The 144,179-nt window shown below is 47.7% G+C and overlaps 3 protein-coding genes across 3 annotated transcripts; all 3 read left to right on the top strand.

Moving 5' to 3' along the window:
• Nucleotides 1–6,294: 6,294 nt before the first annotated feature.
• LOC134984002 (gastrula zinc finger protein XlCGF71.1-like) lies at nucleotides 6,295–7,077 on the top strand. The gene has a single exon (XM_063949661.1). It carries the CDS (start codon nucleotides 6,295–6,297, stop codon nucleotides 7,075–7,077), a length of 783 nt encoding a protein of 260 aa, XP_063805731.1.
• A 42,623-nt stretch (nucleotides 7,078–49,700) lies between these two features.
• On the top strand, nucleotides 49,701–80,667 carry LOC134983981 (gastrula zinc finger protein XlCGF57.1-like). Its single transcript, XM_063949636.1, has 2 exons — nucleotides 49,701–49,803; nucleotides 78,082–80,667. Exon 2 carries the CDS (start codon nucleotides 78,331–78,333, stop codon nucleotides 79,738–79,740), a length of 1,410 nt encoding a protein of 469 aa, XP_063805706.1. The 5' UTR covers nucleotides 49,701–49,803; nucleotides 78,082–78,330; the 3' UTR covers nucleotides 79,741–80,667.
• Nucleotides 80,668–92,039: 11,372 nt separating this feature from the next.
• Nucleotides 92,040–133,072, top strand: LOC134984001 (zinc finger protein 135-like). Its single transcript, XM_063949660.1, has 13 exons — nucleotides 92,040–92,135; nucleotides 94,900–95,031; nucleotides 95,771–95,962; nucleotides 98,849–98,966; nucleotides 105,557–105,642; nucleotides 105,814–105,928; nucleotides 107,538–108,407; nucleotides 127,684–127,711; nucleotides 127,756–127,873; nucleotides 128,811–128,916; nucleotides 130,039–130,136; nucleotides 130,259–130,367; nucleotides 131,247–133,072. The coding sequence occupies exons 2-13, from the start codon at nucleotides 94,951–94,953 to the stop codon at nucleotides 132,338–132,340; spliced, it is 3,015 nt and encodes a 1,004-aa protein (XP_063805730.1). The 5' UTR covers nucleotides 92,040–92,135; nucleotides 94,900–94,950; the 3' UTR covers nucleotides 132,341–133,072.
• The last annotated feature ends 11,107 nt before the right edge of the window (nucleotides 133,073–144,179 follow it).

The following is a 144,179-nucleotide window of genomic DNA, read 5'->3' as shown; positions in this document are numbered from 1 at the left end:
ACTGGCTCAAATCTTCCTGCGGGAGATTTTCCGTTTACATGGACTACCCACTGAAATAATATCTGACCGTGGAGTCCAGTTTGTGGCAAGGTTTTGGAGAGCTCTCTGTTCTGCCATGCAGGTCCATCTCAAGTTCTCGTCAGCATATCATCCTCAGACGAATGGGCAGACAGAGAGGGTAAACCAGGAGTTGGAAACTTTCCTGAGACTGTACGTATCATCTTCCCAAGATGACTGGGTGGATTTGCTCCCGTGGGCCGAATTCGCTCACAATTTCCGCTACCACACAGCTACTGAAACCACTCCGTTCTTCGCTGTTTATGGGCAACATCCACGAGTTCCTGATTTTCAAGACCTTCCTAGCATCGATGTTCCTGCTGCCACTACTGTCCTCAGTCAGTTCTCAACCATCTGGAGGAAGATTCATACTTCACTCAAAAAGGCTTCTGCTCGGTACAAATTCTTTGCCGACCGCAAGAGACGTGCAGTTCCCAGCTTGAAACCTGGGGATAAAGTCTGGCTGTCAACCCGGAATCTTCGTCTTAAAGTGCCTTCGATGAAGTTTGCACCACGCTTCATCGGTCCTTTCTCCATTGAAAGAGTTCTAAATCCTGTGGCTTACAAGCTCAAGTTACCCTCTTCTTTGCGTATTCCTAATGCTTTCCATGTCTCTCTCCTCAGACCATTAGTCCTGAATCGCTTCCAAAGAGCTCTTCCAGTTGGCCCCAGCATTCCAACTCAGCGGGGCATAGAGTTCGAGATAGAGAAGATCCTGGACTCCCGTCACCGGTATGGTCGCCTGCAATATCTCATCGACTGGGCCGGTTATGGTCCTGAGGAGAGGAGTTGGGTGAACTCTGCTGATGTCCACGCTCCCAGGTTGGTCCGTGTTTTCCACAGGTCTCATCCTTCCAAGCCACGTGGGTGTTCGGTGCCCACCCATAAAGGAGGGGGTACTGTCAGGAATCGACTCACCACTGTTATGTCGGTCCGCCGGAGCGGACTCCGTCTGGGGTCACTGCATGTTGCTGTCACCTGTCGCCCTGCTCATGGATGTCGCCGCGGGCCTGGAGGCGCCTCTGGAGTCAACGGGCGTGTGAGTGCGCCGCGTCCCTGCCGGGCCGCGGCATGGGCGCCGCCATGACAGTATTCCCCAGTGTAAGTGCGGCGGCCAATCCGGAGCTTGGCCGCACCCCCTTGTCTCACTCCAGCCAATGCCTGCCGGTCAGGGGGTATATCAGGAGCTGCTGGGTGAGTCAGAGGTTGTCCTGAACTTTGTGTCACTCCTGCGACTCGTGTGTTTGGACCTGTTATCCTGTTCCTCCGTGTTCCTGGATATTCACCTGATCCTCCGTGTTCCTGGATATTCTCCTGTATCTGCTACTCCGTGGAACTACAAGCACCAGCACCACAGCAATACCTTTCTGGCTTCACACCTTCCACACCTGCAGTGTGCTCCAGCCATCAGCAGTAGAGACTCCCTATCCAGGTGCATTCTAACAACTCACCTGTGATTCAGCCTGCAAGCTGATTGTGCTTTCCACCAGCACAGTGGACATTAACACCACGTCTCCTGCATTGCTACCAGGTTTGCTACTACTATTCCTATCTCTGCTGGCTCCACGTTTTAACCATTCCGGTTTCATTTCCATGCTACAAACTCTGCCATAGACTTTCAGTTTCAAACCATACTATTCCATTGCCATTACCATTGCCGTTACCATTGTCATTTCCATTGCATTCGTTTGTTTACTTTCTGCTGCATTATTATCTGGACTTTTCTGTTATTAATAAATCTATATTGTGCACATGCGCAGAAACCCAGTACAGCCTCCTCACTTCATTCCACCTACCTCCACTGACCCACTAGCGCCCCCTCCGGGGACACAAACTAAACCGACTCTGACAGCGAGTGTCAGAATTGGCGGCTTTGTCATGTAAAAGCCCCTATTTGATTTTCCATATGGATAGGGCAGAATTGAGGACTCGTCCCCAGTTTCTCCCTAAGGTGGTATCAGCTTTTAACTTGAACCAACCTATCGTTGTGCCTGCGGCTACTAGGGACTTGGAGGACTCCAAGTTACTGGACGTGGTCAGGGCCTTGAAAATTTATGTTTCCAGGATGGCTGGAGTCAGGAAGACTGACTCGCTATTTATCCTGTATGCACCCAACAAGCTGGGTGCTCCTGCTTCGAAGCAGACTATTGCTCGCTGGATTTGTAGCACAATTCAGCTTGCGCATTCTGCGGCTGGCCTGCCGCAGCCTAAATCTGTAAAAGCCCATTCCACGAGGAAAGTGGGCTCTTCTTGAGCGGCTGCCCTAGGGGTCTCGGCTTTACAACTTTGCCGAGCTGCTACTTGGTCAGGGGCAAACACGTTTGCTAAATTCTACAAATTTGATACCCTGGCTGAGGAGGACCTTGAGTTCTCTCATTCGGTGCTGCAGAGTCATCCGCACTCTCCCGCCCGTTTGGGAGCTTTGGTATAATCCCCATGGTCCTTACGGAGTCCCAGCATCCACTTAGGACGTCAGAGAAAATAAGATTTTACTCACTGGTAAATCTATTTCTCGTAGTCCGTAGTGGATGCTGGGCGCCCGTCCCAAGTGCGGACTGTCTGCAATACTTGTATATAGTTATTGTTAACTAAAGGGTTATTGTTGAGCCATCTGTTGAGAGGCTCTGTTATGTTCATACTGTTAACTGGGTATAGTATCACGAGTTATACGGTGTGATTGGTGTGGCTGGTATGAGTCTTACCCGGGATTCAAAATCCTTCCTTATTGTGTCAGCTCTTCCGGGCACAGTATCCTAACTGAGGTCTGGAGGAGGGTCATAGTGGGAGGAGCCAGTGCACACCAGGTAGTCCTAAAGCTTTCTTAGTTGTGCCCAGTGTCCTGCGGAGCCGCTATTCCCCATGGTCCTTACGGAGTCCCAGCATCCACTACGGACTACGAGAAATAGATTTACCGGTGAGTAAAAACTTATTTTATCTTCTATGGATATAATTAATGCAGCGCAACTCAATTGTAAATTATTAGTTCGCTGCTTACGTCCCTTGTAGTATGGCAATCTATTCACTAAATCATGAACAAGTTTCTCATTGATTTTTTACTATGCATTTTGTACATATAGTTGTTATTACACCCCTATAGATAACATTGTAGATCCAGAGTTTCGTTTAACCCTTTTGGGGCCAATGTATTGAGCATAAATATCCACCTGCATTCCCGTTTGAGCAGGATTTTAGCTCGATTTCCTCCTCTGGGTAAGGTTGGTATGTGATCAATAATAATACTTCTTAACGTGGCCATACTATGTTTAGCTGTGGCAAAGTGTCTGGCCACAGGTTGATCACTACTACCTGTTTCTAGTGCTTGTCTTATTGCAATGCGGTGCATAGCCATACGCTCCCGAAACTGCGGCTGAGTTTTGCCCACATAGGACAGCCCACAGGGGCAGGGCAGGAGATATATGACATATGTAGTTGTGCATGTGACTGCATGCCTTATCTGGAATTTTTTCCCAGTGTGCGGATGGGAGAAAGTGGGGCTAGCTACCATGGACCTACATGTTGTACATCCGAGGCACTTAAAGCACCCCAGTTTCCTGCTCAAAAAATGTGTCTGCTTCTTTTTCTCCATGCCTGTAATGTCTAATTTGACAATTTTGTCCTTTAAATTACGATTTCTCAAGTAACTAGGCATCAATTTTGAACCCTGGAGTGATGGCAGCTCTTTGTCAGTACTGACAATGGGCCACCAACTTTTGGCTTTTTTTGTGAGATTCTCACTATGTATATTATAGCGATTGGGCCATGGTATTCTTTCCATATGCTGTGTCTGTTTAATCTTAGGTTCTAACAATGTGGATCTGGGGATATCCAGTACTCAGGTTTTAATCTGTATAAGCTCATTCCTATTGTATCCCCTCTGTCTAAAGCGCTCAACCATAGTGTTGAGTGATGGTTCCACATGTTCTGGATTTGTTGCAATTATTTTTGCCCTTAATAATTGCGAATAAGGCAGGCTTTTTCTCAATGGTAGAGGATGGAAACTCTCATATTGAAGAAGAGTATTCCTATCTGTGCTCTTTCTGTATAGTGACGTCATTAATTCTTTACCCTCGATATGTATCTCCACATCCAAAAATTGGATGTTGCTGGTACTAGTTTTGTATGTAAATCTTACATTACTTGCAGATCTATTATGATCATCCAGTAAATTTTTTAGATTCTCCTCAGTACCTATCCAAAAGATTAGTGACGTCGGGAGCCAGTGACGTCATTGGTCTGCGCGCGGACCCGGCTGCACCGAGCGGCGTGGAGCAGGTGAGTGAGTTTAGCAATTTGTGCACATGTTAGATAGGGTATAAATGTTTGTAATTTTGTATGTCATTTGTGTATGATTGTCCCTGACGACGGGCGAGAGCCCGAAACGTAACGTAGGAATAAAGGACGCTATGGAAATTTGAAAAAGCCTGGAGAGTGCCGCCCGTTCATTTGCAAGCTATCACAGGGTCACAGACCCAGGGAGGGCACCAGAGCAAGAAACTTCATGAGACCTCGTTGATACTGAGTGCCGGATCAGTCCGTGTATGTATATATATATATATATATATATATATATATGCAACACCTTCTATAGATGGCATTGTCTATATTTATTTATTATCAGTTTCTTGTATGGTTCAGCATTCCGTTGCGCATTACAATTGGAACAACTGTAGTAGAACAAAACTGGGTACAGACAGACATAGAGGTAGGAAGGCCCTGCTCACAAGCTTACACTCTATAGGCAAATAGGCATTGATAGGTATGGGCTTCCTTCTGCATACATCTACAATAGGGATCCTATCAGATCCCTTACAGTGTCTCCTGCAGCCGCACATACACAGTAGGACTCCCGGATCATGGAACCTGGAAGTCCTCACAATGCTATTATCGGTAGAGCTGTCCTTCACATAAATATTTTCAAATCTGGGATGGAACTCTCTCACCTGTTGTGTGAGGCTAGGGAAGCAATATACACACCTCTAGTGTGACATTAAATGGGGGCATGATGTGTGGCTGCCCCCCTTATCATGTGCACACCAAATCTCTGGGAAAATGGCGTGGTGGCTATTTTCCCAGTGATTTTTTTCTACTTTGTATGCGCGAAACACCGGGAAAATGGACTACCCACTGGATACAAATGAGGGGAAGGCTTTTACGTGATGGAATATAATCCATAACATGATTGCTTAATGATTGTTTCTCCCAACAGATTTTTCGGAGGTCAAAGATAAACCTGAAACATTTCCCACCACTATTTCTTCACCGAGTGTCATCAATAGTCTGATCCAACAGTTCAGACCCAAAGCCACATATTAAATATAAATAAGGAACAAGAAAGCGTGTGGAAAATAAAAACAGTTATTCACTATCACATAAAGACCCAGGTCTCTCAGATTCAGAACACGGACGGCGGAGATTCTGCCGAGACAGAAACATGCGTAGAAGATCGGACAGACATGTCTTCTCCTGAATATGGAAATCTCCAAGGCTCAGACACCAAAAGGTCATGTGGAGATGAAAAACCCACAGATTCGGGCACGGTGTGGTCATACGAAGATGGAAGTCCCACAGCATCAGGTGGAGACTCTTCTGAAGAAGAAGGAAACCACCAAGAGGTTAATACCAAAGACACATCAGTAACTAAGCAGAGAAAGAGGACTGCTGCTACAGCAAGACCGGGCACAGAGAGAGGGTACGAGTGTCCTGACTGTGATGTAAGGTTTTCTAGCAACTCTGACCTTGCCAGACATAAGCAGAGTCACAAAGCCGGAGGTTCAAATAAGTGTGGGAAATGCTTTGACTCAAAACCAAAGCTGACCAGACATGAGTGATACCACAACAAAAAGATCAAATGTCCTGAATGTGGGAGATGCTTTCCCAATAAGGCCTATCTAATAAGACATTAGAGATCCCACACGGGGGAGAAGCCATTTCAGTGCTCTGAATGTAAGCAGTGTTTTCCCAGGAAATCCTCTCTAATCCGGCATGAGAGAAGCCATATGGGAGAGAAGCTATTTCAGTGCTCTGTATGCGAGCTGTGTTTTGCCAGGAAAGACACTCTAATTCAGCATGAGAGAAGCCACACAGGCGAGAAGCCTTACTCCTGTGCGGAATGTGGAAAACAGTTTACTAGCAGTCGGATATTGGTGGAGCATGTAAGAACTCACACAGGAGAGAAACCATTTCCATGTTCTGAGTGTGGGAAGTGTTTTACCAACAAACGATCTCTCACTATTCATCATGCATATCACTGTGAGAAATCTGTTTTCATCTTCTGAGTGTGGAAAAACGTTCATTTATAGAACAAGCCTTGACATACATGTAAGATCTCATAAGGGTGAGAAGCCGTTTCCATGTTCTGAGCGTGAGGAGCGCTTTTCCATCTGTAAACAGCTTTTAGTGCATCAAGCAGTTCATACTGGTAACACAATTATATGCTCAGAATGTGGGAAATCGTTTTCTTCTCGGTCACATCTTCGTGCGCACAGAAAAACTCATACTGGCGAGAAGCCGTATTCATGCTCTGAATGTGGGAAGTCCTTCAGTGTTAGATCAAGTCTCATTCGGCATGAGAGGTCTCACACTGGAGAGAAACCATTTGAGTGTTCGGAGTGCAAGAAGGCTTTCCGCTCTAAGACCCATCTTGTCCAGCATCAGAGGTCTCACACTGGTGAGAAACTGTACTCATGTCTTGAGTGTTGGAAATGTTTTACAGTTCAATCAAATCTCCTCAGTCACAAATTAATCCACACGGGGGAGAGACCTGTTTCTTGCTCTGAGTGTGGAAAATGCTTCCAGAATCGGTCTGGTTTACGTCGGCACCAGAAAACTCACATAGGGCAGAAGCCCTTGTGTTTAGAGTGCAGGAATTATTTTGCCAGAAAATCTAATCTTCAATCACACCAAATGATTCACACAGGGGAAAAGCCGTTCCCATGTTCTGAGTGTGGTCAAAGTTTCAGATTGCAGAAGGCGCTCAAGGCTCACAAGAAGACTCACTCAGGGGAAAAGCAGGTTGAGTGATCTGCAAATGTAGATGGCCCTGTATTGAGCCTTCTTAAATTCTTGCAATAAATTAAGATGAAAATATCAAGAAAATGTATAAAATTAAAATCTGTGCGTACTAGACACCCATACGCCTACCTGGGGGTGCGATTTTCTTGTTTATAATTCAGGTGGTCACCACAGAAACATTTTCTGCAACTACTAAACAACCAGATTTTCCACTTGTGGGGCCAAATAGGACACTAGAGATGTCCTGAGTGACAGGATTGGGCAGTGTGCGGCCACCTTATATTTGGCTCTGGGAACATCATCCGGTTTGCCAGACTCTTATCACTCTAATTTCAGAGAGAGGACCAGCATTCAACCATTGTCACTAGAAAAGAAGAAGCCTCCTTTGAAAACACCCAGGTGTATCAGGCTCTCCAGTTATCTAGATTTCTCTTACGTCCTAGAGGATGCTGGGGTCCATATTAGTACCATGGGTAATACCGTGTTTCCCCGATAATAAGACACTGTCTTATTTTATTTTTTTCAACAAAAAACACCGTAGGGCTTATTTTCGGGGTAGGGCTTATTTTACAGCCACCATGCCCCCAGCCCTGCTTTTACAGCCCCCATGCCCCCTTACAGCCACCATGCCCCCAGTCCTACTTTTACAGCCCCCATGCCCCCTTACAGCAACCATGCCCCCAGTCCTCCTTTTACAGCCACCATGCCCCCTTACAGCAACCATGCCCCCAGTCCTCCTTTTACAGCCACCATGCCCCCTTACAGCAACCATGCCCCCAGTCCTCCTTTTACAGCCACCATGCCCCCTTACAGCAACCATGCCCCCAGTCCTCCTTTTACAGCCACCATGCCCCCTTACAGCAACCATGCCCCCAGTCCTCCTTTTACAGCCACCATGCCCCCTTACAGCAACCATGCCCCCAGTCCTCCTTTTACAGCCACCATGCCCCCTTACAGCAACCATGCCCCCAGTCCTCCTTTTACAGCCACCATGCCCCCTTAGAGCAACCATGCCTCCAGTCCTGCTCCTCACCTGCAGCACTTTCCAGTTCCAGTTTCCAGTTCTTCTTCTTGCTTTCCGCCGGCGCCGCTGCTACTCCGCTCCCGCCGTGTACAGAAGCCGTGTGATGTGCGCTGTGACATCATGCGCAGGGCGCATTGCATCCCTGGGACTGGAAGCTGGAGTCTGCAACGGCTGATTAAGTACTGTACAGCATCCCTCAAGCAGGGCGGCGGTGAATGGGAATTTTGATAGGGCTTATTTTCGGGGTAGGGCTTATTTTGGACCAGTTTCCAAAAGCAAGGGTAGGGCTTACTTTCGGGGTAGGGCTTATTATCGGGGAAACACGGTAGACGGATCCACCAGGAGACATTGGCACTTTAAGAGTTTAATAGTGTGGGCTAGCTCCTCCCTCTATGCCCCTCCTACCAGACTCAGTTTAGAAAATGTGCCCGGAGGAGCTGGTCACAGCTAGGGGAGCTCTACAGAGCTTTTCTGGAAAAATGTATTTTAGAGTTTATTATTTTACAGGGAGGCTGCTGGCAACAGCCTCCCTGCAATGAGGGACTAAGGGGGGGAGCAGTGTCCGCCCTGCGGGGTCTGAGCTACTGTATCCGCTGACTGGACACTGAGCTCCAGAGGTGTCTGATCGTTCTCCGCCACAGGGGACCGCTCGCCCCAGCAGCATGCCGCCAACCCCTTACAGAGCTGAAGAAGTGGTGAGTGAGTCATCGACCCCCCTGGCAAGCAGTGGGCCGGTGTGAAGATGGCGGCAGCGGGGAGGGAGCGCGGACTTAACTGTGCTCCTGGGAAGTCTCAGCGGCACATGGTGCGGTGCTGTGAGGGGCGCCCTGGGCCAGCGCTTACCCCCTGCACTGGTCCAGCAGCCTGTCGAGGTCCACGGATCTCAGCCAGCACAATTTCCTCAAGCCAGTATAATCCATGAAGAGCGGGAAGAAAGCGCCATTAAGGGGGTGGAGCTTCTCCTCAGAGCGGACCCAGCAGCGTTCCAGCACCATTTTCCTGTCTGCACAGCGCTGAGAGGAAGAACAGGTCCCTCCACAGCAACTCCAGCTATCTGTATACGGTACCAGGGGGTTGTAGAAGGGAGGGGAGGCTGTAATAAGACTGTGTCCTATTAAGGAGCACAGTCAGCGCTGACCAGGGGTCTCCCTTTGCTAGACAGCGCTGTGTGTGGGTTGGCTCCAATCTCTGTGTCTCTCTGCCATTCTTGGGGGGGAAACTCTCTGCCCTTACCCTGTGTGTATGTTGGGTGTGTGGGGTGTACAAGCAAACATGTCTAGAGATTCTGTCTCGTATGCTGCAGAGGATATGTCTTCACAGGAAGATCCCATCCCATGTACTCAGGATTGCACTGTTGTAAAACATAGAATTTGTCGGCAGATAAGAACCACTTGGCCCATCTAGTCTGCCCCCCTTTTTTTTTTTTTTTATATTATTTTTTATCACTAACCTTATTTGATCCTTATTTCTTTGTAAGGATATCCTTATGTCTATCCCATGCATGTTTAAATTGCTCTACTGTCTTAGCCTCTACCACCTCTGATGGGAGGCTATTCCACTTGTCCACTACCCTTTCTGTGAAATAATTTTTCCGCAAATTTCCCCTGAACCTCCCCCCCTCCAGTCTCAGTGCATGTCCTCGTGTCCTTTTGCTTCTCTTCATTTGGAGAATGTTTCCCTCCTGGACTTTGTTAAAACCCTTCATATATTTGAAAGTTTCTATCATGTCCCCCCTTTCCCTTCTCTGCTCCAAACTATACATATTGAGATTTCTTAGTCTTTCTGGGTATGTTTTGTGATGTAGGCCATGCACCATTTTAGTTGCCCTCCTTTGTACAGTTTCTAATGTATTAATATCCTTTTGAAGATATGGCCTCCAGACCTGAATACAGTATTCTAGATGAGGCCGTACCAATGACCTATACAGTGGCATTATTACTTCTTTCTTTCTGCTGCTGATTCCTCTCCCAATGCAGCCAAGCATCTGACTAGCCTTCCTCATTGCCTTGTTACATTGCTTACCTGCCTTTAAGTCATCTGAAATAGTGACTCCTAGATCCCTTTCCTCCTCAGTAGTTTCCAGTATAGTGCCATTAATACTGTATTTAGCTTTAGGATTTTTGAGACCCAAGTGCATGATTTTGCATTTTTTGGCATTAAACTGTAATTGCCAGACTCTTGACCATTCCTCTAGTCTACCTAGATCCTCAATCATTTGTTTTACCCCACCTGGTGTGTCTACCCTGTTGCATACCTTTGTGTCATCTGCAAAAAGGCATACTTTCCCTTTAATGCCATTTGCAATGTCATTGTAGCGCAGATCCCGGCTAGGGAACCGGAGTGGTTAGCCTCTCTTAGGGGGACGATTTCTCAGATTTTTGAAAGGGTAGCTAGGACTGAAACTGCCACTCGGTATTACAGTCCTCAATGGTTGTATGGCCGGTCCTGTTCCCACGGGGTACATTCTCATAAACGTGATCTTGCCCACATTATGCAGGATGACACGGATACCGATTCTGACAATGCAGACGGTGACGGGGATGTGTCGAGGGGGACGGCATCACTAGCCAAGGGGGTACAGTTGATGATTGAGGCCATGCGGGATGTGTTGAATATTACTGACACAACCCATGAGCAGGTGGAGGAGGCTTTTTTTACGGATAGTAAGAAAGCGCCGCTCACCTTCCCTGCATCTAAGGAATTAAATGCTATATTTGAAAAATTCTAAGAAAACCTGGAGAAAAACTTCCAGATCCCTAAAAGGGTTCTGGTTGCTTTTCCCTTCCCAAAGAAAGATAGAAAAAAATGGGAGACCCGCCTATAGTTGACGAGTCTGTCTCCAAACTTTCAAAGTAGGTGGTCTTACCTGTCCCAGGATCCACCGCGTTGAAAGACCCGGCGGATCGCAAGGTTGATGCTACGCTCAAATCCATTTACACGGTTACGGGGGCAATCCTGCGACCCACTATTGCCTGTGCATGGATTTCAAAAGCAATAACAAAGTGGTCTATCACTCTGCAGGAGGACTTGACTACGATGGATAACGGTGACAGTGATCTGTTTTTACGTAACGTACAAAATTCTGCAGGGTTCCTGGTAGAATCTATGAAGGATCTGGGTTCCATGGCTGCGGGGATCTCCGCCATGTCTGTCTCGGCTCGCAGGGGTCTCTGGCTGCGCCAATGGTCTGCGGATGCGGAATCCAGGAAAAGTGTGGAGAACCTACCCTATACAGGTCAGGCTCTGTTTGGGGAGGCGCTGGATGCGTGGATTGCCACTGCTGCAGCAGGTAAGTCTCCTTTTCTTCCCTCAGCTGCACCGGCTACGAAGAAACCATTTACTCCCAACACATCACAGTCCTTTCGGCCCGCTAGGACTAGAAAGAACAAGCCCGCTCACCTCACACCTTTTTTAGAGGTGGTCGAGCCAAATCCAAGAAACCTGCACCTGCAGGTTCCCAGGACCAGAAGCCTGGTTCTGGTGCCTAATAAATCCGCCGCATGACGGTGGACCGCCCAGCCTGGAGGTCGGTCAGGTGGGAGCAAGACTCCGACATTTCAGCCACGTCTGGATGTCGTCCGGCCTGGATCCCTGGGTGCTGGGTACTGTGTCCCTGGGGTACAGGCTGGAGTTTCAATCTCTTCCACCTCGCCGATTCTTCAAGTCAGGCCTACCGGCTTTGCTGGCAGACATGGAAATCCTTCTGGACGCCATAAACAAATTTGTTTTGTCAGAAGTTATTGTTCCAGTTCCGCCTCATCAGCTGAACAAGGGTTACTATTCGAACCTTTTTGTGGTACCGAAGCCGGATGGTTTGGTCAGGCAAATCTTGAACTTGAAGTCGTTGAACCCTTATCTAAAGGAGTTCAAGTTCAAAATGGAGTCTCTGAGAGCGGTGATCTCAGGTCTGGCGGAGGGGGAGTTCCTGGTGTCCCTGGACATCAAGGATGCGTACCTCCACATTCCGATTTGGTCGCTGCATCAGGCATATCTCAGGTTTGCACTGTTAGACAATCACTATCAGTTTCAAGCACTGCCATGCGGTCTCTCCACAGCACCGAGAGTCTTCACCAAGGTGATTGCAGAGATGATGGTTCTCCTCCGCAAGCAGGGGGTGAAAATAATTCCATATCTGGACGATCTGCTGATCAAAGCGTCGTCCAGGGTAGAAGTTGTTACGGTCCATTGCTCTCACGACGTATCTACTCAGGGAGTACGGTTGGATCCTGAACCTTCCCAAGTCTCATCTGGAACCGACAAGGAGGTTGTCTTTCCTGGGGATGATCCTCGACACGGAGGTGCAGAGGGTGTTTCTCCCGGTGGAGAAAGCGTTGGTGATACAAACAATGGTCCGGGATGTCTTGAAGCCTACCCGGGTATCGGTTCATCAGTGCATCCTCCTTCTGGGAAAGATGGTTGCCTCCTACGAGGCTCTGCAATACGGAAGGTTTCATGCTCGGTCCTCTCAACTGGATCTCCTGGACCAGTGGTCGGGATCTCACCTACACATGCACCAGAGGATACGTCTGTCGCCGAAAGCAAGGATTTCACTCATCTGGTGGCTGCAACTGCCTCACCTTCTGTGGGGCCAAAGGTTCGGGGGTCAGGACTGGATCCTTCTGACCACGGATTGTCAAAGTCAGAAAAATATCTCTATGCACACTGCCATATTTGCACCTCACACTGGTCCGCGCTGCGCATGCGTACGCTCTCCCGTGAAGGCGCATACCCGCAATAGCGTGCACCCGCAGGCGCACGGTATGCGTATTTACGGTAGAGTTTATGTAATCGTAGCGTACGACTCATTCGTTACATATTTTCACAATTAATGTAGTTTGTAGATCATGGTCCCTTTGATAGATTCTGAAAGTTTGGTTAATATAGAATGTCCCTGAACGGAGGAATCCCTCTTTGTATTGTGCGAAGGGTCTAACAGGAGTCATACAGCAGTGTTTGGTACCCATCGGAAGAGGATTTAAATAGCAATATTCCGGTGTTGTTTTGGAGCGTATTAATCGCTCGTGCGAATAGTTATGGACATAAGAAGTTTATGTCCATTACTATTATTTACTCTTACTCAGGTATGCGGCGGGAAACCTAGTTTCCCACCCACCTGAGCTGTTTGAAATCGTCACAGCCCACCTGTATGAATCACCCTATGACCTTTTGTTATGATGCGAAGCCGAATTCCTGCGTCCAATGGACAATGAGATTGTAGGGACCATTGGATTGCATTGTGTGAGTAGCATAAAAGATGGGCCTGTGGCATCCAGCTTGCACTTCTCATCAAACGGTTCTCATTGCTGATAATCGGGAAGCTGGATGTCCAGAAGCGCTTGCGATCGTTTCCCCTTGTGCGTAAGTTTCTCTCCGTAATCATATTGTCTTACTGTGAGCCACTTTCTCTCATCTCTCTCTCTCTCTCTCTCTCTTACTCTCTCCCTTCCTTTTCTCTCATATAATTCTCGCAAGTAAATTGTATTGTATTGCATTATATTTCTTAGTTAGTTATCTGGTTAGGAAGTCTCTGTTATACTGTAGTGTATCATTTGTACTGTGATTCCTTTTGCAAGTATATTAGTTATAATACATATAATAGGCTTTGGACCCTAAACAAGTATCTGTGTAATTTATAGTGTTAAGTGTTCACAGAGCGTCGGTGACGCTCAAGCAGCTTTGTAGTTAATCAGGTTACACCAGGTTGCACTTACACATTGTCTCTACATAAAGGTATACTGTGTCTCTCATTGTTAAAGGTATAGATATCAAGGTATAGCGTTGTGAGCGTCTGCGCCGCTGGTGATCTCCTCGTGGTCTCGAGCGTCCGCTACGCCATAGCGAATCATTACGTTTGTCTGTAGCCAATAGCGTGACTGCCTGTGATCTCTGGGCCGTGAGCGAACGTGACGCTTGAGCGTCTCACCTACGGCTGAGCGATCGTTACGCAAGTAGCGTACCCTTACGGTACTTCTTAAGTAAACAGCGTACAGTGTTCTTAGGCCTCATAAAGGATTATAAGTACGATAAATAATTCAGCTTTATCAATTGGCGGCTTGTCCTGTCCTTCACATATCTGCACTAGGTAGATCAGCAGACATTATCCCTCAGCAAAGGGTGGGAGGTTGTCTCGCAGTGCTGACGGGATAAGCGTCTGCTTCGCTTAGATAAAGAGTGCTGAAGGAATCCGGGAACCGGAGGTAAGAACAAAACGCTTGTGTCTTTTAAAACTGTTTATTTGTCTTCTGTCTTGCGTACACACGCACGCATAAATACATCTGCATTTCTTTTTCATCTGTGTATTTCATTTTTTCGTATATCATTATCCTGTTTGCCAATTTTATAGTTGATAGAAAAGTGCTAAAAGAGACTTGCTGTTATTTCATAGTTTAAGAATAGAGGTAATAGTTAAAAGTGTAGACAAACACACAGGTTTGCCTGGGAGATAAGTGTCAGGAATCGACTTACCAGACTGGCATCCGTCCGCCGCTGCGGACTCCGTCCTGGCTCCCTGCGGTCACCTGTCGCCTATGCCCCTGCCATGGGACATCATCAAGGTCCTGGGAACACTCCTGAGCCAGCGGGCGTGTGCGCGCCGCGTCCCCGCTGGGCCGCGGCGTGGGCGCCGCCATGACAGTTTCCAAACAGCTAGTATGCTGCGGCCAATCCGGTGCGTGGCCGCACCCACTGTCCTTTCCTCCATCCAATCCCTGCACACCATGGGGTATATAGGAGGCTACAGTTTCACCTCACAGGCATCCTGGACTTTGTGTCATTCTGACAACCTGCATGAAAGGATCGGCTCCTGTTTCTCCTGAGTTCCTGGTTCTCTGCTAAGAACTTATACTCCTGGTGATTCTGCTTTGCTCCCGTGGAACTTCAAGGCTCAGCAATACCAGCAACCTGCATTGGGCTTCACACTCATCACCACCTTGTGTGCTTCAGCCTGCAGTTGAAGACTAAACTCCAGGTGTGTTCATTCCTCCACCTGTGACACAGCTTGCTGCTGCCAGTGCCTCATCACCTGCACTGTGAGTTGGTCTCCTGCTTATGCTCAGGTTTGCAATATCCATCTACTGCCTTAGTTCTCTGTTTTAAAACCCTGCTCTGGTTTCCAAACCAGTATCATTTCATTAACATTCATTCTGTTGTTTTACATTACCGGATATAATTTCTCAAGTCATCTATCATCCATTGCCATAGACTATTTGTTATCATTCCAAGTATTTGACTTTCTCATCTGATATTATTATTTCTGCTGCATTTCTGTTTAAAACTTATCTGCTAATAAAATACCATTGCGCTCATGCGCAAGAACGTGATACAACCTCCTCGTCTCTTTCCTCCTACCTCCACTGACCCACTAGCGCCCCCTCCGGGGACACAGACCAAACACAATCTGACAGTAAGTCCAGGATCGATGGACTCGGATGGTGGACGGAGTGTGGGGTCAGAGGCCTTGCAAAATCTGGTCTCCCGTCTGGATGGTCAAGAGGTTGCGCAGCAGCAGATGCTTCACTTTCTACAAGGGATGTCCTCCCGATTGGATACACTGCAGCAATCCCTGCCAAGTGTACTCTCACCTACTGTTACCCCAGCACCTGCCAGTGCTGTAAGTTCTTCTATGTCGGCTGCATCAGCTCCAGTGTCTCGTCTGCACCTGCCCGTGCCGAGCAAATATGATGGCAGTCCTAAATTATGTCGCGGGTTTCTTAATCAGTGCGAAATACAGTTTGAGTTATTGCCACATAACTTTCCTACACCAAGGTCCAAGGTTGCCTACATCATTTCCTTACTCTCTGGATCTGCTCTGAATTGGGTGTCTCCTCTGTGGGAACGTGCTGACCCTCTGATCAATAACTACTCAGACTTCGTGTCAACCTTTAGACGGATCTTTGACGAGCCCGGTCGTGCAACATCAGCTTCGGCAGACCTGATCCAACTTCGTCAAGGTAACCGAAGCATGGGACAATATGTCATCCAGTTCCAGACGTTGGCTGCAGAAGTCCAATGGAACAACCAAGCTCTGGTAGCAACCTTCTGGCACGGACTTTCGGATCGGATCAAGGACGAACTGGCAACCCGTGACATCCCTGTTCAACTGTCTGACTTGATCTCCCTGTGTATAAAGCTGGACTCTCGCATCCGCGAACGCAATAATGAACGCGCTCGGAGTGAACCTCGCAGAGTAAGGTTCATACCTTCTGTACAGTTTCAGCCTCCTTCTTCTGACGAGCCTATGCAGGTAAATAGGTCCCGCCTAACCCCTGAGGAGCGGGCAAGAAGATTACGAGAGAGGCTTTGCCTATACTGTGCTGCTGCGGGTCATCAAATTAACTCCTGCACGATGCGTTCGGGAAACGCCAGATCCTGACTTGTAAGGGAGGAGTCAAGTTAGGATCATTCAGTCAAGCTCCTTCTCAACAAGATCTCATTCTTCCAGTGACGCTAGAAACTTCCGTTGGGCTCCAGTCTGCGTCAGCATTAGTGGACTGCGGTGCTGCAGGAAATTTTATCACCCAAGCTGCGGTAAACAAATTTTGCTTGTCTACCTGTGAACTCTCTTATCCTGTATACATTACTGCTGTGGATGGTAGTAGAATCTCTAAAGGGAACATTTCACATCAAACTACCCCAGTGGTTCTGGGAGTTGGATTTCTCCATTCAGAAGTGATCAAGTTCCTGGTCATCCCTCAAGCCACCCAGGAGATTGTCTTGGGCATGCCTTGGCTTCAACTACATAACCCACAGTTCGACTGGACAACGTTGCAGCTTACCTCATGGAGTTCACACTGTCATCATTCCTGCTTAGCCCAAGTGTGTCCCATCAAGTCTACCGAAGTAAAGTCACAGCTAACACTCCCAGCAGCTTATCAAGACTTCGCAGACGTCTTCTGTGAAAAGGCTGCTGATATCCTGCCGCCCCATAGGGAATGGGATTGTCCCATCGATCTCCTTCCTGGCAAGAAGCCACCCAGGGGGCGCACCTACCCTTTGTCTGTTCCTGAAACAGAGGCGATGAGTAATTACATCAGAGAGAATCTTCAGAAAGGATTCATCCGTCCGTCATCATCACCCGCTGGTGCAGGTTTCTTCTTCGTCAAAAAGAAGGATGGTGGACTACGTCCATGCATTGACTATCGGGGTCTCAATGACATTACCATCAAGAATAGTTATCCTCTACCACTTATTACCGAACTTTTTGATAGAGTTAAGGGGGCTCGCATCTTTACCAAGTTAGATCTCCGCGGTGCCTATAATCTCATCAGAATCCGGAGTGGTGACGAGTGGAAGACAGCCTTCAACACTCGAGATGGCCATTATGAATACTTGGTAATGCCATTTGGGTTAAGTAATGCTCCAGCGGTATTCCAACACTTCGTGAACGAGATCTTTCGTGATGTCCTGTACAAGTACCTTGTTGTTTACTTAGATGATATTCTTATCTTTTCTCAAGACCTTCCATCTCATCGCCTACAAGTCTGTGAAGTTCTCCGACGTCTTCGTGAGAACCGTCTCTACGGGAAATTATCTAAATGTACCTTCGAAGTTCCCTCTATACCCTTCCTGGGGTATATAATTTCCGGATCGGATCTTCAGATGGACCCGGCAAAATTGGAAGCCATTGCCAATTGGTCCATTCCAAACTCCCTCAAATCTATCCAGCGGTTCCTGGGTTTTGCCAACTATTATAGAAAATTTATTCGAGGATTCTCCACTCTCATCGCTCCTATTACCAACCTGACTCGGAAAGGGGCAGATCATTCCAACTGGTCAGAAGAAGCCTTGGCAGCCTTCCGGAAGATCAAGCTAGCCTTTATGTCTGCTCCAGTGCTGTCACAGCCAGATGTCAACAGGCCGTTCGAGTTGGAGGTAGATGCCTCTACAGTTGGGGTTGGAGCTGTTCTCTCCCAGAAGGGATCTGATGGGAAAGTTCACCCTTGTGGATTCTTTTCTCGCAAGTTTCTTCCCGCAGAAGCTAACTACTCCGTGGGAGATCAAGAGTTACTGGCAATCAAACTGGCTCTCGAGGAATGGAGATATCTCCTAGAAGGGGCTAAACATCCGTTTAACATCTTCACGGATCATAAAAACCTGCTATACCTAAAAGCAGCTCAGTGCCTTAACCCTCGCCAGTCCAGGTGGGCTATGTTTTTCTCACGTTTTAATTTTAGGCTTCATTTCCGCCCAGGTTCACAGAATGTGAAAGCCGACGCATTATCCCGGTCCATGGAATCAGAAGAGGGAACATCTGACTCTGTGCCACATTCCATCCTGAGTCCCGTGGTTTTCGCTGCCTCTCAAGTCTCTCCAGCTCCACCTCCGGGTAAGACTTTTGTTTCCCCAGAACTCCGTCCCAAGTTGCTAGCTTGGGCCCACCAATCCAAGTTCACTGGTCATCCTGGTGTCCTGAAGACATTCAAGTTCCTTTCTGCGTCATATTGGTGGCCGAAGATGAAAGTGGACATCCAGGATTTCGTGGCATCCTGTCCTAAATGTGTGCAGCACAAGACTCCTCGTCAGTCTCCAGCAGGTCAGTTACAACCCTTATCTGTCCCTAATCGTCCTTGGTCTCACCTATCAATGGATTTTATCACTGATCTTCCACCTTCTCAGGGACATAACACTATTTGGGTTGTAGTGGACAGATTTTCCAAGATGGCTCATTTCGTTCCTCTCCAGGGTCTCCCTTCAGCCCCGAAACTTGCCCAGATCTTCCTACAGGAGATCTTCCGTTTACACGGTTTACCCTCCGAAATAATATCTGATCGGGGGGTACAGTTTGTAGCAAGGTTTTGGAGGGCCCTCTGTTCTGCCATGCAGATAAAATTGAAATTCTCGTCATCATACCATCCTCAGACGAACGGGCAGACAGAGAGAGTCAATCAAGAACTTGAGACTTTCCTAAGGCTATATGTAACATCCTCCCAGGATGATTGGTTCAATCTGCTCCCATGGGCCGAGTTTGCCCATAACTTTCGTTACCACACTGCTACAGACACGACACCTTTCTTTGCAGTCTATGGGCAACATCCCCGGGTACCTGAATTCCAAGAACTCCCTCACATGGATGTTCCTGCTGCCACTACTGCTCTGACTCAGTTTTCCTCCATTTGGAAAAGAATTCATGTTTCCCTCAAAAAAGCCTCCAGTCGATACAAGATCTACGCCGACCGCAAGAGACGTGCGGTTCCCCATTTGAAACCGGGGGACAGGGTTTGGTTATCAACCCGCAACCTTCGTCTCAGGGTCCCATCCATGAAGTTTGCACCACGCTTCATTGGTCCATACCCTATTGAGAGTGTCATCAACCCAGTGGCTTACAAGTTGAAATTACCACCTTCACTTCGTATTCCTAATGCCTTTCACATTTCTCTCCTCAGACCTCTAGTCCTAAACCGCTTTCAGAATACTCTTCCAGCAGGTCCCAAGGTCCGAACTCAGCGGGGCGTGGAATTTGAGATCAACAAGATTCTGGACTCTCGTTGCCGGTATGGACGTCTCCAGTACCTGGTCGATTGGTTCGGTTATGGCCCAGAGGAGAGAAGCTGGGTGAATTCATCTGATGTCCATGCTCCTAGGTTGGTCCGTGTCTTCCACAGCACTCATCCCTCCAAACCACGTGGGTGTTCGGTGTCCACCCCTAAAGGAGGGGGTACTGTCAGGAATCGACTTACCAGACTGGCATCCGTCCGCCGCTGCGGACTCCGTCCTGGCTCCCTGCGGTCACCTGTCGCCTATGCCCCTGCCATGGGACATCATCAAGGTCCTGGGAACACTCCTGAGCCAGCGGGCGTGTGCGCGCCGCGTCCCCGCTGGGCCGCGGCGTGGGCGCCGCCATGACAGTTTCCAAACAGCTAGTATGCTGCGGCCAATCCGGTGCGTGGCCGCACCCACTGTCCTTTCCTCCATCCAATCCCTGCACACCATGGGGTATATAGGAGGCTACAGTTTCACCTCACAGGCATCCTGGACTTTGTGTCATTCTGACAACCTGCATGAAAGGATCGGCTCCTGTTTCTCCTGAGTTCCTGGTTCTCTGCTGAGAACTTATACTCCTGGTGATTCTGCTTTGCTCCCGTGGAACTTCAAGGCTCAGCAATACCAGCAACCTGCATTGGGCTTCACACTCATCACCACCTTGTGTGCTTCAGCCTGCAGTTGAAGACTAAACTCCAGGTGTGTTCATTCCTCCACCTGTGACACAGCTTGCTGCTGCCAGTGCCTCATCACCTGCACTGTGAGTTGGTCTCCTGCTTATGCTCAGGTTTGCAATATCCATCTACTGCCTTAGTTCTCTGTTTTAAAACCCTGCTCTGGTTTCCAAACCAGTATCATTTCATTAACATTCATTCTGTTGTTTTACATTACCGGATATAATTTCTCAAGTCATCTATCATCCATTGCCATAGACTATTTGTTATCATTCCAAGTATTTGACTTTCTCATCTGATATTATTATTTCTGCTGCATTTCTGTTTAAAACTTATCTGCTAATAAAATACCATTGCGCTCATGCGCAAGAACGTGATACAACCTCCTCGTCTCTTTCCTCCTACCTCCACTGACCCACTAGCGCCCCCTCCGGGGACACAGACCAAACACAATCTGACAATAAGGCAAAGCCAGTGGGGTACGCGGTGGATGATCAGGGATCATCTACATTGATAAAAGTATAAATTGTGTTACGGTGGATCTTTGCTTTGCGTACACGTGTCCCTAACAAAAGACTTGTGTACGCAATCCAAAAGCAGACGCACGCAGCGTACATTACGCAACGGAGTGTCCGGCTACGCCCACGTAGCTCAAGTCACGATAAGTAGAATTAACGCAAAGGCGATAATTAGCGCAAAGCGGTAAATAGCGCAACAGGCGATAAATAACGCAAGTCTATTTTTGGAAAATCTGAAATTTAGTTTAACAGATCCTGCTCCTAATTGGTAACACAGCTGGGCTAAAGAAAATTTCTGCGCAGAAATAGATATAGAAACGAAAGTGTACATGTGTTGAGTGAGTGTGTTTTTATCACATAAGTTTATATAACTTAGAGGTTGAACCAAAAAAGAAATCGGGTACTCGTAAGGGACATACGTGTAAGTGACATATACGGTGGCTAGGGAGGCATCCTTGGTTAAATAAAATATTTGAGCATTAGAGTATAGCGGACCACAAGGTAACAGACCAGGAGGTCATACAATAGACAAGGAAGTCCGCTATAAAGGTAAGAGGCACAACCCCGGGGGTTGGTGCAGAACCCATATAGGCCATATAAGCTCTGGCTGAAGGAATTCGCAGCCGAAATTTTCGATTCCATTGATCTCTCAGTACATAACAAGTAGTGCTTATGTACTGAACGATTGTACCGCACGTCATTGTGTGCATTAGTAAACCTGACTAGTATAATTTTGCGTACAAAGGTCATAAACGCTAGTTGTACATTCTGACGTGATTTGTGTAATTTTTTATTTTTGGAAGGGAAGTTCGCTGGTCACTCAGGAACTATCTAACAACCCCACCTTTACTGGAAAGAGTAAGTGTCCTGCGGGTAACCCTCACATGTTCCAGTAAACAGAAGGTTTTTGGTAGGTGCTCTAGGTCGAGTACGCCAGCACCATATCGGTGTGACCAGGTCGTATTGGTCGACGTGAGCGAGTGAGTGGGGTACTCGGTAAACCGCCACCGCCGGCCTATTTTGAATAATTTGGTTTGCTGTAAGGGTTCGCTGAAGACCGTGATATAAAGATCAAAGGAGTAGTAAGCAACACCTGCAGATTATGGGGGCCAGTTGTTCAGGTAGGGGGCGATCAACCTCGGTTCGGGTTGATTCAGAGAACCGACCAGTCGGGTCGGCAAGGTACATCATGTGTGAGAAATACGGAAGTCACACAGAGGTTTTATGTGATGAATGGGAGAGAATGACTGTACAAGACAGGGAGAAATTCCCAAGAATAGGTAGCTTCAGTCCAGAAGTGTTACAAAATTTAAGGAGGAGGATATGTCTCGTAAAATCAACAAAGAGACGAATTCAGCATCATGATTATTTACAGTTGTGGCAACAGGAAGGTGAGATACAGAGAGGTTTGGCTCTGGAGGCGGGATCTGGGGCAGTCAGGAAACTGATAGCCACAGCCCCACCTCCACCATACATTGCAGGAGAGAAGTTGATTGCGGAGAAAAACGCACTGGGGTGTAAAACACAAACTCTTAGCAACCCTGTAAATGTTAATGATGTTAACCAAGTAACCCATGCAATTATTAACCCGTGCAAGTTGTACCCTGTTTTGAACTTTCCTCAGGAGTGTGATCAAGAAGACGATTCGGCAACAATTTCAGCGCTCTCTCTAGCGGCCACCATATCAGAAACCACAGTAGGAACTGCACCACTCACGAGATTAGTGAAGGCCCCTAGCGGAGGGATAGGTGAGGTCGTGTCAATGGGTAAGTACGGCACCATGCATTATACAGAAACAATTTCACCACAAGCTGTAGAATCTACACAGAATGAGGTTGTTAGAGTTAACCCTGTTAGAGTAATAGCAGTTCCCAATGGGAAAACAGATGTATCAGGAGCCACTCCCATAAGGAACATTGCCATGTACACACCATTTTCCCGAATGGAATTAAGAACCATAGTGTCCGAATTTCCTGACCCCAGGAAAGACTTAGTTGCTAGCCAAAAATACATCAGGGATCTAGGGAACACTGTAGAGCCCAACAACAAAGATTGGCAGATACTGCTAAGAGCTTGTTTACCTTCAAATGTCGACTCAGTTCAATTCTTAGCTGATTGTGGACTAGATAAAGATGTACCGCTTTCAGATGTGTACAACAAAGATAACGTAAAAAGAATAAATTTACAGCTAAAGGAGTATTTCCCAGCCGTTGTTAAATGGAACAAGATATTCTCCATTAGACAAAAAGAGTCCGAAACGGCAGCAGAATATTTTCACCGGGCATTATTAGAAATGGCAAAGTACACTGGTATAGAAGACATCAGGACCAACCCAAACCATCAAGAAGTAGCAGTATCTGTACTGATGGACGGTTTAAAGGAAACATTAAAGGCTAGGGTACAGACCACGCAACCATGTTGGCGAGGTCTGTCAGTGTCCACCTTGAGAGAGGCTGCTATTGATCACGACAGAAACATCACCAGACATAGGGAGTCTCAAAGTGATAAGTTAATGTCAGTAAGTATACAGGCGCTGACCACAAAGCAGCCTGCGTATGTACCATCAAATCCTGTAAGTAAGTCAACTGTGATAACATGTTATTCTTGTAACAGACAGGGACACTATGCACGAGACTGTAGAGTAAGAAATGTACAGAAATCATACCAACCCCCTAGACAACGACACAACACAAGACATTGGGATCAGGATCCACAGAGGCGGAGTTATGAGCCACATACAGGGGAAACAAAAAGATACCCCCCAAACAGAGATTGGCATGCCTCTGGTAGTTCCCAACTAACTCCCTCACAAGTAGTTGCTGCCAGCGGGATTCAGGGAGGTCAGCATACCCAATAGGGGTGTGGCCATACCTGTAATCTGCAGCCAGTTAAGTTGATTGCCAGTCTTGGAAGTGAACCAGAGATTGCAATCAATGTAGCTGGTAAAACTTTAAACTTTCTTGTAGACACAGGGGCGGCCAAGTCAGTGATAAATTCGACAGTGGGCATGAGAACCACTGGTAGGACAATTCCAGCCATGGGAGTAACAGGAGTAGTCCAGCATTACCCTGTTAGCAAACCAGCCGAGATTACAATAGGGCCTTTGCATACCAAGCATTCCTTTTTGCTGGCTGCATCTGCACCAACCAATCTCCTGGGTAGAGACCTACTATGTAAAATGGGGTGCGTAATTTATTGTACTTCTGAAGGTGTATTCTTGGATATACCCGAGAATCACGCTCAGGAAGTGCGAGACATGCGAGACATGTTAGACTCCCCATCAAAATTAATGTCACATTCCATTATGACAAATAGGAATCCATCCCAAGTAGAAGAGATGACATCTCAGATACCAGAGTCACTTTTGGACAAAAGACGGACAGGACACTGGATTAATGGCAAACGTAGCTCCAGTAGTTGTACAAGTAAAAGATGGTAGGATAGCTCCAAAAATCCCACAGTATCCTCTGAAGCCAGAGGTGGAGTTAGGAGTTTTCCCAGTAATAGAGCGCTTGCTACAACAGGGCATTCTGGTAAGAACGTCCAGCACAGCCAATAGTCCCATCTTCCCTGTTAAAAAGAGTGGGGGGAGGGGTTACAGGCTAGTGCAGGATCTAATAGTTGAGAGTCAGTTCCCCGTAGTGCCAAATCCAGCTGTCATCCTAATGCAAATTCCTCCCACTGCCAAATTTTTCACTGTTATTGACCTCTGCTCCGCTTTCTTTTCGGTACCTCTGCACCCTGACAGCCAATATTTGTTTGCATTCACATACAGAGGAGTCCAATACACGTGGACTCGATTACCCCAAGGTTTCATAGATAGTCCAAGTATATTTTCTCTGGCTTTGCATGATTTTTTACAGTCATTCCAACCGGAGAGTGGATCAGTATTGATACAGTATGTGGATGATTTACTGCTGTGTTCAGATTCACTGGAAGCTTCTCTGAAGGATACGAAACAGCTCCTGTTTCATCTTTCAGACACAGGACACAAGGTTTCCAAAGACAAGTTGCAATTATGCCAAACTAAGGTAAAATATTTGGGACACTGTCTAACACAAGGACTGAGACACCTGACCGCTGATAGAATCCAAGCAATTAGAGACATGACACTGCCACAAACCCAGCAACAGATCAGAACGTTTTTAGGAATGTGTGGGTATTGCCGTAATTGGATCCCAGGATTTTCCATATTGGCGTTACCTTTGCAGGAAATGGTCTCCTCAAACAAACCTGATCGGATTTCGCATACCGACGAATCCGAAACAGCATTTGAGAGACTCAAACAGTGCCTAACGCAGGCGCCAGCACTAGGTATGCCAGACTATGGGAAACCCTTCGAACTATACGGAACAGAAAGTGCTGGGTGCGCAGCAGGTGTACTAACCCAAAAACACGGTGATGCCAGCAGGCCAGTTGCATACTACAGCGCTCAGCTAGATACGGTAGCGCGATCCCTCCCCACATGCTTGCGAAGCGTTGCTGCGATAGCATTGCTAGTGACAAAAAGCGAAGATGTCGTGCTAGGCCACAACCTCACAATCCATACGCCACATGCAGTATCAGCCTTATTGAATTCTGCCCAAACCAGACACGTCTCATCAGCGAGGTTTACAAGATGGGAATTGGCACTAATGGCCCCAGTAAACATCACCATAAGGAGATGCAGTGCATTAAATCCTGCAACATATCTCCCAGGTGTGCCTGGTCAGGCACAAAGGGTGGAAGGTGAGAGTGATGGGGAAGGAGGATTTAATACAAAGGAAGATACACATGATTGTATGGAATATTTGACCCAAAATTTTACCGCAAGGCCTGACATCAGTGACAATCCACTGGAAGATGCAGAACTCACGTTCTACACGGACGGTAGTTGTCATAGACAGTCAGACTCGGGAGACTTGTGTACTGGATACGCAGTCGTAGATGACCAAGACACCATAGAAGCGGAACCGCTAGGCCCACCTCACTCAGCCCAGGTTGCTGAACTGGTCGCCCTAACCAGAGCATGTGAATTGGCTAAGGGTAAGTCAGCCAATATCTACACCGATTCTAGATACGCATTCGGGGTAGTCCATGATTTCGGAGCCCTATGGCGTCTCAGAAATTTCATGACGGCAGCTGGTACACCGATAGCGCATGCAGCTCATATAAAAAGGCTTCTAACAGCAATACAGGAACCCGACAGAGTGGCTGTTATCAAATGTAAAGCACATACATATAGTCAAGACCCAGTATCACTTGGTAACAGCCGAGCAGACGAAGCTGCTAAGTTAGCAGCTGCTACCCCCATACAGACAGACACCACACAACTGATGGTATTCAATACCATCAACACACAAAAGTTGTGTGAAATGCAGAATTTGTGTTCCACACAGGAAAGAGCGGTCTGGAAGGCAAAGGGATATGGCCAGGAGTCCTCAGGGCTCTGGACGGATGGACATGGTAAACCAGTGGCCCCCAGGGCATATCTTCCATGTCTGGCTGAAGCAGCTCACGGGCTGACTCATCTAGGCAAGGAGGGAATGTGCAAATTGGTAAGAGCATACTGGTGCGCCCCAGGATTCTCCTCTCATGCGAGTAAAAGAGCAATGTCCTGCCTTACTTGTCTGAGAAAGAATATTGGAAAGGCAATACCTACAGAACCATCCCATATCCCACCGGCCGGCGGCCCTTTTCAGGTAATACAAATTGACTTCATTCAATTACCCCCATGTCGGAATTTGAAATATGTACTTGTTTGTATAGATGTTTTCTCGAATTGGGTCGAAGCATTTCCAGCGGCTACAAATACCGCTATGTTTACAGCTAAGAAAATTGTGCAGGAATTTGTATGTAGATATGGTATCCCTAGAATCATTGAAAGTGATAGGGGTACCCATTTTACAGGTGACGTCTTTCAAGGAATGTGTAAGTTGATGGGAATTGATAGCAAGCTGCACACTCCGTACCGTCCACAGGCGAGTGCGAAGGTCGAAAGAGTGAACAGCACTATTAAAAATAAATTGAGTAAAGTAATGGCAGAGACAGGATTGACGTGGCCAGAAGCTTTACTCATTGTTTTGTATAGCATCAGAACCACTCCCAGGTCCCCTCTTAATCTGTCCCCCTTTGAAATCTTGTTTGGTCGACAACCGCATGTCATGATTAACCCTCAGGATGATCTGAAATGTAACAATGAAGTAACTGAGAAGTACTTGATTAACATGAGTAAACAGTTGAGGAATCAAAATGAAAATCTGAAGTTGGTGATTCCTGATTTACCAGATAGTAATTGTCATGACATTGAACCTGGGGATTATGTAATGATACGAAATTTTCTACGCTCAGGTTGTCTTATTGATAGATGGGAAGGACCATACCAGGTCTTATTGACTAGCACCACAGCATTGAAGGTTGCTGAGAGAGAGACTTGGGTCCATTCATCCCACTGCAAGAAAGTTGCTGATCCAGAGAAGTCCCGTGATAAGGAACAGACGGTAGAGGTTGTATCACTGGAGTGTCTGTTCCAGGAGGACTGAGGCGGCACCTGAGCCTTGAAGACCGAAAGCAGTTGTCGACTCCCTTCTCCCTTTTATTGTTTTTCTCCACTTCCCATCCCCTCTCCCTTGAAATTTCTTTTTCCCCCTTCTCATTCTTCTCTATTTCCTCCTCAAAGATGGACTTGCCCCAAGAGACTGTGATCCGGATTTTACTGTTAACCATGATGTTGACCAGAGCAGTCTGTTCCGGCGAGAGTACCATAGAGGTCGAGAGAGGTTCTGGAATGGGTTCCGATTATGATGATGGAGGCGTAGTTTTCCAAGATCAACCTAACCAACAAGCAAAGGCGAGTATCAGAAAACGATCCGATAGAAGAAATTGTGATGGATTGTTAGCTGAAGAAAACTGTATCTGTAGGCTCTGTGACAATTTGGTTGAGGATGGGTGCATAAAGAAATGCCAATCCAGTTTTAATATCCATATGGACCGGCATCCATTGAGTGACTATCACTCCTTAGTGGGTAATGTGTTAAACAAAACTGATTGTTGGGTATGCTCTCAAGTACCTCAGGGTCATAGCAAATCAGGGCTAGTACCATTTCCTTTAACGATAGGGGAGGTACTTGAGTTAAATGGTGGGAGACCGGTGGACAGGAGGTTTAATATCTCCAGCCCTCCTAGCTTGAAGCTCCACCAATACCATGTGGATAGGTCCCTGTTATGTTTTAACATCTCCAATCCCCGAAAACCGGGAAATTGGGAAGTGTCATGGAGCAACCTGACCATGACCTTCTCGCATAGAGCAGATAGAATGCCTACAGATACAGAGCTTGTACGCCACATAGCCAGTAGAGGAAAATCTTTCAGGTATAGATATACCTTAGGAAATAGGATTACTAGAGTTGGAGAAGTATCACCAGGATACTGTGCACATATCGTACAGCCTGATACGTGCATTAAGCAGATGGAAGAATTAGGGTCAGGAGATTTCACCTGGAAGGTGTGTAATATGGTCATGTCCTTCTCCGTCCCTTATGTTCTCCCCGATGATGCATATTTCATATGCGGGAGAAAGGCGTACAAGTGGCTTGCCCCAAACTCTGAAGGATTGTGTTATATTGGAAAAGTATTGCCTGAAGTGATGACTGTAACACATGACAAAATGAAAGACATACACCATGGTGCCCAAGCTCCTTATACTCACACTCATTACGAGCACCGAGTTAAAAGACAACTGTCAGAAAGGTTAGAGCATCCGGCCTCTGATCTGATCCATGAATCCACCGGGATTCAGGTTCTGGTGGCGTTAGATTTCACTCGCACCGCTCGAGGAGTGATGAATTATAGATACATTTCCGCACTCGCCAATTTGTTAGATAATATCACTGAAATGTATGATGACACGTTTAGATACACTGGAAGAGAACTCCAAGCCTATAAAACAGAACTGGTACAGCATAGAATGGTTCTTAATTACCTCACAGCAGTGACAGGCGGATATTGTGTTACATTGGCAACACAGTACGGCGTGAAGTGTTGCACGTATATCACGAATAGCACAGAGGATCCGGTAGAGGTCATAGACCAAAAGATGGACGATATTCTCCAGTTAAAGTGGGAATTTCGCCGAAAACACAATCTCACTCTTGCTGCTGTAGGTAATGAGCTGACTGGTTGGGTGTCATGGTTGAACCCGCGAAATTGGTTCTCCGGTTTGGGAGACTGGGCTCAAGGAGTCATAATGGATGTTGGAAAGTTTCTCCTATGTATCTTAGGTGTTGTTATATTTATTGGATTGATATTTAGATGCGGGCAGGCTTTAATGAGGTGCAAACAAAGCACAAGAGTGATGAGTTTGAGGAGCGAGGAAACTGTAATTAACCTGGATTTGATTTATGACCCAATGATAGAAACCATGATGTGATGAAAATGCGATTATACGGTCCGTTTCTTTCACCTGTTTTTTCTGCTTTTCTCCAAGATAAAAAGACCCCCCTTGGACGAGGAAGTTGACGAGACGCTATACAGACAACGGATGGACCAAAGAAGAAGTTTTGACCACTTGAGAAATGGACATTTGATGAACTTTGCCATGGATCCCCAGTTTCCCTAGTATTTTTAAACTCACGCTAGCCCAACATTTTTTGTAAATCTAATGGCACTGACAAAGCTTATTGCTCACGCCTAAGGAGCAAAACAGCGCAAAGAAGACGACTTTCAACTGATACCGAACAAAACTTCGACGACAGATGTACATTTACCTGACATAGAATATCATTGCATTTTTCCATAAGTGTTCTTTATCTTCATCTCTACAACCCTCAGGTAATGACACACATAGTCGATAGGGAATACAGGCACAGATATCAGCAACCACATACCTCCCCTATTCGTGTATCATCAACTAAAATGTGCTTCCCCATTTTGTTACAACCACAGCCGAAATGAGCTCGGTAGAGTTTGACAGCCCATCCACAGACCCTTGATACGGGATAAGAAGGAATTCAAATGTATACTTCGCAATACCTCGAAGCTTGATTTACAACAAGTACGGCACGATGATACATGACCCCCCAAACATGGACTCATACACACATGCTTCTGCTATCTCACTAGGTCATACCCTCTTCACACCTACTCCTCTCTTCTTCCTTACCCAACCATGGAAATGAATTAACCCCTGACTTATATTTTTCTCCTTGTTGAAATGTTTTTGAAGGTGGCAGTTATTATTGACTGCCAAAGGGTGGACTGTCAAAGTCAGAAAAATATCTCTATGCGCACTGCCATATTTGCACCTCACACTGGTCCGCGCTGCGCATGCGTACGCTCTCCCGTGAAGGCGCATACCCGCAATAGCGTGCACCCGCAGGCGCACGGTATGCGTATTTACGGTAGAGTTTATGTAATCGTAGCGTACGACTCATTCGTTACATATTTTCACAATTAATGTAGTTTGTAGATCATGGTCCCTTTGATAGATTCTGAAAGTTTGGTTAATATAGAATGTCCCTGAACGGAGGAATCCCTCTTTGTATTGTGCGAAGGGTCTAACAGGAGTCATACAGCAGTGTTTGGTACCCATCGGAAGAGGATTTAAATAGCAATATTCCGGTGTTGGTTTGGAGCATATTAATCGCTCGTGCGAATAGTTATGGACATAAGAAGTTTATGTCCATTACTATTATTTACTCTTACTCAGGTATGCGGCGGGAAACCTAGTTTCCCACCCACCTGAGCTGTTTGAAATCGTCACAGCCCACCTGTATGAATCACCCTATGACCTTTTGTTATGATGCGAAGCCGAATTCCTGCGTCCAATGGACAATGAGATTGTAGGGACCATTGGATTGCATTGTGTGAGTAGCATAAAAGATGGGCCTGTGGCATCCAGCTTGCACTTCTCATCAAACGGTTCTCATTGCTGATAATCGGGAAGCTGGATGTCCAGAAGCGCTTGCGATCGTTTCCCCTTGTGTGTAAGTTTCTCTCCGTAATCATATTGTCTTACTGTGAGACAATTTCTCTCATCTCTCTCTCTCTCTCTCTCTTACTCTCTCCCTTCCTTTTCTCTCATATAATTCTCGCAAGTAAATTGTATTGTATTGCATTATATTTCTTAGTTAGTTATCTGGTTAGGAAGTCTCTGTTATACTGTAGTGTATCATTTGTACTGTGATTCCTTTTGCAAGTATATTAGTTATAATACATATAATAGGCTTTGGACCCTAAACAAGTATCTGTGTAATTTATAGTGTTAAGTGTTCACAGAGCGTCGGTGACGCTCAAGCAGCTTTGTAGTTAATCAGGTTACACCAGGTTGCACTTACACATTGTCTCTACATAAAGGTATACTGTGTCTCTCATTGTTAAAGGTATAGATATCAAGGTATAGCGTTGTGAGCGTCTGCGCCGCTGGTGATCTCCTCGTGGTCTCGAGCGTCCGCTACGCCATAGCGAATCATTACGTTTGTCTGTAGCCAATAGCGTGACTGCCTGTGATCTCTGGGCCGTGAGCGAACGTGACGCTTGAGCGTCTCGCCTACGGCTGAGCGATCGTTACGCAAGTAGCGTACCCTTACGGTACTTCTTAAGTAAACAGCGTACAGTGTTCTTAGGCCTCATAAAGGATTATAAGTACGATAAATAATTCAGCTTTATCAGGATGCATGTCTCAGAGGTTGGGGAGCAGTCACTCAAGGGGAGACCTTCCAAGGAAGGTGGTCAAGTCAGGAATCCCTTCCAATAAACATCCCGGAGCTAAGAGCCATGTACAATGGCCTTCTTCAAGCAGCACACCTTCTACAGGATCGAGCTGTTCAGGTGCAGTTGGACAACGTGACCACAGTGGCCTACATAAACCGACAAGGCAGCACGAAGAGCAGAGCCGCAATGTCAGAGGTGACGAGAATCCTCCTCTGGGTAGAAAGACACGCGGTGGAGATGTCGGCAATCTTCATTCTGGGAGTGGACAACTGGGAAGTAGACTTCCTCAGCAGACACGATCTCCATCCAGGAGAATGGGGCCTCCACCCGAAGGTGTTCGAGGAGGTAACCGGTTGGTGGGGGGTTCCTCACATAGACATGATGGCCTCACGCCTCAACAAGAAGCTGCGGATGTACTGTTCCAGGTCGAGAGACCCACAAGCAGTGGCGATGGACACACTGGTAACACCGTGGGTGTTCCCGTCAGTGTATGTGTTCCCTCCACTTCCTCTCATTCCAGGAGTTCTACAGCTTGTAAGAAGAACAAAGGTTCAAGCAATCCTCATTGCTCCGGACTGGCCAAGGATGGCTTGGTACGCGGATCTGCTGGATCTACTACATGAAGATCAAGGCCTCTGCCTGTTCGGATCTTCTAATACAGGGGCCGTTCGCTTATCAGAACTTACCACGGCTACGTTTGATGGCATGGCGGTTGAGCACCAGATCTTAGCTCGGAAGGGTATTCTGAGCGCAGTTATTCCTACCCTGATACAGGCTAGGAAGGGGGTAACGTCTAAACATTACCATCGCATTTGGACAAAATATGTGTCTTGGTGTGAATCCAAGAAGTTTCCTGTGGTGGAGTTTCAACTTGGACGTTTTCTCCTATTCCTGCAAGCAAGTTTGGATATGGGCCTGGGATTGGGATCCCTCAAAGTCCAGATTTCGGCTTTATACTTTTTCTTCCAGAAACAATTGGCTGCCCTCCCTGAGGTTCAGACCTTTTTGAAAGGGGTTCTGCACATCCAGCCTCCCTTTGTGGCGCCGACGGCACCCTGGGATTTGGACGTGGTGTTGCATTTCCTGCAATCGGATTGGTTTGAGCCTCTACAGGAGGATGAGGTCAAGTTTCTCACGTGGAAGGCTGTCACTTTGCTGGCCTTAGCTTCTGCGCGACGTGTGTTGGAATTGGGGCCTTGTCCTGTAAAAGTCTCTATTTGGTCTTCCATGAAGATAGGGCGGAACTCAGGACACGTCAACAGTTCCTCCCTAAGGTTGTGTCGGCTTTTCATATCAACCAACCTATTGTGGTGCCAGTGGCTACTGCCTCAATTGCTTCAAAGGCCTTGGTTGTTGTGAGGGCTTTGAAGATCTATGTGAAGAGGACCGCTCGTCACAGAAAATCGGACTCTCTGTTTGTCCTGTATGATCCCAAGAAAACTGGGTGTCCTGCTTCTAAGTAGACGATTTCTCGCTGGATCAGGTTCACCATCCAACATTCTACGGCAGGATTGCCATGTCCAAAATCTGTTAAGGCCCACTGTCAGATTGTGTTTGGTCTGTGTCCCCGGAGGGGGCGCTAGTGGGTCAGTGGAGGTAGAAGGAAGGAAACGAGGAGGTTGGATAACGTTCCTGCGCATGAGCGCAATGGTATTTTTATTAAGCAGATGATATAACAGTATAGAAGCAGAAACAATAATAACAGATGAAAAGTCAATCGCTCAGTATGGTACTGAAAAGTCTATGGCAATGAATGGCAGATGAATTGAGAAATAATATCCGGAAATATAAATCAGCAGAACAAATGTTAATGGAATGGTTCTGGCTTGGAAACCAGTGCAGGGTTTTAAAACAGGAAACTTAGGCAGTAGATGGAAATGGCTAACCTGAGCATAAGCAGGAGTCCGACTCACAGTGCAGGTGATGAGGCACTGGCAGCAGCAAGCTGTGTCACAGGTGGAGGAATGAACACACCTGGAGTCAGTCTTCAACTGCAGGCTGAAGCACACAAGGTGGTGATGAGTGTGAAGCCTTATGCAGGTTGCAGGTATTGCTGAGCCTTGAAGTTCCACGGAAGAATGCAGAGTAACCAGGAGTACAAGTTCAGAGAACCAGGAACTCAGGAGAAACAGGAACCGATCCTTTCATGTAGGTCGCTGGAAAGACACAAAGTCCAGGATGCCTGTGGAGTGAACCTGTAGCCTCTTATGTACCCCATGGTGCGCAGGGATTGGATGAGTGAAGGAAAAGTGGGTGCGGCCAAGCACCGGATTGGCCGCAGTATACTGGCTGTTTGCAGACTGTCATGGCGGCGCCCACGCCGCGGCCCAGCGAGGACGCGGCGCGCTACACGCCCGCTGTCCCAGGAGTGCACCCAGGACCCTGATGATGTCCCATGGCAGGGGCATAGGCGACAGGTGACCGCAGGGAGCCAGGACGGAGTCCGCAGCGGCGGACGGATGTCAGCCTGGTAAGTCGATTCCTGACACCCACTCTACTCGTAAAATGGGTTCTTTCTAGGCGGCTGCCCAGGGTGTCTCAGCTTTGCAGCTTTGCCGAGCGGCTACTTGGTCTGGGTCGAACACGTTTGCTAAGTTTTACAAGTTTGATACTTTGGCCTCTGATGACCTCAAGTTTGGTCAAGCAGTTCTGCAGGAGCCTACGCGCTCTCCCGCCCATTCTGGGTGCTTTGGTACATCCCCATGGTACTAATATGGACCCCAGCATCCTCTAGGACGTAAGAGAAAATAGGATTTTATATACCTACCGGTAAATCCTTTTCTCGTAGTTCGTAGAGGATGCTGGGCGCCCGCCCAGCGCTTCTTATCCTGCCGTGTTTATTTTAGTTCAGTACAGTATGATATTATAGGCATTACTGAAACTTGGTGGGATGAATCTCATGATTGGACAGTCAATCTAGAGGGCTATACACTGTTTAGGAGAGACAGACTAAATAAAAAGGGTGGAGGGGTGTGTCTGTACGTAAAGCCGTTTTTAAAACCTAATATATGGGAAGATCGTCAGGAGGGGACTGTAGACACTGTTGAGACATTATGGGTAGAAATTGCATGCGGGGAAAAAGGAACAAAAAAGTTAGTATTGGGTGTATGCTATAGGCCGCCTGGTATCAACGCATCTGATGATGAATTGTTACTAAAGCAAATTGAAAAAGCAGCAGGAGTAGGAGACATAGTAGTGATGGGAGATTTTAACTATCCAGAGATAAACTGGAAAAACGATTCATGTGATACTGCTATGGGCAGTATGTTTTTAAACACACTAAATGATAACTACCTAGTCCAACTAATTGAGGAACCAACTAGGTACAATGCAATCTTAGACCTGGTATTAACAAACAATCAGGATTTGGTATCGGGTATTATAGTAGGGGAACCCATAGGAAACAGCGACCACAATATGGTCACATTCAATATCAGTTTCTACAAACAGCCCTATACTGGCTCAACTAGGACTTTAAACTTTAGCAAAGTCAACTTTGAAATGATGAGGGTAATTTTCAGGGATATTGAATGGGAAGGTTTGTTTTTAGGAAAAAATACTACGGAGAAATGGGAGGTACTAAAATTCCTGCTAGCTAAAAATACACTCAAATATATTCCTATAAGTAGCAAAAAAGGGAATAAAAATCATAAACCGATGTGGCTTAACAAAAAGATTAAGGAACTTATGGGCAAGAAAAGGCGAGCATTTAAAAAATACAAATCTGACGGGGATGCAGAGTCATTTCAGCAATATAAGGAATGTAACAAAAATTGCAAAAAGGAAATAAGAGCGGCTAAAGTAGAAACTGAAAAACTAGTAGCAAAGGAAAGCAAAGCGAATCCCAAAAAATTATTTAAATACATTAATAGCAAGAGATTAAAAAAGGAGAGTATAGGCCCTTTGAAAGACAAGTTGGGAGTCTTAAGCAAAAATGATAATGACATAGCGGACACACTAAATGAGTTTTTTTCAACAGTATTCACTACAGAGGACCTAATTCAGGGACTGACACACAATCTCAATAATGACAATATCACACTGATAGGTACTTATTTAAGCGAGGAAGTAGTCTGTGACCGATTAAAACATTTAAAGATTAATAAATCACCAGGGCCCGATGGTATTCATCCAAGGTTCACTCTGAACTGGCAAAACCACTATCTTTGATCTTTGAGGATTCAGTTATATCAGGTATGGTTCCCAAAGACTGGCGTATAGCGGAAGTAGTGCCTATATTCAAAAAGGGAAGTAAAGCTGAACCAGGTAATTATAGACCAGTTAGTCTTACATCTATAGTGGGGAAAGTATTGGAAGGTATTCTAAGAGATAGTATTCAGAAGTTCCTTGAAACCAATAAGGTCATTAAAAGGAATCAACATGGGTTTATGAAGGACAGATCCTGTCAAACCAACTTACTTGGCTTTTATGAAACAGTAAGCGCAAACCTAGATCAGGGTAAAGACGTGGATGTAATCTTTTTAGACTTTGCCAAAGCGTTCGATACTGTACCACACATGAGACTTATATACACGCTACAAGAATCAGGGCTAGGAAGCACAATATGCACTTGGGTCAAAAACTGGTTAGATAATAGGAAGCAGCGCGTTGTGGTTAATGGATCTTTTTCAACTTGGACTGAAGTGCTAAGTGGTGTGCCGCAAGGCTCAGTATTAGGACCGCTATTGTTCAATATTTTCATTAACGACCTAACAGAAGGTCTAGAGAGCATGGTGTCAATTTTTGCAGATGATACCAAATTGTGTAAGGCTATAAATACAGAGGAGGATGCCGAGTCTCTTCAGAACGACTTAGTTAAATTAGAAGCATGGGCAGCCAAATGGAGAATGCGCTTCAACACAGACAAGTGTAAGGTAATGCACTGTGGTAACAAGAACAAAAATTACACCTACCTACTAAATGGGGTAAAATTAGGGGATTCTGTACTGGAAAAGGACTTAGGTGTCCTCATAGATAGCAAGCTAAGAAGTAGTATCCAAAGTAGGACTGCAGCAAAGAAGGCTAATAAGATATTAGCATGCATAAAACGGGGTATTGATGCTAGGGGCGAGAGTATTATACTCCCGTTATATAAATCACTAGTGAGGCCACACCTTGAATACTGTGTACAGTTCTGGGCACCGTACTACAAAAAGGATATCCTGGAGCTTGAAAAGGTACAGAGGAGGGCGACCAAACTAATTAAGGGCATGGAGACGATGGAATACAAGGAAAGGCTTGAAAGACTAGGCATGTTTACATTGGAAAAGCGGAGACTAAGAGGGGATATGATCAACATCTACAAATATATAAGGGGACAATACACAGAGCTTGTGCGGGACCTGTTTTTGGTTAGATCAACACAGAGGACTCGTGGACACTCGCTCAGGTTAGAGGAGAGGAGATTCCGCACAATACGGCGTAAAGGCTTTTTCACGGTAAGGACAATACGTGTTTGGAATTCCCTGCCCGAGGGAGTTGTAATGGCGGAATCTGTCAACACCTTTAAGAATGGGTTAAATAAATTCCTATTGGAAAAGGATATCCAGGGGTATGGTGCATAGTCATGCATTATAGTTACTATAAATAGGGATAAAATGCAATGGCTGACAGCAGCATCAGTCAGAAATTTTAGTCAAATCATCATGCATAGGAGACCACAAATAGGTTGAACTCGATGGACAATTGTCTTTTTTCAACCTCAGATACTATGTTACTTCTTTGTATTGGTGCATTTGCGGAGGTTTCCGCTTTCACTGTCCTCCCCGGAGCTCGGCGGTGCCGTGTGGGGAAGTGGACAGTGGTTTTCTTTGTAGTCCTTTTCCTTTGGCGGCGTGCCGCGCATACTTTTAGTTTTAAGTTAGCCAGTAGCCCCTGGCCTTGTTGTTCAGTTAGAGGGCCCCTTGTTATTACCCTGTCTCAGTTCACTCTTTGTCTCTCCTTAAGACCTGAGGAGGCATCGGAGTTGGGCAGACTTAATCCGCCCTTCAAACGCGGCTGCCATGGGCCCAAGAAACCATAGTCTCGCAAGAGTGAATTGACAGCACGGGTAAAACAACGGAGGTAGGGTGCCAGCGGCTATTCCCATTCCGTTTCCCTCTCCCAGCATAACGTCCTGCTGCTCAGGTCTCACCGTATAAGACCTTCCCTGTCCTGAGCATCAGGATCGTAACAGTCCTGTACACATTTACACGACTGATTATAGAGGACAATAAACTGCTTATCCACCTCCCTTCCTTTCTCTTTCACTTATAGCTCCTTTTAGTGCATTTGTATTGCTAATGCATGTCCATTTATTCCTTATGTGGCAATGGCGCAACAATATGTTCCTTTGTTCCCCACATTAGTTTGCTTGGTAAGAAATGTTTGGAAAAAATTATAATCTGAAGCATTCTATTTTAGCTTTACCATGTTTGTGCTGTTATTTGTGGGTCATTCACCTATATGTTTGATGCTCATATTATTTCTTGCTTTTGTCTTCAACCCTGGCATCCTGTTTGAACGTGCTTTTTTATCTTGTGCTGTTTATTGACCCTACCGTCTGCTTTGTGCTCCAGCATTAATACATATGGAATTAAAGAAATATTGTTGATAGATTACTTCATTTTGTACTGTTACCAATCTTGCTGTGCCATTTCTTTGTTTCTTTAAAAAAAAAATCAAAACAGAATAAAAAGATGTTTCAAATTGATCTATTCTGTTATTGACTGATTTAGAACCACAGGCGGACTTGGCCGGGAGAGGGGGGGGCAGGGTGCCATCTGCCCCCTCCGGGCCGGTATACTTTCAGGCATTATGGGCCGCAGCTAGGAGACAGGCAGAGGATGCTCCCTGGCCACAACATTAGATTCCTCGGTCACGCTGCAGCTGTACTGCTGGGTGCTAGCAGTGTCAATTGGTGGATGTGCCAGCCATCCACCAGTCACAGTCGTGGGAGTATCATAACATTGATTGGTGGATGGCTGGTTCTATCCACCAATCATGTTAAACTGCAGGGAGAGCCGCAGCCAGAGATGGAAGGGACCGCGGTGCAGCAGCATTAAAGGAAGGTGAGTAAATGTATTGGGCTGCCCCCAAGATGAGGTCTCATTTCTCTAACGTCCTAGTGGATGCTGGGGACTCCGTAAGGACCATGGGGAATAGATGGGCTCCGCAGGGCAGCAATTAAGTACCTTTTGGCAAGAAACTAGACATATATACAGTCTGGGACTGTATATATGTCCGAGCCCCCGCCATTTTTACACATGAAAACGGGACAGAAGCCCGCCACTGAGGGGGCGGGGCCTTCTTCCTCAGCACTAACCAGCGCCATTTTCTCTTCACAGCTCCGCTGGAAGCAGCTCCTCAGGCTCTCCCCTGCAGTATCCAGGTACAAGAAGGGAAAAAGAGAGGGGGGGGCACATAAATTTAGGCGCAAAAACGTTATAATCAGCAGCTACTGGGTGGACACTAATTACAGTGTAAATCCCTGGGATATATAGCGCTGTGGTGTGTGCTGGCATACTCTCTCTCTGTCTCCCCAAAAGCCTTTGTGGGGCCCTGTCCTCAGTCAGAGCATTCCCTGTGTGTGTGCAGTGTGTCGGTACGTCAGTGTCGACATGTATGATGAGGAGGGTTACGTGGAGGCGGAACAAGTGCAGATAAATGTGGTGTCGCCGCCGTCGGTGCCGACACCTGATTGGATGGATATGTGGAAGGTCTTAAATGATAATTTAAGCTCCTTACATAGAAGGTTTGATAAAGCTGAAGCCTTGGGACAGTCGGGGGCTCAACCCGTGCCTGACCCTGCAACTCAGAGGCCGTCAGGGTCTCATAAGCACCCACTATCTGAGATGGTTGACACAGATGCCGACACGGAGTCTGACTCCAGTGTCGATGATGATGAGGCAAATTTGCAGCCAAAAATTACCAAGGCCATCCGCTACATGATTATTGCAATGAAGGAGGTATTGCACATTTCAGAGGATAACCCTGTCCCTGACAAGAGGGTTTATATTTTTGGGGAGAAAAGACGAGCAGTGACTTTTCCCCCTTCACATGAATTAAATGAATTATGTGAAGAAGCGTGGAGTTCTCCTGATAAGAAAGTGGTGATTTCCAAAAAGCTACTGATGACGTATCTTTTCCCGCCAAAAGGTTACGCTGGGAATCCCCCCCTAGGGTAGACAAGGCGTTGACACGCTTGTCTAAGAAGGTGGCCCTACCGTCTCAGGATACGGCCGCCCTAAAGGATCCTGCGGATAGGAAGCAGGAAGCTATCCTGAAGTCTGTTTATGCACATTCTGGTACTCTACTGAGGCCAGCCATTGCTTCGGCCTGGATGTGTAGCGCTGTAGCAGCATGGACAGATACTCTGTCAGAGGAGATAGATACCCTGGACAGGGACACTGTTTTACTAACCCTGGGACATATCAAAGACGCCGTCTTATATATGCGGGATGCCCAGAGGGACATTTGCCTGCTGGGCTCTAGAATAAATGCAATGTCCATTTCTGCCAGAAGGGTCTTATGGACTTGGCAATGGACGGGGGATGCCGACTCTAAAAAACACATGGAGGTTTTGCCTTACAAGGGTGAGGAATTATTTGGGGACGGTCTTTCGGACCTTGCGTCCACAGCTACAGCTGGGAAGTCAAATTTCTTGCCTTACGTTCCCTCACAGCCAAAGAAAGCACCGTATTACCAAATGCAGTCCTTTCGTTCTCAGAAAAGCAAGAAAGTCAGAGGTGCATCCTTTCTTGCCAGAGGCAAGGGTAGAGGAAAAAAGCTGCACCATGCAGCTAGTTCCCAGGAACAAAAGTCCTCCCCGGCTTCCACTAAATCCACCGCATGACGCTGGGGCTCCACAGGTGGAGCCAGGGGCGGTGGGGGCGCGTCTCAGAAATTTCAGCCACCTGTGGGTTCGCTCACAGGTGGATCCTTGGGCTATAGAAGATTGTGTCTCAGGGATACAAGCTGGAATTCGAAGTGACGCCCCCTCACCGTTTCCTAAAGTCGGCCTTGCCAGCTTCCCCCGCGGAAAGGGAGGTAGTGCTGGCGGCAATTCACAAGCTATACCCTCAGCAGGTGATAGTAAAGGTTCCCCTCCTTCAACAAGGAAGGGGTTACTATTCCACGATGTTTGTGGTACCGAAACCGGACGGTTCGGTAAGGCCCATTTTGAATTTAAAATCCCTGAACATTTATCTGAAGAAATTCAAGTTCAAAATGGAATCGCTCAGAGCGATCATTGCAAGCCTGGAGGAGGGGTATTTTATGGTATCTCTGGACATCAAGGATGCTTACTTGCATGTCCCCATTTATCCACCTCACCAGGAGTACCTCAGGTTTGTGGTACAGGACTGTCATTACCAATTCCAGACGCTGCCGTATGGCCTGTCCACGGCACCGAGAATATTTACCAAGGTGATGGCGGAAATGATGGTGCTCCTTCGGAAGCAAGGAGTTACAATTATCCCATACTTGGACGATCTCCTTATAAAGGCGAGGTCCAGGGAGCAGTTGCTGATCAGCATAGCACACTCTCAGGAAGTGTTGCAACTGCACGGCTGGATTCTGAATATTCCAAAGTCGCAGCTGATTCCTACGACACGTCTGCCCTTCCTGGGCATGATTCTGGACACAGGCCAGAAGAAGGTGTTTCTCCCGAAGGAGAAGGCTCAGGAGCTCGTGACTCTGGTCAGAGGCCTCCTAAAACCAAAACAGGTATCGGTGCGTCACTGCACGCGAGTCCTAGGAAAGATGGTGGCGTCATACGAAGCCATTCCCTTCGGCAGGTTCCATGCAAGGTTTTTTCAGTGGGATCTGCTGGACAAGTGGTCCGGATCGCATCTTCAGATGCATCGGCTGATCACCCTGTCCCCCAGGGCCAGGGTGTCTCTTCTGTGGTGGCTGCAAAGTGCTCACCTCCTCGAGGGCCGCAGGTTCGGCATACAGGACTGGGTTCTGGTGACCACGGATGCAAGCCTCCGAGGATGGGGAGCAGTCACTCAGGGAAGAAACTTCCAGGGGCTGTGGTCAAGTCAGGAGACTTGTCTGCACATAAATATACTGGAACTAAGGGCAATATACAACGCCCTGAGTCAAGCGAAGCCTCTGCTTCGAGACCAACCAGTGCTGATTCAGTCAGACAACATCACTGCAGTCGCCCATGTAAACAGCCAGGGCGGCACAAGAAGCAGGGTGGCAATGGCAGAAGCCACCAGGATTCTTCGTTGGGCGGAGATTCACGTGCAAGCACTGTCAGCAGCGTTCATTCCAGGAGTGGACAACTGGGAAGCAGACTTCCTCAGCAGACACGACCTCCACCCGGGAGAGTGGGGACTTCATCAAGAAGACTTCGCGCAGATTGCAAATCGATGGGAACTGCCACAGGTGGACATGATGGCGTCCCGCCTAAACAAAAAGCTAAAAAGGTATTGCGCCAGGTCAAGGGACCCTCAGGCGATAGCTGTGGACGCACTGGTAACACCGTGGGTGTTCCAGTCGGTCTATGTGTTTCCTCCTCTTCCTCTCATACCCAAGGTGCTGAGAATCGTAAGAAAAAGAGGAGTGAGAACAATACTCATTGTTCCGGATTGGCCAAGAAGGACTTGGTACCCAGAACTGCAAGAGATGCTCACAGAGGACCCATGGCCTCTGCCTCTCAGACAGGACCTGTTGCAACAGGGGCCCTGTCTGTTCCAAGACTTACCGCGGCTGCGTTTGACGGCATGGCGGTTGAACGCCGGATCCTAGCAGAAAAGGGCATTCCGGATGAAGTTATTCCTACACTGATAAGGGCTAGGAAGGACGTGACAGCAAAGCATTATCACCGTATATGGCGAAAATATGTTGCTTGGTGTGAGGCCAGGAAGGCCCCTACAGAGGAATTCCAGCTGGGTCGATTCCTGCACTTCCTACTGTCAGGGGTGACTATGGGCCTAAAATTAGGGTCCATAAAGGTCCAGATTTCGGCCCTATCCATTTTCTTTCAAAAAGAACTGGCTTCACTGCCTGAGGTTCAGACGTTTGTTAAGGGAGTGCTGTATATTCAGCCCCCTTTTGTGCCACCAGTGGCACCTTGGGATCTTAACGTGGTGTTGGATTTCCTAAAATCCCACTGGTTTGAGCCACTTAAGACCGTAGAGCTAAAGTATCTCACGTGGAAAGTGGTCAGGCTGTTGGCCTTAGCTTCGGCTAGGCGTGTGTCAGAATTGGCGGCTCTGTCATGTAAAAGCCCCTATCTGGTTTTCCATATGGACAGGGCAGAATTGCGGACTCGTCCGCAATTTCTGCCAAAGGTGGTGTCATCTTTTCATTTGAACCAACCTATTGTGGTGCCTGCGGCTACTCGTGACTTGGAGGACTCCAAGTTGCTGGACGTAGTCCGGGCTTTGAAGATTTATGTAACCAGAACGGCTGGAGTCAGGAAGACTAGGAAAGTGGGCTCTTCTTGGGCGGCTGCCCGAGGGGTCTCGGCATTACAGCTTTGCCGAGCTGCTATTTGGTCGGGTTCAAACACTTTTGCAAAGTTCTACAGGTTTGATACCCTGGCTGAGGAGGACCTTGTGTTTGCCCAATCGGTGCTGCAGAGTCATTCGCACTCTCCCGCCCGTTTGGGAGCTTTGGTATAATCCCCATGGTCCTTACGGAGTCCCCAGCATCCACTAGGACGTTAGAGAAAATAAGAATTTACTCACCGGTAATTCTGTTTCTCGTAGTCCGTAGTGGATGCTGGGCGCCCGTCCCAAGTGCGGATTTTCTGCAATACGTGTATATAGTTATTGCTTGATAAAGGGTTATTGTTATGAGGCATCCGTTGAGTGATGCTCAGTTGTTGTGCATACTGTTAACTGGGTAAGGTTATCACGAGTTATACGGTGTGATTGGTGTGGCTGGTATGAGTCTTACCCTGGATTCCAAAATCCTTTCCTTGTAATGTCAGCTCTTCCGGGCACAGTTTCCTTAACTGAGGTCTGGAGGAGGGGCATAGAGGGAGGAGCCAGTGCACACCAGATAGTACCTAATCTTTCTTTAGAGTGCCCAGTCTCCTGCGGAGCCCGTCTATTCCCCATGGTCCTTACGGTGTCCCCAGCATCCACTACGGACTACGAGAAATAGAATTACCGGTGAGTAAATTCTTATTTTTTAATGGCTCTTTTATCGTGAGGGGGTTATAGTGGGTTATGTTCTGCAACATTGCATTTCATTGATTGGGGGATACAGTCAGCTGTGTGGTCAGTTTCAGCAATAATACTATAATATAAAAATGGAACAAGGCTTTCTGAAAACAGCCCATTCTGCTATCCATTTGCAACGTGGGGCAGTTACAAAAAAACAATTATATGTGTGTGTGCGTGTGTGTGTGTGTGTGTATATATATATATATATATATATATTTATGATGCATGCAGTACGACGTTTGCTGAGAACCAGTGGCATTTCTAGAGAGGAGGGGACCCATGTGCAGACTCCGTGTGTGGGCCCCCTCCTCTCCCGTAGCCGTCACCGCCGCTGCTAGCGCTCTCAGAGCTGAGACTCTGGCACAGTGCCAGAGTATACAGCGCATGCGCAGGACTCCAAAAAGTGGCCACCGCGCCATTTTTCCGGAGTCCTGCGCATGCGCTGTATACTCTGTCACTGTGCCAGAGTCTCTAGCGCTCAGTGCGCTAGCAGCGGCGGTGACGGCTACGGGAGAGGAGGGGGCCCACAGACAGTCACCGAAGGACGCCGGAAAGGTAAGTATAGAAGAAATGAGTGCAGTGTGTGCAGTGTGTGCGGTGTGGGCCCCCTCTGGAAGTGTGGGAGGCTGAGAGGCTCAGAGTGAAGGGTGGGCAGGCTGAGAGTCTCAGGGGTGAAGGGGGGCAGGCTGAGAGGCCCAGAGTGAAGGGGGACATGCTGAGAGGCACAGAGTGAAGGGTGGGAGGCTGAGAGGCACAGAGTGAAGGGGGACAGGCTGAGAGGAACAGAGTGAAGGGTGGGAGGCTGAGAGCCACAGAGTGTAGGGTGGGCAGGCTGAGAGGCACAGAGTGAAGGGTGGGCAGGCTGAGAGGCACAGAGTGAAGTGTGGGAGGCTGATAGGCACAGTGAAAGGGGGGCAGACTGAGAGGCACAGAGTGAAAGGGGGGCTGGCTGAGAGGCACAGAGTAAAGGGGGGCAGGCTGAAAGACACAGAGGTGGGATGCTGAGAGGTACAGGGTGAAGGGTGGGCAGCTGAGAGGCACAGAGTGAAGGGTGAGAGGCTGAAAGACACAGAGTGAAGGGTGGGAGGCTGAGAGGCACAGAGTGAAGTGTGGGAGGCTGAGAGGCACAGGGTGAAAGGGGGACAGGCTGAGAGGCACAGAGTGAAAGGGGGGCAGGCTTAGAGGCACAGAGTGAAGGGGGGCAGGCTGAGAGGTACAGAGTGATGGGTGGGAGGCTGAGAGAGACAAAGTGAAGGGGGGAAGGCTGAGAGGCTCAGAGTGAAGGGTGGGAGGCTGAGAGGCACAGAGTGAAGGGTGGGAGGCTGAAAGACACAGAGTGAAGGGTGGGAGGCTGAGAGGCACAGAGTGAAGGGTGGGCAGGCTGAAAGGCACAGAGTGAAGGGGGAGAGGCACAGAGTGAAGGGTGGGAGGCTGAGAGCCACAGAGTGAAGGTGGACAGGCTGAGAGGCACAGAGTGAAGGGTGGGAGGCTGAGAGGCACAGTGTGAAGGGTGGGAGGCTGTGAGGCACAAAGTGAAGTGTGTGAGGCTGAGAGGCACAGAGTGAAAGGGGGACAGGCTGAGAGGCACAGAGTGAAAGGGGGGCAGGCTGAGAGGAACAGAGTGAAGGGGGCAGGCTGAGAGGTACAGAGTGAAGGGTTGGAGGCTGAGAGGCACAGAGTGAAGGGTGGGCAGGCTGAGAGGCACAGAGTGAAGGGTGGGCAGGCTGAGAGGCACAGAGTGAAGGGTGGGAGGCTGAAAGGCACAGAGTGAAGAGGGAAAGGCTGAGAGGCACAGAGTGAAGGGTTGGAAGCTGACAGCCACAGAGTGAAGGGTGGGAGGTGTTAGGGTAATAGGCTTACACCTTAACTTCAACGCCTTAGTAGCCCTTCTGTCTTGGAGATTCATGGTTCTGGATACAGCCGGCCGGAGAGCAAGAAGTCACACTAGACACAATGCAAGTATAACACTGCTCTGTCCTATGACAGAGAGAGCTTTTATTTATACCAAAAGAGAAGTGGGCTTTTACATGCCCTCCAATCACAGTGAAGTATAAAGTTAGCTAATCATATATATATTACAAGTTTCAGTGACATAGAAGGTAATATTCAGAAGACACAGTTCCAAAGTATTCCTGGAGTCTGTCTTGTCAAAGAATGAGCGATTGCTGAAGATCTCTATTTCTGTTATTCTCTGTCTCCTGGCTTCACATTCTTATCTTGTAAAGTATTTTAAGGAAACCACCTGTTGTCTCACACATACAATACAAGCAACGATGACCTGTATATATGTAAAGGGACATATATACAGTCTTTAGAATATAGTGAAACAATAATACAGCAAAAGCATTTTAATCAATATTACTCTCACAGAGGCTGAGAGGCACAGTGTGAAGGGTGGGAGGATCTGAGGCACAGTGTGAAGGGCGGGAGGCTGTAAGGCACAGAGTGAAGGGTGGGAAGCTGAAAGGCACAGAGTTAAGGGTGGGAGGCTGAGAGGCACAGAGTAAAGGGTGACGTCACACAGCCGCCGCGGCCCGCAGGGTCCAACCACGCCTGCGTTGGCTGGACCGCGCTCACGAAACGGCGGCCAAATGCCGCCGTTCTGCCCCCCTGCCCAGCGACCTCCTCTGCCTGTAAATCAGGCAGAGGCGATCGTAGCGCAGCGATGGCCTTCAGGCGTCTGGCATGTACCGGCGCCAGCGCATGCTTAGTTCTGACCCGATCGCACCACTGTGATAAACTGCAGCGTGCGATCGGGTCAGAATGACCCCCAATATCCACAGTGAGGGGCACCAAAATCGGTATTGGATGAATGGCCTTTTGCTGCTCCTCCTTCCGCTGAACCATATAAAGGGTAGAATTCCACCTAGTTACTACCTCTTGCTTCAGCTGATGGCAGGGCAAAACAGTACTTGCAGGTGCTGCAATCTTTGACATGCACTTACTGAATGTCGAAAATGCCCCAAAATGTTTCGGGCCACAGAAAGCATCTCCTGCACGCCACTGTCATTCAAAAAGAAAAAAAAATTGCACCACCAAATTAATTGTGTGAACAAAACAGGGGATGTGTTGGATTTCACCCAGCTGTAATGCTCTAACAATATTGGTGGCATTGTCTGAAATCACAAATCCTGAGGAGAGTCCAAGTGGGGCAAGCTACTTTGCAATAATTCCCCTGACTTTGTCAGCGGTATGCCTCTGAGTGAAACCGGTGATACACAGAGTAGCCTGCCTCTGAGCTGCCATTTGTTAGATGCTGCTGTTATGGCGGCAGTAATCCACTCTGCAACTGGGTGACTGCTGTCATACTGCTCCCCCTTGTAAAGGTTTGTTTAACAGTCAATTGTTTTTGTTAAACTACTACAAGTAGTCTTTCTGGTCCCCTTCTGGGCTGAAGATCCACTCACGGCAGCAACAGGCGTGTAGCACTCAAGGATCCTCCTGTCACGGTCCTGACTAAATCACTCATGTTCTGTGACTTACCTCAATATTTCCTGCAAGCCTGCATCTGCTCTGAAGTTCAGTATATTTTGCAAACCTGCACCTGCTTCACAGTTCAAGTACACAAGCTGCAGTGTAAACTCCTAATCAAGTCACCTGTGTGAGAATTCCTCTGTTCAGCATATGATTCTCCATAGTGCTCTGCTTACTGGTGTTTAGGCTTCAATTTTTCCTGGCCTGCTGGGCCTCAGTCCACATCAGAGCCTAACCTGGATTACTGCTGTGACAGGTTCTGATCACCTGACCATGATTCATCCACTCCTGAGCCAGACAGAGACGCCCTTGAATCACCTGACTCTATCCACCAATCATCAAGCACCAATGGGTATAAGTAAGGAGACCTGAGTTTCAGAATCTGCCAGTTCCATGAGCAACACAGCTCAGTGTGTGATCCTAGTAGCTGAGCTCCCCAGAGTTACAGATATTACCTTAATACCTACAATCCATTATACAGTTGCATTCTAATCCGGATTGTCCTGTTCCAGTCTGGTTGTACTCAAGTCCGGTTCCAGTACAGTTGCATTCCAATCTGGTTTGTCCTGTTCCAGTCCGGTTGCATTACAATCTAGTTCCAGTCCAGTTCTCCCAGTTCCAGCCGGTCAGCCCTCCAGTTTTGTTCTTATCCAGAAGTATCATCATTGGTTCCAGCCGAACCTTGCTTAACATTGGTCCTGTTAACCCTTGCTCATCACCCTGCCGTGTTTCTTACCAAGTAAAGAGAGTGTTATATTATTACCCACAGTATCCATGCAGTACTCAGCCGGTTAGTCCACTACTACACTCCTCCCGATTACATTCATCATCCTCTCATCAACACCAAAGTCCCTGGTGTTCCAGTGGTCAGGATATGGCTCTTTCTGCCGAGACCCGGGTTCGATTCCTGGTCAGGGATTGCTCTTTATCTCTCCATCGCACGGTTCCCTTCAAACCAGCCAACTCCACACATAGTCCTCCAGTGACCCACACAGACTTCGGGTTCACAAAACAAACAGTAATGACAGCTTCTGAGGAAGCCTGTAAAGGAAAGTAGTCAGTCATGCTTGTGAAACTGGGGTCAGGACTACTTCCAATCATGATTGAGGATATTGACGATGAAGGTGTTGATGGTGGACATTGCAGGCGCTTGGATCTAAGAGAGAGAAGGGAGTTAGGTGGACTGGTTGCTGTTACGTTTTTAGCCAAAGTTTCTGATTTTGTCAAAAACTTTTGATGAATGTGCTGCAAGTGGTTCCTAGATGGTTAAGGTCCCTACCTCTACTTGCTATGGCTTTACACAGGGTACAGATAGCTTGACAGTTGTCCAGTTTTGGTTAGAAATAATTCTACACATAAGAGGTGGATTTTTTGGTCTTTTGCCCAGGCATGACAATGGGCTTTTTCATACCATGGATAACAACTGGTTTCACTGGTACCTGATTTACACAAAACCTATCCTCATCAACATCCTCATCATCAACATCCTGGTGCACTTCCACAGAAGCATCCTCAATATCTATGTCAGCATGTTGACGTGTGCTGCTCATCCCCACATTTGCAGAAGGTACACAAATTGTGGAAGGAGGCTCCTCTTTGAATACAGTATTGGAAAGGTAAGGCTCACACATGGCACCTATGGACAAACTTAGACTCTCCTCAGAGATTTGTGACATTTCTGAGCACACAGTTGGTTCCTGTGCCTTAACGAGTTTCATTTTTTTTGACAGTACTATGGGGGCATATCTGGCACTGTGGGTTCATATGTGGCACTGTGGGGAATATCTAGTACTGTGGGCACATAGCACTGTGGGGTCATATTTGTATCTGGCACTGTGGGGGCATATCTGGCACTGTGGGGTCATATGTGGCACTGTGGGGGCATATCTGGCACTGTGGGGGCATATCTGTATCTGGCACTGTGCGGGCATATCTGGCACTGTGGTCACATGGCACTGTGGGGACTTATCTGTATCTGGCACTGTGGGGGCATATCTAGCACTATGGGCACATGGCACTGTGGGGGCATATCTGTATCTGGCACTGTGGGGTCATATGTGGCACTGTGGGGGCATATCTGGCACTGTGGGCACATGGCACTGTGGGGGCATATCTGTATCTGGCACTGTGGGGTCATACGTGGCACTGTGGGGGCATATCTAGCACTGTGGGCACATGGCACTGTGGGGGCATATGTGTATCTGGCACTGTGGGGGCATAACAGGCACTGTGGGGCATATGTGTATCTGGTACTGTGGGGGCATATGTGTTTGAGGTTTTTACCTGTGTGTGCCAATGTGTTATTTTGTGCGAGACAGTTATTACACTCTGTACAGCAAGGCTACATCCCTTTTTTTTGTTATACCATGCCCACTTTTTGTTATGCCACGCCCCTTTTTGGGGGGGGGGGGGGGCGTGCTATTAACCCACCTAGGTAGATCACAAAAGCTTTTCAGCTTTCAAAGTAGATCACCGACTCCAAAAGTCTGGCCACCCCTGATGTACGCTCTGTTATTATCTGCTATTATCCTGAGCACAGAGCTCACAGCTGTATATGATGAGGGTGGCAATATCCTAGCATAGGAGGAGACGGGGGTGTAGCACTGACCAATCAGCATGAGGGGAGGAGGTGTGGCCACCCCCTGACTATCGGGGCAGCTGCATCTCTCTTCCTCCCGGTCACTGTACAGAGACGCCTGAGAACAGAACGTACAGTAAGTAATAACTATTCTCTGTCACTGTAGCAGGAATGTGGTGCATACAGCTGAGCGCAGCCCGCGTCACACTGTGTGCCTCATAGTCATCCTTCCTGTATAGCCGTGTGTGTGTGTGTGTGTGTGTGTGTATATATATATATATATATATATATATATATACAGCATATCAGTGCAGCCTTCCTGTATAGCTGTGTATATATATTTCCTCAATGTCAGCAGCTCTGCTATTCCCTCTAGGGGGGGAAGGGACGTCACGGCAGTGCGGGGAGGAACAGGGTAATTTTTATCTTTTAATGAGTATATTTTAGGCATGGTGCTCCACATTACAGAGCAGAGCATGTCCCAGACCTGTATGTGTGGTAATTATACAATTGCTTATACATAATGAGTGTAAATGTATATATACGTGTAATCTGCGTGCTCTGACACCAGGATGTACTCTTAGGCGTCTCAGCAGAACTAGTTACTGAGCATGAGTAACTGGTCACGTGACCCGCCGCGTATCGCTGAGCTTGAACTCCGCCAATTGCGTTGGGCATCTCAGCAATACAGGCAGCTAGTGCCCACCTAATCCTCTGCCCAAATCAGTGAGGAACGCAGGAGGGATGGCAGCACACGGCACGGAGGGGGGGCGGGGGGAGCTGAGAGGAAGTCTGTGGTTTAACTCTTACTTCCTTAAAGTCAGATAGAAAGTTTTTGTTATGTCAGGAATGAGGTTCCCAAACTCTGGGGGTTATTCAGAGATATACGCAGCCTGATCTGCGTTCATTTCTGCACATGCTGAGGGTCACCCAGCACAAGGCAAGGCCCCCTAGCATGTCCGGGGCCGCCTCCCGATGCGTCCGCAATCTAATTGCGAACGCATAGGATCTAGGGTTGACCCCTGGCTGTGCTGTCAGGTGGTCAGCTGCAAAAAAAATTCAGAGCGACTGTGTGCGACATCACGCAGCCGCCCCGAAAACGGTCCCAACACGCCCCCGTTTCGGTATGTCCCGCCCCCCCAATGCTGCCCCTCCAACGGCCACCGCTGTCAATCACACCTTACTGGATGCGGCCGCAATGTGTAAGGTCACGCACACACCGCGGTCAGTGTGCATGTGCTGACCAGATGAACGTGCCCGCTGTGTCCATCTCTGAATAACCCCCTCTGTCTTCAAGGAACCCTAACAGGCCAGGTTTTAAGGCTATCCATGGGTGAGCACGGATGGTTAAATCTGATTGATGTACTAATTAAGTCACCTGTATCCAAGTTTGGGAGCCTCTGTGTCAGAAGGAATGTGCGCTCTTTATAACAGCGCTCAATATCAGAAGTCTCCTTAGGGCGGTTCTAAAATGAAACTCCATTTTCTTCATCAGGGTCCATAGTCTCCACAGGGGTAACCTCAGAGTATGCTTGGTGGAGACCAGAATTCAGGCACCGAACGGCAATGCTTTTGAGCCTCCCAGGATGCAGTGGGTCCCCCTCGCCTCATATCCCACCCACAACTTAGGCTCTTCAGTTTTGGTTTGGTGCCAGCAGGAGCTGGTCACCGTTTAACAGTGGGGCTGCATGCTGCAGCCCAAGTTTTCATTTTTTCTCTTACGTCCTAGAGCAGGGGTGGGGAACCTCCGGCCCGCGGGCCATATACGGCCCGCGAAGCCGTTTGGTCCGGCCCACCAGCTTGTGTCAGTGAGACACGCTGCCGCTCAGTCCGACGGCAGCGTGTCTCAGCTGCCAGAACAGGAGGAGAGCGCGGCTGTCGGGTGGGAGCGGCGGCGTGTAGCACTTCAAACCAGCCGCCGATCCGTGAGCCAATCAGAGCTCGCAGACCGGCAGCCAATCAGGAGCCACAGCTGCCGATCCGCGAGCTCTGATTGGCTCTCGAACCGGCGGCTGGTTTGAAGTACTACACGCCGCCGCAGCCTGACATAGCCGCGCTCTCCTCGCCCTGACCCGACAGCCGCGCTCTCCTCCGTGTCCCACGGTAAGCAGCACGGAGGGGAGAGGGGAGGGCAACTGTATACCTGGCACTGTGGGGGCATTTGTATACCTGGCACTGTGGGGGCATTTGTATACCTGGCACTGTGGGGGCATCTGTATAACTGGCACTGTGGGGGCATCTGTATACCTGGCATTGTGAGGGGCATTTGTATACCTGGCACTGTGGGGGCATCTGTATACTTGGCACTGTGGGGGCATCTGTATACCTGGCACTGTGGGGACATCTGTATACCTGGCACTGTGGGGGCATCTGTATAACTGGCACTGTGGGGGCATTTGTATACCTGGCATTGTGGGGGCATCTGTATACCTGACACTGTGGGGGCATCTGTATACCTGGCACTGTGGGGACATCTGTATACCTGGCACTGTGGGGGCATCTGTATAACTGGCACTGTGGGGGCATTTGTATACCTGGCATTGTGGGGGCATCTGTATAACTGGCATTGTGAGGGGCATTTGTATACCTGGCACTATGGGGGCATCTGTATAACTGGCACTGTGAGGGGCATTTGTATACCTGGCACTGTGGGGGCATCTATATATCTGGCACTGTGGGGACATCTGTATACCTGGCACTGTGGGGACATCTGTATAACTGGCACTGTGAGGGGCATCTGTATACCTGGCACTGTGGGGGCATCTGTATACCTGGCACTGTGGGGACATCTATATACCTGGCATTGTGGGGAAATCTGTATACCTGGCACTGTGGGGACATCTGTATACCTGTCACTGTGGGGGCATCTGTATAACTGGCACTGTGAGGGGCATCTGTATACCTAGCACTGTGGGGGCATCTGTATACCTGGCACTGTGGGGGGCATTTGTATACCTGGCACTGTGGGGGGCATTTGTATACCTGGCACTGTGGGGGCATCTGTATACCTGGCACTGTGGGGACATCTGTATACCTGGCACTGTGAGGGGCATTTGTATACCTGTCACTGTGGGGGCATCTGTATACCTGGCACTGTGGGGGGCATTTGTATACCTGGCACTGTGGGGGGCATTTGTATACCTGGCACTGTGGGGGGCATTTGTATACCTGGCACTTTGGGTGCATCTGTATAACTGTCACTGTGAGGGGCATTTGTATACCTGGCACTGTGAGGGGCATTTGTATACCTGTTACTGTGAGGGGCATTTGTATACCTGTCACTGTGAGGGGCATTTGTATACCTGTCACTGTGAGGGGCATTTGTATACCTGGCACTGTGGGGGCATTTGTATACCTGGCACTGTGGGGGCATTTGTATACTTGGCACTGTGGGGGCAATTGTGGATCTGGCACCGCACTATTGGGGGCATATGTGTATCACGTCCCATTTTAACTGGCCACACCCGTTTTTTTTGGCGCGTGCGCACCTACGGCGCGCACACACAGTACCTCAAGGGGCAGACCTACTGGGGGGCAGGGTAATTTTTTAAGTTGAGAATTTTTGTATGGCCCCCGAAGGATTTTATAAATATCCAAATGGCCCTCGGTAGAAAAAGGTTCCCCACCCCTGTCCTAGAGGATGCTGGGGACTCCGTAAGGACCATGGGGATAGACGGGCTCCGCAGGAGACATGGGCACTATAAAGAACTTTTAGAATGGGTGTGCACTGGATCCTCCCTCTATGCCCCTCCTCCAGACCTCAGTTAGATTCTGTGCCCAGAGGAGACTGGGTGCATTACATGGAGCTCTCCTGAGTTTTCCTGAAAAGAAAGTATTTTGTTAGGTTTTTTATTTTCAGGGAGTCTGCTGGCAACAGGCTCCCTGCATCGTGGGACTGAGGGGAGAGAAGCAGACCTACTTAAATGATAGGCTCTGCTTCTTAGGCTACTGGACACCATTAGCTCCAGAGGGAGTCGGAACGCAGGTCTCACCCTCGCCGTTCGTCCCGGAGCCGCGCCGCCGTCCTCCTCACAGAGTCGGAAGATAGAAGCCGGTGAGTATAAGAAGAAAAGAAGACTTCAAGGCGGCGGAAGACTTCAGATCTTCCCTGAGGTAAGCGCGCCATTGCTCCCACACACTACACACACTAGCAGGCACTGATGGGTGCAGTGCGCAGGGGGGGTGCCCTGGGCAGCAATATAAACCTCTAATCTGGCATTGATGAGTATATGGGCTGCGGAGGCAGTAATTATAAAAATCCCCCGCCAGTTTAAACAATTGAGCGGGACCGAAGCCAGCCGCTGGAGGGGGCGGAGCTTGGTCCCTCAGCACTAACCAGCGCCATTTTCTCCACAGAGCACTGCAGAGAAGCTGGCTCCCCGGACTCTCCCTGCTGAACACGGTGACAGAGGGCTGAAAAGAGGGGGGGGGGGGGCACTTGTAGGGCGCAGTGAGTGTATTACACTGTAATTATATATGTAAAAGCGCTATATTATCTGGGAAATTGTTTACAGTGTCAGTTGGCGCTGGGTGTGTGCTGGCATACTCTCTCTCTGTCTCTCCAAAGGGCCTTGTTGGGGAACTGTCTCCTTATAGATATATCCCTGTGTGTGTGGGGGTGTCGGTACGAGTGTGTCGGCATGTCTGTAGCGGAAGGCTCATCTAAGGAGGAGGTGGAGCAGATGATTGTGGTGTCTCCGTCGGCAACGCCGACTCATGATTGATTGGACATGTGGAATGTTTTAAATGCAAATATGACCTTATTACATAAGAGAATGGACAAAGCAGAGTCCGGGGAAAACGCAGGGAGTCAATCCATGGCTTTGACTGTGTCACAGGGCCCTTCAGGGTCTCAAAAATGTCCCCTATCCCAAACAGCAGACACTGATACCGACACGTAGAAAGCAGATCCACATATTTCTATCCATCTTATCTATTCATCCCTAAACCTGTACTTGAAAAAGTTCAAATTCAAGATGGAATCGCTTCGGGCTGTGATATCCAGTCTGGAAGGGGGGGATGCATACCTTCATGTCCCCATATATCCTCCTCATCAGGAGACCTGAGATTCGCTGTACAGGACTGTCATTACCAGTTTCAGACGTTGCCGTTTGGGCTTTCCACGGCACCGAGGATTTTCACCAAGGTGATGGCGGAGATGATGGTGCTCCTGCGCAGGCAGGGAGTCACAATTATCCCATACTTGGACGATCTCCTGATAAAGGCGAGATCGAGAGATCAATTGCTGAAGTGCGTGTCGCTCTCCCTGAGAGTGCTACAACAGCATGGTTGGATTCTCAATCTGCCAAAGTCACAATTGGTTCCAACGACTCGACTATCATTCGTAGCCATGATTCTGGACACAGAATAGAAGAGGGTTTTTCTTCCAATGGAAAAAGCCCAGGACCTCCAGAACATGGTCAGAGACCTGCTAAAACCAAAAAGAGTGTCTGTTCATCAATGCACTCGAGTTCTGGGGAAAATGGTTGCAGCCTACGAGGCCATCCCCTTCGGCAGGTTCCATGCTAGGACATTTCAGTGGTACCTTCTGGACAAGTGGTCCGGGTCCCATCTACAAATACATCAGAAGATAAACCTGTCCCCCAGGGCCAGGGTGTCTCTCCTTTGGTGGCTGCAGAGTGCTCACCTTCTAGAGGGTCGCAGGTTCGGCATTCAGGACTGGGTTCTGTTAACCACGGACGCGAGCCTCCGAGGATGGGGAGCAATCACACAAGGAAGAAATTTTCAGAGACTATGGTCAAGCCGCTAGGCTTGTCTACACATCAACGTGCTGGAATTGAGGGCCATATACAACGGCCTATGACAAGCGGAGAATCTTCTTCGCGACCTACCGGTGCTGATTCAATCAGACAACGTCACAGCCGTGGCTCATGTTAACCGCTAAGGCGGGACAAGGAGCAGAGTGGCAATGGCGGAAGCCACCAGGATTCTTCGCTGTGCGGAAAATCACGTAAGCGTTCTATCAGCGGTCTTTATTCCGGGAGTGGACAACTGGGAAGCAGACTTCCTCAGCAGACACGATTTCCATCCAGGAGAGTGGGGACTTCATCAAGAAGTCTTTGCAGAGATAACAAGTCATTGGGGACTTCCTCAAATAGACATGATGGCGTCACGCCTCAACAAGAAGCTTCAGAGGTATTGTGCCAGGTCAAGGGACCCTCAGGCAGTAGCGGTAGACGCCCTGGTGACACCTTGGGTGTTTCAGTCAGTCTATGTGTTCCCTCCTCTGCCTCTCATCTCAAAAATATTGAGAATCATAAGACGAAAAAGAGTGCAGACAATACTCATTGTTCCAGATTGCCCTCGAAGGGCCTGGTATTTAGATCTTCAGGAAATGCTCACAGAAGATCCGTGGCCTCTTCCTCTCAGGGAGGACCTGTTGCAGCAGGGGCCCTGCGTGTTCCAAGACTTACCGCGGTAACGTTTGACGGCATGACGGTTGAACACCGAATCCTAGCTGGGTAAGGTATTCCGGAGGAAGTCATCCCTACTCTGATAAAAGCTAGGAAGGAGGTGACGGCGAAACATTATCACCGTCTCTGGAGGAAGTATGTATCTTGGTGTGAAGCCAAGAATGCTCCTACGGAAGATTTCCATCTGGGCCATTTTCTCCACTTTCTACAGACAGGAGTGGATATGGGTCTGAAGTTAGGCTTCATTAAGGTACAGATTTCGTCCCTATATATATTCTTTCAGAAGGAATTGGCTTCTCTCCCAGAAATCCAGACTTTTGTGAAGGGAGTGCTGCACATCCAGCCTCCTTTTGTGCCCCCAGTGGCACCATGGGACCTTAACATGGTGTTAAGGTTCCTAAAATCCCACTGGTTTGAACCTCTTCAAACTGTTGAATAAAAATGTCTCACTTGGAAGGTGGTCATGTTATTGGCCTTGGCATCTGCAAGGCGGGTGTCCAAATTGGTGACATTGTCTCACAAGAGACCCTATTTGATTTTTCATGTGGATAGAGCAGAGTTGAGGACTCGTCCTCAATTTTTGCCTAAGGTGGTTTCTTCATTTCATATGAACCACCCTATTGTGGTGCCTGTGGCTACGGCTAACTTGGAGGACTCCAAGTCCCTGGATGTAGTCAGGACCTTAAAAATGTATGTAGCCAGGACGGCTAGGGTTAGGAAAACAGAGGCTCTGTTTGTCCTGTATGCAGACAACAAGGTTGGCGCTCATGCTTCTAAGCAGACTATTGCTCGCTGGATCTGTACCACGATTCAGCAGGCTCATTCTATGGCTGGATTGCTGTTACCAAATTCGGTAAAGGCCCATTCCACTAGGAAGGTGGACTCTTCTTGGGCGGCTGCCCGAGGCGTCTCGGCATTACAGCTTTGCCGAGCAGCTACTTGGTCGGGTTCAAATCCTTTTGCAAAATTCTACAAGTTTGATACCCTGGCTGATGAGGACCTCGCGTTTGCTCAATCGATGCTGCAGAGTCATCCGCACTCTCCCGCCCGGTTTGGAGCTGTGGTATAAACCCCATGGTCCTTACGGAGTCCCCAGCATCTTCTAGGACGTAAGAGAAAATAAGATTTTAAACCTACCGGTAAATCTTTTTCTCCTAGTCCGTAGAGGATGCTGGGCGCCCGTCTAGTGCGGACTAAATCTGCAAGACTTGTATATAGTTGTTGCTTACATAAGGGTTATGTTACAGTTGAGATCGGTCTTTGACTGATACTGTTTTTGTTCATACTGTTAACTGGCTGCGTATATTCCAGGTTATACGGTGTGGTTGGTGTGGGCTGGTATGAATCTTGCCCTTAGATTAACAAAATCCTTTCCTCATATTGTCCATCTCCTCGGGGCACAGTTTCTCTAACTGAGGTCTGGAGGAGGGGCATAGAGGGAGGAGCCAGTGCACACCCATACTAAAAGTTCTTTATAGTGCCCATGTCCAGAGGCGTAACTAGGGTTTTTGGAGCCCAGGGCAAGATCAATAATGGCGCCCCCCCCCCCCCCCCCCAAAAAAAAAAAAAAAAATTTCTAATAAAAAGAATAAATTAATAAAATGATAATAATAAAAAAAAAAAATACAAAAGGAAAGTATGTGCAGACGCCACCGGTGTCACTGCATATAAAGATGTCAGGGTGTGTATGTATGTGTATGTAGGTGCAGTGGTCGAAGTAGAATTTTGAAGGTGGAATGAAAGAGTTTAGATAGAAATTATGCGCGCGCCGAAGGCGTGCGCGCTACGGAAAAGGGTCGCGGTCACTCAAAAGGGGCGTGTCCTTCAGTGTATTAGGACCCCTTATACTATCTAGTACTGGTGCCCCTTTCACATTATAGCACACGGTATGAGCCGAAATTCACATTATAGCACACAGTATGAGCCGAAATTCACATTGCCCCACACGACATGAGCTGAAATTCACATTATGGCACACAGTATGAGCCGAAATTCACATTACCCCACATGGTATGAGCCAAAATTCACATTACTCCACATGGTATGAGCCAAAATTCACATTACCCCACATGGTATGAGCCGAAATTCACATTACAGCACACGGTATGAGACGTAATTCACATTACAGCACACGGAATGAGCCAAAATTCACATTACCCCACATAGTATGAGCCGAAATTCACATTATAGCACACGGTATGAGCCAAAATTCACGTTACAGCACATGATATGAGCCAAAATTCCCATTATAGAGTTAGGGGATCCTACCCCCAGAATTAACATGGCCTGTGGGGCACTATGATGAGGGAGCCCACCCCCTTAATAGACTAATTGCAGAGTTTAGCAGCGGAAGGGCTGCAGCGGTTTCTCACCCCAAGCTGCGGCGCTTCTGCCACCTCTGACACTCCACATCTTCGGCACCACCCGGGATGCAGAGCACCGCACCGGGTATGCACCCTTTTCAGTGTGGTCTGCTGCGCTCTGAAGGGGTTCTTGTTTCATGCTGCAGGATTCCGATGTGCACCTTCCTCCCCGCTGTTACTGTCACGGTAAGCATTAGTATCGTTTACCGCAGAGGCCATTTTCTGAGGCATATGTGTTAAACCTCAGGAACTGAGATGCCCTTCTCACCATACAGCTGTGTGGCCGAGCCGGGCGGGGGGACAGCCAGCAGCAGCATGCCGGATATCAGCAGCAGAGGGTGCGGGCTGTACATACTTGAGGCAGCTGGATATTCAACAGTGCTGAAAGCCTCCGGAGCCCGCACCCCCGGAGCTGCAGTACACCGGCAGAGGACACCCATCCTCCGAACCCTGCGTAGCCCAAAGCCGGACATCAGCAGCATGTTGAACGCGGAAGCAGAAGCTGCTTATTGCCGGTCAACGTGCTGCTGATCTCCGGCTTTGGGCTCCGCACGTGCATTACAGCCCCCACCCTCGGCTGCTGATATCCGGCATACTGCCCCTGCTGCTGGCTTTCCACCCGCCCGGCTCGCCCACCCAGCTGGATGGTGAGTGAGAAGGGCATCTCAGTGCCCGTGGTTTAATACATATCTCTCTTCGGTAAATGGCCATTAGTACATCCCACACACACTGATTACACACACACAGACTGGCCACCCCCAAATCCTACACACACCCACTCAGACTACACACACACACATTCTCATACTTTCCTCTCCCCCACACACACACACTGGACTGCAAAAATTTACACACACTGACACTGTTCCACACACACACAATTAACACACACTCACACTGTCCCACACACACAATTAACACACACGCACACTGTCCCACACACACAATTAACACACACGCACACTGTCCCACACACCAGTGGCGTGCGGTGAGGCACTACAGCATAATGTCTGCCGAATCCTGCCAATGAGCCCTACCGCCACCGAGCCAATGCCCGCCACTGCCTCTGAGCCGATGCCCACTGCCACCACCAATGGCTTACAAACTGGCCCACCATCAACTGACCCAGCCCTCCGCCACTAATTTGCAACTCAGTCCAAAGCCGCCAATGCCCGCTGCATGCTTGCTCATCATACTTGTGATATATTGTACAATTTTATAGAAAAAAATAATAATTAGTGTTTGGGACTGGGAGGAGGACATGAATGCAATTTTGTTGTCCAGGGCTTCCATTAACTTAATGGAGAAGGGTCTGAATGGGTTAAAAATGTCCAAAAAAAACTGCGTGAGGTCCCCCCTCCTAAGTATAACCAGCCTCGGGCTCTTTGAGCCGGTCCTGGTTGTTTAAATACTGGGAAAAAATTGGACAGGGGTTCCCCGTATTTAGACAACCAGCATCGGGCTCTTAGTCCGGTCCTGGTCCCAAAAATACGGGGGACAAAAGATGTAGGGGTCCCCCATATTTTTGAAACCAGCACCGGGCTCCACTAGCCAGGGACATAATGCCACAGCCGGGGGACAGATTTATGTAGGTCCCTGCGGCCGTGGCATTACCCCCCCAACTAGTCACCACTGGCCGGGGTTCCATGGAGGAGTGGGGACCCCTTAAATCAAGGGGTCACCCCCCCTCCAGGCACCCAAGGGCCAGGGGTGAAGCCCGAGGCTGTCCCCCCCATCCGTGGGCTGTGGATGGGAGGCTGATAGCCATGTAAGTAAAAAAGAATATTGTTTTTTGTTGTGGAACTACAAGGCCCAGAAAGCCTCCCCTGCTTGCTGGTACTTGGAGAACCTCAAGTACCAACATGCAGGGAAATAACGGGCCCGCCGGTACCTGTAGTTCTACAACAGAAAAAATACCCAAATAAAAACACAACTCACACTCCGTGACAGTAAAAATTTATTAAAACACACTGACACACTCACACATACTTACCTATATCCCACGCCGGTCACGTCCACTTGTCCAGTAGAATCCAATAGGGGAATCTGTAAAAATGAGAGACAGATTACTTACCTACATCCCACGCCGGTCATGTCCACTTGTCCAGTAGAATCCAATAGGGGTACCTGTAAAAATGAGAGACAGATTACTTACCTACATCCCATGCCGGTCACGTCCACTTCTCAGTAGAATCCAATAGGGGTACCTGTAAAAATGAGAGACAGATTACTTACCTACATCCCACGCCGGTCACGTCCACTTGTCAGTAGAATCCAATAGGGGTACCTGTAAAAATGAGAGACAGATTACTTACCTACATCCCACGCCAGTCACGTCCACTTGTCAGTAGAATCCAATAGGGGTACCTGTAAAAATGAGAGAGAGATTACTTACCTACATCCCACGCCGGTCACGTCCACTTGTCAGTAGAATCCAATAGGGGTACCTGTAAAAATGAGAGACAGATTACTTACCTACATCCCACGCTGGTCACGTCCACTTGTCCAGTAGAATCCAATAGGGGTACCTGTAAAAATGAGAGACAGATTACTTACCTACATCCCACGCCGGTCACGTCCACTTGTCCAGTAGAATCCAATTAGGGGTACCTATAAAAATGAGAGACAGATTACTTACCTACATCCCACGCCGGTCACGTCCACTTGTCCAGTAGAATCCAATAGGGGCACCTGTAAAAATGAAAATGATACTTACAAACTTCAATCCACAGGAGGAGAGAGAGAGAGAGAGAGAGGGGGGGGGGGAGACCGGCACACACTGCAGGGCCACGACGGGAGGACGGAGCCGGCGGAGCAGGGGGAGAGCCGCACAACACCGCTCCTGTCAGCAGCAGCGGAGGAGGACGGGGGCGCACACTGCAGACACCAATCACCGCCGGGACAATTAACACACGCACACTGTCCCACACACGCACACACACAATTAACACACACACACACGCACACTGTCTCACACACACACTGTCTCACACACACACACACACTGTCCCACACACACAATTAACACACACGCACACTGTCCCACACACACAATTAACACACACGCACACTGTCCCACACACACACACAATTAACACACACGCACACTGTCCCACACACACACACACACACACAATTAACACACACGCACACTGTCCCACACACACAATTAACACACACGCACACTGTCCCACACACACAATTAACACACACGCCCACTGTCACACACACAATTAACACATACGCACACTGTCACACACACAATTAACACACACGCACACTGTCACACACACTATTAACACACACGCACACTGTCCCACACACACACACAATTAACACACACGCACTGTCCCACACACACAATTAACACACGCACACTGTCACACACACAATTAACACACACACACACTGTCACACACACAATTAACACACACGCACACTGTCACACACACACATACAATTAACACACACGCACGCACACTGTCCCACACACACACAATTAACACACACACACTGTCCCACACACGCACAATTAACACACTCACACAATTAACACACTCACACTGTCCCACACACGCACAATTAACACACTCACACAATTAACACACTCACACTGTCCCACACACACACAATTAACACACTCACACAATTAACACACACTCACACACACACACTGTCCCGCAACCCCCTCTCCCGACAGAAAAAAAACTAAAGTCCACTCCGCTCACCTGGCTGTTAAACCCGCTCGGCGCTCACTGAAGCCGCGCAGGCGCGCGCGCGTACCGTCGCGGTCGCGCGCGATCGCGCACAATACAATGTGACTGTGTAGGGAGAGGGAGGAGGGGGGGGGGGAGATGAGCGGAGGCTCCTGGCTGCCGCTGCCTGGGAAGACAGGGAGAGCGCCGCAGGTAGCGTCGGCGGAATCCCTGTTGCATGGGGTGAGCGGGCCGTGCCGGTGGCGCCCCCTCTGTTGGGGCTTCCACAGCGCCCAGGGCACGTGCCCTGCTCGCCCCGTGCTAGATACGCCTCTGCCCATGTCTCCTGCGGAGCCCGTCTATAACCCATGGTCCTTACGGAGTCCCCAGCATCCTCTACGGACTAGGAGAAAAAGATTTACCGGTAGGTTTAAAATCTTATTTTTACCTCTATTTTTACTTTTAACAATGAGCAAGCAGCACTAGGCAGTCCATTGGATGCCTGAGCTGCTGCTCCATCACCCCCAGTAGATTTTGGTGGAACCCGACAGCCTTCTACTAGCAGGGACACACAGGGGCACCCCAGACTTCAAACTGGACTCATCGGGACTCATCACTCAGGGAAGGCAGGTTCCTGCTTGAGGGACCTGCGATCGCAGCAGTCCATGGAGACGGCCAGCGGTGTTGACCTTGACCAAGACCATGGCGTGACCTTGGGCTTCACTAGACCACCAGGGCTTAATTTTACTGGTGCTGAGAGACACTTTCATAAGGCCAGGGAACCAATGATGGATGTCAGCAAGGGGAGACAGCACTTCCTCAGCGGCCCCGAGACCAGGGCGCCATTGCACTGAGGTCTTCCCACCCTGGGCTGCTCACCCTCCTTCCTCACAGAGAAGCTCTGCAGGTCTACAGGAACGCTGGGTTTGGTCTCATTGTATACCTCTCTTTGGAGTCAAGTTATACACAGCGCTGCATCCTGCCAGCTCTAATAGCTGGATAGTTGATATCAGTGCCCACTGCAGTTCAATTGTATTTTCTGCATTGTATGTGACTTTTGCCATACCTCCCAACTGTCCTGATTTTCGCGGGACAGTCCCATTTTTTTGGGACTGTCCCGCTGTCCCACCCACGGTCAGCAGTGTCCTGCAGTGGGGGGCAGTTGGGAGGCTCCTGCACTCGCTGCCCTGCTTAGCAGGGCAGCGGTGAACAGACGCTGTGCGTATGCGCACATAGCATCTATTCACGGAGACAGAGGGACTGGGGACATGCCAGTAGCTCACTTAGCACTGGCCATGACCCCATAGTGACGAGAAACGGGGGCCGTGGCTGGCGATCGCGGCATTACCTCAAAGACAAGCCCCTTTTTCCGAAGTCACGTCTCCTTTTCTAAAGCCACTCCCCTTTTTCAGACGGCTTCGCTGAGCAGTGGTCCCTCTTTCTAAGATGTTAAGGTTGGGTGGTATGCTTATGCTAGTTCTGCTGTCTATGCTTTTCTCCCCCTATGGGTCTACCACAGCCATTACAGCCTGTTTATCAGCCTATTACAGTCCCACCTGTCCCTCCTCCCTCGGTGGCCATGTTTTCTAACTCTTTACAGAGTCTGGCGGCTTCATCTGCTGCATTTCATAACATATTACAGGGCCAGGTAACACTACCTACACCTAATGCTGCTAAGCACGTTGTGCCCTCCTCACAGTCTATGCCACTCTCAGCTTCTGAGGAATCATCTGCTGCAGCAGATCAGGCAGAGGTCTTTGATACAGACTCCCCCTCGGGGGAAGACGAGGAGCAGTCCAAATTTAATGTGGCTGCTTTAGTTAGGGCGGTTAAATTGTCACTTCAGCTGGAGGATACTAAATCAGCCCCAAAATGTAAAGATCCTCTGTGCAAACACCAGAAAGTGGTTGTGGCTGAGTTTCCACACTCTGACCATTTCTCTGATGCTATGAATGAGGCATGGAAAACTCCTAGCAAGAAGTTTACTTATCATAAATGGCTACACTACTTTTATCCGTTACCAATGGCTGATTGTACAAAATGGGAAAATCCACCTACTGTGGATTCTCATGTGACGTTTCATGAAAAAAGTTCCATTCTTCCTCCCTTAGGGACATTCCTGATAAGCAATTGGACACGTATCTCAAATCTTTATAATCACTTACAGCTGCCACAGCCAGACCTGCCACGGCTACGGCCTGAGTGGCTAAAGCCATTGAAGACTGGGATGAAGCCCTTGAAAACAGTTTTCCTTTTGGAGGCGACCAAGGAACACCTGTCATTAATTGTCAGCATGTAGTAGCATGCCGCATTGTTTGGCTTTGTTCTTGGAAGCCGGTCTCTGATGCTAAGAAAGCCCTGGAAGCACTTCCATACAATTTCTTTTTGTACCAGAATTGGACAAGATTGTTAATAACCTGGCAACTTCTAAAACAGCTCGCCTCTACGCAGCCTCAGACTTTGTCCTTTCGCCCTCAGGGCAAGGACAGAGGTCAGACCTGTGTAATTTAAGTTTGTCAATCATCCTTGATGCCCTGCTTTGTCTAAGGGGTCTATGTACTAAGCTTTGGAGAGAAAGTACCAGCCAATCAGCTCCTATCATTTTTCAAACTCAGCCTGTAACATGGCAGTACTTTGGGCCTAATTCAGACCTGGTCGCACGCAGGCTATTTTTTACACTGCTGCGATCATGTGGTCGCCACCTACAGGGGGAGGGGGGGTAATGGCTTTGCAGGGGTGCGTTCGCTTGTGCAGAGAGCTGCACAAACAAAAAGTTTGTGCAGTCTCTGCGCAGCTCAAGACTTACTCACCCGCTGTGATGATCCTTGCTGTAGCTGACGCCAAGAACCCTTTCCTGGAAACGGCCGGCCACGCCTGCGTTTTCGTCAACACTCCCAGAAAACGGTGACTTGACATCCCAGACGGCCTCTTGCCGTCAATCTTCTTGCGTTCGCCGCTGTGATTGGCTTTCTTCATCATTTTCATCGCTGCCCGGCGACGCGCCTGCGCATTGCGGCCCGTGTGCAGCGTGTGATCGGGTCTGAATGTCCCCCTTTATCTCCGTCTACTCTATCTCTCTCCAAGGCTTAGTACATAGACCCCAGAGTCTGCTTTGTCATAATATTTTTTCTGGAACTTTTTCAATATATGAGCAGATGATCGTGGGAAAATATTGGGCCCGATTCATGTTTGTATGGAACTGCAGAGCAGGAAGGAAGCGTCTGTGCAATTCCGTCTGCAGGGGATAGACACCTCATGTTAGCATTAGAAAGGATCCAAGTGCTGCCCCTGAGGACATAGCCTCGGATCACCATCATGACCATCTGTTACAGGCACCAGTCAGCCAGCATAAGCTCATGCACAGAACAGGTTGTTCGCCTGCACAGACCCCCAAACATCGTATTTGTACTCAAACCATCGGGTCCGCGTGCCGGGCCCCGCCCTCTCCCCCAACACACATGCAAAAGTATCACACGGCGGCAATGCTTTGGCCTGTTTAGGGTAGCCCTCTACCCACGCAGCCTAGCTGCGAAGGCAAGCGGCTACCCATGTTTCGAGTCGCAGCGGCTGCGTGTGACATCACGCAGCTGCCGCGGCCAGCCCCGCAGACAATCTGGACACGCCTGTGTTGCCCTGACCCCGGCCAAAACGCAGCCGTAACGCACCTTTAACGCTGGGCGTGATGCCTCCTCCCCCTGTCAATTTGGCAGAGGCGTTCGCGCAAGTGAGATGCTTTAGCACACAGCATGCAAGGTTACATAGCAAGGTTAGAACTGACAGCAGATCCAAAGGGATCCTTACCATCGATGCTATGCTGAGGGAAGGATATACACTATATGGACAAAAGTATTCGGACACCTGACATTATGCTTCACACTGTAATGCCCATGACACATTATGCCACACATCGTAATGCCCCTGATACACTATGCCCTACAGCAAGGATGGGGAACCTTCGGCCCTCCAGCTGTTGCTCATCCCAACATGCCCTGCAACAGTTTTAGCATGGCCAAATAGCTAAACTTTATGCTGGTAATTGTAGCTCAAAACCTGGAGGGCCGAAGAATCCCCATCCCTGCTCTACAGTAAGGCTTTTAATTACTTTTAAATTACCTGCCCTCTGCTCATTGCCAGTGGTTTCATGCTCTGGGTGTCATGCTCATGGCAAGGGGTTTCATGCTCTGGGTGTCATGCTCATTGCCAGGGGTGTAATGCTCATTGTCAGTGGTTTCATGCTCTGGGTGTCATGCTCATTGCCAGGGGTGTAATGCTCATTGCCAGTGGTTTCATGCTCTGGGTGTCATGCTCATTGCCAGTGGTTTCATGCTCTGGGTCTCATGCTTGTTGCCAAGGGTTTCATGCTCTGGGTGTCATGCTTGTTGCCAGGGGTTTCATGCTCTGGGTGTCTTGCTTGTTGCCAAGGATTTCATGCTCTTGGTTTTATGCTCGTCGCCAGGGGTTTAATGCTCTGGGTGTCATGCTCGTTGCCATGCTGTTGGTGTCATGCTCATTGTAAGGGGTTTCATGCTCTGGGTGTCATGCTCGTTGCCAGGGGTTTCATGCTGTTGGTGTCATGCTCATTGTAAGGGGCTTCATGCTCTGGGTGTCATGCTCATTGCCAGGCGTTTCATGCTCTGGGTGTCTTGTGCCAAGGGTTTTATGCTCTGGGTGTCATGCTCGTTGCCAGGGGTTTCATGCTCTGGGTGTCTTGTGCCAAGGGTTTTATGCGCTGGGGGTCATGCTCGTTGCCAGGGGTTTCATGCTCTGGGTCTCATGCTGGTGGCCAGGGGCGTAATGCTCATTGTAAAGGGTGTAAGTGTTCACGCCACCAATGCTGAGCACTTCCGGGTAACACTGCAGCGCTGTGCAGGGACAGGGGAGTCAGATGCTAAAGGTCAAGTATGAACTCTAGCATCTGTTTCCTCCAAGGCTGCGGCCATTATCAGAGGGACATTAGCAGATTTACATGTGGACAGCTAGTCCACATGGGAATTCACTGCGCCCCTCAAGCCTGGCACCTCCAAGACCTTGCAGATGCTGTAGTTCCACCAGTGGTTCCCAGAGTGATGTAACATGTGCAGAGAGATTTAGATTTGGGTGGGTTATATTGTTTCTGTGCAGGGTAAATACTATCCGCTTCTGCATGTAGCCCACAAATGTTAGACCGCTTTATTTTTACACTGCAATGTAGATTTGATTGGACACACCCCGCCCAAATATAACTATCTCTGCACATGTTACATCTGCCCCACCTGCAGCACAGCATGGTTTTGCCCAGTTGCTTTTTTTCTCTTTTAGCTTAATGTACAAACATGAATCAGGCAATGTGACACTTCCAGATCTAAGTTTATGAGGCGCCAGTTGGCTTTGATTTGGGGTACAGAGTGGTGACTTCCCTCAGTGACTGTAGCTTATATTGTACTTTATTACACTAGCCCAGAAACCATTAAGCCACGGTGATTTTAGTCTTTATTTTGTATTCCAGGGTTATTTTCCAGGTAGTTCACCCCAGACTCAGTGGAGCCATTTTGTGTAGAGGGCTGGTTATTATAATGTTACTAGTCATCAGCCCGTCAAAATGACGGCACAAAAAACTAGTAAGAACATGAATGCTCGTTTCTGATCGTCAGCTCAGGTGGCTGTGAGCAGAAATGTCAGCGCCCGCGGCTGTGCACGCACGAACAGCGCATAAACTGAATTGCTCTATAGGGCGCCATCTAGTGGCCACTGGCAACGCAAAACACTTGAATACCCCCATAGAGGTAAGGAGCAGTGTTAGCCTTTTATATATAGATTAATGTCTTGTAGATGTATCCACTCCTATAAGATTGTCATATATAGTTACAATAGCGTATGGGTAGCTGTAGGGGACGCAGTGATCAGTTTGATACAATATGGCCTAATGGAAAGAAAAAAAGGTTATTTAGCAGAAGTGCACTGATTTTACTGGTAAGCCTTGTCTACGTCACTGCCGAGGGTTGTCTCAGTCCTGTGCTGAGCCCATTTTTTTATTTTGGGGCTCGTCACACTCCAACATCAATATTGTACAATTACCAATGTAGTAGCTTTATTTCACTGTGTTTTGAAAATATGATGCGATTCACGCAATATTGGGGGTAATTCTGAGTTGATTGCAGCAGGATTTTTGTTAGCAGTTGGGCAAAACCATGGGGATCATTCCGAGTTGTTCGCTCGCAAGCCGATTTTAGCAGAGTTGCTCACGCTAAGCCGCCGCCTACTGGGAGTGAATCTTAGCATCTTAAAATTGCGAACGACGTATTCGCAATATTGCGATTACACACCTCCTAGCAGTTTCTGAGTAGCTTCAGACTTACTCGGCATCTGCGATCAGTTCAGTGCTTGTCGTTCCTGGTTTGACGGCACAAACACACCCAGTGTTCGCCCAGACACTCCACCGTTTCTCCTGCCACTCCACCGTTTTTCCCGGAAACGGTAGCGTTTTTTCCCACACGCCCATAAAACGGCCTGTTTCTGCCCAGAAACACCCATTTCCTGTCAATCACATTACGATCGCCAGAGCGAAGAAAAAGGCGTGAGTAAAATTCCTAACTGCATAGCAAATTTACTTTGGCGCAGTCGCAGTGCGAACATTGCGCATGCGCACTAAGCGGAAAATCGCTGCGATGCGATGAAAAATACAGAGCGAACGACTCGGAATGACCCCCTGTGTGCACTGCAGGGGAGGCAGATATAACATGTGCAGAGAGAGTTAAATTTGGGTGGGTTATTTTGTTTCTGTGCAGGGTAAATACTGGCTGCTTTATTTTACTGAATAGACCCCATTGTCAGCAAGATCCATCTGCAAAACTGACATGCGTTCTGTACCCATGCATAACAGGTACGGTGCCCAGCAGAGTTAATTCAGTCTGGAAATTGTTCTCGATTTAGGCCCATAACATTCCTCATGGATTGGCATGGGCCAAGAGCCTTTAGTGCCCTGATACCGTGACTCAGAGCTGTGGGGGGCTTTGGGCCGAATTCATTTAGACGAGAAATTGCGGTAATTTACTGCAATTCACGTTTCTGTCACTTTTTTAATCCTTTTTGCCACGAAAAAATAGGATTTTAATTACCTACCAGTAAATCCTTTTCTCGTAGTCCGTAGAGGATGCTGGGGTTCCATTTAGTACCATGGGGTATAGAAAGGTCCGCTAGGAGCCATGGGCACAGTAACAGTTTAATAGTGTGGGCTGGCTCCTCCCTCTATGCCCCTCCTACCAGACTCAGTCTAGAAACTGTGCCCGAGGAGACGGACATACTTCGAGAGAAGGAAATACACATAGTGGTGAGATTCACACCAGCTCACACATAACAAAAAGGAAGTCAAGCTAGCCAACTCGAAACGATTCAGCAACGACTGAACCAACAATACTTAACCAAGAAACAATGCAGGAGAACGAAGCACTAGGCAGGCGCCCAGCATCCTCTATGGACTACGAGAAAAGGATTTACTGGTAGGTAATTAAAATCCTATTTTCTCTTACGTCCTAGAGGATGCTGGGGTTCCATTTAATACCATGGGGATGTACCAAAGGTCCCAGTACGGGAGGGAGAGTGCTGAGGTTTCTGCAGAACAGATTAACCAAACTTTAGGTCCTCAGCGGCCAAAGTATCGAACTTGTAGAACTTAACAAACGTGTTCGACCCTGACCAAGTAGCCGATCTTCAAAGCTGAATAGCCGAGACACCCCGGGCAGCCGCCCAGAAAGAACCCACCTTACGAGGAGAGTGGGCCTTAACAGATTTTGGACATGGCAAGCCTGCCGTAGAATATGCATGCTGGATAGTAAACTTGATCCAGCGTGAAATCGTCTGCTTAGAAGCAGGACACCCAACCTTATTGGGATCATAAAGGACAAACAGAGCGTTTGACTTCCTGGGACGAGAAGTTCTCTTCACATATTTTCAAAGCCCTCACAACATCCAAGGACTTTGAGGGAAGTGAGGAGTCAGTAGCCACTGGCACCACAATAGGTTGGTTGGTTGGTTGATATGAAAAGCTGACACAACTTTTGGAAGAAATTGCTGACGCATTCTGAGTTCAGCTCTGTCTTCATGGAAAATCAAGTAGGGGCTCTTGCAGGACAATGCCCCCAATTCTGACACAAATCTAGCAGATGCCAATGCCAACAGCGTGACTGCCCTCCATGTAAGAAACTTGACATCCACCTCCAGTAAAGGCTCGTACCAATCCGATTGTAGGAACTGCAGCACCACATTAAGATCCCAAGGTGCTGTAGGAGGCACAAAAGGTGGTTGGATGTGCAGAACCCCTTTCAAGAATGTCTGAACCTCCCGGAGAGCAGCCAATTGTTTCTGGAAGAAAATAGACAAGGCCGAAATCTGGACCTTTATGGAGCCCAAGCGTAGGCCCACATCCACACCTGCTTGCAGAAAGAGGAGAAACCGTCCCAGTTGAAACTCTACCACAGGAAACTTCTTGGATACACATCAAGACATGTACTTTTTCCAAATCCTATGGTAATGCTTAGACGTTACTCCCTTCCTAGCCTGTATCAGGGTAGGAATGACCTTGTTCGGAATGCCCTTCCGAGCTAAGATCTGGCGTTCAACCTCCATGCCGTCAAACGTAGCCGCGGTAAGTCTTGATAGGCGAACGGCCACTGTTGAAGAAGGTCCTTGCAAAGAGGAAGAGGCCTCGGATCCTCCAGCAGTAATTCCAGAAGATCCGCATACCAAGCCCTTCTTGGCTAGTCCGGAGCAATGAGGATCGCCTGAACTCTTGTTCTTTTTATTAGTTTGAGAATCCTTGGGATGAGTGCGTCACAACTGAGGGCTGAGGTAGACCTGGGGAGGCCTCAGTTGTAGGGGCTGGAGTGTAAGTGAACCGGGATGGTTGGATAGGGTTCTTAGACATGCAGAGAATTAGGCACTGAAGCCAATAGGCGTGATGAAGACAACGTGGTAAAATAATATCTGTTTATTAAACACACAGTTCAGGTAATTCAACGGTAGATTCTGCATTGAAAACAACAGTACAGTTCCTTTAGCACAGTGGTAGAAAGATACTGTGGCAATATAGAATGAGTTGGTAATAAAGTCACTGCAAGACCCGGAGATGTAATGTCCGTTGGCTACAACTAACCACTGTAGAGGGAAAAAGCAGGTACTGACCAGCAGGTTATACTCTGAGAGCTGGAGTCGAGATAGATGCACAGAGGTTGAAAAGAACACAGGAGAACTGCCGGGGATGCCGGATGGAACCGGACCAGACGGGAAGGTGTAGCAGCACTCACAGATGATGTTAGAGTCTGATGGTGAGTACCGATGGTGGAACACCGATGAAGCTGGAGATCGATGGCAGTACACAGATGGAGCTAGGCAGAGCTGCAAACAACGGGAGTGGAGAGATACCAGAATACTGCTGGAAGCGGAGCAGAGTCCAACGCTGGAAGCTGAAAGCCAATGTAGGTATCACAGCAGATAACCAAGAAGCAGAGCCGGAACACTGCAGAAGTCAGACTGCACCGCAAGCTGGTAACCGGTGCGGGTCTCTAAGTGCAGCTGAATAACAGGAGTTGAACACAGGGGCTGGAATATCTGGAGACTCGAAATGTAGATTCCACAGACAGGGGAGACGTGTACAAGGTTTGACAACCAAAGCACTAACGATTAGGCAGCCTTGATGCAGGATATTTATACCAGCTAGGAAGCAGGTATTGGCTGGGTAATCAGGCAGAGTCCAGAGTTCAGCTGCTGGATAATCAGGCAGAGTCCAGAGTGCAGCTGATAGGCTGTAAAGCAACATGTGATGAATCCAAACATGGCTGCGCCCATGTTTGAATCTGGAGGGAAAGTCTGTTTGAACTTTAGCATGTGAGAGACTGAGGCAATTTTACACTCACAGTGTGCTTCACGCAGACAGTGCAGGTGGAATCCAGGCTTGGAGCGCTGGGCCAGTCTCAGGAGACACTTGGAAGGTAAGAAATGGTGATGAATTACCCGGATCGTGACAGAGTGGAAGTGGAGGGAACACATACACTGACTGGAACACCCACGGAGTTACCAGTGCGTCCACCACCAGTACTTGTGGGTCTCTCGACCTGGAACAGTACCTCCGAAGCTTCTTGTTGAGGAGAGAGGCCATCATGTCTATTTGAGGTACTCCCCATCAGCTTGTCACCTCTGCGAACACCTCCTGGTGGAGGCCCCTTGGATGGAGATCGTCTCTGCTGAGGAAGTCCGCTTCCCAGTTGTACACTCCCGGAATGAAGATTGATGACAGCGCCACTGCGTGCTTTTCTGCCCAGAGGAGGATTCTTGTTACCTCTGACTTTGCACTCTGCTGTTCGTTCCACCCTGTCAGTTTATGTAGGACACTGCCGTTACATTGTCTGACTGAACCTGAATGGTCTGATCTTGCAGAAGATCTGCCGCTTGTAGAAGGCCTTTGTATATGGCCCTTAGTTCCAGAATGTTTATCGGAAGGATGGATTCCAGACTTGACCACTTTCCTTGGAAGTTTTCCCCTTGGGTGATTGCTCGCCAACCTCTGAGACTTGCATCCGTCGTTAGAATGATCCAATTCATATGTAGGCACATCAAGGATTGGATTTCACATTCTGAATTATATTCCAATTATTCAGTGGAACAATCCTTTCTTACCAATACAGATTTGGTCTGTTTTTTGCATTCTCAGAAATCCGATGTCTCGCCAGAAATATTAGATAACCCTCTCTTAATGTCAGCATGGTCAGTTTGGCATACGATCCGCAATAAATGGAAACTTAACGCTTCATATTCCTTGTTTCTTCCTTTAATTGGCAATGTAAACTTCCAACACGGATTGGCCTCTGCTCCCTTCACTTTGTGGGCTCAAAGAGGGCTTACGACGGTTCGTCAGCTTACTAATGTAACTACTCAACGCACTCTCACTTTTTCCCAGGCTCACTCTAAATTTTCCTTTTTACAAATTCAGAATTTAGCTTTTTTGCAAGCACAACACTATGTTTCCAAAGTGATTTCTTATCTTTCTCCCATGGACAGGATGAACCAGTTGGATATTGCCTTTCAATCTCTATTTAATACTAGAGGAGCTATTTCTATGTTTTACAAAATATTGCGAACACCATATTATGGAGGCCACTACGACACTGGTATTACTAGATGGCAGAGATATTTTCCTGATCTTAGCGAAGCAGTCATTCTAAAAGCGCTTCTACATTCCAATCGCACTCTCCCAACTATAATGTACCAAGAAATGTTCTTCAAAATTTAATTATAGGGGCTGTCTATCATCCTCTCGATGTCAATTAATGGGGATGTCTTCCACTTCAACATGTCCAAAATGCACGCGACCTGAGGCTACTCTTTTTCATTGTTTGTGGGATTGTATCCATATAAAAAAAATTCTGGCTTCAAATAAAACAATTTGCCATTGCAGAACTAGTTCATTTTTTACCATTGTCCCCGGAATGGGCCATTTTTGGTATACTACCAACTACCTCTAGAATTTCCCCGGGATGTCGTAAATTATTGTTGATTCTTTCAGCCGTGGTGAAAAAATGTATTTTACAGCAATGGATACACCCATCCCCTCCTTCATGACAAATGTTTAAGGATAAACTATTTTATGTATTCAAAATGGATTGGATGGAGACTTCACTTCATAAAGAACAACGCATTAAGACATTTTTTGATGTTTGGGAATCTTTTATTGATACTTTAAACATTTCAATAAAGAAACAGATTCACAATTGTTTTCGTACAACTTTATGGTATGAGACTACAACACTTCTATCTGACCCCCCCATTCAACTGAGTTAAAATGGTTAGGAGTTATTGGGCTGCAGGCGGTCCCTCCTCCCCCCCCTCCTCTTTCTTTCCCTCATCCACTCCTTCACTCCTTTTTCCTACTTTTATATACCTCTTCCTCTTCCATTTTCTTGTTTCTTGTTTTCTATTTTTTCTTTTGGAAGAGACTGCTCTTTTCTGATTGGTTAGATACCTTGCTGATATTCTGTATATTAAATATTATGAATATAATGTCTTATATTATAGTCATTCTGTAATGTAATGTCTCTCAACTACTTTTCAAGTACTGCTTTGTTGGCATTGTATTTAAAATGTTTTAAATATAAAATCGAAATAAAAACATTTTTGAAAAAAAAAAAAAAGAATGATCCAATTCTGAATCCCGAACCTGCGACCTCAAGAAGGTGAGAAGTTTGCAGCCACCAGAGGAGTGAAATTCTGGCTTTCTGCGACAGGAGTATCCGCTGGTGCATGTGAAGATGTGAACACGACCATTTGTCTAGGAAATCCAGTTGGAAGGGCCGTGCATGGAATCTTCCGTACTGTAGAGCCTCATAGGAGGCTACCATCTTCCCCAGAAGGCGAATGCACTGATGAACCGATACCTGGGCAGGCTTCAGGACATCCCAGACCATTGATTGGATCACCAACGCTTTCTCCACCGGTAGAAATACCTTCTGCACTTCCGTGTCAAGAATCATCACCAGGAAGGGCAGTCTCCGTGTCAGCTCCAAATGTGACTTTGGAAGGTTCAGGATCCAGCCATGATCCTGGAGTAGTCGAGTTGAGAGAGCAATACTCTGTAACAGCCTCTCCCTGGAAGATGCTTTTATCAGGAGATCGTCCAGATATGGAATTATGTTCACTCCCTGCTTGCAGAGGAGTAGCATCATCTCTGCCATGACCTTGGTGAACATCCTCGGTGCTGTGGTGAAGCCAAATGACAGTGCCTGGAACTGATAGTGACAGTCCAGCAGCGTAGATCTTAGATAACCCTGGTGAGGCGGCCAGATCGGAACGTGAAGGTACGCATCCTTGATATCCAGGGATACTAGGAATTCCCCCTCCTCCAGACCTGAGATCACCGCTCTCAGAGACTCCATCTTAAATTTGAATTCTCTCAAGTAGGGGTTCAGTGACTTTAGGTTTAATATCGGCCTTACCGAACCGTCCGGTTTCGGTACCACAAACAGGTTTGAGTAATAACCCTTGTGTTTTAGGTGAGGTGGAACTGGAACAATGACATTTGTTCATACCAATTTTTGAATGGCTTCATGTAGGATAGCACTTTCTGTCAGCGAAGCTGGTAAGCCTGATTTGAAGAATCTGTGAGGTGGGAGTTCTTGAAACTTCAGTCTGTACCACTGGGTAACAATATATTTTACCCAGGGGTCTAGGCATGATGACGCCCAGATGTGACTGAAATCTTTTAGTCTCGCTCCCACCTGCCCGATCTGCAGGCTGGGAGGTCCACCGCCATGCAGAAGATTTTGAGGAAGCAGAACCTGGTTCCTGTTCCTGAGAACCTGTTGGTGCAGGTTTTCTGGATTTTCCCCGACCTCCTCTAAAGAAGGTGGGAGGAGGCTTGGATTTTTTAACCTTCACGGTCCGAAAAGACTGCATTGTAGATGTAGGATAAGAATTCCTAGTCGGTCATGCTGCTGAGGGGAGAAAGGTAGACTTACCCCAAGTTGCCGTGGAGATCCACGCATCCAATGCGTCCCCAAATAGAGCCTGACCTGTAAAGGGTAGGTTCTCCACACTTTTCTTGGATTCTGTATCCGCAGTCCATTGGCGTACCCAGAGTCCTCTGCGTGCCGAGACCGCCATGGAAGTAGCCCTTGCATTCAGCATGCCAAGGTCCTTCATGGCCTCCACCATGAAACCTGCAGAATCCTGTATGTGATGCAAAAACAATTCAATGTCACTCCTATCCATAGTATCTAAGTCCTCTAGTAACGTGCCTGACCTCCTTACTATGGCTTTAGAAATCCATGCACAATAAATGGTGGGCCTTAAACCTACGCCAGTAGCTTAACAGGGTAGTTAGTACTGTTACTACACTCCCCCCTGTCTATAACACCCTGGTACCACAGAGGTATGCCGGAGGGCAGCGCTCCCTATCAGCGTCTCTTTCCTATGATCTGCAGGGAGAAAATGGCGCTGGTGAGGGTTGGCACGCGGCTTCCCACACTAAGTTGTTTATACTGGCCTGAGGTGTTTGTTGCTAACAGCAGGGATTAGCCCCTGTTAGCCAAGTGACCAGTTTAGGGTGAATTGCGCTGGCCCGGGACGCCCCTCACGTGCCCACCCAGTGTGTTGCTGAGCGTGCCGGAGCGCAGCCTGTCAGAGCTGCGCTCCCACCCTTATGCTGTCATTCCTGCCGGTGACCCGCTAACCGGGCCGCCGGCGCTGTACTCACCACTCTTCTTTCTTCTGGCTCTGTTAGGGAGTGGCGGCCGTGCTGCGGGAGTGAGCGGTCGCCTCGTGGGCTTGCAATCAGCACCCTCAGGAGCTCAGTGTCCTGTCAGCGGAGTAGAGAACCATTAACTTCAAGGGTTGGATCCTACTCCCCACCTTAGTCCCACGAAGCAGGGGGCCTGTTGCCAGCAGCCTTCCTGTAACCTAACAAACTCAGAAAATAATAAAACTAGAAAAACTCCTAAGAGCTCCCCTAGCTGTGACCGACTCCTCCGGGCACATTTTCTAAACTGAGTCTGGTAGGAGGGGCATAGAGGGTGGAGCCAGCCCACTCTATTAAACTCTTAAAGTACCCATGGCTCCTAGTGGACCCGTCTATACCCCATGGTACTAAATGGAACCCCAGCATCCTCTAGGACATAAGAGAAAATTGGCTTTTTCGCGGGTAAGTGCACTCCCGCGATTTGCCCTACTCAGTTGCAAATTTGCAAAAAATGGGATTACTCTGAAAATTGGTCCTAAAAGTGAAAAATTGGTAAATCTGTCCGTACCCCCTAAAGCTAAACTAACATCAGATAATGGTATTAAAGTTTATTATTGGTTATAATAAAAATATTTCTGGTACTTATAGGGTCAAATGGCTGATCTATGCATTTTTTAAAAAAATTAATAAAATTATGGAAAGCAAAATAAAATTTCAGCAAAGTTAAGTGCTAAAATTGAATACGGGGTACATAAAAATGGGTAAAAGTATATGTTTGGGTCATTTTAGGGAATTTGTTTTAAAAAAAAAGAAACAGACCGGTTACTCCCAACTGCAAGTCTAAAAACACTTGTCCCACTCGCAACGCACCCCAATATACGTGTCCCATACCTTGTTACCCAATTTCATAATTTTGCACTTTTACACCCCAAACATTTTCATTATTGGCCAATTACACATAATTAAAAACTTCTATGTGCTTAATTAGTCATTCAGGGTGGTGTCCTAGGGGTTTAGAACCAAATCCTGACATTTTTTACTTAAAAAAGGAATTTCCCCCAAGTTTATCACCTGCTCAGAGTTGGTGTATTGATATTTGCGGTAAAATCACAGCAAAATTTTTTTGAATGGGCGCTTTTGTGAATTTACCGCAATTCGCTGATTGAATTCAGCCCTTTATGTGGAGGGCTCCCTGGAGGAAATGTGTAGACACTGCAATGTCCATATAGGGTTACAGCAAATGGTTAGTAAGGTCAGTGAGGTGCCAGTTAGAGGACTAGAAGGGTGCAGAGAAATACAATGGTGAAGATGGGAGACGATGGGAACGTCTATTATACCCGTTTCAGATCGCCTGAGGCGGGTCGCATATGGGAGTCTGACACGGAGAGCTCCCAGTGTGCGCCCCGCCGCCGCTGTCCGCAACCGGCATATTGACGTGGCAGGGGCGGCGCTTGGAGATCACATGATCTCCAAGCTCCGCCCGTACACAGAGAGTGAACAGGAAACCGGTCGCATTTACCCGGCTCCCATTTACACAGCGCTCATGTGCGTTTAACTCGTATTCATAGGTGGCGGTCTGAAAGGGGTATTAGTGTTCCAGCGGTGTTGTTAGTAAGGGTAACAGCAGATACAGGAGTTACAGGTGAGGGGAAGGCTGTGTGACTTTGCTGTGATGGAATATAGTGACTATCATGATTGCTTAATGATTGTTTCTCCCAACAGATTTATCGGAGGTCAAAAACAAACCCGAAACATTTCCTTCACTGAGTGTTATAAATAGTCTGATCCAAAAGTCCAGATCCAAAATCACATAGTAAATACAGTATAAACCAGGAACCAGAAAGTGTGTGAAAAATTAAAAAAAACAGGGATTCAATATCACATAAAGACCCAGGTCTCTCAGATTCAGAACACATATCGGGCGGCGGAGATTCTACCAACACAGAAACATACGTAGAAGATCTCACAGACATGTCTTCTCCTGAAGATGGAAATCTCCCAAGCTCTGATATAGAAAAGTCATGTGGAGATGAAAATCCTACAGATTCGGACACGGAATGGTCATATGAAGGTGGAAGTCCCACAGCATCAGATGGAGAGTCTTCTGAAGAAGGAAACCCCCGAGAGGCTGCTACCAAAGACACATCAGTAACTAAGCAGAGAAAGAGGACTGCTGCTACAGCAAGACCGGGCACAGAGAGAGGGTACGCGTGTCCTGACTGTGATGTAAGATTTCCTAGCAACTCCGACCTTGTCAGACATAAGCAGAGTCACAGAGCCGGAGGTGCAAATAAGTGTAGTCACTGCGGGAAATGCTTTGATTCAAAAACAAAGCTGACTGCACATGAGCGATACCACAACAAAAAGATGAAATGCCCTGAATGTGGGAGATGTTTTCCCAGAAAGGCCCAGCTGCTAAGACATCAGAGATCCCACACAGGTGAGAAGCCTTACTCATGTGCGGAATGTGGGAAACTGTTTACTAGTAATCAGACATTGGTGGAGCATGGAAGAAGTCACACAGGAGAGAAGCCATTTCCATGTTCTGAGTGTGGGAAGTGTTTTACCAGTAAAAAATCCCTCACGAGACATCATGCATATCACACTGGGAAAAATCTGTTTTCATGTTCTGAGTGTGGAAAAACATTTAATCACAGACCAAACCTTGACAAACATGTAAGAACTCATACAGGTGAGAAGCCGTTTCCATGCTCTGAGTGTGAGCATCGCTTCTCCAGCCGTCCTCAGCTTTTAGTACATCAAGCAGTTCATACTGGTAACACAATTATATGCTCAGAATGTGGAAAATCATTTCCTTCACGGTCACATCTTTGTGCGCACAGAAAAACTCACACAGGCGAGAAGCCGTATTCATGCTCTGAATGTGGGAAGTCCTTCAGTATTACATCAAATCTCATTCGGCATGAGAGGTCTCACACTGGAGAGAAACCATTTGAGTGTTCGGAGTGCAAGAAGGCTTTCCACTGTATGTCCCATCTTAACCGGCATAAAAAGACCCACACTGGTGAGAAACCGTACTCATGTCCTGAGTGTGGGAAATGTTTTACAGACAACTCAAGTCTCCTACGTCACAAATTAATCCACACTGGAGAGAAACCGGTTTCTTGTTCTGAGTGTGGAAAATGCTTCCACGATCAGGGAAGTTTACGTCAGCACCAGAAAACGCACATAGGGCACAAACCTTACTTGTGTTTAGAGTGCGGGAATTATTTTGCCAATAAATACATCCTTCAATCACACCAAACGATTCACACGGGGGAAAAGCCGTTCCCATGTTCTGAGTGTGGTCAAAGCTTCCGACTGAAGTGCTTGGTCGAGGCTCACATGAAGACTCACTCGGGAGAGGAGGAGCTTGAGTGATCTTATTAATGGTGGGACTTTTAATAGATGTGACCATTGGACTGAATAACATTAACTCACTTTATTACATAAGTCTCATTGGAAAACACCCAGATGTTTCTGGCTCTCTGATTACCTGGATATTTCTATGGACTTGCAGAAGAAGATCAACAGCCACAGCGGTCTGTTCCAGGCTACATGATTATAACCCAACAAATGGCATGCTATTTCCACTAACCGAAGTTATCTTCTGGCTCTAGAACAGAGGTTCTCAAACTCGGTCCTCGGGAGCCCACACAGTGCATGTTTTGCAGGTAACCCAGCAGGTGCACAGGTGTATTAAATACTCACTGACACATTTTAAAAGGTCCACAGGTAGAGCTAACTATTTCACTTGGGATTTTGTGAGGAGACCTGCAAAACATGCACCGTGTGGGGTCCTGAGGACCGAGTTTGAGAACCTCTGCTATAGAATCTACCAGCATGATGGGATTTTACTGTTCATGAAAATCTTTATAAGGTTTTCTTGGTTCATCATCAATATCTCTACGGTCCTCTTAGGAACACATTTGGTTTTAGTTTGTTCCTTCACTTATTTTAGAAATATACTGTATAGAATAATCACATTATCATGTCCATTTCCTAGTAAAATGACCACTGATGCTTATCTGATACTGGAACCATTAGTAGAGTCAGAAGACATCGGGACTCAAGGGTTTTGGTGGGTCATTACTACACCAAATGAAATCTATTGAAAAGGAGTTCGTATTTTCCAAAATCTGTATAATTTATATATTATCAGGTATGTCTATCCTGTCCTCCTCTTCTCTCATAGCCATGTGTCTAACTGCTCCTTTGCAACCCCACCTGATGACCCAATACAAATCCAAACTTTGGGGCAGATGTATGAACCTGGAGAAGGCATAAGGAAGTGATAAACCAGTGATAAGTGCAAGGTGATAAACACACCAGCCAATTAGCTCCAATATGTAAATTAGCAGTTAGGAGCTGATTGGCTGGTGCATTTATCACCTTGCACATATCACTGGTTTATCACTTCCAGGTTAATACATCTGCCCCTTAATATGTCTATATGTGAGCTAGCTATACCCCACACCTCCCCCTCACAGTTGACAATAACACGATCTTCCTGATCCCTGTCTCCTCTCTGTTTGTCTTCCATAGTAATATTGTTGTTGACTTTTTGTTGGCGGGATATCCTAGATGGCCAATTCTTAATTTCTTTGGTTTCCTACAAAACGATAAAATTACACTGCCCGTTTCTTCTGGACCTGTATCGGAGAACCAAATTACAGGCGTTTGGGCCTACGGTAATTCAAGGTTGATTGCAAAAGCAAAATCTTCCCCTAAGGGGCAAAACCATGAGCCTAATTCAGATCTGATCGCTGGGCTGCTAATTTTGCGGTCCTGCGATCAGATAGATCACAGGCCTACAAGGGAAGTGTAAATTCGTTGTGCAAGTGTGCGATCGCATGTGTAGCTGAGCTGCAAAGATACACTGTGTGCAGTATGTGCGCAGCCCAGTGCGATGAGAACAGGCTGATCGGGGCCGGAGCTGACCTCAGACACCCTCCCTGAAAATGCTTGGGCACGCCTGCGTTTTCCCGAACACTCCCAGTTGCCACCCACAAACGGCCTCTTCCTGTCAATCCCCTTGCAAACGCCTGTGCGATCGGATTTTTCGCACCATCCCATCGCTGACCGGCGCTGTCCGACACGCATGCGCATTGCGGTGCATGGGTGTAGTACGGTATGCCGGCGCTCGGGATCCCAGCGACCAGCATACCGGCGCCGGGAGCCTGACCGCCGGCATACCGACAGCGTGGCGAGTGCTAAGGAGCCCCTTGCGGGCTCGCTGCGCTCGCCATGCTGCGGGCACGGTGGCGCGCTACGCGAGCCACATTATTTTTTGCTCCCTGCAGGGGGGTCGTGGACCCCCATGAGGGAGAATAGCTGTCGGTATGCCAGGTGTCGGGATTCCGGCACCGGTACAATGTGCGCCGGGATCCCGACATTCGGCATACTGAAGACCACCCGCGGTGCATGCGTAACTATGATCTGATCGCCCGCTGTGCGAAAAAGCACAGCAGCAATCAGATCTGATTGCAGTGCAGGTGGGGCAGATGCAACATGTGCAGAGAGAGTTAGATTTTAGATTTGTGTGGGGTGTGTTCAAACGGAAATCTAGTTTGCAGTGTAAAAATAAAGCAGCCAGTATTTACCCTGCACAGAAACAATATAACCCACCCAAATCTAACTATCTCTGCACATGTGATATATGCCCCCCCCCCCCCCCCCCCCACCTGCAGTGCACATGGTTTTGCCCATTAGAGGAACATTTTTGCCTTTGCAATTAACCTTGAATTAGGCCCTTTAAATGTTAGAAAAGAGTGGGGACTTCTTATTACTTGTCTGGGAATCATGTCAGGGCTTCAGCAGGTTCTTCCTGCGGTTTAAGACCTGGAGGTGTACCACAGCTATAGCGGTTTCTGTTTTCTATCAGTGGAAGCTGTCTGTTGGACTTCCGACGATGGTAGGTGTCCCTGCTACTGCTGTGCTAATTTACACCTTGTGGGAGTTTCCCTTTTTGACTCTTTTGAGACTACTTTGGCTTTACATGTTGAGCTAGGCACCTTACAGGTGGACAGATCTAACTTCCAACCCAGAGAAAGAGGGGCAGCCTATTGTAGACTTTGTCTTGTCACTGCCAATTGTTTAGACTACCCGGCCACTGACAACTGATCACAGAAGTCAACACACTGCTTATTCGGGTGTGATAAGGAATGCCGGCGGTCAGATGACCGACCGAGGCATCCAGATTTTTAAAGTGCCGACACAGGATGGGGGTAATTAATTTACCCCTCGCCTGCCCCCTACCCTAACCCACCTGGGGTGGCGGTGATATGGATAAGTGAATACAAAATGGAAGCTGGATGTCAGTTTGTCTATTGCTTAAAAGAAACTGTTGTTTTAAAAGTGATTTTAATGTTTGCAGAAACTTTGATTTTTAGCCAAAACAAGAAGTGAAGGCCAGCTGCGCAGTGTATCATGAGACTGCGGTTAGCTAGTATTTTGCAAAATAAGGAATTGTATTTTGCAGAATAAGGATAATTAAAAGTAGGTGAAAGGTAAAATGTAATTTGATATTAAACAGTCATAATCACAAGATGTTGAGCTAATTAATTGGAAATCCCCCATAAGGGGAGTATATGAATTAATAATATATTCTGATAAATGAATTGTGATTGGTTTATGTATACGATTGGTCTGCTAATTTGACTGGATCATGTAACGCTGTAATGACAAGTATATAAGATGAAATCAATGTGTCAATGTTCAGTTCATGATATTCTTTTATCGTGAGCCCTGTGAATTTCAAACTGCAATAAATCTATCAAAGAGACTTCATTGTTCTTCAATTATCTGAACGGCTAAATCAGCGACTAGGACTAAACACAGAGAGCGGTAGCGGCTATGCCTAACCCTATGGTGCCTATCCCTAACCCCCCAAGGCCCTAACCCTCACCCCAGTACTTACCTTCGGGAAGCCGGCGGTCGAGGTTCTGAGTGGTCTCGGGATTCCAGTGTCGGTCACCTGACTGCCGGCATATAGACCGTCGGGATGTGGACCACATCCCACTTATTCACCCCCCTCCGTTTCTCCATCACTTAGAGGGCCTTTTAGTGCATTTGTATTGCTAATGCTTGTCCATTTACTCCTTGTGCTCTTATGTTGCCATGACGCATCAATATGTTCCTTGGTTCCACATGTCAGTTTGCTTGGTAAGACATTTCTGGAAAAAGTGATCATCTGAAGGAGTGTAGTACGGCTGACCTCAGCTTACCGACGCCGGGATCCTGGCAGGGAGGGGCGAGTGAAGCCACGGGTTCTATTCCCACTCCATGGGTGTCGTGGACACCCACGAGTGGAAATAATCTCTGTTGGTCGGCATGCCGACCACTGGGATAGTGAGGGGTTGGGATGCTGGAGGAGGTCATGTGACTGTCGGTCTCCCGACCGCCGGTCACATGAATACCACCCATCTGAAGCATTCTATTTTAGCCTTTCCATGTTAATGCTGGGTTTTCTTTGGGGTCTTTGACCTATATGTTTGATGGATATATTATTTCTTACTTTTGTCTTCAACCCTGGAGTTCTGTTTGAATGTGTATTTTTATCTCGTGGTGTTTTTTTATTTTTCTTGCTTTGTGCGTCTGCAAATTACCTGCTTGCGTACTTTTCCATTTTCTCTTCTTGCTGAGCCATTTTTTTTGTTTGTTTTTTAAACTGAATAAAAAATAAGAATTTACTCACCGGTAATTCTATTTCTCGTAGTCCGTAGTGGATGCTGGGGACTCCATAAGGACCATGGGGAATAGACGGGCTCCGCAGGAGACTGGGCACTCTAAAGAAAGATTCAGGACTATCAGGTGTGCACTGGCTCCTCCCCTTATGACCCTCCTCCAGACCTCAGATAAGATACTGTGCCCGGAAGAGCTGACACAATAAGGAAGGATTTTGAATCCCGGGTAAGACTCATACCAGCCACACCAATCACACCGTACAACTCGTGATATGAACCCCGGTTAACAGTATGATAACAACGGAGCCTCTGAACAGATGGCTCGCAATAACAACCCGATTGGTTTAACAATAACTATTTACAAGCATTGCAGACAATCCGCACTTGGGATGGGCGCCCAGCATCCACTACGGACTACGAGAAATAGAATTACCGGTGAGTAAATTCTTATTTTCTCTGACGTCCTAGTGGATCCTGGGGACTCCGTAAGGACCATGAAGATTATACCAAAGCTCCCAAACGGGCGGGAGAGTGCGGATGACTCTGCAGCACCGAATGAGCAAACTCAAGGTCCTCCTCAGCCAGGGTATCAAATTTGTAAAATTTAGCAAAAGTGTTAGACCCTGACCAAGTAGCCGCCCAAGATGAGCCTACCTTCCTTGTGGAGTGAGCTTTTACTGATTTAGGCTGCGGTAGTCCTACCGCAGAATGCGCAAGCTGAATAGTGCTACAAATCCAGCGAGCAATAGTCTGCTTAGAAGCAGGAGCACCCAGCTTATTGGGTGCATACAGGATAAACAGCGAGTCAGTTTTCCTGACTCCAGCCGTCCTGGAAACATAAATTTTCAGGGCCCTGACTACGTCCAGTAACTTGGAATCCTCCAAGTCCCTAGTAGCCGCAGGCAACACAATAGGCTGGTTCACGTGAAAAGCTGATACCACCTTCGGGAGAAACTGAGGACGAGTCCTCAACTCTGCCCTATCCATATGGAAAATCAGATAAGGGCTTTTACATGACAAAGCCGCCAACTGTGATACACGCCTGGCCGAAGCCAGGGCCAACAACATGACCACCTTCCACGTGAGATATTTTAAATCCACGGTTTTAAGTGGCTCAAACCAGTGTGACTTCAGGAATCCCAAAACCACATTGAGATCCCAAGGTGCCACTGGAGGCACGTAAGGAGGCTGAATATGCAGCACTCCCTTGACAAATGTCTGAACTTCAGGCAGTGAAGCCAGTTCTTTCTGGAAGAAAATCGACAGAGCCGAAATCTGGACCTTAATGGCCCCCAATTTGAGGCCCATCGTCACTCCTGCTTGTCGACCCAGTTGAAATTCCTCCGTTGGGGCCACATATTTTCGCCAAATGCGTTGATAGTGGTTTGCAGTGACATCCTTCCTGGCCTTGATCAGGGTAGGGATGACTTCCTCCGGAATACCTTTTTCCTTCAGGATCCGGCGTTCAACCGCCATGCCGTCAAACGCAGCCGCGGTAAGTCTTGGTACAGGCAGGGCCCCTGCTGCAGCAGGTCCCGCCGTAGCGGTAGAGGCCATGGGTGCTCTGAGAGCATCTCTTGAAGTTCCGGGTACCAAGTTCTTTCTTGGCCAATCCGGAACCACGAGTATAGTTCTCACTCCTCCTCTTCGTATTATTCTCAGCACCTTGGGAATAAGAGGCAGACCTGGCGCAATATCTTTTTAGCTTTTTGTTGAGGCGGGACGCCATCATATCCACCTGTGGTCTTTCCCACCGGTTTACAATCAATTGGAAGACTTCTGGATGATGTCCCCACTCTCCCGGGTGAAGGTCGTGTCTGCTGAGGAAGTCTGCTTCCCAGTTGTCCACACCCGGAATGAACACTGCTGACAGTGCTAGCACGTGATTTTCCGCCCATCGGAGAATCCTTGTGGCTTCTGCCATTGCCCTCCTGCTTCTTGTGCCGCCCTGTCTGTTTACATGGGCGACCGCCGTGATGTTGTCTGATTGGATCAGTACCGGTTTGTTTTGAAGCAGGGGTCTTGCTTGGCTTAGGGCATTGTAAATGGCTCTTAGCTCCAGGATATTTATGTATAGTGAAATCTCCTGAGGAGACCACAGCCCTTGGAAATTTCTTCCCTGTGTGACTGCTCCCCAGCCCCGAAGGCTGGCATCCGTGGTCACCAGGACCCAGTCCTGTATTCCGAATCTGCGGCCCTCTAGAAGATGAGCCCTCTGCAGCCATGTACCTACACCTGTCCTGGTTTTAGGAGGTTTCTGACTAGACTAACCTGGCGGTGGCTGCAGGCGGGTTAATGGGGCTCAGCAGTTACATACAGAGAATCAGGGCAATGCACTACTGGGTACATGAGACTCCGCATAGGGGTCAGAGGAGATTGTGCTGCGCTCTGATTGGAGGAGCCCATCATATGCTCCTTTGACCCGTGGGGATCAACAGCAGCGCAGCCTGATGGAAATGACTCGTCGCTAACAAATTTGCTGCTACAATGAGGTCTGAATTAGGCCCTCTACTCTGCTACTGACAAGTTGGGTAGGTCTCTTGCGGTGGACTGGGGCAATATATATATTTTTTTAAATGTGGGGGCTATTGTATTTTTTGCGGGGGCCATTTATGTTATTGTGGGGGCCACTGTAGTTTATTTTTTTTAATGTGGTGACCATTGTAGTATATATATATATATATATATATATATATATCTTTATATATATATATATATATATATATATATATATATATATACACATACATTTATTTATTTTATTTTTATTTAGTTATTGAGGGGGGGGAGTCAGGGTTTTATTTTTGATTTTACTTTGGGGCCGTTGTGTCTTATTTTATTTTTTTTGTACTGTGGTGGTCATTATTTTTATTTATATATACAATTTTTACTGTGGGGGGCATTATGTTTTATTCTCTTTTTACTATGGGGCCAATGCCATTGTATTTTACTCTGAGGACAAGTATGTTTTATTTTTTTCTTAACTGTGGGGGTGCTTTTTTTTCTTTTTATATTGGGGGCTATTGTGTTTTATGTTTTAATATGGGGGCCATTTTTTTTCCTTCAGTGTGGTACCAGTGGTTTCTTTTTTTTACCTGTGGGGACCACTTTTTTTTTTTTTATAACTGTGGGGCCTTTATTTATTTTTATTTTTTTACTGTGGGGGTTATTGTGTGTTATTATTACTGTTTAACTGTAGGGTTCATTTGTGTTTTTTGAAATGGGTGGCCTTTTTTTTTAAATGCAGTGGCCACTGTGATTTATTTTACTCCTGTGGGGCCATTGTATTTTTCTTTGTGGGGCTTTGTGTTTTATTTATTACTATGGGGGTTAATGTGTTATTTTTTTTTTCTGATGGGAACAATTTATCTAAGGTGACCAATGTGTGTGTCTTCTTTTACCGTGGGCGCCAATGTGTTGTTTTTTTAAATGTGGGGGCCATTATGTTTTTTTAGGTTTACTGCCATTGTGTTTTTATTACTGTGGGGGCCAGTGTGTATTATTCTTTTCTTCACTGTAGGGGCGTGTGTGTGTGTGTGTGTGTGTGTGTGTGTGGTTTTACTATGGGGACCATTTTTATTTATTACTGTGCATTGTGGGGGGTTTTATGTGGTGGCTATTGTGTTATATTTATTACTGCAGGGGCTAATGTTTTTGGTTTGTTCCTGTGGAGGCCAGTGTGTCTGTGTTTTCCTGCGGGGGACTGATTCAGTGCCTTGGCAATTTTAAAGTCTTGTTCAGTGTGTCACAAGTTGATGTAGGTTGAAAATCACTGGTTTATATAAATATAGTTCTCTGTTCGCCACCTTTCAGAGACATTATCCCCCATTTGAAAGCTGCTCATATGAAGACATCATGTTGTAAAAGGTGTTTGTGTAAACTAGAACTCTAATTTGAGAATTACACAGATGGACTGATTTAGAGGTGGATGCAGAAGTCCGACCGAGCGTTTTCGAGGTGGTGTTGGAGAAACTGGGGCATGTCAGCAAGCGTTTTCGGGGCAGCCGCTGTGATCGAAAAAATGGCGGCTGGACTCCTGCCATCACAGCCAGGCTGCGTCGTCAGGAGGCATCCACAGTTTCTGCGATCACGCTGTAATTGCGGTGCGATTGCAAGTACAGCGTGATCACAGTGGGCGGGCGGCTGGTAGCATGCTGGGCGTCCTTGCCCTGCGATGGGCGGCTCCTAGCATGTAATTGCAAGGATTGCAGATTCAGCTAAAAAGAAGAATCTGCAATCCTTACTGAATTAGGCCCATAATGAATTACACCAACGTGCACTATTATAAATATAATTCATTTATTTACCCCAAAGTGGTCTAAATTCCTGTCACCTGAGCAGGACTATGCAATAAAGGGAGGACTCTTTGGAACCAGCCATGTGCGCCAAGAAGGTGCTAAAAGTACTGCGCACCAGGCAAAGGGAAAGGATTTCTTGCGCTGGGTGACTGCAGGGTATTGAAAAGGACATTGGGGGTCATTTAGAGTTGGCACAGCTCCGATCGTCTTCCCTGACATGCGGGGGGATGCCCAGCACAGGGCTAGTCCGCCCCGCATGTCAGTTCCGGCCCCCTTCCCCCCCGCAAAAACACAAAAGCATCGCACAGCGGCGATGCTTTTGTATTTGAGGAGTAACTCCCGGCCAGCGCAGTACCTGTGGCTGGCCGGGAGTTGTCGCTGCCACTGGCCTGCCGTGCCCCCCCCCCCCCCCCCCCCACTGGTCCGTCCGGACCGCTCCCCCTAAATGGCGGCTTGACGCTGCGGTTCAGCCCCCTCCCGCCCAGCGACCGCCTCTGTCTCAGAGGTGATCGCTAGGCAACGAAAGCTGACATAGTGCGCCGGCGCATGCGCAATTCCGACCCGCTTGCAGCGCTGTGACAAACTGCAGCGAGCGATCGGGTTGGAATGACCCCCATTGTCCAGAAGTAGATTCATTCCTTGTTCCCCCTCGCAGCACGCTAACCTCTCAGCCTTACCTGCGCAGCAATAAGCAATAGACCCTGGTGGTGGCGGGAGGCTGAAGGAAGCACTTACAGGCATTGGCAGTAGCAGCAGTGGTGCAGAGGTAGACTCAGTCCTGCGGCATCATCGATGATAATTGGAACAGGAGCAGCAGTATAAAAGAAAATTGCTCCACTGCGTACATCAACATTGCTGCTATTTCTGAACCAGGCCCTGAGGTTGAGTCCTGAAATAGGCCCAACCTTTACCCCACAAGAGGGAGAGGTGGACCTATCTCTTGCGTCCCAAGAGGTAACTCCTTGCGAACATGTGGCAGTCTCCCCCCTGTCCACATACCTCCATAGTTAGAGAGTGGTCCTTGCCTATCATTCCAGCCCAGGCCATATAAAACTACATTGAGATGCAAACATCCTGGGCGATATCACTGCTCAACAGGCAAAACCTGGTGCGCCAGGTATCACCTGACATAATATAGGCTATTGACACGGTCTGTTATTATGCCCTGATGAAGTGCTACTCGGGACACTGAAACAGTATACATAAGACCCCACCATGACTTGAAGCATCAAAACTTGCTCCACTACGACAGACATCGGCAGTGAGGCCACCTCTGAAGCAGGCAGTGTGGACTAGCACCCGGCCTCTCTTATGCCGCACTCTTATGCCATTGGCTAGTGATTTCACCAGTGAGACAGAGGTGAGGCAAGTTAAACTGACCTGATACTGAACGGTCATCGACCATCGATGGTTGGCCAGATATGGCCAAAGGTTTTGCCATCGATGGTAGAGATCCAATGGCTCTCCGTCATTGATGTCATAGACGCAGATGTTTATTTATATGCCAGCACAGGGCGAGAGGAGCTTAGCCTCCTCCCCCCCCCCACTCAACACCGCCCCCCTCCTTGGCTGTCCCGCCAGGGCACAGCAGGGATGTCCATTGTTGGGTCAAAGCATCAACTCTAAGCACCGATAGCATCATCACATTGGGGAAGTCCCTATTTCTACACACGGGGATGATAATGCGGTACTTTGTGCATGTGCTGTACAAGTCTGTGACGTTGGTAGCAGATATGCTGCAACCTGTCAGTGATTGACAGTCTGCTGCCGTTTGGGGGTGACATGACGCCTCCGTTTTGGGGGAGTGACGAAGCCGTGATCTCCGAAAGAATACACAGATTTCCTGGCCTCTTTGTTGGATCTGTGGCGGCCATCTTGCGCGACCCCAGGTGACGCAACACAAATCACAAAAATAAGCAGGAGGCGTATATTTATGTCAGACGCCTCCTGCTGGATTAACATATCAGCGCACCCCCGTCCACATCTGACTCAGGTCCAAGGATTAGAGGAACGGAGGAGAGCGGCACGGCAGCCAGTGGCGGCACAGGGTGTGGTTCATAGGGTTGACCACACTTCGATCGACAGTGTATAGGTCGGCCATTATAGGTCAACAGTAACTAGGTTGACACCTAAAATAGATCGACACAAGCATTAGGTCGACATGAGGGTTTTTTTGTGTTGTTTTCTTCGTACAGTGACCGGGAACCCCAATTAGTGCACCGTGTCCCCTCGCAGGGCTCTGCGCAGGTTACCTTTCCCAATTGTAGTCCATGTGGATCGTAAAGTATGAAAAAGTTAAAAGATAAGAAAAAAATTGTGAAAAACTCAGTGGACTTTTTGTCATGTTGACCTAGTAAGCATGTCGGCCTAATGCATGTCGACCTAGAGACCGGATCCTGGCGGCAGAGCTGACCAGCCACAGAAATGTCAGCAGGAGCAGTGTGAGAACACGGAGAGACTGAGTCGCGTATTTCAGTGTAATAAGTGATTTACGTGTCTTCCAGCAGGTAAAAGATCTATGTTTTTCTTATTTATTTATTTTAATCTATCACTATAAAATCTATGAAAAGATGTATAGTGAGTACACTTACCAGTATCTAAATGGTAGACAGACAGTAATACGGTCGACAGTGACTTCATTCGATGGGTTTAAAAGGTCGACAGTCAAATGGTCAACACAAGAAAAGATCTACACAAACGGTTTTTCATGATTTTGAGGGTGAGGATTAGAGCTAGGGTTAGGCATGGGGGGGAGGGTAGGAATAGGCTGTGGGTGAGGGTGTTATGGTTAGGCGGTGGGTGGGGTGTATCGAATTAGTTTGCAGGGGATAGTCTGAGGGGGGAGATTTAAGATTAGGCTGCAGGGCGGAGGGTTAGGATACCGGATAGGGGTTTGGGGGTGAGGGAGGGGGGGGGGGGGGTGGCAGGTGTTTAACTAGTCTGCGGGAGGGGACGGTTAGGCTAAAAAAAAACCCATTGTGTCGACTTTTTGTGTGCCGACCATTTGTCTACCATCTGGTGCTGACCTACTGACTGTCTACCATGTTGATGTCGAATTGATCTATCAATCTACACTCACACTTACCATAGCACTCCCCACCCCCACTGTGCATGTGACATCTGGGCATATACACCGCTCCCCAACTGGGCACACTTACCACTCCCCACTCTGGTGATATTGAGGGCGGCAGCAGCAGGTGCCAGGTCTGTATCTAGTATAATACTACTACTACTGCATCACTCCCAACATGACCCTCTCCAGAGATATGCTACTGCTGCTAGTTCTGCCACCCAGACCTACTACTCATATATAGTGTGTGACGTCACAGTGTCTACAGTAACACACGTGACCAGCAACTAGAAAGCCGGAATGAGACACTATGGAAACTCGTATAGCACATCATGTCCGCAGTGCAGGAGGGCGGCGGCCATGATGCCGTGGCTCCTGCCTCCCGCAAGCCGGGCTTGCGACAATGAGACGCAGCCTCTCACCCTCTGCACCTTAGGGGAATAGACATCCGTACACGGCAGGGCGCCATTACCGGCCTCGCTTGTCGCCTTGATGCAGAAATCATGTGAGTAAACATTGGGTACAGGAAAAGCGGCGGCCATTTTGTTGTAGTCTGGCAGACAGCTAAAGCCGGATTGTTGATACTGAGACATGACTACAATTCCCAGAATCCCCTACTATAAGTACACTGTACTGCTCCCATTAGCCCCAGTGTGTGTTATATCTTCAGGTGTGCTGCTGCAGGGTCTGTGTCACTGAGCTGAGTGCTCCCCCCTGGGACAGGTAATTATATGTATCATGTATTATTATTACTATTATTATTGTCTGCTGAGTGTCCTACTGTTATTACAGAGCTGTCTTCCTGTAGGGGTCTTGGCTCTGATCTATTATTATTATTATTATTATTGTTGTTACAAGGGTCCCGCAGCGCCTATCAAGGCCGGCAGCGGCGAATGGTGGCGGGGGGGAGCAGCGAGGAGAGGGGCGCACTGTACTGTGTGGCATCGTTACTGACATTCCCAGATTTTACGGCATGCACAGGCGACGGGGGATGTCGGTAACGGCCCACGGTGGCGCGCATTGTTCACGATGTAGTGCGTACACACTTGACGATGTGAACGCCCGATCGATATATTGGCTGCACATCGTCAGGTGTGTACCCGCCCATTTAGTACAAGACAGTGCAGGACAGGTACATGGTATATAAACATTGCTGTATGAGCGGACATGACCCGGGTGGCAGAAACCGAGGGTTATGTGCGTTGTAGGGAGGGGTTGGGCATGCTTTGCCGCGGCTGGGATCCCGGCGGTCAGCATCCTGATGAGATTATGGTGTAGAAGACAGTCCAAGTAAGAGGATAAGCACATGAGGGAAGAGGGCCCTGCTCGTGAGAGCTTACATTCTAAAGGGGAGGGGCAGACAGACAGGAGTGACACAGATGACACAGTGAGCATCGCACGGTTCCGGTATGAATGGTCGACCATGTTAAAGTCGACAGTCATTAGGTTGACCACTATTGGTCGACATTGACATAGATAAATAGTCGACACATGAAAAGGTCGACACGGACTTTTGAACTGTTTTTGGTGTCATTTTTTCCGTAACATGACCATGAACCCCAATTTGTGTACCGCGTCCCCTTGTATGAGCAAACTGCGGGCAGGTTACTATTCCCAATCGTAGTCCACGTGGATAGTAAAGTATGAAAAAGGTAAAAATCTATATTTTTTTTAAAAAGCCATGTCGACCTTTTTCATGTGTCGACCATTTTCACGTGTCGACCATTTGTCCATGTCAATATCGACCAATAGTGGTCGACCTAGTGACTTTTGACCTAAGTAGGGTGGACGTGCCAAATGGATCGTACAGATGGTTAGGATGAGAGACGTCTGGTTTTTATTTAAAACACTGACCTTGGACTATCACAATGGGGTTTTGCAAGAGTCACCCCTCTCACACAGATAGCTTGCTGTCACACAGTGTTCTGAGAAGTGTTTTTTTTCCGTGTGCCGTGAAAATGCCCACCGATTCTTTCCGTTTGCTAACTGAGGCCTACGGGGCAGATTGTTTATCATGTGCACGTATGTTTGGGAGGCACAAAATATTTAGTGATGGTTGTGAGGAGGTCGAAGATGATGAACGTCCCAGAAGGCCTTGCACATCAAAAACAAATGGAAATAATTGAGAAAATAGTTCGAATTGACCATCGACTCAGCATCTGAATGATAGCAGAAATGGTAAACGTCGAGAAAGTAAGTTTTGCAACCAGATCTTAACATGACAAAAGTTTGTGCCAAGATGGTTCCAAGGCTTCTTACCGCCAAGCAGAGAGAAAATCGAAAGCAAATTTGTACAGACATTTTAGAACAAATGCACACGGATTCACGTTTTTTAGATAGTTATTTTCTGTGATGAACCGTGGATCTTCCAGTGCGATCTTGAGACAAAACGCCAGTGTCTGCACTGGAAAACACCATCCTGATACAGAATGAAGAAAGCACGCCAAAGTGAATCCAAATTCAGAGCCGTGGTAATTGTTTTTTTGATATCGAGGGTGTTATTTTGCAAGACTGGGTACCAGTCGGGACAGCTGGGGATAATTTTTTGGAACCATGGGAGCAGCAGACAGAAAAAGTTTGACTCAGGGGCCTGCATGTACCGCACACCCTATAGATATGCCACTGTATAATAGCTTATATCCCGGCTAACTGTAAGATCCCGTGGTAATAGTGTTTCAACCAGAGCCGAGTACCTAGGGTTCAGGCTCGGTGTGAAAGGGTCAGCCCAGGTCGTACATCTCGGGTTGCTACCTGGGTTGGAACCAGGGTTATGCGGGTCGGCTGCAGTGTAAAAGGCAGACCGGGGTCGTTGATGACCCAGGTCTTGCCTAAAAGGCTGCGGATTCAGGAGCACTTGATGTTGTCTCCAAGCGTCCTGTGTGAGCGGTGACTACTCGGGTCCCGGGGGCGGAGTAAAAGGGGTAAGTATAGCTGAAGCCCCAGTTCTGATCCGTGTTCAGTATCCCGTGTCCGACACGGGTCAGAGTTGGGGCTTCAGTGTGAAAGGGGTATAAGTTGCAGACTAGCTGTTCATTATACCGGTCTAGAATCGTTTTATAGAATAACTGGGATCTTTTTGTTATGACACCTCACAGGCTGACATTTACAATCTGGACCTAAGTATGGATGATTACTTTTATTTACTATAGACATTTCTAGCGGCAAAATACTCCAGAGCGCTTTACAATTGGAGACAAACACAGTCATAGAACCAGAGTATTAGCATAAAGGTAATGCGGGAGGAGGACGCTTCCTGCATGCTTATAATCTATAGGGTGGTGGCAGTTTCAAGCATGAAGGTAGGTGCCACTTATTGTGTACTGGTGCCTCCAGATAGGAATGGGAATAGCGGTGCCATGTGATCCGTCAGGGGTCAGAAGTGAATTTCCTGAATGTATTACTTACTCTGTACAGAGCTTTATTAAAGTAATAATAAATAGTTACATTATTACCTGTACTATTTAAACCTGTATCTCTGTCTGCCTAGGTCACCTCACCCTTATATTCACCGAGACTAGACTCCAATGTTAAAGGCTTCATGATGGACAAGGGCAGAAGTCATATTACCGAGCAGATATTAAGTCTCACTCTGGAGATCATCCATCTGCTGACTGAGGAGGTGAGGTAGTCTGGGAGCGTCACTGTGACATCACTCTTATCTCTATTACTAACACAGGGACCTAACTGGGGAGGTGAGGTAGTCTGGGAGCGTCACTGTGACATCACTCTTATCTCTATTACTAACACAGGGACCTGACTGGGGAGGTGAGGTAGTCTGGGAGCGTCACCGTGACATCACTCTTATCTCTATTACTAACACTGGGACCTGACTGGGGAGATGAGGGAGTCTGGGAGCATCACAGTGACATCACTCTCATCTCTATTACTAACACAGGGACATGACTGGGGAGGTGAGGGAGTCTGGGAGCGTCACCGTGACATCACTCTTATCTCTATTACTAACACAGGGACCTGACTGGGGTAGTGAGGAAGTCTGGGAGTGTCACAGTGACGTCACCCTTATCTCTATTACTAACACAGGGACATGGCTGGGGAGGTGAGGGAGCCTGGGAGTGTCACAGTGACGTTACTCTTATCTCTATTACTAAAACAGCGACCTGACTGCGGAGGTGAGGGAGTCTGGGAGCATCACAGTGACATCACTCTTATCTCTATAACTAACACAGGGACATGACTGGGGAGTTGAGGAAGCCTGGGAATGTCACACTGAGTTGTGTTCCCAAAGCTTTACCAGGATACAGTTAAATGTATGAATACTGTTGCTATGGACCATGTTGCCGATGACCGATGAAAATGTGACCACTGGACTGTCATAATGTTTATAATTGTGTATACAGAATTACACAGTGGTGAAGAAGACATCTAGTCAGCGGGAGACACCCAGCAGCTGTCCCCGTGTGTCCGGAGGACTGAGCAGGACCCAGAGCCCCATCACGGTGCCTCCACCTCACTCACTGATACATGAGAGACACAATGACCAGAAGATCCTGGAACTCACCAACAAGATCATTCAGCTGCTGACTGGAGAGGTGACTGCTGAGAATGGGACATTATACAATAACACCAAGGGATGTGTCAGGGTGATGACTGGAGAGGTGACTGCTGGGAATGGGACATTATACAGTAACACCAGGGGATGTGTCTGGGTGATGACTGGAGAGGTGGCTGCTGGGAATGGGACATTTTACAGTAACACCGGGGGATGTGTCTGGGTGATGACTGGAGAGGTGACTGCTGGGAATGGGACATTATACAGTAACACCAGGGGATGTGTCTGGGTGATGACTGGAGAGGTGACTGCTGGGAATGGGACATTATACAGTAACACCAGGGGATGTGTCTGGGTGATGACTGGAGAGGTGACTGCTGGGAATGGGACATTATACAGTAACACCAGGGGATGTGTCTGGGTGATGACTGGAGAGGTGACTGCTGGGAATGGGACATTATACAGTAACACCAGGGGAGGTGTCATGGTGATGACTGGAGAGGTGACTGCTGGGAATGGGACATTATACAGTAACACCAGGGGATGTGTCTGGGTGATGACTGGAGAGGTGACTGCTGGGAATGGAACATTATACAGTAACACCAGGGGATGTGTCTGGGTGATGACTGGAGAGGTGACTGCTGAGAATGGGACATTATACAGTAACACCAGGGGAGGTGTCATGGTGATGACTGGAGAGGTGACTGCTGGGAATGGGACATTATACAGTAACACCAGGGGAGGTGTCAGGGTGATGACTGGAGAGGTGACTGCTGGGAATGGGACATTATACAGTAACACCAGGGGAGGTGTCAGGGTGATGACTAGAGAGGTGACTGCTGAGAATGGGACATTATACAGTAACACCAAGGGATGTGTCAGGGTGATGACTGGAGAGGTGACTGCTGGGAATGGGATATTATACAGTAACCCCAGGGGATGTGTCTGGGTGATGGCTGGAGAGGTGACTGCTGGGAATGGGGCATTATACAGTAACACCAGGGGATGTGTCAGGGTGATGACTGGAGAGGTGACTGCTGGGAATGGGACATTATACAGTAACACCAGGGGATGTGTCTGGGTGATGATTGTATCATTGTGTGTGTCAGGTTCCTATAAGGTGTGAGGATGTCACTGTCTATTTCTCCATGGAGGAGTGGGAGTATATAGAGGAACACAGGGGTCTGTACAAGGACGTGATGATGGATAATCACCGGCCCCTCACATCACTGGGTAAGAGGAGACTGTCATGTAGTGTAATGGAGAGAGCAGCTATGGGGCCACCTAGATACACATCATCTGATAATCACGACGTGGCGCTCCCTGATTGGCTGAAGGGACCCTCTTAGACAGGAGTCAGGGGAAGTCCCTGCAGACGGGGAAAGGGGTCCCATGTGAAAACATGGGTTCCCTTTCATTGCGTGGTCGGGTGTCCGTTTTTTTTTTTTGCCAAGTACGTGGATTATACAAAGAATAGAAGAGGACCGATCTACACTGGATTATGTGAGTATCATTTTTTTTCACAGGTACCCCATGGATTCTACATGGAGAAGAGGACCGACCCTCATGTGAACATAGGTAAGTATGTATGTATGGTGGTGTGCATGTATGTAATAACATTTTACTTTCACGGTGTGTGTTCTGTTTCTTGGGGGGTATTTTTTTAGTAGTAGTACTACAGGTACCAGTGGGCCCGGTTTTACTCCGCATGCTGGTACTTGTGGTTCTCCAAGTACCAGCTTGCGGGGTAGGCTTGCTGGGACTTGTAGTACTGCTACTAAAAACAATATTCTAATTTTTTCAAAAGGCTATCAGCCCCCCATCCGCCGCCCTTGGATGGGGGGGGGCAGCCTCGGGCTTTACCCCTGGCCCTTGGGTGGCTGGAGGGGGGGGACCCCTTGATTTAAGGGGTTCCCACTCCTCCAGGGTACCCCGGCCAGGGGTGACTAGTTGGGTATGTAATGCCAGGGCCGCAGAGACCAATATAAAATTGTCCCCCGGCTCGGCTGTGGCATTATGTACCTGACTAGTGGAGCCCGGTGCTGGTTTCATAAATACGTGGGACCCCTACGCTTTTTGTCCCCCGTATTTTTGGAACCAGGACCAGGCGCAGAGCCCGGTGCTGGTTTATGAAATATGGGGGAACCCCAGCCATTTTTTTCCCCATATTTTGTGAACCAGGACCGGCTCAAAGAGCCCGAGGCTGGTTTTGCTTAGGGGGGGGGACCCACGCATTTTCTTTCTAAAAATTTAACACTTTCCCACCCCTTCCCACTGATAAACATGCACGGATCTCATGGATCCATGCATGCCTATCAGAACACGGTAAAAAAAAGCAGGTTTGTTTTTTTTCGGCTTTTTTTTACACTTTGTATTTTTTCATGGCAGTGTTTGCCTATTGCCCGCAGTGTTTGTGAATTACACTTTTTAGTAAATTACAGAGTTCTAGCAAATAACAGGCGTATTTGACCGATGGTGTATTCATTCGTATTTTTTTTCTTCGACTTCCAAAAAAATACGAATGCCCTCATCACTGCCGTGATTTGAGTTTTAGTAAATTTCCGAGATGACACTTTGAAGAAAAAACACCATCTCGGTCAAAATCGGGAGCTTAGTAAATATACCCCAGTGTATCCCACAGGAGGGTCAGGTAGGTGGAATTGAGGGTCTTGCCAAACACCGAATTACTAATTTCACTCTAACGTCTTACACTGTATGATTGGTAGAGAATTTGTGATAGCAATATGTTCCATCTCAGGAAGGTCAGGTAGGCGGAACGGAGGGTCTCACTGAATAATATAGTGACTCTATACTATATATGCTCACTAGTGACATTTTGTGGATCTTGTAAATTCCTCTTTTATCTCATTTCTTTGATTGAGACACATTCAAATGTTGTTTTTTTACAATTTTGTGAGCTATTTAGGAGGAAGATTTGATTGATATTAAAGTTGAAGTTATAGATGAAGAAGAAGAAGAAGAGACATATGTGATGGGTGATCAGCAGTATAAGGAGGAGGAAATCCCTACAGGTATCAGCACAGGTGACTAATACACACTAAGTACAGAGTCACATTTTCTCTATGTTCTCTCACTACACCAATCTCTTATCCCGCCCCCTCCTCTGTCACTGCGCTAATCTCTTATCCTGCACCCTCCTCTGTCACTGCCATGGGGTATAGATGGGTCCACTAGGAGTCTTGGGCACTTTAAGAAATCAATAGTGTGCACTGGCTCCTCCCTCTATGCCCCTCCTACCAGACTCCGTTTAGAAAATGTGCCCGGAGGAGCCGGTCACACTCAGGGAAGCTCCTAAAAAGTTTTCTACAATTTATTTTCTATTTGTTGTTTTCAGGCACTGCTGGGTGGGACCAGCATGACTGCTTCGTGGGACTTAAAGGGGAGAACGGCCCAACTTCCTAAAGAGTTAATGGTCCCGTTTCTCCACTGACAGGACACTGAGCTCCTGAGGGAATCATTCGCAAGTCCCACAACGGCAAGCATACCCTGCCGCAGCACGCCGCCACCCGTAACAGAGCCAGAAGAAAGAAGAGTGGTGAGTACAACGCCAGCGTCCCGGTTAGCGGGTCGCCGGCGGGAATGGTGGCACAAGGGTAGGAGCGCAGCGCTGACATGCAGGCTGCACTCCGGGAGGCTCAGGAGGACACGCTGTGAGGGGCGCACTGAGCCACCAATGATACTCACACTGGCACATAACTAACAAGGATTCTAACCCTCTGTTATATAAAACAAGACCTCAGGCCAGTACAAAAAAAAACGGGCAGCCGCGCGCCATTTTGGGGGCGGAGCTTCACTATGAGCAGATCAAGCAGCTCACCAGCGCCATTTTCCCTCTGCAGCTTACACTGACAGGAATCACAGGGAAGCGCAGCTCCTCCACGAAGACTCCGCGTCTCCTCTGCGGTACCAGGGAATCTTAGAAGGTGGGGGGAGTGTTGTAATATACTAAGCCCTATTAAGGGACTTAGTGTGGAGACCCAGATGAGTTTTTACTTAGCTAAAAGGGCGTGGTGTGGCTGGCTCCATCTTCTGTGTCTCCCTGCGGGCTCTGTGTGGGTAAAACTGTGTTTTCACCTTCTGTGTGTGATGGTGTGTGTATCCCTTCACACTAACATGTCCAGGGACTGTGTTTCCTGCACAGCAGAGTGTCTGTCCTCCCCCGGAGACTCTCTCCGTATACCCAGAATAGTACACATTCTCAGGCTAGTGGGGCAGAACCACCATGGTTAGATTCCATTAAGGGGATGATATCTAATATTTCTACTAAATTATCCCATACTGAGAAAGAGACACAATACTTAAGACAGTCTATGGATGACCTGATGAATAGAGATTCCGTTCCCATAACACCGTCTCATACCCCCGCCATTTGCCCACAAAAGCGTTCTCTGGCCCAGATGCAGGCTGATACTGATGACGATACTTCAGACCCAGAGGAGGGTGAAGTGGATGCGAGTGGGGGGGATGCTGTCCTGTCACAAGGAATACAGGCCCTGATAGCTTCTATCAGACATGTCCTGCACATTCCTGACAAGGTGGCAGAGGTAGAGGAGGAATCTTATTTTAATGTAAAAAAGAAGTCCTCAGTTACTTTTCCTGCATCAAAGGAATTGAATGCTCTTGGGCTAATCCTGTCAAAAAGTTTCAGATCCCTAAAAGGTTAATTACATACTTTCCCTTTTCTCTGGAGGACAGAAAGAAATGGGAAAACCCACCGATTGTGGACGCATCGATATCTAGGCTGTCACGTAAGATAGTCTTACCCGTTCCTGGGGCAGCATCCTTATAGGACACGGCTGACTGAAAGATTGAGACCACTCTCAAATCTTTATACACTGCTGCCGGGGTGGCCCAAAGACCCACTATTGCTTGTGCATGGATCACTAGGGCCATTGCTAAGAGGTAAGGTAACCCGAATTGACGGATTAGGTTCTTTACCCAGGGGCGGAGATAATTTTACTCCTACAACATATACAGGACTCTGCTACCTTTATGGTAGAGGCCTTAAAGGAAATTGGTTTGCTCTACGCACGCACCACTGCCATGGCAATGTCAGCACCCAGGGGTTTGTGGTTACACCAATGGACTGTGGACGCGGATTCCAGGAAAGGCGTGGAAAGCCTACCATTCACAGGTGAGGCCCTTTTTGGAGGATCTTGCCACGGGCAAGCAGGACTTTTGCCCGGGGCGCCGCCTTCCGGAGGGCGCAGGACGCCATCCGGAGGGCACTGCACCAGGGCAAGATCCGCTGCTGCTGTGTGCCCCCTGCTGCCGCTGGCCGCTGCCCCCCCTACTGCTGCTGGGAAGGGAAACTAGACGCCTACGCGTCTAATTTCCCTTCGTGGAGAGGTTCTTTACTGTGCGGTGCGCGATAACGTCATTGCGCACCGCACATCATTTCAGTCTGTACAGGGGGCGTAAATGACCACGCCCCCTGTACGAAGCCACGCCCCCTGATGCCGCCGGGCGCCAGAAGCCCCGGAACCTGGCCCTGACGTGGATATCCAAGGCTACGGTGGGTAAGTCTACGTACCTTCCTTCCTTCCGCCGCACCCCCAGCTAGGAAAACCTATTCTGCTCCAACCCAGCAGTCCTTTCGGACAGCGAAATTTAAAGGTAAATCCAAAGGTTCTGCTACAGCCTTCAAGTGTAATAGAAGTAAACCAGAAAACCAGCAGCTGCATTTTCTCGGGAGCAGACCTCCGGTTCTGCTTCCTCAAAGCCTTCAGCATGACGGTGGACTGCACTGCCTGAAAGACAGGCAGTTGGGAGCCCGGTTACGTTACTTCAGTCATATTTGGGCAGCGTCCTGCCAGGATCCCTGGGTCAAAGATCTTATCGTCCAGGGATACCGACTGGAATTTCAGGAACTCCCAGCTCACAGATTCTTCAAATCAGGCTTACCAGCTTCTCCAGAAGCAGGTCTGATTTTGCAGGCAGCAATCCAGAAGCTGGTACAATGGTGGTCATTCCGAGTTGATCACAGCCAGCAACTTTTAGCTGCTGCTGCGATCAGTAGTCCACGTCTGTAGGGGAGTGTATTTTAGCTTAGCATGGCTGCGATCGATTGTGCAGCTCTGCTAAGCTTCAAAAATTTCAAGCAGTTTCAGAGTAGCCCTGGACATACTTATCCTGTGCGATGATCCCTGCAATGCTGAAGCTGCTTCTGACGCCTATCGTTGGTCTGGACACGCCTGCGTTTTTCAATCCACTCCCCGAAAACGTCCGCCAACGCTGTGGAGACACCCAGGACCGCCTTCTTCCTGTCAATCTTCTTAGCGGCCCTCTCTGCGACCGCTTTGTTCGCTGGGCACGTCGTAACCTGGAGAGCAACGGCACACACGCGCAATGCGACCGCCGCGCATACGCATTCCGCACCCGTTCGCACCGCAGCGAGAAACCGCTGCGTGCGAACAGGTCAGAATGACCCCCAATCTCAGGTCATTGTCCCAGTTCTGATTCACCTACAAAACAAGGGTTATTACTCCAACCTGTTTGTCGGACCTAAACCGGATGGTTCGGTAAGGCCCATTTCAAACCTTAAGTCAATGAACCCGTACTTAAGGGTGTTCAAGTTCAAGATGGAGTCTCTGAGAGCGGTGATCTCAGGTCTGGAGGAGGGAGAATTTCTGGTGTCTCTGGACATCAAGGATGCGTACCTTCATATCCTGATTTGGCCGCATCATCAGGCTTACCTACGGTTTGTACTACAGGACTGTTGCTACCAGTTCCAGGCCCTACCATTTGGCCTCTCCACGGCACCGAGGGTGTTCACCAAGGTAATGGCAGAGATGATGTTTCTCCTCCGCAGGTAGGGAGTGAACATAATACTGTACCTGGACGACCTGCTCATAAAAGCACCATCAAGGGAGAGGTTGTTGGACAGCATTGCCCTCTCAACCCGACTACTCCAAGATCACGGATGGATTCTAAACCTGTCAAAATCCCACCTGGAGCCAACACAGCGGCTTCTGTTCCTGGGGATGATACTGGATACGGAGGCTCAGAAGGTATTTTTTCCATTGGAAAAGGCATTGGTAATCCAGTCAATGGTGCGGGATGTTCTAAAACCAGCCCGGATATCGGTGCATCTATGCATTCGCCTTCTGGGGAAGATGGTAGCCTCTTACAAGGCTCTGCAGTACGGAAGGTTTCACGTAAGGCCCTTCCAGCTGGATCTGTTGGACAAATGGTTTGGTTCGCATCTTCATATGCACCAGAGGATACGTCTGTCGCCAAAAGCCAGGATTTCTCTTCTGTGGTGGCTTCAGAATTCTCACCTGACCGAGGGCCGAAGGTTCGGAATTCAAAATTGGATTCTGATAAACCACAGACGCAGGCCTCAGAGGTTGGCGAGCAGTCACCGACGGGGATCAATTCCAAGGAAAATGGTCAAGTCTGGAAACCATTCTTCCGATCAACATTCTGGAACTAAGGGCCATATACAATGCCTTTCTACAGGCAGCGCATCTTCTTCAAGATCATGCCATTCAAGTTCAGTCGGACAATGTGACGGCAGTAACGTACATAAACCGACAGGGCGGAACGAGGAGCAGAGCAGCTGCCGGTGGCGCTGTCGGCAATCTTCATTCCGGGAGTAGACAACTGGGAAATGGACATCCTCAGCAGACAAGACCTCCACCCAGGAGAGTGGTGACTTCATCCGCAGGTGTTCGAATCCTTGACACATCGGTGGGGAATCCCACAAATAGACATGATGGCCTCTCATCTCAACAAGAAGGTCAAGCGGTATTGTTCCAGGTCGAGGGACCCACAAGCAGTGGCGGTGGACGCCCTGGTGACTCCATGGGTCTACCAGATGGTTTATGTGTTTCCGCCTCTTCTATTGATCCCAAGAGTTCTCAAAAGAATAAAAAGGGAAAAGGTTCAAGCAATTCTCATTGCTCCGTACTGGCCAAGAAGGGCCTGGTACGCAGATCTACTGGAGATGCTCCCAGAGGACCAGTGGCCTCTGCCTCTTCGAGAGGATCTTCTACAACAGGGGCCACTCGTCTATCAAGACTTAATACGGCTACATTTGACGGCATGGAGGTTGAACGTCAAATTCTAGGCCGGAAGGGGATCCCGGACAAGGTTATTCCAACCCTGATTCAAGCCAGGAAAGGGGTAACGTCTAAACACTACCACCGTATTTGGAAGAAATACGTCTCGTGGTGTGAACACAGGAAATTTCTTACAGTGGTATTTCAACTTGGACGTTTCCTCCTTTTTTCTACAGTCAGGTGTGGATGCGGGCCTACGTTTGGTCTCCTTGAAAGTCCGGATTTCAGCCATATCCATTTTCTTCCAGAAACAATTGGCTTCCCTCCCTGAGGTTAAGACGTTCTTGAAGGGTGTTCTGCACATCCAACCGCCCTTTGTGCCTCCCACGGCACCTTGGGATCGTAATGTGGTGTTGCAGTTCCTCCAATCCAGAATGTTTTGAGCCTTAAAAGGAGGTTAATGTAAAGTTTCTTACGTGGAAGACCGTTACACTGTTGGCCTTAGCAACAGCGAGGCTTGTGTCTGAACTGGGGGCGTTGTCTCACAAAAGCCCCTATTTGATTTTTCATGAAGATAGAACTGATCTCAGAACGCATCAGCAATTTCATCCTAAGGTGGTGTCTGCGTTTCATATCAACCAACCTATTGTGGTTCCAGTACTTGCAGACACCTCTGCTACCTCAAAGTCCTTGGATGTTGTGAGGGCTTTGAAGATCTATATGAAGCGGACAGCCCGTCACAGAAAACCTGACTTGCTGTTTTTTCTCTATGATCCCAAGAAAATTGGGTGTCCTGCTTCAAAGCAGTCTATTGCTCGCTGGATTGGTGTACTCTCCAGCATGGTTATTCTACGGCAGGATTGCCGGTTCCTAGAGTACAGGCCCACTCTACTAGACTGGTGGGTTCTTCCTAGGCGGCTGCCCATGGTGTCTCGGCTTTACAGCTCTGCCGAGCAGCTACTTGGTCAGGGTCGAAAACGTTTGCTAAGTTCTACCAGTTCGATACTTTGGCCTCTGAGGACCTTCAGTTTGGTCAATCAGTTCTGCAGGAACCTAAGCACTCTCCCACCCGGTTTGGGAACTTTGGTACATCCTTATGGTACTAATGTGGACCCCAGTATCCTCTAGGACGTAAGAGAAAATAGGATTTTAATTATCTACCAGTAAATCCTTTTCTCGTAGTCCGTTGAGGGTACTGGGCACCTGCCCAGTGCTTCGTACTTCCTGCACTGTTCCTTTGTTAAGTATTGTTGTTGGTTCAACTGTTGCTATTCCTGTTCAAGTTTGGTTATCTCGGCTTTCCTCTTGTCTGTGTGAGCTGGTTCGAATCTCACCACTGTTCTGTTACATCCTTCCTCAGGATATGTCTGTCTCCTCGGGCACAGTTTCTAGACTGAGTCTGGTAGGAGAGGCATAGAGGGAGGAGCCAGTGCACACTATTGATTTCTTAAAGTGCCCAAGGCTCCTAGTGGACCCATCTATACCCCATGGTACTAATGTGGACCCCAGTATCCTCTATGGACTGCGAGAAAAGGATTTACCGGTAGGTAATTAAAATCCTATTATTCCTACTCTCCCTCTCACTTCATGTCGCTGCGTGTTACCTACAGATGGATATACACCAGAGAGACGTCAGTGCCCTTTTTCTGCGCAAGATTGTAGCGAGGAAAATCTCAATATGTCACAGGATAATCAGGTAAATGTATTTGAGGATGTTTCTAAATACTAAATGACCAAAGTGACTTTATAGTACATGATCTGTAGAGAAGCTTTATGCATCTTGTACACCATTGTTTTTCTGTTTATTTCAGTTCATTAACTGAGACATCATAAAATGTATTTATTTTTTTAATTTTTGCTGATTTAGTGTGAAGGCCTGATTGTTATTAAAGCAGAAGATTCAGAAGGAGAAGAAGAAGAGACGTATGTGAGGGGTGATCAGCAGTGTAAGGAGGAGGAAATCCCTACAGATATCAGCACAGGTGAGTAATAATCACAAAGTACAGAACAGAGTCACATAGGGGGTCATTCCGAGTAGATCGTGGCTGTGCTAAATTTAGCACAGCTACGATCATCTTCCCTGACATGCGGGGGGACGCCCAGCACAGGGCTAGTCCGCCCTGCTTGTCAGTCCACCCGCCCCCCCGCACAGCGGCGATGCTTTTGTATTTGTGGAGTAACTCCCGGCCAGAGCAGCTCCTGCGGCTGGCCGGGAGTTGATCGTCGCTGCCACTGGCCGCAGCAGCTGCGTGAGACGTCACGCAGCCACCGCGGCCCACCCCCCCAACGGTCCGGCCACGCCTGCGTTGGCCGGACCACACCCCCTAAATGGCGGCTTAACGTCGCTGTTCAGCCCCCTCCCGCCCTGTGACCGCAGCGATCGCTGCTGAACGACGGCCTTCGGCCATCCGGCATGCGCCAGTGCACTGCGGTGCTGGCGCTTCCGACCCGATCGCTGCGATAAACTGCATCAAGCGATCGGGTCGGAATGACCCCCAGGCACTTGTTCTTTCGGTAGCTCTTCCTTGGCAGTGAATTGGAAGAGGTGGGGCGGTGGCTTTTTGAGCGGGCTTGACGGTTCCACTGGCGCCCATGTTCTGATTGACATTCTGAACAACAAGTGGACTTTCAGCGCAATGGAGCAGAGCTGCAGCCGGTGGGAATCCCATTTTGTAGCCCGTTGGCTGTGGCACTACCATAAATTTGCAGCAGCGGATGTGACCAAAGTCGCAGCCATTACTGCACCTCCCCCACCTCTTACTCAAGCCTAAATCTGCTGTGCGTGGGAGTGTGATGAGACTGGGGTTCCATGTAAAGTCACAGGAGGATAAGCCAGGAGTAAAGCTGGTAACACTTTCCCTTATGGTTTATAAATGTTGCTCTGTGGCACAATTATGTATGTTTTAGAGACACTTGCCGTGAAAGTCTTTGTGAGACACTTTGACTCACGGTGAGGACTTGACGACCTCTCTGATTCTTCGTGTCGGCACTCTGCATTGTCTATCGACTCTTAAGTGGCCAAAGTTATGCTGTAACACCTAAAATGACTCTGAAGGGTTCAGTGTGGGGAATTATACCACTCATAATTATCATCCCTTGTGTAGATGTGGGGGTGCCCCTTTCTCATGCCACACGGTCAGTCACAGGGACAGTAGGCGAGCACCGGGCCTCTGTGCCATGGCAGTCGGCTATGATGGATCGACTGCTTTGGACTCTCCTAACAATAAAATAACTTTATGCGGTCAAACATGGACAGCGCTAAAAACCACGATTAAGCTATTGCTTGGAGAAATGGGTAGGCTCATTGTTTATGCATTTTGACCATGTGGATGTAATAACTTCATACTTGTTGGTAAGCGGAATGTTTAAAGTCCTACCATCCGCACAAATAGAACGATCTGAGTTACATTACACTCGATTTGTGATCCGAGTGTTGGTATTGTCACATCAACATGCTTACTGTGGACACGGAGTGCCGACCTCTGGCCAGATCCTGTAAAGAAATGTCTGGTGTTTGTTCCTCACTGATAAAGATGTTCTATTTTTAGTAGAATCCTGTGTTTTCATTAATTCTTTTTTTATTCCCGGCAGATGGACACAATAGCGGGAATGCCTCGGAGGGACGTCTCATTTTGTATCCAGAAGATAATGACATCACACAGGATTCCAATATTCCAAATATACAACCAGTACCTCACGGGGAAGATGTTTCATCTGATCCACTTAATCAGGTGGAATATTCTACTTATAAAGCAGATGTTATTACACATAGCACAGCTCATAGTGGTGGTGCTGACCTATTTTCCTGTTCAGACTGTGGGAAATGTTTTCCCCAGAGTGCGGAGCTTATTATACACCGGAGAAGTCACACGGGGGAGAAGCTCTTTCCCTGCTCTGATTGCGGCAAGTGGTTTATACAGAAGTCCGATTTTGTCAGACACCACAGAATCCACACGGGCGAGAGGCCGTTTCCCTGCTCCGAGTGCGGGAAATGTTTTACACGGAAACCCGATCTGGTCAGGCATGAGAGGATCCACACGGGTGAGAAGCCTTTTCCTTGTGCCGAGTGCGGGAAATGCTTCATACAGAAGTCCTACCTCGTCACGCATCAGAAATTCCACACCGGCGAGAAGCCATTTCCATGTCCCGAGTGCGGGAAATGCTTCATCAACAAATCTCTGCTTGTCCAACACCAGAGGAAGCACACGGGGGAGAAGCCGTTTCCATGCTCCGACTGCGGCAAGTGCTTCGCGCATAAGTCTCTGCTTGTGAAGCATCAGAGAATTCACAAAGGCGAGAAGCCCTTCCAGTGCACGGAGTGCGGGAAGTGCTTCACCCAGAAGTCAGATCTGGTTAAGCACCAGCGGATTCACACCGGCGAGAAGCCGTTTCCCTGCTCGGAGTGCGGGAAATGTTTTGCACATAAATCCAGCCTGGTCAAACATCGGAGAATTCACAAAGGTGACTAGCCAAAGTTTCGTGGTCTCTCTGCGGGGGCGATGTACTGCGGATAAATGAACTCCTACTGATCATCCGATAGTTTGCACGGATGGGGAGATGTTTCTGCATTCTGAATGAGGAAAACAGTTTCCACACAAATTTTGGTAAACATCAGATAAGTCACATAGCAGAAAATCCATGTTGGAAGCCTTATTTACTTGGAAACTACTATAGTTCTCTAACTTAAAAAGTCTTCCCACTTTTTGAAGGTGAGAAGAAAGGTTTACCCAGTTCCACTCAGCTTTTCTTAGAGTCACCCTTCACGGCGTATCCTTCCCTTCTGCTTGCCCGACACCTGTTGTATAAAGTTTAGGTCAGATTCTGATACGTACGCTAATGGATTCGCAGCTGCGAATTAGTACCCAGCGACCGTGCGAAAATATGCACCTAGAAATGGTTTAACACGCCCACCGTTGGCCTTGCAAATGTCAACTTCTGCGTAGATCATTGACCATCTGAGTTTTCCACAGAGCTGCACAGAATCACCGCAGGAGTTGATGCTGGCACCATGTTTTCTGATCGCAGACGCAGGCTGAGACACACCTTGAAAACGGGCGCAACGTGCCTCCATTTTTGGTGCTACTCCCTGTTACCACACCTAAACGCTCTCTGACGGGAAAATCACTTTGCAAATAAATCCTGACTACTACCACCATGGCTAAGGTGCCTTGGTGCATACACGGTGTGACCTTGACGCATGCGCAGTTGCCCATTAATCGCTCAGCTGCTTAAATGTCGGCATTGCGTGCACTTCGAAATCAGGCCCAGTATACGGACGAGTGCCATGACCACCCAATCAGGAAATATGTAATTTCTAGGGTTCCGTCAAAACTTAGCACTGTCAGTCCTACGCCATGAGTTCTCCCCATTCCGAAACATACCCCATCCCAGGCCACATACATTACTATGATTCTGAAGCATCATTATTAGCCACCGTCCAAACTGTAGTGCTTACCTGATGGTAGGCCTCAACGAATTTCCCCTTTAATATACACTGGCCACACTGGTGGTTTTATTTATTGTGCAGTGTTTTAGTAATAGGAATCCGGGTCGCGTACTGCAGTCTGATGCTCTGCCCTGGAGCGGAGCTGACCGTTCAGCGTAGTGAGGGAGCTAACTTACGGCCCCATTCCGGAGCGCCAGGTCCCCCTCCCTCCTCCCGACCCTTCAGGTGATAAGCTTGCCATTAACAATACAGGGCCTAATTCAGACCTGCTCGCTATTGTGCGAAATCGCACAGCGGCCGATTTATCGATCGACTGCACATGCGTACGGCCCGTAATGCGCAGGCGCGAGGCCAAACTGCGTAAAATCCTGCATTTCTCTGACGTCCTAGTGGATGCTGGGAACTCCGTAAGGACCATGGGGAATAGCGGCTCCGCAGGAGACTGGGCACAACTAAAGAAAGCTTTAGGACTACCTGGTGTGCACTGGCTCCTCACACTATGACCCTCCTCCAGACCTAAGTTAGAATCTTGTGCCCGGCCGAGCTGGATGCACACTAGGGGCTCTCCTGAGCTCCTAGAAAGAAAGTATATTTTAGGTTTTTTATTTTACAGTGAGATCTGCTGGCAACAGACTCACTGCAGCGAGGGACTAAGGGGAGAAGAAGCGAACCTACCCGCTTGCAGCTAGCTTGGGCTTCTTAGGCTACTGGACACCATTAGTTCCAGAAGGATCGACCGCAGGAGCCGACCTTGGTGTTCGTTCCCGGAGCCGCGCCGCCGTCCCCCTTACAGAGCCAGAAGCAAGAAGAGTTCCTGAAAATCGGCGGTAGAAGACTTCTGTCTACAACAAGGTAGCGCACAGCACTGCAGCTGTGCGCCATTGCTCCTCATGCACACCTCACACTCCGGTCACTGATGGGTGCAGGGCGCTGGGGGGGGGGGCGCCCTGAGGGCAATATAAACACCTTGGCTGGCAAATCATCACAATATATAGTCCCAGGGCTATATATGTGATAAATTACCCCTGCCAGAATCCATGAAAAAAGCCGGAGAAAAGTCAGCCGAAAAAGGGGCGGGGCTATCTCCCTCAGCACACTGGCGCCATTTTTTCTTCACAGTGCAGCTGGAAGACAGCTCCCCAGGCTCTCCCCTGTAGTTTTCAGGCTCAAAGGGTTAAAAAGAGAGGGGGGGCACTAAATTTAGGCGCAATATGTGTATACAAGCAGCTATGGGGGGGAAAATCACTCAGTTATAGTGTTAATCCCTGCATTATATAGCGCTCTGGTGTGTGCTGGCATACTCTCTCTCTGTCTCCCCAAAGGACTTTTGTGGGGTCCTGTCCTCAGTCGGAGCATTCCCTGTGTGTGTGCGGTGTGTCGGTACGGCTGTGTCGACATGTTTGAGGAGAAAAGTTATGTGGAGGCGGAGCAGAGGCCGATAAATGGGATGTCGTCCCCTGTGGGGCCGACACCAGAGTGGATGGATAGGTGGAAGGTATTAACCGACAATGTCAACTCCTTACATAAAAGGCTGGATGACGTAACAGCTGTGGGACAGCCGGCTTCCCAGCCCGCGCCTGCCCAGGCGTCTCAAAAGTCATCAGGGGCTCAAAAACGCCCGCTACCTCAGATGACAGACACAGATGTCGACACGAAGTCTGACTCCAGTGCCGACGAGGTTGAGACATATACACAATCCACTAGGTTCATCCGTAGCATGATCTCGGCAATAAAAAATGTGTTACACATTTCTGACATTAACCCAAGTACACTAAAAAAGGGTTTTATGTTTGGGGAGAAAAAGCAGCCAGTGTTTTGTTCCCCCATCCGATGAGTGAATAAAGTGTGTGAAGAAGCGTGGGTTTCCCCGATAAGAAACTGGTAATTTCTAAAAAGTTACTGCTGGCGTACCCTTTCCCGCCAGAGGATAGGTCACGTTGGGAGATATCCCCTAGGGTGGATAAGGCGCTCACACGCTTGTCAAAAAAGGTGGCACTGCCGTCTTAGGATACGGTCGCTTTGATGGAGACTGCTAATAAAAAGCAGGAGGCTATCCTGAAGTCTGTATATACACACTCAGGTATTATACTGAGACCTGCAATTGCCTCAGCATGAATAGTGCTGCTGCAGCAGGGTCTGATACCCTGTCTGATTATATTATTACCCTAGACAGGGATAATATTGTGCTAACATAGAGCATACTAAAGACGTCGTTTTATATATGAGGGATGCACAGAGGGATATTTGCCGGCTGGCATCCAGAATTAATGCAATGTCCATTCTGTCAGGAGGGTATTAGAGACCCGGCAGTGGACAGGTGATGCTAACTTTAAAAGGCACATGGAGATTCTGCCTTATAAGGGTGAGGAATTGTTTGGGGATGGTCTCTGTGACCTCGTATCCACAGCAACAGCTGGGAAGAATTTTTTTTACCTCAGGTTTCCTCACAGCCTAAGAAAGCACTGTATTATCAGGTACAGTCCTTTCGGATTCAGAAAAGCAAGCGGGCCAAAGGCGCTTCCTTTCTGCACAGAGACAGTGGAAGAAGGAAAAAGCTGCACCAGACAGCCAGTTCCCAGGATCAAAAATCTTCCCCCGCTTCCTCTGAGTCCACCGCATGACGCTGGGGCTCCACAAGACAGGTGCGGTGGGGGCGCGTCTCGGGAACTTCGGGGACCAGTGGGCTTGCCCACAGGTGAATCCCTAGGTTCTGAAAGTAGTATCACAGGGATACAAGCTGGAGTTCGAGGCGACTCCCCCTCGCCGTTACCTCACATCAGCCTTGCCTGCTGCCCTCGGAGAAAGGGAGGTAGTACTGGCGGCAATTCACAAGCTGTACTTCCAAAAGGTGAAATCAAGGTACCCCTCCTTCAACAAGGCCGGGGTTACTATTCCAAAATGTTTGTGGTACCGAAACCAGACAGTTCGGTGAGACCCATTCTAAAATTGAAATCCTTGAACACTTATATACGAAGGTTCAAGTTCAAAATGGAATCGCTCAGGGCGATTATTGCAAGCCTGGAGAATTTCAGGGTATCACTGGACATCAAGTATGCTTACCTGCATGTCCCTATTTACCCTCCTCACCAGGAGTACCTCAAAATTGTGGTACAGGATTGTCATTACCAATTCCAGACGTTGCTGTTGGTCTGTCTCCGGCACCGAGGGTATTTACCAAGGTAATGGCCGAAATAATTATCCCGTACTTGGACAATCTCCTTATAAAGGCGAGGTCCAGAGAGCAGTTGTTGGTCGGAGTAGCACTATCTCGGGAAGTGCTACAACAGCACGGCTGGATTCAGAATATTCCAAAGTCGCAGCTGGTTCCTACGACGAGTCTACTGTTCCTGGGTATGGTTCTGGACACAGACCAGAAAAAATAAAAAAAATAAAAAAGTGTTCTCCCTTCTACCGGAGGAGAAAGCCATGGAGCTGTCATCTCTAGTCAGAGGCCTCCTGAAACCAAAACAGGTGTCGGTGCATCACTGCACGCGAGTCCTGGGAAAAATGGTAGCTTCCTACGAAGCAATTCCATTCAGCAGGTTCCATGCAAGAACTTTTCAGTGGGACCTGTTGGACAAGTGGTCCGGATCGCATCTTCAGATGCATCGGCTGATAACCCTGTTTCCAAGGACCAGGGTATCTCTGCTGTGGTGGCTGCAGAGGGCTCATCTTCAAAAGGGCCGCAGATTTGGCATACAGGACTGGGTCCTGGTGACCACGAATGCCAGCCTTCGAGGCTGGGGGGCAGTCACACAGGGAAGAAATTTCCAGGGACTATGGTCAAATCAGGAGATTTCCCTACACATAAATATTCTGGAACTAAGGGCCATTTACAATGCCCTAAGTCAGGCAAGACCCCTGCTTCAAAAACAGCCGGTACTGATCCAATCAGACAACATCACGGTAGTCGCCCATGTAAACCGACAGGGCGGCACAAGAAGCAGGATGGCGTGGCAGAAGCCACAAGGATTCTCCGATGGGCGGAAAATCATGTGTTAGCACTGTCAGCAGTGTTCATTCCGGGAGTGGACAACTGGGAAGCAGACTTCCTCATGCAGACACGACCTACACCAGGGAGAGTGGGGACTTCATCCAGAAGTCTTCCAACTGATTGTAAACCGTTGGCATGATGGCGTCCCGCCTAAACAAAAAGCTAGAAAGATATTGCGCCAGGTTGAGAGACCTTCAGGCAATAGCTGTGGACGCTCTAGTGACACCGTGGGTGTACCAGTCGGTTTATGTGTTCCCTCCTCTTCCTCTCATACCCAAGGTACTGAGGATAATAAGGAAAAGAGGAGTAAGAACTATACTCATTGTTCCGGATTGGCCAAGAAGAACTTGGTACCCGGAACTTCAAGAAATAATCAGAGGACCCATGGTCTCTACCGCTCAGACAGGACCTGCTGCAGCAGGGTCCCTGTCTGTTCCAAGACTTACCGCGGCTGCCTTTGACGGCATGGCGGTTGAACGCCGGATCCTGAAGGAAAAGGGCATTCCGGAGGAAGTCATTCCTACGCTGATTAAAGCTAGGAAAGAAGTAGCCGCAAACCATTATCACCGCATTTGGCGAAAATATGTTGCGTGGTGTGAGGCCAGGAAGGCCCCAACAGAGGAATTTCAGCTGGGTCGATTTCTGCACTAACTACAGTCAGGAGTGACTATGGGCCTAAAATTGGGTTCCATTAAGGTCCAGATTTCGACTCTGTCGATTTTCTTCCAGAAAGAGCTGGCTTCACTGCCTGAAGTTCAGACATTTGTAAAGGGAGTGCTGCATATTCAGCCCCCTTTTGTGCCTCCAGTGGCACATTGGGATCTCAACGTAGTGTTGGATTTTCTAAAATCACATTGGTTTGAACCACTTAAAACCGTAGATTTAAAATATCTCACGTGGAAGGTGGTCATGCTATTGGCCTTGGCTTCGGCCAGGCGTGTGTCAGAATTGGCGGCTTTGGCGTGTAAAAGCCCTTATCTGATTTTCCATATGAATAGGGCAGAATTGAGGACTCGTCCCCAGTTTCTCCCTAAGGTGGTATCAGCTTTTCACTTGAACCCACCTATTGTGGTGCCTTTGGGTACTAGGGACTTGGAGGATTCCAAGCTACTTGACGTAGTCAGGGCCTTGAAAATTTATGTTTCCAGGACGGCTGGAGTCAGGAAAACTGACTCGCTATTTATCCTGTATGCACCCAACAAGCTGGGTGCTCCTGCTTCTAAGCAGACTATTGCTCGCTGGATTTGTAACACAATTCAGCTTGCGCATTCTGCGGCTGGACTGCCGCATCCTAAATATGTAAAAGCCCATTCCACAAGGAAGGTGGGCTCTTCTTGGGCGGCTGCCCGAGGGGTCTCGGCTTTACAACTTTGCCGAGCTGCTACTTGGTCAGGGTCAAACACGTTTGCAAAATTCTACAAAATTGATACCCTGGCTGAGGAGGACCTTGAGTTCTCTCATTCGGTGCTGCAGAGTCATCCGCACTCTCCCGCCCGTTTGGGAGCTTTGGTATAATCCCCATGGTCCTTACGGAGTTCCCAGCATCCACTAGGACGTCAGAGAAAATAAGATTTTACTCACCGGTAAATCTATTTCTCGTAGTCCGTAGTGGATGCTGGGCGCCCATCCCAAGTGCGGATTGTCTGCAATGCTTGTATATAGTTATTGCCTAACTAAAGGGTTATTGTTGAGCCATCTGTTGAAAGGCTCAGTTATATTTCATACTGTTAACTGGGTATAGTATCACAAGTTATACGGTGTGATTGGTGTGGCTGGTATGAGTCTTACCCGAGATTCAAAATCCTTCCTTATTGTGTCTGCTCTTCCGGGCACAGTATCCTAACTGAGGTCTGGAGGAGAGTCATAGTGGGAGGAGCCAGTGCACACCAGGTAGTCCTAAAGCTTTCTTTAGTTGTGCCCAGTCTCCTGCAGAGCCGCTATTCCCCATGGTCCTTACGGAGTTCCCAGCATCCACTACGGACTACGAGAAATAGATTTACCGGTGAGTAAAATCTTATTTATTTATTTTTTTATCGCTAGGCAAACACCGGTTGAGTGACAGGAAGCAGGCGTTTGTGGATGGTAACTGGTCGTTATCTGGGAGTGTCCGTAAAAACACAGGCGTTCCCAAGCGTTTTCAGGGCGGGTGTGTGACGTTAGATCCGCCCCGATCAGCCTGTTTCTATCGTACTGTGGGAGTAAGTCCTGGGCCACACAGAAACTGGAAAAATCATTCCATGGCGAGTGAGTTGCAAACGGATTTGCAGATGTCCGCTGTCTGGCAAGGTTTTCGCACGGTGTCCACATGCATTTGCACACTTACACGGGGCGGGTTTTCACTCTCTATGGGTGGCGGCTATCTGATCACCGACCGCTGCAAAAAAGCACAGCAGCGACCAGGTCTGAATTAGACCCACAGTGAGTCAATTTAATTTAGACTTGATGGGACAGTATCTTTGTGAAAGTGATGGGATTGTGGAATCTATAAAGGTAACCTTACATAAAACGCTGGCCCTTTACATGGGATATTTGCTATAAAACGGGGAGTTGTTAGTACATATTGCTCTGATAATGGGGGTAATTCCAAGTTGATCGCAGCAGGACATTTTTTAGCAGTTGGGCAAAACCATGTGCACTGCAGGGGGGGCGGATATAACATGTGCAGAGAGAGTTAGATTTGGGTGTGGTGAGTTCAATCTACAATTTAAATTGCAGTGTAAAAATAAAGCAGCCAGTATTTACCCTGCACAGAAACGATATAATCCACCCAAATCTAACTCTCTCTGCACATGTTATATCTGCCCCCCCTGCAGTGCACATGGTTTTACCCAACTGCTAAAAATTTCCTGCTGCGATCAACTTGGAATTACCCCCAATATGTAACATTGTATCTCAGACTTCTGGATAGTGGTAATGACTGCCCTACTGTACATGTCTGTTCTTCATCTCATGCATCTCCTAATAAAAATGCTGGAAACGAAAGCCAGTTTTTCACACACGGATAATGTATTCGTTACTTGGGAAGTGTCATAAGTTCGTTTTAAAAAAAAATGTAAATGACATTATCTGCAGAACATTAATTATGCGCATAATTCAGCATGGAACACTGCTGCGGCAGAGTTCTCAGGCTAAATCCCACCGCAGTGGATTGATAAGGCAGAGGCGTTTGCAGGGAGGGCGTCGTGAAGGCGTTTAATGGGCGTTACTGTAGCGTTGGTGGGGGGCGCGGTCTGGACAACACAGTCATGTCCGGACCGTTTGCAGTGTAGGCCGCGGCCGATGCGAACCGAAACATGGTGGGTAGCCGCCTGCCTTTGCAGCTAATCTGCGTAAACAGAGGGCAACCCTAAACATGCGAAAGCATCGCCATCATGCAATGCTGTCACATGTTTGGGGAGGGGCAGGGCCCGGCACGCGGGGCGGAATTGCCCTGTACTGGGCGTTCCGCCGCATGTCTTTAGGTCGACAGTGTCTAGCTCGACCACTATTGGTCGACAGTAAGTAGGTTGACATGGTTTCTAGGTTGACAGAGACTCTAGGTCGACATGAAAAAAAGGTCAACATGAGTTTTTCACCTTTTTTTTTTTCTTCCTATTTTTTGAACTTTTTCATACTTTACGATCCATGTAGACTACGATTGGGAACCTTATCCGAAGCATGGCGAGCGAAGCGAGCTATGTGAGGGGACGGGGTGCACTAATTGGGGTTCCCCGTCACTTTACGCAGAAAACTACACCAAAAAAAGTTAAAAAACTCATGTCGACCTTCTGTCATGTTGACCTAGTACATGACGACCTAGAACCCATGTCGACCTACTTACTGTCAACCAATAGTGGTCGACCTAACTCTTGTCGACCCTCCATATCACACCCCGCATGTCCGTGTAATGGATTGTAGATGTGTGATTTTTTATAAATCTTCGATCCATGACGAATTAGGCCCTATGTCCAAAAATGTCCTATCACTGACCCAACAAAAATCATTGTCTTATGCTACCTACTTCAGTCAGTCCTGGCCGGATTCAGAGGAACCGGCCTCTTGCTGACGTGTGCCACAAAAAGCCACATAGGTTTCTTTATCGACCCTGACTAATGGGCCATCCTTCCTCTTGCTTGGATAGGCAGGAATCAAAGATTACAGGTTCTGGTATGAATGTTAAGGTCGACCACTATTGGTCAACATTGACATGTTCGACATGTACACGTAGTCGACACGGGACAGGGCGACGCATGAAAAGGTCGACATGGATTTTTGAATTGTTTTTGGTGTAATTTTTTCCGTAACATGACCAGGAACCCCAATTAGTGTACCGCGTCCCCTTGCATGGCTCATGCTGCGGGCAAGGTGCCTCTCTCCGCTATTCCCAATCGTAGTCCATGTGGATGGTAAAGTATGAAAAAGTAAAAAAAAAAAAAAGTATTAAAAAAGCCATGTCAACCTTTTCATGTGTCGACCATTTTCATGTGTCGACCATTTGACCATGTCAATGTCGACCAACAGTGGTTAACCTAATGACTGTCGACCTAAGTAAGGTCGACCTGCCAAACGGTTACCAAGATGACACCCCCCAGAAGGTATATCACCGGACTTCTCCTTCCCATCTGAGGTAATTCGTCACGGACAGTCATTCATGCACAGCTGAGGACAGCGTGAGGACGTGGGACTCCGTCACCAGCCACTGACCTCATACGTGGTATGACTTGGTGACAGTGACCACGTCGACATTCATATCTACGCATAAGATAAATTTATGTTGAGATGATGAACTGTTCACGACCCGGCCCAGGAGGTCTAGTGGTTGCCTACCTTCTCGCGGCACGTCCACCATTGTCTGCCGGGGGCCTAGTGGCCACGTGAGGAGCACTCGGATCCTTGCTAATGGTAAAGGAGGTGTCTATATCCTACAGACGCCTCCTGCTGCATTTGCATTTTAATTGGATGGAATTGCATAGCCGCTTCCTTGCTGTGATTTCTTAGTTTTTTTATTTTTCATAAATTTGCAAAACTGTCAAAAAAACTTTTTCATGCTGTCATTATGGGGTATTGTGTGTAGAATTTTGAAGGAAAAAATTAATTTATTCCATTTAGGAATACAGCTGTAACATAACAAAATGTGGAAAAAGTGAAGCGCTGTGAATACTTTCCGGATGCACTCTGGGGGTCATTCCAAGTTGATCGCTAGCTGCATTTGTTCGCAGCGCAGCAATCAGGCTAAAAAATGTCAGTTCTGTGCGTGCGTATGCGGTGCAATGAGCACGCGTGACGTACGGGCACAACGAACGATGCAGTTTTGCACAGGGTCTAGTTATTCATTTCAGTCGCACTGGTACCCGCAGAGTGATTGACAGGAAAGGGGCGTTTCTGGGTGTCAACTGACCATTTTCAGGGAGTGTTCGGAAAAACGCAGGCGTGGCTGGGCGAACGCTGGGCGGGTTTGTGACGTCAAATCTGGAACTGAATAGTCTTAAGTGATCGCAAGCGCTGAGTAGGTTTTGAGCTACTCTGAAACTACACACAACACTTTTGCAGGCGCTCTGCGATACACCCGTTCACACTTCTGCTAAGCTAACATACACTCCCAGTGGGCGGCGGCATAGCGTCTGCACCGGTACTAAAAACTGCTAGCAAGCGATCAACTCGGAATGACCCCCTCTATCTTAGAAATATCTGAGGGAAATGTTGAAATGCTAAGTAACAACACCATACCTTCAGGCACAATTACTGTTTCCCAGACGTAGATAATTTAAATATAGGTGGTCATTCCGAGTCGTTCGCTCAGTAAATTTCATCGCATCGCAGCGATTTTCCGCTTAGTGCGCATGCGCAATGTCTGCACTGCGACTGCGCCAAGTAATTTTGCTATGCAGTTAGGTATTTTACTCACGGCTTTTTCATAGCTCAGGCGATCGTAGTGTGATTGACAGGAAATGGGTGTTACTGGGCGGAAACTGGCCGTTTTAAGGGCGTGTGGGGAAAAACGCTACCGTTTCCGGAAAAAACGCAGGAGTGGCCGGAGAAACGGGGGAGTGTCTGGGCGAACGCTGGGTGTGTTTGTGACGTCAAACCAGGAACGACAAGCACTGAACTGATCGCAGATGCCGAGTAAGTCTGAAGCTACTCAGAAACTGCTAAGAAGTTTGTAATCGCAATATTGCGAATACATCGTTCGCAATTTTAAGATGCTAAGATTCACTCCCAGTAGGCGGCGGCTTAGCGTGAGCAACTCTGCTAAAATCGCCTTGCGAGCGAACAACTCGGAATGACCTCCATAGTAAAGCCATCTCTCCATACAGGGACTGTGACTTAGGGGAACAATCCTTGTGGTGAGAGAAAAAGCGGGAACCGCTGTGAGAAGTGTGTAGTGTATGGTTGTACCCTCTTGAGACATTGGGCCTAATTCAGGGGGTAATTCAGTCTGAATTACTATGCGCAGGGCGCACAGTGCTTGTGCAGCCGCTGCGACCCAGGACGTGGCCAGTAGCTCCCTGCCAGCTCGCAGGAGCTGTGCTGACAGAGAGCTACTTGTCAGGTACAAAATCATCGCCGCCGACAATGCTTTTGTACCTGTGATAGGGATGGGCGGGGCGGACTGACATACTGGGCGGACAAGCCCTGTGCTGGGCGTCCCCCCGCATGTCAGAGTCATTTAGCACATCTACAATCAGTTTCACAGACATGCGGCTGGCCGGGAGCTACTCGTCTCTTCCTGGGTCGACACGCCTGCGTTGCCCGGACCACGTCCCCAAACCGGCGGCCAAACGCCGCCGGACCCACCCCCTCCCTGTCCATCGACCGCCTCTGCCTGCCAATCAGGCAGAGGCGATCGCTGGGCTGAGATGGCCATCGGCTCTCTGTCATGAGCACTGCGTCTCATGCTCATGCGCAGTTCAGACGAGTGTGGTATTAAAAGTCGACAGTAACTAGGTCGACAATGTCTAGGTCAACCACTATTGGTCGACAGTAACTAGGTCGACAGGGTGTCTAGGTCGACAGGGTCTTTAGGTCGACATGTTCTAGGTCGACGGGTCAAAAGGTCGACATGAGTTTTTAATGTTATTTTGGTGTTGTTTTCTTCGTAGAGTGACCGGGAACCCCAATTAGTGCACAGCAATCTAAATTGCAGTGTAAAAATAAAGCAGCCAGTATTTACCCTGCACAGAAACAAAATAACCCACCCAAATCTAACTCTCTCTGCACATGTTACATCTGCCCCACCTGCAGTGCACATGCTTTTGCCCAACTGCTAACAAATTTGCTGCTGCGATCAGGTCTGAATTAGGCCCATAAATAGGACTGCCCCCATCAGTAAGGATCAAAGCTCTTGGGAGTGAGAACACTTCCCAGACACACAGTATGTAATCGCAGACCATGTTGAATTATGATCATCCATAAAACAGGCTCAGCACAGGGGTGAGGAATGGACCATTAGGGAACGGGGCCCATTCGGATGGTGTAATCCTGCCATTTAGGCATAGGGCTGGCCATAGACCATCGATGATTCGAAATCATTGATGGTCTATGGCCGATGTAAAATACTTTTACCATCGATGGGAAGAACCAGATGGTTTCCTGCCATCGATGGTTCACTGAATCTTTTTTTTATTTTTCTCGAAGTGTCAGGGCACTGAGCTTAGCCCTGCCTCCTGACACCCGCGAAGTCACGCCCCCGGGCTCTGACTGGTCCACATTTCATTACACAGCAATGCAGGGATGACCATTGACTGGTAAAACCATTGATGGATCACCATCGAGGTAATCCATCAATGGTACCATGGACAACCCACCGATGTCCATCCCTATTTAGGCCATCTTGGGGCTACATTCATCAGAGCAAGGGCATAACATCGGTGGAGTAGAGTAAGGGCATGTTTGCACAACTACGAACACAAGCAGCCCAGAACACAGATGGGCATACGCCTGAGATAGCCAGACTGCAGGATAAGTGCAAAAAGCAGATGATGACCAACACAAGCACTAAGCTTCTGATTGGCTGCATGCAAACGCTGTGCTGACAGGGGACTGATTGGTTTCTTTGACACTGAGGCATCCAGGGCCGTCTTTTCGTATGGGCTCAATGGGCTCTTGCCCAAGGGCCCCAGGAGTATAAAGGCCCTAGGCTTATAGCTGAGGGTCCCCTCTCTCCAGGGGTACCAGATTTTTGAAAATCGGCCCCGGGGAACCAGAGATATCTGACTTGAAAGCAGTGGTCTCCAACCAATCCTGTTAATTGCTCTTCCCAGCCAGATATCTCGGGTTCTTTCTGATTTAAGAGTTTTTCTGAGGGTATAATCCTAAAGCTGGGAGTCTCCCCTTTCAGTGGACACTGGCAGCTTGTCTCTACTATGCCCAGAACCAGAGATATCAGCCTTCCAGCAGCTGGTCCCTGCTCCAGCTCCACACGCCTAACATGCAGTTTTATATATTCGTTGGTGGATTGCATCATCTCCTGAACTCTGATCCCCAAGTATCCAGAACCTTCTGAAAGGTGAGTTTCTCTAGATTTTTATCCCATTCAAAGCTAAGAAATATATTTTCAGGAACTTGAGATATCTGCAGTCACGCAAGCTGCCCTCCCACCGGAAAATTATAAATATTAAGCCCACTCCACTATCCACCCCTCCCCTACATATTAAACACCCCCTACCACCCTGGAAGTCATGTACTAGGGCTTCTTCGTTCAGCCCAATGACCCCTTCTACAGTTTAGCCCCATCTGTGCAGTAATGGAGTAATTAACAGAAATTACTGCTCCAGGTCCTACATGCTGAGCTGAAGATAGAACACCCCCTACCGCCCACAGGACATCAAAGCTGCCGCTGATAGCAGCCCCCACCCCTACCGGTGTGTGGTATTGAAAGTCGACAGTAACTAGGTCGACAATGTCTAGGTCAACCACTATTGGTCGACAGTAACTAGGTCGACATGTTCTAGGTCAACAGGTCAAAAGGTCGACATGCGTTTTTAATGTTATTTTGGTGTCGTTTTCTTCGTAGAGTGACTGGGAACCCCAATTAGTGCACCGCTTCGCTCGCCATGCTTCGGGCATGGTGCCTTCGCTCCGCTACCGCCTGGCACACTTTACCGTTCCAATCGTAGTCCACGTGGATCGTTAAGTATGAAAAGGTTACAAAAAAGAAAAAAATTGTAAAAACTCATGTCGACCTTTTGACCTTTCCACCTAGAACATGTCGACCTAAAGACCCTGTCGACCTAGACACCCTATCGACCTAGTTACTGTCGACTTTCAATCCGGATCCCCCCCTACCGCCGGAGGATGGGTAGGGGGCCCAGTGCATTGCTGTGCCCAGGGGCCTACACTGCTGTAAAGACGGCCCTGCAGGCATCAGCTGTGCTTTTGCAAGTACACGTGAGCAAAACTTGTTTTTTATTCGTAACCAAAACTTTTGGGCTGTTCCTGCTGTATTACAGAGGGGTTTATGTTTAATTGATGCATTAGGTGCAAAAATGCATCTTATGCACAAAGACAAATGGTTAAAATATGTGTGCAAGTGGGGCGCAAATGTCTGCGTCAGGTCTCAGTTACTGTTGCTGCCTGGATGCTCTCCATTCATCGCCCCTATAAGCCTCTCCCAGCCATACAGCGCCCCCATACACCTGTCCTATCCACAAACAGTGTCCATACGTCTGTCCCATCCATTTAGTGCCCCCATACGCCTCTCCCAGCCATACAGCGCCCCATACGCCTGTCACAGCCATTCAATGCCTCCATATACTTATCACATCTTTCAGCTCATTATTTTTCGTTTTGCAGAACATCACCCCAATAATGACATGTAATTATTACCCAAAGTAAGTTAAGTAAAAAGCTTATAATTGCCTAATGATTCATTAGAGGGGTTATTCCAGGGGTTCTGAACCAATTCCTGACATTATTACCTTAAAATAGCGATTTTCACCAGCTGTGCACCTGCTCTGGGGCTGTGAGAAAAAAAAGCTGCGTTAAAGCCTATTGAGAATTACAGTGGATAAAATTCTGCAGGTAACTGATACCAAAATAAAAACTGTGTGCCCCCTGCCATTTTACCTCACAAACTGGGTTTAATGCCCCATAGTTATTTATTATTATTATTATTATTATTATTATTATTATTATTATTAACAATAGTTATTATTATTATTATTTATTTTTTATTATTATTATTATTAATAATAATTCTTATTATTTATTATTATTAATTTTTATTTAATTATTATTAATATTGTTATGATTATTAAAAATATTTCTTATTATTTACTATTATTATTATTATTTATTAATAATTATTACTATTATTGTTATCATGATTGTTATTATTATTTTAATTAAAATGTTTTGTTATATTATAGTTTATTAATAATGATAGTAATAATAATAATAATTATTATTATTATTAATAATAATGATAAACTACAATATAAAAAAAAACTATTCTTATTATAATAATAATAATAATAATAATAATAATACAATATCAGGTTATTACCAGCTCAGTAATAAAGCATACAATCAGACCTATTACCTCAGTACAGTAACACAGATCCTCCTCTTCAGCATATGCCATCTAGTAACAGGAAATAGAGAGGACTGGACAGTGGAGAGAGAATAGGGAATTTCGGGACTTGTAGTCTTATAATCACAGCAGGTCCTGCTTATTGTAGGTCGGAAAAGTTTTTGGGCAACAACAAGATGGTCCCCTTGCGCTGAGGGGACAGCTGGAGACGCGCTTATTGTAACACAGGTCTTTCCCTGGTGATGAAGTGGACGCTCTGGGTCGTTTGGTGACGTCACACGCTCCATCTACAGTGATGGCAGGGAGCCGTGGAACGCACAGCGGGCCGGAAGTGACGTCTACAGGAAGCTGGCAGCAGCCAGAGAGAAAGAGAGAAGCGACAATATTAAAGGTACCAGCAGCAGCTGCAGGTAAATGTCTCCTCGTGTGATGATGGGCCCTTCCTGCAGGGCTGGGTGTTGTCTGTGTGACACTAGTGCTATCATGATATATATATTTATTTCAGTGACTCAGTGTATGCTATAACTGTATTGTATGTGACTATTACTGTGTGTGCCATAGAGTATCACTGTGCAGCTGCGCCCCCTCACCCCATGCATACATACTGGGCTATAATCCCTATGGAGAACTATGCAATGTACAAAGTATTGTTATCTTGCCTGTGATGATGTCATCAGTGTCTGCTGATGTCATTGATTCAGATAATGGGATGCAGCCATTAGCACCTCTCCCTGTGCTCCCCATGTGTGGGGCTTCTGTCCCCTTCCCGATCCAGGGGTCAGGTTGGGAGAAACGTCCCATTCCCTGAATGGGGGTGCCTTCCATGGTGGGAAGATAAGGGCACAGCCTGCGATGCCTGAACAGCGCCCTTACACCCTTATGCCATCATGGATGTGACGTCATGCCATTTTATTACTGATGCCACCAGAAAGCTGGGTAAGGTGGCACATAGTCTTAACAGCCCAGATTCTTTAGGTAGAACCATTCAGAGCCTCAGACACAGCGGGGGTACTCGTATGTGTCTTCTCTCATACAGTAGAATAATTGTATACCACGGATGCCAGCTACCATATATTCGTTCACCTATAAATCCCCGTCCCCGTCCCCCACAGCATTACTGCTACTCATGCAGACTATAGCAGAGCATTATAAGTCGCTCTGCCTGGGACCAGTACGGTTGTTACTTACTTCCAGTTTATTGCACAGAAGAGCTGCGGTTCCGGAAGGTGTTCCACAGTGACGTGAGGTGAGGCAGAGCATTTCTTGTCATACTCCAGTATACACCAAAGATTGGACTTATGTAAAGTATCTGTAGCCGCCCACTGGGAGTGTATTTTAGCTTAGCAGAAGTGTGAACGAATGTATCGCATTGCGGCTACAAAAATTCTTTGTGTAGTTTCAGAGTAGCTCAAAACCTACTCAGCGCTTGTGATCACTTCAGATTATTCAGTTCCGGATTTGACGTCACACACCCGCCCAGCCACGCCTGCGTTTTTCCTGGCACGCCTGCGTTTTTCTGTGCAAACTCAGTGGATCCCTACAACCAGGGGTGTGAAAGTAAAGTAAATATGGTCGACCGGCAACCTTGGGGTAGATGCAAGTTGCCTCGGGCTGCATAGCGGGTAAGTGCACTCATATGCCGCACTTACGGTAGCCCTGAACCCGGGGCGAGTTGATGTGGCATTTATACGGCACATTACGGGGCAGGCGTCTGCTGCTATCGATCTCATTGTCTTACAAAGCATAATATAGCACCTTACAAATGGAATGACAGTGCCGTTATCGGGGATCGGCAGTGGGTGCATTTAAACCTAATGTAAAGACAGATCCCCTTAGCCATTATATCGGGTGTAGTATGTTATGCCGGCGACCAGCATACCGGCGCCGGGATCCCGACCGCCGGCATACCGACAGCATGGCGAATGCAAATGAGCCCCTTGCGGGCTCGCTGCGCTCACCACGCTGGGGCCACGCTATTTATTCTCCCTCCAGGGGAGTCGTGGACCTCCAAGAGGGAGAAAAAGTGTTGGTATGTCAGGTGTTGGGATTCCGGCGCCGGTATACTATGCGCCGGGATCCCGACAGCCGGCAAACTGAACACCACCCCATTTTATCTACTACATTTAAACAAGTATCGTGACATGCTTCAAGTAATAACGCCCACATGGGTAAAATGCGTTCTGCCCTTGCCAGGATCCCAACACCGGGTATGGGTCAATAGGTCGACCACTATTGGTCTACATGGTCACTAGGTCGACATGGAAAAAGGACGAGATGAGTTTTTTGACCTTTTTTTGGTGTTGTTTTCGTCGTAAAGTGACGGGGAACCCTAATTAGTGCTCGCCATGCTTCGGGCAAGGTGCCTCGATCCACTACCGCTGCACTCGGCACAGGTTACTCTTCTCGTATTCCACGTGGATCGTAAAGTATGAAAAAGTTAAAAAAAATTGAATAAAAAAATGGGAAAAAATCATGTCGACCTTTTTCCATGTCAATCTAGTGACCATGTCGACCTAATGACCTTATCACCCCAGCACCAGCTTTATGAGGTCTCCTTACTCAATGGTGACTTTGTTGGGATACACTTGCCGGAATCCAGTTGGTAGATCAACCTTCAATAGGTGGACCCCAAATGGTCAACATGCATTAGGAAACAGGTACAAGGTAGACAATACAAAGGGTTGACACAACTTTGTAAAACAAATTGATTCACTTTTTTCAGCTATTTCATACTTTACCATCCACGTGGATTACGGTTGGGGGCAGTAACCCATACTGAGTGCAGCAGGGCACCTTGCCCGGAGCATGACGAGTGAAGTGGTACACTAATTGGGGTCACGTGTGGTTAAACATACAAAATGGCACCCAAAAATGCACATAAAAACCTGTGTCAACCATTCAATGTCGACCTGTTGAACTTTTTCATGTCAGCCATTTTGACTGTGGACCTTTTTCATGATCTAATGAACCATACCCAAACTTGCCAATGCCAGTTCAGTGAGTAAGTACATAGATGAGCATCACGCCTGGCATAGGGCTAACCTGCCTTTATTTTCATTGCCCCTAGTGTTTGTTATATTTATTAATTGATCAGTGCTCTGAAATTAACCCTTCATGGAGACACCGATCTTCGTACCAACCGTGTAAGAGATTAGGATAGAAAGGATAGTATAATAATAAATGGTCGGCAAGGACTAGAAGTGATTTGCTGGTGACTTATACCACAATCACCCACTGTTCAGAGAGAGATTGAGGAAACAAGGTCTACGTGGGCGGTCAGGAAGGAAGCAGCCGCCTCCCTCACAGCAGGACGCAAGTCTACGACTGAGGACTCAAGTTTCAGATCGCCTGAGTGTAGATTACAAAAGTCTCTACTCTTCTCCACAATTTACCAAGAGGTAAACCATGGATCGATCACTGATTTCATAATGTGTTAGCTCTCTAACATTGGGTCGCCACCATCCCCGCAGGCCTCTGAGGTGGTCTGGTAGGGTCGCAGTGACATCACTCTTATCTCTATTACTGACACAGGGACCTGACTGGGGAGGTGAGGGAGTCTGGGAATGTCACAATGATGTCGCTATTATCTCCATTACTAACACAGGTACCTGACTAGGGAGGGGAGGGGTTCAAGGTGTGTAACATTAACATTGCTCTTATCTCTGTAAATAAAACAGTGGAGAGGTGAGGGATTTTGGAAGTGTTACTTACTACTGGGATTCTATGAACTACTAGTTAGTCTTATGTAATAGGTAGTGAAATGTATCACTGTATTTTCATTATACAGGATTACGCAGTTGTGTGGAAGACATTTGGTGAGTGTGTGTCACTCATCAGCCATCCCCGTATGTCGATGACTGGGCAGGACCCAGAGCCCCATCCCGGTGCCTCCACCTCACTCATTGATACATGAGAGACACAATGACCAGAAGATCCTGGAACTCACCAACAAGATCATTCAGCTGCTGACTGGAGAGGTGACTGCTGGGAATGGGGCATTATACAGTAACACCAGGTGATGTGTCTGGGTGATAACTGGAGAGGTGACTGCTGGGAATGGGACATTATACAGTAATAGCAGGGGATGTGTCTGGGTGATGACTGGAGAGGTGACTGCTGGGAATGGGGCATTATACAGTAACACCGGGTGATGTGTCTGGGTGATGACTGGAGAGGTGACTGCTGGGAATGGGGCATTATACAGTAACACCAGGAGATGTGTCTGGGTGATGACTGGAGAGGTGACTGCTGGGAATGGGGCATTATACAGTAACACCAGGGGATGTGTCTGGGTGATGACTGGAAAGGTGACTGCTGGGAATGGGACATTATACAGTAACACCAGGGGATGTGTCTGGGTGATGACTGGAGAGGTGACTGCTGGGAATGGGACATTATACAGTAACACCAGGGGATGTGTCTGGGTGATGACTGGAGAGGTGACTGCTGGGAATGGGACATTATACAGTAACACCAGGGGATGTGTCTGGGTGATGACTGGAGAGGTGACTGCTGGGAATAGGACATTATACAGTAACACCAGGGGATGTGTCTGGGTGATGACTGGAGAGGTGACTGCTGGGAATGGGACATTATACAGTAACACCAGGGGATGTGTCTGGGTGATGACTGGAGAGGTGACTGCTGGGAATGGGATATTATACAGTAACACCAGGGGACGTGTCTGGGTGATGACTGGAGAGGTGACTGCTGGGAATGGGACATTATACAGTAACACCAGGGGATGTGTCTGGGTGATGACTGGAGAGGTGACTGCTGGGAATGGGACATTATACAGTAACACCAGGGGATGTATCTGGGTGATGACTGGAGAGGTGACTGCTGGGAATGGGGCATTACACAGTAACACCAGGGGATGTGTTTGGGTGATGACTGTATCATTGTGTGTGTCAGGTTCCTACAAGGTGTGAGGACGTCACTGTCCATTTCAATAAGGAAGGACACAAGGGTCTGTACAAGGACATTATGAAGGAGAATCACCGGCCCCTCATAGCATTGGGTAAGAGGACGCTGTAGCTTAATGTATAACAAAGAGCATCTTTTATGTCTGCCTGCCAGGTTCATTTATAATGTCAACAATCATAGGCTACAGTATGTAGGCAGGTACTCCATGTCAACAGAGTACATGTTGCCATGATCATAATGTTGACATGCAGAATTTGAACATGTCGATGCTGCCATAAAGTCGACATCTTAAATGTCGACCCCTCACCCTAATTCTAACGGTGGCTGTTCATATACTCCTTGTCCATAATCAGTATAAATACGATGAATATTCAGTTTGTTTTGAGTGTCATCAACGTAAAGATGCTATTGTAGACCATGGATGGTGATGGGATTACAAAGGGTGGAAAAGAAGGATGGACCCATGGGGGAATCCTACTGGTGGAGCAAAGGAGGGGAGCTAGAGATTGAGAAGGATTGGATGGAGAGGTGGGAAAAGAACCAAGAGAGAGAACAGATTTGTGAATGAGGGTGTTACAGAGGGTTACAGAGGAGAAGGGTGGTTGACCATGTTGAAGGCTGTAGACCGATGAAGTAGGATGAGGAGAGATGTGGCCTTTAGGCTTGGCGGTTAGAAGGTCACTGGTGCCCATGATGAAGGCAGTGTCAGTGGGGTGGAGGGGGCAGAAACTAGATTTAAGAGGGGGGAAATAGGAATGTGGCGAGGTGAAAGTATACAGTCCTCTCAAAGGTTGGGTCCAAAGCGAAGAAGAGAGGTTCAGCATGGAGAGAGGGTTTCTTAAGGGTGAGTGAGACAAAAGACTGGTTGAACACATACACAAGGTGGTAGCAAGCAGCAGGAGAGAGTGAGCAGAACAGGTGGTAAAGGAATGGGGTGAAGTGGGCAGGTAGAGGGAGGGGTGTTGAAGATGAGGATGTGGATTTTGTCCCCAGTGGTGGGGGAGACAGGTGAAAAGGTGATCTGGGTAAAATGAGTGGAAAGAGGTGTGGAGAGGAGGATGAGGCTTGGGGTAGCTACTAACTATTGCAGAAGTTGGTTTTGATGTTTCACCTTTGACACCAATCACCTAGTAGTGCGGAAAATCCTTGAAGACACTTAGACACATATGATAATCACATGTAAACAAAATATTCAGCCGCTATGTGTCTCCTACAGATGGATCCATGTACAGACATAGCCCAGAGAGTTGTCCCAGTTCTCCATATTCCCCGGATCACACAGAGGAGAATCAAGGTATCTCAGAGGAGTATCAAGTAGGTGGAAAGCAGGGTCCCTCCAAATAAAAAAAAATATCAAAGTATTCTTGTACCTTTATCAAATTATTAGACCAGACCTTATTAAATGTGGTGTTTCCTTTGTTTTGTGGATTATTTAGGTTGATGACCTGCTTGATATTAAAGTTGAAGTAATAGATGATGATGAAGAAGAGGAGGAGATACAGGAGGGAGATGATCAGCCGTATAATGACGAGGAAGACTCTTCAGGTGAGTAATAATTAATACATACATGATAACTGGGGAACAGAATGTGGCATAAACTTAAAATGTGTTAATAGAAACAGCTTCTCAATTTACCAGATACAGCCCCAGCATGTAAAGTCTAAACAGATGATCAAGCATATTGTTGTCAAGGTTTCAGGGCTCCCATGCCTTTCCTCAGGCCTACATCAAGCAAAACCGCACTGTAAATACCATAATAGGGAGTGACCATAACACCTGACTGACCACAAGAGATTCGCGCCTTTCACTCCTGTTATGGTATTTAAGGTAAGCCAGCCTACTTGGTTTTATGCTTGCTGTTTTGCTTGATGTAGTCCTGATGAAAGCGCTGGGGTGCCCTGAAACGTTGACAACAATGTGTTTGATCATCTGTTACAGCATGTACCGGGGGCAGTCGGATTTGCCCGCTCTTTTGAATTGGGTTGTCGGGTCCATTCCGATAACTGCATGTCGGAATGGACCCAACTGTTATTGAATATTCCCCTAAAGCTGTGTTAGGGCATTCTGGGATGTGCAGAACCACAATAGATGGACAGCCGCAGTTTGGCCCTGTCTGGTCTAGAGAGGATCCCGGGCAACGGGCAAGTTAACCTTTACTAACAGAGCCTGGTGCCCACGCCTTATAACAAACATGCTGCAGCTATATACATAAGACCGCTTACTATTCAGCTGTCATAGAATATGCCATTAAAGATTACAGCTGTACATTTTTTTTATTTTATCATTGTAATTCTTAGAAATTGTAATATAAAACATGATTGTTCATTGTTCCTCATGGTAATAACAATAAAAACAACGCTATTTTGTATGAATTAGAGATTAATACATGCTTCTTATTTCCATGCATTGTTTTGTTCTTTGCAGATCAGCACGACAGCGGGAATACCTCGGACGGGCACCCCATTTCATCTCCAAATTGTAAGATAGAAGATGAGGACATCCCGCCGGATTCCCCAGGAGAAAACCCCAGTGCCGCAGGCATTTATTCAGCAGATGTATCCTCTGACCCTTCTGCCTATGAGATATGTCCCTCTGATATTGTCACGCACAGTATAACTCAGACAGGTGATAAAATATTTCCCTGCTCCGAGTGCGGGAAGTGTTTTACTCGAAAAACCGGTCTCCTTTTACACCAGCGGGTCCACACGGGCGAGAAGCCCTTCTCATGCTCCGAGTGCGAGAAATGTTTTACACAGAAATCCAGTCTCTTCAGACACATGAAAATCCACGCGGGTGAGAGGCCGTTTCCCTGCACCGATTGCGGGAAATGTTTTACGCAGAAGTCCTACCTGGTCATCCATCAGAGAATCCACACAGGAGAGAAGCCTTTCATATGCTCCGATTGTGGGAAGTGTTTTACCAAGAAGGCCCATCTGGTGGAGCATCAGACCATCCACTCGGCCGAGAAGCCCTTTGCCTGCGCCGAGTGTGGGAAATGCTTCTCCCGTAAAACCATCCTCCACAGTCACCGCAAGTCGCACACCGGCGAGAAGCCATTTTCCTGTTTTGGCTGCGGGAAGAATTTCATGCGCAGGACAGATCTGGCCAGGCACCAGAAAAGCCATACCGGCGAGAAGCCATTTTCCTGCTCCGAGTGTGGCACCTGTTTCACCCAGAAGTCCAGCTTCGACCGGCACATGGCCATTCACAGCGGCGAGAAACCGTTTCCCTGTCCCGACTGCGGGAAGTGCTTCGCTCACAGGTCGCACCTGGTGTATCACCAGAAGATCCACACCGACGAGAAACCGTTTCCCTGCTCGTACTGCGGGAAATGTTTTACGCAGAAGGCGTATCTTCTCAAACACGAGAAGACGCACGCGGGGGAGCAGGAGTTTCCCTGCTCTTACTGTGGGAAGTGTTTTCCGCTGAAATCATATCTTGTCAAACATCAGAGAATACACACCTGCAAGGAACCGTTTGCACGTCCTAAGAGCGACACCGAGATCGCGTCATCTTAAATAACAATTCACGTAGATGGCGAGTAATTTTCACGCACGGACTGTTGGGGAAAGTTTTACATGCAATCACGCACAGTTTGCCTAGGTAATGTCTTGAATCTAATGAAATATAGTTTTGGGCCTTTACCCTGACCGAGCACTGCCTTGCTTTATCTTGTCACTCAATACCCAGTGCTCACTTCCTATTTACTATTTTTAGAATGTGCCTTTTTGTGTTATAATAGATTATTCTGTATATAGTTTATGTTGCAGTATTACACTACCTTTCAGGTACTTTACTCCCTCATAGTTTTGCTCTAAATGACTATTGAAGAGAGTCTAGAAAGCACACATCTATTTCTTTTGATGTCTCCTGTGCATTGCGTTTCCCAGTATGTCATATATTTGACCACGATTAAAGACACTGTTTCCTTCAGGGTCCACAGTAGATCCACAGGATACACATTGGGTTGTAGGTGGCGTCAGAAGTGTGGGCACCAAACGGTTTAAGCTTTTGGGGCTCCCAGCATGCATCGGTCCAGCCTCCTTATAACGCCGCCTCCTGGCCCAGGGAAGTCGTTTTTCTTGTTTGGTACGGCAGGAGTGGTGTGGCTGCATGACAGTATGCTAGTGACAGCGCAATTTGACACATTGAATATGCACATATATTAAAGCGGGATGCAGTCGCTTTACCTCCAATCATAATCCCGACGGACTATATACCGACACCCATTGACCGATGGTCGAAATCCCGACAAGGTCTAAATACCGACACGGACTAAATACCGACATGTAAAATACCGACAAGGTCTAAATACCGACATGTAAAATGCCGACAGGTCGAAATACCGACACAAGTTTTTCATGATTTTTTTCATTAAAACCGACTTGTTCATACTTTACCGTCCCAGTGGACCTGGAGGGGGAATATAATAGTGTGCCGAGCGCAGGGAGGCACCGTGCCCGAAGCATGGCGAGCGCAGCGGTACACTTTATATGGTGTCCATGTTCATTTATGTCGACATACACACAAAAAAACATCAAAAAATGCATGTCGGTATTTCGACCTGTCGGCATTTCACATGTCGGTATTTAGACCTTGTCGGTATTTTACATGTCGGTATTTAGTCCGTGTCGGTATTTAGACCTTGTCGGGATTTCGACCATCGGTCAATGGGTGTCGGTATATAGACCGTCGGGATTATGATTGGCGGGATTTCATACCGATCCCATTAAAGCCGTTACCATAGAGCGGGTCACTTTTCTCTATGGTAGCCGCAATCTTCTAATTTTGCAGTTGCCATACTGTCGTATGTTGACGGTAATTCGGCAACTATTGGTGTATTTACCTTATCGTTTTTCGCAAGTTATAATGATTGCCTGTCGGTATGTGTAGGGAGTACCGTAAGTGCATTGCCAGTTACCCCACGCATTCACCATCCTTGCCGGATCAGATCTTGTGGGGGCGAAGGGGTTTAAAAGCTCTCCCATATGTGCGTTGGGGCCGGCCTTAATTGCAACGGCTGCAATACAACACTACAAATCCAACATGGAAGTAGTAACGTTATTACTGGTAAACCTTATACTTTTTACTTTCAGTATTACTATTTTCAGTATACGTGTGTGGCGTCACCACATATCCACAGCGGGTAACGGGAGCCAGGGTTGTGAATGTCAGAAATGCTGGCTGGCTTTCCTTTGTTTCTCCCAAACAGCCAATAAGCGCTTGCTTAACACAGTTTTACTATGGGAGATATGCATAACAGTAAAATGTATTCTGAAGACTTTAATGTATATGGTTCCGTGACCTGCTTCACTAGCTGCATTGGTCTTCAACAGTGATATGCGCACTTTGCTCAAACGCGTTTCGTGAGGCCACCAGCACTTGGCTGCGTTGTGTGTGGAGGGGAGTGTTTCCCTGAGACCCTGGTAACTGCAGCATATGACACCAATGTCTATATAAGGAGATGTGATGAATATAAGCCCACATAACAATTGGAAAGTTTGACTACGATAAGTGTATTGTATTTAGTGAATGGGCATCTTCAGCTACAAATGACCATTCACTGCGCTCAGTAGATACATTTATTAAAATTATTAATGGGATTGTAAAACCTTCGGATGACTTTAGCTTATTGCCTTTTGCATGCCCTTTGTCAGTTTTAGGAACTCGATCTCTCTAAAGGAGATGGACAATAGCTTTTTATAAAGGAATAGCTGTTACTACGTTTTGCAGAAAATAAACTGGTATTTTGCAAACACACTCTGGTCTGCTCTTTTTTTTTTTTTTACATATAAACTGCAGTAATTTATTTTCTGGGGATTATCGGAAGCCCAGTAACTTCCCCCTTGTACAGGTTAAATTTAAATCCCACCTATGCTCAAATTACTGCCCCCTCCCAGTAGAGTTCATATATCATGATGAAATCCATGAAGGCCTAGTTCCCAAATCTCACATGAACATTTTCTGAGCAATAAACAGGGCCACCCGAAAAGTAGGCCCAGTTCTGAAAAACCACCCTAGCCATTCCTGTTTGTTGTTTTTGTTTGTTTTGTTTTTAAGTAAAAAACAATCACTTTTAAAGTGTAAGTTTGCGAGCAGGGCCCTCTCACCTTTCTGTCTTTTATTACCCAGTTTTGTTGTATTCCTGTAATTACTATTTTATTCCCAATTGTAAAGCTCAATGCAATACGCTGGCGCTATACGAGTAACTGTTAATAAACAATAAAATAACACCGTGCCTAACTAAATGTTTCTCTAGATGTTTCTACTGGACATCAAAGTTGTTTCTACAACGAGCGTGAGAAAATGCAGGTGCATGCTCTAAACTAAGAGCACTGGCAATCAGTACAATTATAATGTAATAAACGCTTAGAATTTAACATGGAGTAAAGTTGAGGTTCTTCGCATAATTTGGGCCAAAAATATGGTCCCCACCTGCCACGGCCTGGCGACCTTATCAGGTGGGTCCCTAACATTCCTAAGGATCAAGTCCAGAGCACGGGACACGCCAGGCCAGCACAGCCCAACCTTCTAAAATGAGAAAGCAATAGAGCTAAAGGCTGGTACTACAACATAAAGTGCACTAAAGCTACTTTCTTTCTCACACATACTGAGGGTGAGATCTTGAGGCGAGCTTCAGAGTGAAGTGGCGATCAATTACACGTTACTGGGATGGGAAGGCAAGCATTTTCTCTTGATGGAAGATTTGCTCTTGGGCTATGTACTAAGCACTGGGGAGAGATAAAGGACCAGCCAATAGGCTCCTGCCATGTTACAGGCTGAGGGATCTATGTACTAAGCCGTGGACAGAGATAAAATACCAACCAATCAGCTCCTAACTGCCATGTTACAGGCTGTGTTTGAGAAATGACAGGAGCTGATTTGCTGGTACTTTATCTCTCTTCGTGGCTTAGTACATCTGCCCCTTGGGCTTTCTTTTTCATCCACTAGGGGTCACTGGAGTACTCTTGGGATATGGACGGCTTCCGTAGGAAACAGCACTGAATATTTAAATTTAGAACACTCCACCCCTCCATATCCCCGAGTACCTCAGTGTTTTTTCTGTGCTCAACGTAGTAACAGCTCTGTGGCTTAGTCCACAATTACTTTGATTTATTTTATTATTATTTTTGAATATTTTTTCTATTTTATATACTTCCCTTTCCCCCTTCCAAAAGGCAGGGTCAGGGATAGTGCAAGCTGCTGATAGCAGCAGTGGCGTGTCGGTCCTCACTGAATGAGCACCCTCACAGCCACACAGAGATCTCCTGCACACAGGCTGGCCGGCGCTTACTGAGAAGCCCCGTCGGAGCCTCACCACAAGGGAGTGCAGGTATGTGTGCGGGGCGGACAGCTCTCGCTGCCGCCCCGAGGTGTGGGGACATTGATTTACACTGGGTTCCCTCTACTGACCCGCCGCTGCTGCTCCGGCCGCCGCTTCTCATAGCCCGCCCGCTGCTCCGGCCGCCGCTTGTCATAGCCGGCCGCCACTGGTCATAGCCCGCCCGCTGCTCCGGCCGCCGCTTCTCAGAGCGCTGCTCACACCGCCGCTGACAAGCCACCGCTGCTCTGGTAATCATAGCGCTTCACAGCACGCTCCCCGTCCCGCTTCCAGGTCCCGCTGGCGGCCCCACGAGCCCGCTGCCCGGGCCGCACTGCATCCGCAACGGAGCAGACGCGGGGGGGTGGGGGAGAAGGTACAGCAGCAACATCAGCAGTATGATATAAAGGCTGTAGGCTGTTTTATATTGGCAGGGATGGTTACACAGGCTGTTTATAATATCAGTATGAATACTGCACTGTAATTATAAGTTAAGCATGGCAGCCATTTTAACCATGCTTCCTGTGTCTACCTCTGTGATTCCAGAACGTTCCAGTACTACATCTCTACTCCACCGGAGGCGCAGGGGTGTTAGTGGGAATTTGGGATCACATTTCATAGTACTGGCCACGTGTACTGCACTTGGCCAGATATATATATATATATATAGAGACGCCTTACTACTATTTTACTGAGTCGTGCAAGTGTCTGTTTTTTGTGTATTGTATTGTCTGTCGCCATAATGAGTAAGGCACCAGCAAAAACTAAAAAGCATAATTGCAAAGTCTGTAGCAGTGTGTTACCGGATGGATCTACCACATGTACAGTATGTTTTGTGGATTTGGTTCAGAATACAATTTCTGCTCCAGTTTTACAACCAATTTCCTCACGAACCCTCCTTGGGAAATGTTAGCAAATGTACTGGCTGGGTTGCAATCAGAATTGACCGCCGCTCGACAGGAGCGGGAAACGGCAAGATCTGAGTCTAGGGTGAGACCGCCAGAACTACCGGAGGCGTCTCAGCCTTGTGTAAGGCCCAAATCCATTTTGGGTAAACGGGATAAATTTCATATGTCTTATGATTTTCCAGTTTCTGCTATATTGCATTCTGACGATTCCATGCCAGATCTCACGGAACAAGATGAGGGTGAGGAGGGCGAAGTGGAGTCAGATGGTGAGGATTTTAACAGTTCCGGCATTGATGATCTCATCAGAGCGGTGCGTCAGTCTCTGAAGTTTACTGAAACTGAGGAGCCTCTCACAAATGATCAGGTCGTATTTACTAAACGACAAAAAACTCCAATTAGTTTTCCTGTCTCGGAATCTCTTAATCAGATGTTAGTAGAAACACGACAGAATCCAGATAAACGGTTTTCTATACCTCGCAGATTTAAGTCTAGTTACCCGTTTCCAGACTCGGTAACATGTACATGGGAGAATCCACCAATAGTGGATTCGTCAGTGTCGAAGCTTACCAAGAAATTAACCATACCAGTGCCAGAAGCTACTACGCTTAAAGACCCTTCAGATCGCAAGATAGAAACTATGCTAAAGTCCATGTATGTAGCAGCAGGAGTGATGCTGAGACCTGGATTGGTTGGCATCTGGGTCACTAAGGCGCTCATAATATGGATTACAGAACTCAAATCTGCTTTACATGACGAAAACCTGATACTTCTTGCAAATCAAATGGGTGAGGCTGTAGAGTATCTCTGTACAGCGTCTACTGACGTCTGTCCGCTCACTTCTCGTATTTCATCGTCGCTAGTTACGGCACGAAGAGCACTCTGGCTGCGTGCTCATCATGCGGAGGCAGAGGTCAAACGAGGGATAGAGGCGTTACCTTACGATGGCAAGAAGTTGTTTGGTCCTGAATTGGACGCATGGATTGCTGAGGCTACGGGAGGAAAGTCTGTTTTCTTACCATTGCCTCCACCGGTATCAAGAAGGAGGTACGCTGGACCTTCGTTCAAATCCTTTAGACCTCAGTCCTTTCGAGGACGTGGCAGAGGAACAGCCACGCCTGCTAGACGTGGTCGTGGACGTGGTTTCCAACAAACCAACACAAGTCGCCAGGACGCTAAGGTTACCGACAAACCAGTGGCATGACGGGCTACCAGCCCATCTCGGTTCTCCGATTGTGGGAGCACGCCTTCAGACGTTCCATTTGGCGTGGTTCCACACATCCGCGGATGGGTGGATCTGCAATTTAGTGTTAAAAGGTTACAAAATAGAGTTCGACTGTCTTCCGCCTCTGCGGTTTTTCAAGACAGGATTGCCTCTGTCGGATGACAAGAGGGCGGTTCTGCAAATTGCCATTCAGTCCCTACTGGATTCAGCAGTTTTGATTCCGGTCCCTGTACATCAACAGGGTCACTTGAAAGTTTGGGATTGGATATTAGGATTATTGAATGGATAAGATCTTGGTTGAAGGATAGAAAACAGAGAGTTGTGGTAAATGGAGTGCATTCACAGGAGGGAAATGTTACCAGTGGAGTACCCCAGGGATCTGTACTTGGACCAGTGCTTTTCAATATCTTTATTGGTGACATTGCAAATGGGATTAAAGGGAAAGTATGCCTTTTTGCAGATGACACAAAGGTATGCAACAGGGTAGACACACCAGGTGGGGTAAAACAAATGATTGAGGATCTAGGTAGACTAGAGGAATGGTCAAGAGTCTGGCAATTACAGTTTAATGCCAAAAAATGCAAAATCATGCACTTGGGTCTCAAAAATCCTAAAGCTAAATACAGTATTAATGGCACTATACTGGAAACTACTGAGGAGGAAAGGGATCTAGGAGTCACTATTTCAGATGACTTAAAGGCAGGTAAGCAATGTAACAAGGCAATGAGGAAGGCTAGTCAGATGCTTGGCTGCATTGGGAGAGGAATCAGCAGCAGAAAGAAAGAAGTAATAATGCCACTGTATAGGTCATTGGTACGGCCTCATCTAGAATACTGTATTCAGTTCTGGAGGCCATATCTTCAAAAGGATATTAATACATTAGAAACTGTACAAAGGAGGGCAACTAAAATGGTGCATGGCCTACATCACAAAACATACCCAGAAAGACTAAGAAATCTCAATATGTATAGTTTGGAGCAGAGAAGAGAAAGGGGGGACATGATAGAAACTTTCAAATATATGAAGGGTTTTAACAAAGTCCAGGAGGGAAACATTCTCCAAATGAAGAGAAGCAATAGGACACGAGGACATACACTGAGACTGGAGGGGGGGAGGTTCAGGGGAAATTTGCGGAAAAATTATTTCACAGAAAGGGTAGTGGACAAGTGGAATAGCCTCCCATCAGAGGTGGTAGAGGCTAAGACAGTAGAGCAATTTAAACATGCATGGGATAGACATAAGGATATCCTTACAAAGAAATAAGGATCAAATAAGGTTAGTGATAAAAAAAAATAATATATAAAAAAAAAAAGGGGGCAGACTAGATGGGCCAAGTGGTTCTTATCTGCCGACAAATTCTATGTTTCTATGTTTAGGGTTATTATTCCAGTCTGTTTGTGGTACCGAAGCCGGATGGCTCAGTCAGACCAATATTGAACTTAAAGGGTCTCAATCAATACGTAACTTACTACAGATTCAAGATGGAGTCTCTGCGTTCCGTGATTGCGGGTTTAGAGCCAAAGGAATTTATGATTGCGCTAGGTCTCAAGGATGCGTACTTACACATTCCAATTTGGCAGCCTCATCAGAAATTCTTGCGGTTTGCAATACGCCAGAACCATTACCAGTTTCAGGCTCTACCGTTTGGCCTGTCGTCAGCGCCTCGGGTATTCACCAAAGTGATGTCTGTGATGATAGCTCATCTCAGATCCCTGGGAGTGACAATAGTTCCGTATTTAGACGATCTGCTCATCAAAGCTCCGTCTCAACAGATGCTTCTCCAACATGCGCTGCAAACGTACGATGTACTGGTTCACCACGGTTGGATTGTCAACTTCAAGAAATCACATCTAATTCCGTCTCAACGCCTTCAATTCCTAGGTATGATTCTCGATACGGTCAATCAAAGAATTTACCTACCACAACAGAAAGTACAAATTCTACGCCATCTAGTACAATTAGTGCTCAAGCCACGCACAGTGTCTGTACACTTGTGCATTCGCCTCTTAGGCACAATGGTGGCAGCTTTCGAAGCGCTTCAGTTCAGAAGATTTCACTCGCGTCCATTTCAACTGAATGTGCTCGCCCAGTGGTCGGGCTCGCATCTGCAGATTAACCACAGGGTGAGGTTGTCGCCAAGGGCAAGAGTGTCTCTGCTCTGGTGGCTCAAGGAACACAATTTAACCGCAGGGAGACTGTTCGGAGGCTGGAATTGGATAATTCTAACGACGGGCGCCAGTCTCAGAGGTTGGGGAGCGGTAATTCAAAATTGTCAGCTCCAGGGTCTCTGGGCGGATCACGAAAGATTGCTGTCTATAAATGTCCTGGAACACCGCGCAATTTACAATGCGCTCCGGCAAGCAGTGCACATGATTTGCTCTCAGCCTGTCCAAGTGCAGTCAGACAATGCGACGGCGGTCGCATACATCAACAAACAAGGAGGAACGAGAAGCCGCATGGCAATGCGAGAAGTAGCTCGAATCCTCAATTGGGCGGAATGCCACCAGGTGATATTGTCGGCCGTGTTCATTCCGGGAGTGGACAACTGGGAAGCGGATTATCTCAGTCGTCGGGATTTTCATCCAGGAGAATGGGCATTAAATCCAGAAGTGTTTCACATGTTGGTTCAGCGATGGGGTTATCCTCAGGTGGACCTGATGGCGTCTCGACACAATCACCAAACGCTTCAGTATGTGTCCAGCATAAGAGATCCAAAGGCAGTGGCGGTGGATGCTCTCACTGTCGCGTGGCCGTACAGTCTTGTGTATCTGTTTCCACCGTTTCCGTTGCTCCCTCTGGTGCTAAAACGGATCAAAAGAGAGTCTGTCACAGTCATACTAGTGGCGCCTCATTGGCCTCGGAGAGCTTGGTTCTCGGATCTCCAAGGACTACTCGCAGACGATCCTTGGCCGCTCCCACTACGTCCAGACCTGTTACAACAGGGTCCGTTCCTTTACCCCGATTTAGCGCGGCTGCGTTTGACGGGGTGGCTGTTGAGACCGCCCTCTTAAGTAGAGAGGGCATTCCAGAATCGGTTATACCAACCATGTTACGAGCTAGGAAGCCGGTTACGGCAGCTCATTATTACAGAATATGGCGTGCCTATATAGGTTGGTGTGAAGCTCGGAAGTTTCCGACATCATTTTTCAAGTTATCCCGCCTTTTGTTATTTCTACAAACGGGGTTGGATGGAGGACTGCGTTTATCTACACTAAAGGTGCAGGTATCTGCTTTGTCAATTTACTTTCAAAGACGATTGGCTCTATTGCCGTCTATACGCACTTTTCTCCAAGGTGTCCTCAGAGTACAGCCTCCATTCATTCCACCTACAGCGCCATGGGACTTGAATCTGGTTTTAGATTTCTTACAGTCTTCATATTTTGAACCCTTACAGCAAGTGGACATAAAGTTTCTCACTTGGAAAACAATTTTTCTTCTAGCCTTAGCTTCGGCAAGGCGTGTTTCAGATTTGGGTGCCTTGTCATGCAAGTCACCGTATTTGGTGTTTCATGATGACAGAGCGGAACTTCGGATGAATCCCGCTTTCTTACCAAAGGTAGTGTCATCTTTTCACATCAATCAACCAATAGTAGTTCCTGTGTTGACAGCACATTCTGGAACTCTGGATGTGGTACGCGCATTACGCGTTTATGTATCCCGAACGTCTTCAGTTCGTAAGACGGATACGTTGTTTGTTCTCTATGATGCTGCCAAGATGGGTTGGCCAGCGTCTAAACAAACCTTATCCAGATGGATAAAACTGACCATACGTCAGGCTTACCTTCATGCTAGGTTACAGCCGCCTACATCAGTAACCGCTCATTCCACACGTTCTGTGGGAACTTCATGGGCAGCTGGTCGGGGAGCTTCTACGACGCAGCTTTGCCGTGCGGCTACATGGTCTTCAGTGCACACGTTTGTGCGCTTTTACAAGTTTGATACGTTTGCGGCATCAGCATCTAGGTTTGGCCGCCTAGTGTTACAGGTGCCAAACAGCTCTCCCGCCCACGGGGGAAGCTTTGGTACGTCCCAAGAGTACTCTGGTGACCCCTAGTGGATGAAAAAGAAAATAGGATTTTGGTACTTACCAGGTAAATCCTTTTCTTTGAATCCATAGGGGGCACTGGACGCCCACCCAGAGCAGTTTTACCTAGTTTGTGGTAAGTTCAGGGGATCTTATGGTAACACACTCTCACCGACTTGTTCAAATTATCAAGTGCTGGTTATGGTGTCAACTGTTTAGTTGTCAGTAACGTTATGTGTCAACTTTGTTGTCCGTTATGTTATATGTAATACTCCATTGTCAACCTCTCTATAGTTCCTGTTCGGCTCAGTAAAAAACACTGAGGTACTCGGGGATATGGAGGGGTGGAGTGTTCTAAATTTAAATATTCAGTGCTGTTTCCTAAGCAAGCCGTCCATATCCCAAGAGTACTCCAGTGCCCCCTATGGATTCAAAGAAAAGGATTTACCTGGTAAGTACCAAAATCCTATTTTTAGGAGCAAGTCGAGTTATGTGGGGTTTTTTTTTTTTTGGGGGGGGGGGTTCAATTCGGATTAGACTATGGCCCTCATTCCGAGTTGTTCGCTCGTTAGCTGCTTTTAGCAGCCGTGCAAATGCTAAGCCGCCGCCCTCTGGGAGTGTATTTTAGTTTAGCAGAAGTGTGAACGAAAGGATCGCAGAGCGGCAACAAAAAAAGATTGTGCAGTTTCAGAGTAGCTCCAGACCTACTCAGCGCTTGCGATCACTTCAGACTATTTAGTTCCTGTTTTGACATCACGAACACGCCCTGCGTTCGGCCAGCCACGCCTTCGTTTCCCCAGGCACGCCTACGCTTGTATCTGACACGCCTGCGTTTTTACACACACTCCCCGAAAACGGTCAGTTACTACCCAGAAATGCCCACTTCATGTCAATCACTCTGCAGCCAGCAGTGCGACTGAAAAGCTTCGCTAGACCTTGTCTGAAACTACTTCGGCTGTTGTGAAAGTACGTAGCGCGTGCGCATTGCGGCACTTACGCATGCGCAGAAGTGCCGCTTTTTTGACTAAACACTGCGACCGAAAACAGCTAGCGAACAACTCGGAATGACCCCCTATGTCGGATGAATGCAGGATAAGCGAACAGGCAAGTATTGGTAAATGTTTTTATTTTTTGCTGGAGGGCAATTTTAATTTTTGTTCTGTAATATGGGGGTGCTATATTTCTTCTAATAATATGACTGGAATTTTGTGTTTTACTCAAAGGGGGCAAGATTTTATCTTTATATTTTCAAAGGGGGGGGGGGTGAACTTAGTTGACACTTGGGCAGAGTGAAGGCCGGAGTAGGCCCTCAATGGAAAGAGTGAGGATCAGTGGTCTGACGCTACCAGATCCTGCAGTCAGTTGTTACAGCCTGCCAAATAAGACAGTGGCCACACCTGAATGGGACCTGGTGCAGAGTAGTATGCAAACCTGCGATGGTGAGGGGTCTGCGTATGACGTGTCCGTTCGGGGAAGGGGAGGGTGGCGACGGCCATGGGGACCGTTTTTAAAAAAATGACGGGTTGTCCCATCTGCAGAACAGCAGGTTGGACGACCCCAATGTTGGTAGGTGGGAGCGCGCAATTCTGGGTACACATCAGACTATGTGTACGATATGTCGCTCTGATCCATGGCATCCGATAATCCGATTCCTCAAAGTCACATGTCATCACTGTATGCATTTAAAGTTGCGGTTTTTAATCTCTAAACATATCTAAGAATATTTCAGTGAAAGTTTTGTGTTAATCATGCACCAATAAATGGACAATCTGTTCTCTCAGACAGAAATCCTGAAAACATGACCTGTTGTGGAAACTTGAGGGTCCGAGTTGAGAACCACCTGTTTAAGCAATTATTCTACAGCAGAGGCCAGAGGAGATAA

The sequence above is a fragment of the Pseudophryne corroboree genome (genome assembly GCF_028390025.1).
Source record: "Pseudophryne corroboree isolate aPseCor3 chromosome 3 unlocalized genomic scaffold, aPseCor3.hap2 SUPER_3_unloc_3, whole genome shotgun sequence".
Taxonomy (NCBI): Eukaryota; Metazoa; Chordata; class Amphibia; order Anura; family Myobatrachidae; genus Pseudophryne; species Pseudophryne corroboree.
The sequence above is the reverse complement of the archived record's forward strand: the minus strand, read 5'-3'. Positions and strand labels throughout refer to the sequence as shown.

Coding starts and splice junctions, on each gene's coding strand:
- LOC134983981 (XM_063949636.1), top strand. CDS start 78,331: ATGTCTTCTCCTGAAGATGGAAATCTCCCAAGCTCTGATATAGAAAAG.
- LOC134984001 (XM_063949660.1), top strand. CDS start 94,951: ATGATGGACAAGGGCAGAAGTCATATTACCGAGCAGATATTAAGTCTC. Junction 105,643..105,813: donor ATATGTCACAGGATAATCAG/GTAAATGTATTT, acceptor TTGCTGATTTAG/TGTGAAGGCCTGATTGTTAT. Junction 108,408..127,683: donor ACATCGGAGAATTCACAAAG/GTGACTAGCCAA, acceptor TTCATTATACAG/GATTACGCAGTTGTGTGGAA.
- LOC134984002 (XM_063949661.1), top strand. CDS start 6,295: ATGCATATCACTGTGAGAAATCTGTTTTCATCTTCTGAGTGTGGAAAA.